The 108,597-nt window shown below is 39.3% G+C and overlaps 4 protein-coding genes across 5 annotated transcripts; 2 read left to right on the top strand and 2 right to left on the bottom strand.

Moving 5' to 3' along the window:
* Positions 1-1,705: 1,705 nt before the first annotated feature.
* On the top strand, positions 1,706-5,964 carry LOC127371731 (keratin, type II cytoskeletal 8-like). The gene is made up of 9 exons (XM_051414715.1): positions 1,706-2,146; positions 3,565-3,773; positions 3,863-3,923; positions 4,020-4,115; positions 4,232-4,396; positions 4,497-4,622; positions 4,709-4,929; positions 5,024-5,073; positions 5,179-5,964. Exons 1-9 carry the CDS (start codon positions 1,802-1,804, stop codon positions 5,346-5,348), a joined length of 1,443 nt encoding a protein of 480 aa, XP_051270675.1. The 5' UTR covers positions 1,706-1,801; the 3' UTR covers positions 5,349-5,964.
* Positions 5,965-38,127: 32,163 nt separating this feature from the next.
* Positions 38,128-62,671, top strand: vstm2l (V-set and transmembrane domain containing 2 like). The gene is made up of 4 exons (XM_051415720.1): positions 38,128-38,435; positions 59,065-59,234; positions 60,944-60,988; positions 61,375-62,671. Exons 1-4 carry the CDS (start codon positions 38,321-38,323, stop codon positions 61,681-61,683), a joined length of 639 nt encoding a protein of 212 aa, XP_051271680.1. The 5' UTR covers positions 38,128-38,320; the 3' UTR covers positions 61,684-62,671.
* Positions 62,672-63,619: 948 nt separating this feature from the next.
* tgm2b (transglutaminase 2b) lies at positions 63,620-74,808 on the bottom strand. Its single transcript, XM_051415719.1, has 13 exons — positions 74,672-74,808; positions 71,404-71,583; positions 69,974-70,192; positions 69,015-69,133; positions 68,452-68,580; positions 68,096-68,273; positions 67,796-67,928; positions 66,902-67,005; positions 66,562-66,801; positions 65,969-66,244; positions 65,712-65,872; positions 64,919-65,055; positions 63,620-64,134 (listed from the first exon to the last, which is right to left on the bottom strand). Exons 1-13 carry the CDS (start codon positions 74,679-74,681, stop codon positions 63,984-63,986), a joined length of 2,037 nt encoding a protein of 678 aa, XP_051271679.1. The 5' UTR covers positions 74,682-74,808; the 3' UTR covers positions 63,620-63,983.
* A 1,657-nt stretch (positions 74,809-76,465) lies between these two features.
* On the bottom strand, positions 76,466-105,111 carry quo (quattro). Of its 2 annotated transcripts, none has more exons than XM_051414871.1 (24): positions 104,780-105,111; positions 93,842-94,039; positions 91,862-93,422; positions 90,594-90,797; positions 90,081-90,204; positions 89,200-89,293; positions 88,556-88,642; positions 88,339-88,455; positions 87,132-87,230; positions 86,894-87,042; positions 85,861-86,020; positions 85,520-85,642; positions 85,143-85,340; positions 83,991-84,964; positions 83,510-83,759; positions 83,006-83,095; positions 81,694-81,918; positions 80,839-81,009; positions 80,149-80,326; positions 79,246-79,362; positions 78,888-79,142; positions 78,137-78,408; positions 77,886-77,938; positions 76,466-77,791 (listed from the first exon to the last, which is right to left on the bottom strand). In XM_051414871.1, exons 1-23 carry the CDS (start codon positions 104,780-104,782, stop codon positions 77,906-77,908), a joined length of 5,682 nt encoding a protein of 1,893 aa, XP_051270831.1. In that variant the 5' UTR covers positions 104,783-105,111; the 3' UTR covers positions 76,466-77,791; positions 77,886-77,905. The 2 variants fall into 2 exon arrangements, with proteins under 2 accessions (XP_051270831.1, XP_051270832.1); XM_051414872.1 differs by having other exon boundaries at positions 85,861-85,999.
* Between the last annotated feature and the right edge of the window lie 3,486 nt (positions 105,112-108,597).

Here is a 108,597-nt window from a genome sequence, read left to right as displayed (position 1 = left end):
GTACCTGGATGACTTGTTTGGGCAGATAAATGCTTGTAAAAAAACAAGTTATACAGTCTTATAATCATTGAATGTATATTTGGTTAGATTTCAGTGCTGAGCTTCAACATTTGTTAAATAAACTGTATACTTTGTCAATATGTTGCAGATTTTTATATAAGATTTAATGCTGAAAAGAGTAAAGTAAGGAGAGAAAATTACTTATTTCCAAAGTTCAACTCAAGTTAATTGGAGATTAAGGCAGTGAGGTTAAATATAGCATTTAATAAAATATTTTAATTTATAAAAAATATTAAAATATAATTACTAAAATAAGAGTAGCAATAACACCATCCATTCAAAATGAAAAAGTCAAACTACATAAGCACTGTTAGCAGCTACATGTATATAGGTATCAAAAATAATTAGTTACACAGAATGGCCTCTTAAAGTGGGTTATTGTAAGAATTTAAAAAATATTATTATGCAGCTTTTTAATGTTGTAGCTGGTTAAAATGTGGCCAGTGGAATAGATGTATCCACAAGTCGGTTTTTGATGAGGATTCTTGTGAATAAATGTCTGTGCACACTGTGAAAAGTTATACACATTATACTTTTCATTAGTTTATTTTTGTGCATCTTGAGAATGATATGTCAGCCTTTTATGTGTTTATGTGTATGTATTGTACAAGCTTGTGTATTTTATGTGATTCTCTATTTTTAATATTTTTAAGTCATTCTAATTGTATATTTTACCACAATGGATGTATGAAATAAAGTAAAATGTATCAAAATAAACTTTGGAGCACTCATAATGCATTATATTATTATTTCATGCTCAGTATAATTTTTCTGTTGTTGAAAAAACAAAGGAGAATAAATCAACTCATCTGCCTGTTGTACACTTATTTTTGTTTACATTTGTCTTAATCTGTTGGAAGAAGTATGTTAAGCCCATCCCTGTAGCAAGTTCAACCCTATGCAGATGGAAACGATATCAAGAGCAGATGCAGAAAGGAGTGTGGTGCAAGTGAGAAGACAGTTGATCTTGAAAATATATCAAATTGTAGCTAATTTCTTTACATTTTGCTGCCAATTGAATACCTTTGTACTACCAGAATGGTAAAATGTTAATATTAATGCACTGCAGTCTGGCTGTTCTTACTGACTTAAACTAACAACTTAGGAAGTTTATACAACGTACAATATGTTCTTTATGTTCAAGCATACTGTGAAAATATTTGGCTGCACTATTACGCACTATTAATGCTGGCTTAGGTTGTGTGTATATATATATATATATAATATACATATATATATATGTCTGAAAGGGGCTTCCAATACATTTTTACCATACTGAACCTACTGATTTAGACTTTAGAAACAGGTCTGATATTAATTTCCCTGCCCTGTCACCACTAAGAACGCAGGCTATCGGGGTTACATGCTGAAAGAGGCCTATTTTCCCTTACATAATCACATTTTCACTACAGTTCTTTATCTCTCACTCTCTTCCCCCTTCATCCTGTCCCAGCGCAGGGTGTGTCACGGCTTATCTTCTGACAATCCCTCCCTACCTGTTTTACAGGATCGGCCACTCCTGTCATTGAGAGCCAGAGGCTGAGGTGGAGGGGGAGGCTGGACACCAAAAGTGAGAGTACAGGTTGAAGTGGCTGAGGAGGATCCGCCCCCTTGCTCAGCACAGGCATAAAAGCAGGCAGAGTCCACAGTCAGACACTCAGAGGGACTTGGCTCTCCTTTTGAAGACTACACATCTCCAGTTCTCCTCTGCTCAGAGTTGACAACCTTTACAACTGCAAAAATGAGGAAGGCACAATCAGTTTCCAGCTACAGTCTCAGCAGCAGGAGGTCCGTTGGACCAACTACTAGCTACTCCGTGAAAAGAACCAGCTATGGGGGTCTTGGCTCTAGTGCTGGTACTGGTGGTGGTGCTGGTTTTGGTTATGGTATGTCAATGGGTGGTAGTTCTGGTGGCTTTTCTTCCAACCAAAGTTACATCGCACCACCGATCACAGCTGTCCAAGTCAACCAGAGCCTGCTGGCCCCTCTGAACCTGGATATTGACCCCACTATCCAGGCTGTCCGCACCCAGGAGAAGGAGCAGATCAAGACCCTCAACAACCGCTTCGCCTCTTTCATCGACAAGGTTGGTTCCTGTGAGCTCTGTGTGACTTCTCTATGTACAATTTGCCGTAGGCCTCATTATCTTAGCATTGACAGCACTCCATGGGCAAAATTTAATTCAAGCAGCTGGCAACAGTGAATTCTCTTCCTTTGCCTTCTATCTGTAATTAAAAAGAGATGACTAGAAAGTTAAAGCTTTAATATATAGTATAGAACAGCATTCTAGTTTTAGGTGTTTAATAAAATTGCCAACCACTCCTCACTAGACGTGAATACGTTATTCTTACTGAGACAGCTGACAAAGCAAGAGAGCTGTGAATCTTATCTCTGCAATGTTGTATCCATCAATAAGTTACAGCCTCTGGGAAAAAGAAATCTTATTAAAATCTGCAAAAAGTCTGCACCTGATCATGACCCCATCTTACACTGGGATCTCCATCCAAAATCTACCTTAGCTAATAGTTGGCCCATAGCCACGTCTGAGCCTGTGGCAGCTTCTCTGCCCACTATCTAAACATAGGTGGGGATTATATTGCAGTGACTTGCCTATCCCCTACTTGGGAGACTGGCAGAGAAAATAGGGATCTACCTGCACTATGCCCACAGAGTCCAAAGTCTGTCATTTGCACATTGCACCTATCACCTGGTTGTTATGGGCAACAAGAATTCTAAGCACAAGCCTTAAAGCAACTTTCACTTGTTTTTAATGCTACAATTACTCTGTATTGATACATGCATGCAAGCTATATGGTATTTTTTTTAATTAATGTACACACTGGTACAAAAACTCACAAAACAAAGCCCTCATCCTACTTTACTTCACTGCTTTGTCTTCTGCGCTTTATCTGCCACACCTAGTTTTTTTTATGGCGGCACTGTGCGGCCTTCATAGTTCAACAGACCAGCAGGATGAGTCATAGCCAAAGAAGAGAGAGATAATAGGTGACACACTTAAAGCTGCATACACATGTTGATTAAACTTCTGAATAGAGCATACTGTATTTATTCTAAGGAGGAAGAATTTAAGACTTGTTTTCTATGAGCATTAAAAGGCTCAACAGTTCCTTTTTGCACCTTTCAGTAATAAAATTGCTAGCATGCAAAGATACACTTCCATGAGCTACTATTGTTGTAACTAGGGTGTGGCCATTCAGATATGTAGCTATCTAATCAGCCATTCAGGTAAAGGTGAGGTATTTTAAAACCTGATACCACAATGACACACCCTTAAAGTCCTGTTTGCACTTTTCCTTCCCTTTAAAAATGTTGAGAATGTTTTAAATCTTTATTGAACTCAAAAGCAATCCAAAAGGATAATCAAATGGCCAACGACAACTTAAGCACAAGCCAAACCACATTTATACACTATTATACACTATACTAAATATATGCTTTTTGAAACAACACTTGACAATCTTCCCTGATTTTGTGTCTCTACAGGTCCGTTTCCTGGAGCAGCAGAACAAGATGCTGGAGACCAAATGGAGCCTCCTGCAGGACCAGACCACCACCCGCTCCAACATCGACAGCATGTTTGAGGCCTACATTGCCAACCTGCGCAGACAGCTCGATGGGCTGGGCAATGAGAAGGTCAAGCTGGAGGGAGAGCTGAGGAACATGCAGGGCTTGGTTGAGGACTTCAAGAGGAAGTGAGTTGTTATATGAGATGGTCCTTAGTTATTACATATACCTGATTAAGGGAGCAGATGCACTAAAGCGTTGCCTTGTGTTTCAACAGGTATGAAGATGAAATCAACAAACGTGCAGCTGCAGAGAACGAGTTTGTGCTCTTGAAGAAGGTGCAAATACATCATAATTATTATTTTTTAATTATTGGGTTTAATACAATGTGGCCACTTATAACACTTCCTGTTTGTATATAATTTTCTCTCTAGGATGTTGATGCCGCCTACATGAACAAGGTGGAACTGGAAGCCAAGGCTGATGCACTTCAGGATGAGATCAACTTCCTCAGGGCCGTCTATGAGGCTGTATGTATCTATAATGTTTAATTACACTTACTTCACAATACTATAATAACCAAGTTTGTTAAATCAGCTAAAAAGACAAACAGTTAACTGATGTGAAACAATCATTGGATTTGTAGGAGCTTCGTGAGCTGCAGGGCCAGATCAAGGACACCTCTGTCATTGTGGAGATGGACAACAGCCGTAACCTGGACATGGATTCTATTGTAGCTGAAGTGCGTGCTCAGTATGAGGACATTGCCAACCGCAGCAAGGCTGAAGCAGAGACCTGGTACAAACAGAAGGTGAGTAAAAAGCAAAGCTGAGGTTTATCCCAGCATTTGTAACACCTCCCACAACCGTCTCGATCATGTTCTTGATACCCTTTTCTATTTCTTATAATAGTATGAGGAGATGCAGAGCTCTGCTGGACAGTATGGTGATGACCTGCGTTCAACCAAGGCTGAGATATCTGAGCTGAACCGCATGATCGCCCGTCTTCAGAATGAGATTGAGTCTGTCAAGGGACAGGTATATTTCAACAGCTTCTCATGGATGACTTCTCTGAGGAGGATTTGCAATTATTAAACATTAATGCCTGACATCATTTTCAACAGAGGGCCAGTCTTGAGGCTCAGATCGCAGAAGCTGAGGAGCGTGGTGAGATGGCAGTGAAGGATGCCAGGCTCCGCATCAAGGACCTGGAGGATGCTCTGCAGAGAGCCAAGCAGGACATGGCCCGCCAGGTGCGCGAATATCAGGAGCTGATGAATGTCAAGCTGGCCCTGGACATCGAAATCGCCACCTACAGGAAACTGCTGGAAGGAGAGGAGAGCAGGTGGGATAAACTTGAATACTTAATGTTGTTTTCATGGCTGCAGCATTAGCTTAACTCTAAATTAAGCGCTAACTCTTCATTATTTCCCCATTAGACTGGCCAGCGGAGGCTCCAATGCAACAATCCATGTGCAGACTTCTGGAGGTAAGTTTCAGCTTTTATACATCGTCATTATAAATGATACCTGACCAGCAGACCACACTGAGACATGCATGGATAAATGATAACACCTGTCCTTTTATGCTCCAGGATCACTCCAGTCCAGTGGTGGATTCGGCTATGGTGGAGGCAGCGGCAGCTATGGTGGAGGCAGCGGCAGCTACAGTGGAAGCAGCAGCTATGGTGGTGGTGGTTATGGTGGTGCCACAATCACCAAGTCCACAGTCTCAACAGTCAGTTCCAACAGGAGAGTCTATTAAAAAGGAGAGCCGTCCCTCTTCCCCTCCAGAAATTCTTGAATTTGATTTAAATCTGTACCCATTTAGATTCCTAAAGTCTGAGAGTTTCTGAAGGTAAACATGACCTCAAACACCAAAGGGCAAGTTCAGTTTGCAATGCAATTTTTTTTTTTTTCTGCACTGACATCCAAGAAATAAGAAAAAAGGAAAAAAATAGTGTTAAAGAGTGTTAAAACTAAACAAGGAAGCATTTGAAAATTTGTACTCTATATTGTCAATTTATACCTTTTGTACTGTAATGCAGTGGGGATGGGCGGATGTTTTCATTTGATGTCTCTTCCTACATTTGAGTGCTGATATTAGTAAGGGGAGCAAGTCACTGACCAAATCTGATCACTGGAGAAATGCAAAAAATGTAAACTTGTTGTTTAGGTTTGACCTGATTGGCTAATGGCTTATTCTTTTTACTGTTCTGCCAAATGTTTCCATGCTTAGTTTTGCCTTTCCTTGCCTTCAAGATAAAACTATGTTGAAACCAGATTTATTTTGTCAAAAAGCCTTCTCGGCAACATTACTGATGAATATTGCAGCAAGTTACATCAAAAACATCTGAATAAAATAAATCTGAGAACTTTAATTACTTTGCCTCTCACTCTCATTATTGTTGTGATAAATAAAGAACACAGCCTGGCTACTTTAAGTTTAGGAGGGTTTTACCTAGACACACACAGATTTCACATGGGGGCAGTGCTGTGCTACTTTTCCACTACTCACTTCCTTCTTGGTTTTGCAGTCTGCCAGATATGCATTTATAGTATGACGGCTACATTGTCATTTCTAGGAAATATCAAAATCATCATTCATAAAGGCTTAAAATACACAAAGCCGTACTCATTATGTTACTAATCAGTGAAACCATTTAAAAACTGGAAAGAAATCTCTGGCATGTCACTAATTAATTCAATAAACAATACCTTTTGCAGTTTAAGCATTTGCTGCCATGGAGACACTCAGTTTAGTACACTCAACAAAGCAAATGCTCTGTAACCTGTAGAGAGACTAGTTTATGTTAATGGTACATTATTGTAAACCAGAAGAGGTTCTACCTGTATGAGGGATTCTCTGTTAAAACATAACCCAAGCTGCTCTATCCTCACAAGCTCAAATCTTGAAAGGCAGCTCTTTTTAAACTCTCAGGACTGCCGAAGAGAAAATGAAATGCATCAAGGACATTTCTAATCTGTTTGCACTGTACAAAGCCAGTGAGCATGCAGTTATAGGTGAAAGGTCATTATAGCAGTTTTACAGCATCATTTTCTTATCTACTGTTGTGTTTTTTATCATAAGACAAAAATAATGACCTCAATGTTTGCAATACAACTTGCCTCCCTTTAAACTCTTTCATTCATTATCCATATGGGCTCCACTGGAGTTGCCTTTGCATGATAGAAAAAGAAACATACTGACAAATATTCTACTAGAGTTGCAGATTGACTTTGCAGACTTGTGACATGCATGCTTTTGTGCTTGGACTTGTATCACTTGCACCTAAAACCGCACACACAGTGGCGTATTTTTAAACGTGCCTCATGCACTCAAAATCTGTATTGGCAGGTTAACAAGAAGAAGCCTTTCATCATCTTCACCTAAGGCTGAGAGTGCTGGCAGAGATCATATATTTAATTGTTGAATTTGGTCCCAGTGGAATTAAAGTTGACTCATAATATTGATACAAGGCACGTGCCAAACACAGAAGTTGTAACCATTCATGTTTCTACAAAACCAGTTATATCATCATTAGAAAATAACAGGTGATGCATCTTTTCTCCATGGCTTCCTGTTGTTACAAAGTCTGCATTAATCCTCACAGACGAATCAACAGTCTATTATTACCTATACAAGGCCTGTGCACCAGTATAACTGTCATTAACTGATGATGCTTGTGATGATCTGGACAATTAAGACGCCCTTGATACTGAATAAGAGGCTGTCATTAACATCATCATCATGTATCTGTAATTGAGCATGGTGACAGCACAAATGGTGCAGAATGGAAAAGAACTGGCCATTACATACACCAGAGAAGCTAATAGTATCATCTACAGGCAGCTTGTCCTTGAAGAGGATCATTGGTCTTAACCATTTCTTCGTGTCAGCAGACAATATATCTCAGAAAACAGGTAATGTTCCTCTTTAGAACAGAGTAACAGCCCTAAAGGAGAGTATTAGCACATAGGCCATGCACCTAAAACTTGAATATTCAAGTTGATAAACGCCGTCTTTGGTGACTTCCTGCTTGCATCTTGATTCTTCTCAAAAGAAAATGCACCAAAAAGGAACAAGAAAGACAGGCAGTCAAGTAACTGAATACACAGTTGATGCTTGGACCCTTAAAAGCCAACCTCCAACATATTGTAGCTGGACATAAACCTGCACTCTGTGATTTAGAGGATAATCGGAAAGACATAGTGCGAAAGAAAGGAAATGGTCTGTGCAAAGTACCAACAATACCACAGGCAGAGAAAAAACACATATTAAATTATATAACCCCTCATAAACAATGTTTGTGTCTAGCACACAACAAATAAACTACAAAGACTAAAGAACAAATAGACATACATTGTGGGGGATAAGAACGCAATTTTTGGGCTTAACTACAAAAATGAAAACAAAACAGCAACAAGTCTAGATGGAATATCATTTGTAATTGTTTTAAATCATAATGCCATTTGTTTAACACTGTAATTACTGGTTTGGTCATTTTAATTGCATACTTATAATACATAATGATTGATTTTCTTATTGTGCCAACTCTGGCAGATGTAAATGTTTTATTGCAAGTCATCTGGTCCTATGCTTATTATCATATTTCTTAGTATCACAGTTTTTACACTAAAATTGTCTTTCTTTATTCTAAGCAGCACAAACAAATAGTTAATTTAACTGTTTGGGGATTAGTATGTTTTTCTAAGCAGAGAGGATACCTGCTGTTTCTCAGTCACAATGATTGCACTTGATTGGTAACTTAAATTAAAGGAGCAGTGTGCAGGATTTAGTGGCATCTAGTGGTGCAGTTGCAGATTGCAACTCACTCGCTTCACCCACACTTTTCAAGTGTAAGGGAGAAACTATGGTAGCCGCCAAACACACAAAAATGCAAATGGCCCTAGAGGCAGCTTTTGGTGTGTCTGATCTGGGATATTGTACAAACATGGTGGTCACCACCAAAGGCAGCCTGCAGCATCTGTAGGTAAACAGCATATTTTAGAGTAACAAAAACAGAACGATTCTTATTTTCCAGTGATTATACATTAGTTTATAGAATGCGTGTCTTACTGTATACATAACACATAGACCTGTCCAATGGTTGCAGCATAACATCCATAAAACAAATATAAATATTAAGATGGAAACACAAATGCTACGTGTTTTAAAAGAAGACATGAGATATGTGTTTAGGTAAAGTGTAATATTGATTGATTTTCCTAATTTGAAATACATAATAGCTTACGCAAATTCTTTACATGTTAATTATGTTAAACATAGTCAAATTTATTCTGACACTTTGCAGATAATTTGTCATCTTCTATTTTCTTCAAATCAGGTTTTGAGAACTGAGCACAAGCATCTCAATCACTGCATAGTGGAGAGAAGTTCCTTAGGAGGCTGATCCTTCCGTAGAAAATGACCTTTGTTTTCTTTGTCCTTACTGCTGCGTGAAGAAGCACAATAATGAGCTATTGATTGAGGAGGGCTCTTCCACAGGACTGGAAGAAATCCTCAGGAGCGATTGAAAAGACTGACCTTACCCTTAACCCAAGCCCAGCACCACGATCAATAAACATTACACCTTATACAAACCCTGACACCTCAATCGATACTGGTGAATATCAGCAGCCACGATTGGGAACACTGATGAGCAGTGTGCTGCATGTGGAGTGGGTAAGGGTCAAATCACTTAGTGTCTTTGTCAGGTTATGAGGTGTGTGTGTGTGTGTGTGTGTGTGTGTGTGTGTGTGTGTGTGTGTGTGTGTGTGTGTGTGTGAGGTGTGTGTGTGTGTGTGTGTGTGTGTGTGAGAGAGAGAGAGTGTGAGTGTGTAATAACTTCCAGGAAAGTTCTGATCGCAGTTACTGATCTTTACACAACAAAGACTCTACCATTATAAGGAGAGTCTATGGGTATCCATGATGATAACTCAATGTTTGACTATGTCCATTTTTTTCCCTCCCTGCACTAAAACAAAGTGTGTTTATTCTGTGTTTACATGTTTTTTTTCAAATGAGTAAACATGACATGTTTGTTTGTGATAAAAAGCACTCCACCATGAGCAAACTTTTGACAAATGAAAACTAATATTTGCTGTTGTGCTTTCCATCAGACACCTCTGCAGCTATCACTGTAAACATGATACACCATCACTGTATAATGGGGCGTTCTTTTTGTGCACCGAACTTGATCTGCGAGTCGGTTTCCTGAGTTACGAACCGGAAGTTGCAAACAGAACACCCCCGAGGTCGTATATATACGACTCGTCAAGTCGTCTGAACTCAGAGGACCCCGAGTTCAGTTACCAAGATGGCTACTCCGAGCATCACACTAAGTAAACATTGTGGTTTTCTACTATTTTAAGCACTTTTGTCTTTGTTGTGAAGAAGTCGTACACACAGCACTGTATACTGTTACCTATAGGCATGTCGTTACAGTCTTATTATGTGTTAAATACCACCTAATTAGTTATTTTGTAGCTTGTGCAGCTGAAATTGGCTAGAGATGATCCATGTTGCTATGACAACAATGCCGAGTCTTGAGCAGAAAGCAGAGCAGTAGCCTAACGTTAACGTTAATCAAAACGGAATATTCAGATAACAAACTGTGAATATGATTGTGTAGTATATAATGAACATGTGAAATCCATGGTGGGTGCACCGTAAACCAGATAATCACTATACTATAGCGACTTTCCTGGAGGTGTCCATCTTTTCTCCGACTCATCGTGTTGTGTGCCAAACAGAACGCAAAAACCTGCGGTTATTCATTTTCCAACACGGATGTGACGTCACTCTCGAGCTGCAAGTCGCGATTACAAGACAAAACGAATGCCCCATTAGGCTACCTGTAAACATCAATTTAGCATGTGCAAGAATATAGCTTTATAATTCAAACATAGGTAGATTGCATTTATTCAACAATGCAATGTAAATACAACTACTGTGGTCTTGAGCCTGCAATAAGTCATTTTTTGGCCACCAGGGGCCAACAGAAACAATTTATGAAAACGTTAGCTTGTTGGCAAACAGTTGCTTATTAGCATCCAGAGCAGACAGAGGGCAACAATCATTAATTTGGTGTCATATTTTGTCCACCTGGTAAATTTAAGTCCAATATTGACTCACTTTTAGTGCTGTTTTTGGACCAACCCACCAAAAATGACTTTTAAGTTGCTAATTGCTCCAAAATCCCACTTTTCTGGTGTTACATCGGTGTAATTGTTTGGTACAATAAGATAATTCCCAGCACAGCTTTACCCAACTTCAACCTGAGCAGAGCTCTAATCAACCACAATAAGCAAAAACACCTGTGTAGGTGTGCAGGGCCTCACAGACATGATTTCATCCTCTGGCGCTGTCCAAGTTTACATGTGAGAAATTCGTAGCATGTGTGTTTATGTATGTTCGTTCATGCTTTTTGTGTCCTACATCCTGTATGATTTTAAAAACAAAAAAATAGCTCCAAACACAGTTTTGTATTCGTCATTGTTTATGTTGGGGTGGCTGTGTGTCTCCATGTGTTCGTGTACAAAACAGAATATCTGCAGTATTAGGGTTACTGTGAACCAGTCCTCCATCATGAGTTTGCATATTGTGCAGACTTTCACCATGCAAATTATGATCTGGATGTAAATCTGAATTTGCTTATTTGTGGCAATCAAGGTCACTTACAGTCACTACATTTCACCAGTGCTAAATTATGGAAGGAATGATCTTTCTGGCTTTACACTGTGTAATGCTTGCTGTAAATGTTACTAAAGGTCTATTAGTCCCATCAGAGTTACATAGAAAACGATCTGAATCTGTGGTAGTGCACAGCCAGTGAAAAGGGGACAGGGTCTCCTATTCTGCATCTGGAAATAAATAAATTACAAAATTTCCGAGGTAGGTAAAATAACAAAAAGAACCTAGAAGAAATTAAACCATTTCATAGTCACCAAGCTGATACAGTAATTTCAAAAATGCAAATTTAGTAAAGCTCTCATATAACAAAAGCCACTTTGACAAAGATGTGATTTCAAAGGAAATTGCTTTTGGGCTGCATTTACAAAGCTTGGACCTCAGGTGTGTTATTCCATTGTCTATTGGTACTGCAAAATGAGGTGTGTGTGTGTGTAATGTCATAGTATATTAACCCACATTGTCGACAGCAGCTGAGTGATTGGCTGCCTTGTGTTAGCGCTGCCGGTCGGTGCCCTCCAGCTGATGTGTTAGCTCTTGTCCAGTGTTCAGACACTCCAGCTTTTAAACAGGGCAAGATTTATAGTGATGCCAGCTGTGCTCTTGTAGCTTTGGCCTCAGTGGAAAGAGAATTTTAAGGACTTTTTTGTAGACTGATCTGACCTTCACATTGTTCAGCGGAACTCTATTTTCACATTTGCATTTTGAATTGTGTAAAATATTAACATATATTTTAGCATTTCTTTTCTGCATTCAGTTGTGTTGCATGCAGAGTGATACTTTTTTGCTGTTGTTGATGCTTACTACAGTTTGTGTTAAACAAGTGTTTGCTTATGTGTCCCACAGCAATATTGCTCTGCTCCGCGGGCACTGGCTCTGTCGTCGGTGACAAGTCAGTGTGTTTGAGTGATGGTGCTTTGAGGCGGGACAGACAGACGCGAGGAGACAGATTATGCCAGGGCTCCGACACCAATCTATTCAGCCGGTGGGAAATGATAGATGCCCGGGCTAATTTTAAACTCTGTGAACTAAATTCCTGTTACCAGAGGCAGTGATGGGTAACTGGGGCACAGCTGGAGGGTGTAGATAAGACCTCCACTCACCTGTGTCTCCACGCCTTCCATGCCCTTTCAACTTCCGCACACTGCAAAATGTTTAATAATGACAGGGTGCTAATGATTGATTGTACGGAGTGAAGGGTTGCTGGGGATAGGCGCTTGTGATGTGGCAGTTGGGTGGTGGTACAGATGTCAATGAGGTTGGCCAGATGTCATATCTAGCAGCTGGGTAGAACACGTCATATTAACTGCAATCAGGACTGAGAAACTTCACACACAGATGGAAAATCTTCAATGCCCAGATATATTTTATGGTAACGTCACTAAATAAAGCAATCTCACTGTGATGGTTTTTATCGAGGAAACCCAAAGAAAGGTAAGAGACAAAAAATCCCAATTAAGGTCCTTGCTCCTTTTTAGCCACACTAGCAGCATCGCTCTAGGGATTGCAATGTCAGTGTTTCGGTCCACCACTTTGGCCCAGACTGCAGCTACAGTTATTGGATGGATAGTCATGGATTTTTTGACTTTTTACCAGCTCCACATGAGGTTGACATTTGTAGTTAATTGATTGAAATGTCTTGACAACTATTGGAAGGACTGCATTGAAATTTGTTGCAGACATTTATGCTCCCCTCAGGATCAGTTCTAATCACTTGAGATCTTTCAATTCTTATCTAGCACCACCATTAGTTTGTACAAAACTATGTTTTATACTGTTAAAACAACAATATACATGCTAACTATCATTAATTATCATTGGGAGCATGTTAGTTCAAAGGACAGCTGTGCCTTAGTATAGCCTCACATAGGCTAGTGTGTTGCTGTAGACATTAGTCCTATTTGATAAACAGTGGGAAATTAAGTATAATAACTTGAATCCAAGTCAGGTGGCATTTGAGTTTAGTACTACCAGAAAGTTCTCTGCAGTAAAGTAAAACTTACCCTTTACTCACTGCACCATTTACAGATACCCTATACAGTGTAATGCCTCAGCAGACTGCATTGCAACAGCTCTGTGTGCTCAATGACCTACTAACAAGACAAATTCATTTAATTGGATCACACGCAGGCAAAGATGTTTGGGAGGGGTAAAGCTGCCTCACTGCTGCCACCACTGTAGTGGACAAAAGCCAAATGCCTTTTATAGTGCTGACGCTGTATTTGGCTGTAGCTTGCACACTCGCACCTTATCTTTTTACTAATGATGCTGCATAGTATCATGAACCCCAACAGCTAACTACAAATTCTTTCTGTTGTGAAACTAATATTAACTGTAATTCATTTTCTTTCCTGTTTTGTTTGAAAAGTAATTGTAATGTTACTCAGTTTGAGTCTTTGAACTTGTTCATCTGTGATTAAGTAGGGATTTTGATGGAGGCATACAGCTGTGATTGTTTATTTTATCATGGACAGGTTTATTATATCTCAGCATGTACCTTTCAAAGTATTACTAGTCCTTTTCATTATTATTATAGCTTACAATAATAAGGACTTTTTAGCTATTGCTGACCATCTCTGCAATATCAGCAAAGCTTTGTAAGAAATGGACAAATATGAAAACACTTTTCATTTAAATGTTTAACATTTATTAACCTCTATTATCATGTTTTGTGAGCAAGAACATAATATATATTCAGCAGTAGATGGTTCACTATTATTAAGGTACTGATAAGGCCTTTAAATTGTGTATATTGTTATCAACATTAGAGTTGACTACCATGAAGGATTTCCGTAATAAAAGTTAGTACAACAAAAAGTTTTTAAATGCAGCGTGTATTGATGTGTTATGCCTTGGGACCCCATGGAAAGTGGCTATCTGGACTCATTATCAGACAGATCAATGGTGGCTGCTGATGTTGATTGGTGACTTTGCAATCTATTGCATGAAAATCTCTTCTGACACCTGGAGCAACAGTGGTAACAGACCATGCATAAGAAGCTGAGTTGGTAAAGGAAATTCAACATTGTTAACTTTTAATGAGTTCTTACTTTAGTGAGAGTTGTAGAATTCAGAAACATATAGTATAAAACCCCATTTGTAGTATTCTGTAAAACATATGAACAACTTTTTTTTTGTGCAAAAAGGAAGCCACAAAGGAAGTTGGTGGTTACATGCATCTCCCTACCAGATTAAGGCCTTATGTTGGAGTCAATGATAGATTATCTTAAAAAATCCCTTATCTGGAGCAACAGACCGCTTGAAAATAGAAATAACAGTAAGCCTAGTTTCTGATTCTACAATTTTTTTTTAAAGCTATAATCACCAATTTTTATTTCCACAGAACCTCTAGGGCTTTTCTAAAATCCAACATTCACTGTCCAGTTTAGCTGGAAAACAAGTAATCCAGACACAATCTGCAGATGTATTGTAATAGTTTTCCTTATGTAACACACATCTGTCAGTAGAGATACATTTCACATCTTTGTCCTAAATTCAAATAATGAATTCTCCTTCCAGGTATGATGAATCAAGAACAAAACCGAACAACAAAACATGAAGAATCTGCTCAGTGCGCTTGCTAGCAGAAACCGTTTCACAATCAAGCCCCAGGTGAGTCTGGTCTGTCGTGGTGATGGAGGATTTCTCCTGGCATGTGCTGATGAAAACAGTCCCACTGTTCATTAAGACACCCCGGTGATCACACTCTGTCCAGTTCCTTCCTGTGTCTGATCATCACAGCACAACCTCCCTGCTCGCCAACAGCTGACGGGGTGTTTAAGGAGACGAATGGGTGCTGACCTTATCAGGTAATAGATATCCCATAGTGGAAGAATGGGTAATTGTTCTGGGGTTTCATTTTGCCCTCTTTCCAGTAGAGCTTTTTTATGGCAACAGAGGGGAAAAAATCTTCCCTGGTCATCACTTCATACACGCCCACCACACCACTGACAAACAAGGAGGGAATTTCACCGGGCTTCTCTTTCATTTGAAGGAGACAGATTTGTGTCCTATAGATTGTATGTGTGGCATCACTAAAAAGGCCTGTGGATGCCGGTATGTTATACTTTTTGGAGAAAAAAATAGCCTTAGTCCATGTTCAGACAGACAGTGATACTGCAAGAATGAGAGCATCAGTCATTTCAACAAGTGCCCCAAAACAACATACATTAATGTACAAGTGACAGCGCCCTTTAGTAATTAAGTAATTATGACAAGAGCAATTGGGAATGTCAGTCTAATCTACTTCCTAACTTTGAATGGTTTTAGGGTTGGTGTGCATGCCAGTTGCTGACCACTCGTTGTAAGAATGAAATAAAACAAATGTTGCCCAAAAAAAAAAAACGGACTAAAAAGGTGCATTCAATTTGCTTTCTGTATATTTATTTATCTTTTTGTATGTATAGTGACTGGTGGATAAAAGAGTTTCCGTGATAAGCTGAGCCTCCACCTGATCTGGACTTCCTCTACAAAATCCTGCCAGAATCTGTATAAAGTGTGTCAGTGTTAGAAACCTGATTGTCCTGTTTTCAGTGGCTTGATCGTATTCAGATACGTGTATGATCCTGTGCCTAAGAAAAGCTACCAAAACATTGCGCTGTTTGATGGTAACAGTGCACATTAAAAAAAAACAAAAGTATTTTATAGCAGAAGACAAATCTAACAAGAGAGCGCCAAATCACATTGTGTGGTGTTAGTGAGGTTATGCAAGACTAATGGGGTGTCAACTTATATCAGATCAGCCTGGCTCATGACCCTGGGTCAAACCGAAAAGCTTTACAGGAAACATTGTCACTGTGCTTTCACAGCAGCTTTTAAGATTTACTTCCCTGCTGTCTATAAAGAACATGCTGGGTTTAGCAATCTAAATTGAAAACCGCTGGAGGGGAAAATGATAGTGTGTCACAGGCAAGGAGGTGCCAGCGGTGGAGGAGACCGGAAAGAGGCAGCGACAGGCCGATGTGTTGGCACCTATCAGGGAGAAATGATTACCTTGGTTAGGAAAAAACAGAGGAGAGGAGAGATTAACACACACAGCTTTAAACTTGACTATTCATGCTGATGCACTTTTTGAGATAAAGTATAGGCACAGTTTCAAAATCTAAAATTAAGTCCAGCAACCTTCATACATACAATGGATGAATCACAACGATATGGAGTGCTTTGACCTAAAAGCACTCAAATTATGCAGGCTAAAAGGTTGTTTCATGGTCATTGGTGATGTTCCCCCAGCAGGAAGGAGCACTGACAAAGTGAATAAATACACAGGAAAGGGGACAGATTAAGCTTGAACTCTGATGCAGCTATAATTATCAAAAACAAAAAAGGGATGGCTAAACTAATACATTTATACAGTTATAATACACAAAAACTAATGAGCAGCAGCTGTGCAGGCAGGAGGATCACAAGGGCAGTCAGGTGATTTACAGAGTCAAGAAAATCACTGAGGACACCTAGTGGACAGGTGTGGTGAACCAGGCCTGCATATTGATGTCCCAATTCCAAACAACAGAATAAGTGCTTAGAGTGTGTACCATATTTGTTATAGTAACTGTGTGGTCAAAATACCACTGTCAACTTAAACTTTACAAACAGCAAAAATTATTCTTCAAAGATTAAATAGATATTTTTGGTTCAGCTTATCTATTTTCTGTGTATACTTTATTTGTCGCCTTTCCAGTATAAACACATTACTTATTCAAAACCTGCTTAGAAGTATTGAATTGGGGCACAGCAGGTTACATTCCAATTCCCTAAATTTCGCCTCACTTCCTTTCCTGGCATTGGCTCCATCAAATTTTAGTCTCTCCAACTTAAGACACAAGAAGGAGATTCAAGAAAGTAGTTACCGAGCAAACCCGTATTTAGTAAAAATCTCTGTCTGACCCAACATCAGTTATTGATAGCGGCTACACTACTGCATGGTCCATCACTGTAGGGCTCTAAATGCTCCGTAGGCACAGATAATGTGGTGTATTGTCCAAAAAATAAGGCAGCACAGTTACCACTAATTAATACACTCTCTCCGTCAACACATTGTTCTTCTGCACAGATCCACTGAGCTGAAGTGGACTGCTGCGTCTAAGGGGACTGAATGCTGCTTTGTGATCAGCTACAAATATAGAAAATTCATTTGTTCTCCTCCAACCACAGAACATCAGTCATACAGACAGTCCCAGTCCACCAGGAGTTCACCAGCCTCTGGCCAACTTTCACTGAGGTCTCTACTTCATGAAAGGTGTAAAAAATAATTGCACTTTCTCTCCACTTGTTCCGTGACTGTGTGTGTGTGTGTGTGTGTGTGTGTGTGTGTGTGAGTACACTTGACTTTAGCCATGACTTGTCTTTTAAAATCGAAAACAGAAATTGATGTGCAGCAACAAAATTAACCTCTGCCGAAAGATAGCAGCTGGGTCTACTGTAGCCTACCCAGTGCAATACAGGCACTGAGAAAGTACCTCTCAGCTGCGTAACTTCACATTTGTTCTTATTAAATTGTCTCTGCATCGCAGTATTTTATAAGACGTCTTCATTCTCTAACACTGTTGTTGTTCAAAAAGGTATTAAAACTCATAAAAGCTTCTCCCCAGAGATAGAAAAAATGCAGCTGCTGAGATGTTGAGATGAGTAAACACTTACGTTTGGCTATATCAAGCTTTGAGTGCCGAAATAACACCAACAGATGACACACTGATGATGCAGGATAGTCTCTGCTGCAATGTATTGACAAATTAAAGGATTTAATTGCCAGTATGTAACCTTGTCAGTAGACCAGTCTCCTCATCTCACTTTCCACATGATCTTGCCTGCCACTGAAAGATGAAGACATGTCTATTTCATGCGTGAGTTCATTTTAATCAGCCCTTATGCCAATATCTCAGGCAGGAGAAGTTGCATCTGACAGGTTGGAGGAATCTTAATTGAACTCTAAGCTCACTCACACCCTCTTAGGCAAACTGAAGTCAAGTTTGACAAGATACGAGGCTCAGATCAGCCTTGAGCTGAATATTAAATATACACAATTAGGAATATCAATAATATATTGCTCTTTTAAGGACCAGTGTGCAGGATTTGTGGCATCTAGCGCTGCAGATTGCAACTCACCTGCTTCACCCTCCCTTCCAAGCACAAGGGAGAAACTATGGTGGATGTGAAAATCGCAAAAAACACGAACAGCCCTGAGCCATTGTTTGGTTTGTCTGATCAGGGCTACATTGGGGTTCAACATAGCAGCGACCATGTAAGCCACCCACGGCGTCTGTAGATAATTCTAAGGTAACGAAATCTGAACGATTTCTATATTCAGGTGAACATACACTAATGAAAACCTACCAATGAGTATTACATTCCATTTTTGCCAATAGATCCTCCTAAATGTTACACACTGTACCTTTAAGTGATAATAGGGACTACATTTATCCAAGATTTATTTTAAACTCTATTATGAACCCATAGGTTAACTTTTTGTTCCAGTTCACAGTCTAACATAATTATACCAGCAAGGATTTTAGATTACGTGACAATGCTGAACTTTCTGCACAGCAGCTGCACACAGTGGACCACCGCTTTCATGGTTCCACTTTCCTGCCACTCAATGACAGCCAGAGAGATCATTCAATATTCAACAAACCGCGCTATGATTGTTACAGCAAATGGGGACTCATCTCAGAGGCTTATTAATAGGTTCAACACAAAATGCCCAGAGCAGTATGTCTTATAAATAACATTCAACAGAAAATACAACATTTTAATTGCTGGAGATTGATTGTCTGACAGGTCTGTACAAATGTTTAACTTACTGCTGTGATTTTGTAGTGAAACTTTTTTATTAAAACTGAATAAACTATTCTAGCCTGCTTTTTGTCTTGTTAAAACTAAAAACAATGAATGGTTTGACATTTTGGGAAAAAATGCTTTTTGCTTTCTTGCAGAGAGTTAAAAGATGAGATTAATATTAGTCTCATCACTGTACATTGACTGTGGACCCAGAGCCAAACAGCAGTTAGCTTAGCCTAGCTTAGCGTACAGACTAGATACAGACAGGATTTTGACCCTGGAGACAATCAAGCAAGTTGTTTCCTGATTCTGGCACAAGACAGTTTTCTCACCTGACTCTCATAACAAAGCAAATAGGCCTATTTCCAAACATGCCCTTTAATTAAAGTTCTAAGATGCTCTTAGAATAGAAGGTATCAGAAACTTTTATTCTTATGGTGTGAGGTATTTTTGTTATGATTAAACTATTCTTATTTTCAGAATCAGAATCAGAATCAAAATCACTTTTATTGGCCAGTTATGTGTATGCATACAAGGAATCTGACTCTGGTTTTACCTTGCTCTTAATGTACAAACACAGATTAACAGCAGTAATAGAACAAGTTCAACAAAATAGACAGACTAATATGTACAGTTATACATATATATAAACAAACATTTGTGGACAGACAATAGTGCAATAGTGCAGAGTGCAAAGGATCCTGAAATAAATATTATTATTAGTGGAATAGACTGTTTCATGTAACAAGCAAGAGGTGATGCACATCCTAGACAGTAATTTGGGCTAATTTGACAGACAAACACATTTACACCCACAATAAGGATAATTTAGAGTCTTCATATCACCTAAACTGTATCTCTCAGGAAACTGGGCACCCAGAGGAAACCCACACAACCAGAATGTTGATTCAAACCCACTAACCACTGAGCTGCATTGCCACCTATTGCAATCACATCATTAGACATAAGACATAAAGGTCGATAGGGCCTTTATGTTTTATGCGAGTTTCATGGCCACCGTAGTTTCTCCCTCACACATGCAAAGCTCAGTTTAGCTGAAGAAGCACTAAACTTCAAGGGCATTCAAAAGGTCAGTCACACTGCTCCTTTAAGTAAAGAAAGTAAACATATTCAATCCACTTAGACTGCCGATTGGGGTTTCAGATATGAAAAAATGTTTAAACCTGGTCATTTAGGGTTTAAATTTAGTCATTATCACGTCTTCATTTCTTTGGTTGCAAGCTAAATGTGGAATCATGTCTCATGTATCAGCCTCTCCAGTGAAAGTTGTTTGTTTCATTCTCTCAGTGCACCATCTTCCTTCGAGCATGAAGGATACCCGATTTAAATTCCTCCTGACTGTACAATCCCATACCCCATGATCCCTTCTTCCAGAGGTAATGGCCATGTCTCCAGGCAGCCCAGCCTCCATTAGTGACACTGATTAACCCCGCGTTGTCTGGCTGTTCACCACTTGATGGGGCTGGACAGGCGATGGTCTGAGAGCAGGCCAGTTGAGGAGAGAGGCAGCCTGAGTGCACTTGTTAAAATGTATGAGTTTTATCACATCTTATTGAGGCTACTTCATTTGCTGATTGAAACAGAGATGTAAGAACGCAGCTGAATGAGATTTGGTATTGGATTTTCACAGAGGAGTGGACCGGCCTGGCAATTAGGTGTAATTTGAATGATGCACCTTGATTTTGTTCCCTCTACCGTCCTCCTTTTGCTCTGGGGAAAGAGAAACAGTTGCTTTGATGGCTAGTTAATATTACATAATCAACGAGTATAAAATTACATCTACAATTAACAACTGAACCATCCTTGCTCAAATGTCTGACTATCAGTTTGTGATAATTGTAAATGGACCAAATGAGAGTCTACAGCAACGCTAGCGGCTCTGTGAGGCTGTACTCCAGCGGTGCTGTGAGCTAAATGCTCAAGCAACACGCTTACATGCTCACAGCGAAAATGGTAACATGCTGATGTTAAGAATGTGTAGCAATCTTAGTTTAGCATGTTAGCATGGTAACATTTGCTAAATAGCACTAAACACAAGCTGAAGCTGATGAGAATGTCAAACAGAAATGTTGACCTGATGAAGGTACTAGAAATTAAAGGTCAGGAGAACGCCAAAGTAATTACAGTTCATCCTGAGAGGGACATGAATGTCGGATCCACATTTCATTGCAGCGATTACGTTACAGTGTAGCCAAAGCATCAACTTTTAAATGCTTTCCCTGCATAAAAAGTAAAGTAATAAGTATGACAGTTTTTATCTCATTTCCACTGACACAGTAGACAAGCAGACCTGCGTTGTTTTTTTTACGGCAGTCAGTTACTATGACCAATAGACTTTTTTCGCAGCAGCCATTTTGATATGAAATAGTAGGGTAAACAAAAGCAAAGATACTATTTAAGGTTCTGTTATTTTCAGGTCAAACAGTCAGGGTGCTGCTGTTGTGCATGTTGGCTCGTCATAAAGGCTCTGCTACACTAAATGGAACGGAACCTTAATTAGTATAATTGGTAACACCTGTGTTTACCCTACTATTTCATGTCAAAATGACTGCTGTGAAAAAGGGTATTCAAGCATGCAGTGTAAGGTGTAAATGCTCTTTGTAAATTTTCCAGGATAGCGTCATGTTTCAAAAGGACTCATGTTTTACTGCTCAAGTGTGAATAAAATCAACCACATTACCAGTAAAGGTACGCAGAGAATTATAGCATTCTTTTATATGAAGTTTGAGTACAGTATGCAAACCAATTATGAGACCCTTGGTGAAGCTTTATACACAATGCATCAATCATTGTGATCATTGTGCTGTTTGGAGAATAATTCCCTTTTAAATTTTCAGGTACTTTGAAGAGTTGTTTGAGGAAAACAAACCTAAGTTCTGAATGTGATGCATTATAGGTTAGTCCTTGAAAACTATATAAATATGTAGATACAAAAAAGTGAATGCTTCATTATGGATGTATTGCGTATGGATGAACAGCCAAGGCCTCACACAGAAATCAGGCGTGAAGAATTTAAGATAAATGCTCTCTCAAATGCTAACAAGATGAAAAAAATGATATTGAATTACTGAGCAAAACTGCAAGGCCATTCAAAAGGTCAGTCAGCAAAAAAAAAGAAACGTCAAACAATGCTGGAAATGAGACCCTGCTAGGACTGAGCTTTTTATTTGGATAGGAAATGAGATGGGCAGAAGAGCAGAATTACATGAAAATAAATTTGCTCCAACTGTACCTTTATCTGTTGGATATTCCCGGAAGTGTTTGTGGACTGGGGGATAGAAGTTGATTAGTAAAGATAGTAAAAAATAAGATATTATAGAGTCGCACTACCATATACTGTACATGAAATTATTGCTATCTTAATGACTTCACAATGTGTTGAAGAGATTCACATAAGGAGTGTAATAATAAGCACAGAGGAAAAAGAGGACACTAGTTGACAAGCAAGCAGACAGCAATATTGGCAATATTGATCCAAGCAAAGGTTAGGGATAATTGATCAATTACGTGACATAAATTCATTACACAGTCCTATAGTCCTGTACAAATGTGCCAGACCTTACACGTAGCACCAGTGTTATCACTTAGTAACTTAAGAAATTATTAGGACACTGAGGTTTCTTCAGTTTCACACTAGATACATTTCACTCAGTTTTCTCACAAGTCTTTTCTCCACTTCTAAGAGGATGCTTTCTACTCTTCCTTGTTGTGTCTTTGTTTCCTTTCAAGGTTAAGTGCACCAGAAATCTTGCACGACTGATGGCGAGTGACAACCAAGCAGGTACCAGACCCATAAAAATTAGACATGGTTGAAAAAAGGGATGATTTGCCTGTCTGACAACACTTGTTGCCCACAGCACACCAGAAAGAAGACAAGCCAAGTTCAAATAAGACAGAGCAGGTAGAGGTCACAGACTGTCTGAGACATTTCTGAGGAGACTTTTAAGTTCAGAGAGAAGAGAGTTTGGATTTGGTGCTCTTTGTCACATTGTTAATTGTTGGAATCAGAAAATTGTAATTTAGGCAACATGATGGAGCCTAGTACAGGGTGGATGAGACTGATGCTAATTATATATACCATTAATCATGGATACAGGAACCAACAACAAAGCTTAAGTTTTAGATTGTTGTTAATGCCAATGCACTACAATAACTTTATACAGCTGTTGTTTAATTTCAATCCATCCATTTCTTAACCCACTGAACCTGGTATGACTTTTTAGTTCATTATTCGCCCTGAAGAACACCTCATTTACATAAAAGAGAAGATTTAAAGAGGTGTGGCTGATCATATATTCATTAAGTTTGTTCACCAACCATTTCAGGGAATCCGATAAGCAACATTTTAATAATATGATACCAAAAAGAGCTGGAAATTCAGGCAATTCATCGATTACAACTCAGGCAGGACTCTCAGAATTGACTCTTTTTACATGTGACATTTGGTACACTTCTGCCGTGGCAGATCTGCAAATGCGTGTGCAATTTGTGAGGCTGTAGAGAGATTTGTCTTACAAATCTGATCACACACATTTAATACTATATTGTGACAGTTATTTGTAAAATATCTGTTTAAATGTTATTGACTGTTTCTCCCTGTTAAATATATCAATTACTGACTTTTATAGAACTTGGATTATTTAAAATTGTTTAAAACAATTTAAAGCACTTTCTCACAACTGACAACCCATGTGTTTAAAGGAACCCTTGATTAGGATTTCTCTTCAGTATCCTTTTCATAGTCCTCTTTTATATGCTACCTATTTTATATTTCAGGTTTGCATTATTCAAAAAGGGTCACAGAAGTGTTGTTCATTTGGGGTTTGCTTTAATACATTTAGCTCATTCCTGCAGTATTTTCTGATATGAACTAACAGGAATTACATGGTGGGGAATTGAGAGGTGGAAGGTGTTAGCGCTCCTTAATGCCCTGGAGAGCTGGCCTGACTTCTTTTATCTCAAATGAGCAGATCAGAGGACTGCTGATGGATTGCTGACTGTGTGTGAGAGATTTTCAGCTCAGCTGGGTATATGCCAGGTAACTCATGTTGCGGCTTTGCACTTGCATACAAATAGGCGTGGATTTTGATGTGCAAGTCGTGAGCTTGAATGTTTCAAGACTGAGCCGTAAACATACAACGAGTGAACACGTTAAGAGCAGTTAGTGGACTGGAATATTTTAATGTAGGATTCAGAATTTATTCAATGTTGAAGTGCATTTTGAAGCATCCATCCCAACAGTCTGTTCTCATAGTTCTCCTTATGTCACCCTTAATTGCACACAGAGTTTTCCATTATTATTTCATGAAATTGGTCAGAGTTTTGGTGACTGGCAGTGATTTCCGCAGAATCGGCAGCTGTAATCATTGGGTAAAACACTATTGAAACCAAAAATCCTGGATGAAGCTGATTAAAATCCAGAAAGCGGTCCTGATGAAAGAAAGGAGAAGAGTTTTCTGAAAATACAATTTGGTCTTGGCTCAGGACTTGTGCGACTAAAGTCTAATATTGGTTACATTTCAGCCCTTGAATGGCATCATAATTTCCTGCTAGCTGTTCTCGTTAACAGTCACATTCTGACATTAGCAGCTGCTACAATGACTACAGGTCAACCTGTGATTGAAGTCTTTATGTGAGAGAATTCACTGGAGCCCAGGCCACAGAATTAGCTGCTTGGTATGCAGACAGACACACTGTATTCCAATTGAGGCATCACACTGTGATCCGCAGCCCCTAATCCGTGTTGTTCATGGTCACGACTGCGCTGGAATGTGCTCCTCATAACAACCGAGTGATTAGGGTTTTTTGAAACATCTCAGAATTGTATTCTGTGTCACGGACAGACAAATTCTCCATTTTAATTACACTCTGACTCATTCCTTTTCTCCCACTTGTCAAATTCTGGTACGTTATCGCACATACGTTGACACTGCTACCACAGTTGTGACTATGTGTTCATTTCATTCACTGCTTATCTATCCATTTCTTTTCTGCTAAGACCCTTTTGTAGGCTGTTGTTCCTTTGATGGCAGCAAGGCAAAAATGTGCCAATCCATTTTGTAAGGGATCGCAAACAGATGCTCTGTGTCCTCATTGGAGACCGTTTCTATTTTAGATTAGGATGCAGCTACACAAGCATGCAGATGACGAATAAAGGTGGTCATTCATCTCAAACAGGGCCTGCAGTTGGTCGTATAAAAATGGTTATTCAGTAATCACAAGTTTTATTTTGAAAGCTGCAGAATATTATTGTGAAACTGAGGCAGAAAAGGTAGAGCAGTCTTGTTGTACACGGGGGGAATGTTAAGTCTTTATTTGCACTTTTGCAAGTTTTATGAGCAAAGCTGTGAAGTGTCACAGTGGCTGAAGGGTGGTGAAGCTCAACCCTGCCTGACCTCGCTGTGGTGTTGCCCCCCTGGGATTTACTATACTCTGTTCAGGGGACCAGGGCAGTGAAGTCTGGGGTTATTTAAGGGAATTATGTATCATATCATCATGTAGTATTCACATTAATGTTTCATTACACCTGTGCTTTCCCTGGCAAGTCAAAAACAATAAGAAAGGTCTGTTTGAATTCAGAAGTTGCAGATTTTACTTACAATTAATTTAGCTTTTATTAATTTTGTTTCAGTGTGATAGAAAATTACCATTTTATTCAATGACTGTTAGACAAAACTATGTATGTTCAAAAAGAGTCCTTTTATATAGAAAGGAGCCTTTTAAAGACTGTAAATAAGCCAGTAGCTCTGATGTTCTCATGTTCTGTGACCTGTGAGTAGAGAAACCACTGTTACTGTGACATTGTCTAAAATGTATACAGTTGACTAGAATAGCAAACTGTATGATTATAAGACCAAGAGTGTTAAAAAAAACCAGAATGTTCTGTACATTTTATAGCTTCATATAATTGTGTAGGAACTTGATGTTTCCTGCATTTCATCTTGACTATTCTTGTTTTCTCAGTAATTGGACTGTAGCGTTTCCCTCGGTACAGTCGGGGCTACATTGACATTCTCTCAGCATCTCACCGTACACCTGTTACTCTGCAGCTTGTGCACCCTTCAAAAGAACACTTTCCCCAGTTGGGATGCATCCTTCAATGAGCCCCACAGTTTGATCAATTTCCTCTCTATTTCGTGCATTTGTCAATGTTTGCACCCATCCACCATTTGTTACCAATGCCTCTGCATCTGCTTTCCTCTTTCAACCTTCCTCTCCCCTCTCCAGCGCCTCATCAATCTCTATTCTGCTGCCCTATCTTTAAATCAGCTACAGTGCTTTCCCTCTCTTCCTCTGGCCTCTCTCCTCACTTTCACCTCAGTGCTCTGGTGTTCCCTCGAGGAAACCACTTAAAGTGATGTTTTATTACAACTTTCAACGGACAGACTTTTTCCATGGCCGCTTTACACCCTCTTTCTAAAAATTTGCCCATTTAATCGCCCATGCTTTATGCTAGTAAAACGTCAGTGTCAATCCAACTGGTTGTTATCTGGAGAGCAGATTCACAATCTTTTTTCCTGTGACCTTTTACTGTAATACAAAGCAATGTCTTATTCTGACCCTTTGACTGTTTCATTTGAATTAGTTTTAGTATACTAAATATTATTGTAAGAAAATAAATAAGATTACAGAATAATCCTAAAAAGAAACAAATAGGTTTGTGTATAGCCAAATTTAGTTTTTCCACATTTCCTACTCCAGTAATCCTCCAATGACCTGTGAAAGTCATCATACAACTTTTTGAACCCTCAGGTTAGGACCCAATAATCTGGATCATTCAGCATTTACTGTTCATAGCACTTTATACACCTGCAAAGACTAGAATGGGAAAATCTATCAATATAAAATAAAAGTAACACTTTATTTTGAGGGTCTGCATAATTTCCTTTGACGTTTCATAAAAAGAACCACGTAAAGTGTCCATAATTTGCAAAGACAGTGCTCAATTGGCACACTTAAAATTCCTACATTTCAATTAATTGCTGTTGCAAGCTAGAGTTTTAAGGTCAATGCACACAATTTGAATAATGAATGAATCATTTTGAGGGTCAAAAAATCATTAGAATTCTTTTCAAGAAATAATGGACCTGTAAAATAAGGTGTTACTGTTGTGTGTTAGTAAAATGAATATTGAAGTGGAATATTTCAGAATCACTTTATTACATAGGTATGTGCACACATACAAAGAATTTGTCTCTGGTTTTAAGTTGCGAGCGAAAGAGGCAGAACGCATCGGCCAAAATACAGTCTCGGAACTCATTGGCTGTTGTCTAACTACGATGGAGCTTTTTATTAGCTTTTTAAAAAATGCATCTGCAAATATCTGTTTATTAGATATTAGCTGAAACTGGTCTTTCTCTTCATTCTTGCGTATCAAGTTGGTAACTGGACTGCAGACAAAGTCTTGTCCTGGATATTTACTGGCTATACTCTGGAAGCACCGAAACATTGGCTATTGCCCCCAGAGGCTAAATAGTAGTCAGACGATAACAGATGAGTTCTGAAATTGACAATGGAAGAATTTGCATATTTGCAATGGCTGCAGCATTCACATTACGTAATTATCTAACATCTGCCTTAAAAAAAAATGCATTGTAAAACATTGTACGAATGTGCTTTTCTGTAAATATATGATATTTGGGCCATGATCCTATGCTTAATGTAAACAGAGGTCCTCTCTGGGTCAGGGAGGAGGAGGAGGAGGGTGTGCCCTCCCTCTTTTGTACAATGGATTAGTCTCGGTGGCAGCTCATTACATACCAGGAAACTGAGGCTAATCAGAATGTCGGAAGAGCAGCAGGCACTCTGAAATGATCGCCTCTGTTTTACCTTTCAACACTCATCTGTACTAATAGTGTTGTCACAACACTGGCACTTTTACAGCCACCTATAGCACATTTCCAATGCTAACACTGCAAGAAGGTTTCCATAATTCAAGGGTTGTAAAATGTTTGCATAAAAAGGGCATAAATTAAACCACAAGAGGACAGGAAAAGCAGGAGCAAATCTTTCAAGCAAAAAGGATTTTGCTCCAGCAGGAACACTGAGAGGTATATTGCTGAGCCACTAGCATTATGATGGGATTATAATGTACAGAATTGAACACTCCTTGGCATCCTGTAAAGCTGTTCTCTCCAACTAAACATCTACATGTCCAGATACACCTACACATACAACATCGTATTACCATATTACATGAATAAGAGAACATTTCTGTGCACTAGTCACTTTTCTAACTCATGTACATGTAATATGTGCCTGTTTAGCTTAGATCATATATGATTTGATATATCTTTCTTACCAGAACAGTGAAACTTCAAGGCTCTTTTGTGTCAACAAGCATTGTGGTCTAATTAGTGCATGTTGTCAACCCTTATTTAGTTATCTTTGCATATGCTCAGGGTTCAAAATAGTAGAAAATGTGTGATTTCCTCAGGCAGTTCACAACTTACACTGAACAAACTGGCAGGACAGGTAGTACTGAAATACAAAAGTGTTGTATGGAAATAGAAGTAGTAGTAAATTATGAGTGTGTCTCTATGCTATTTTATATATGTTTCTATGCCTGAGTTAAATAAAAAAAAAAAATTAAAGTATAGGCACATAATTAACAACTATACAAACAATAAGGTTAAGTAATGCCAGTATTAAACACCCATGTGGATTTTAATTTATTAGCACTGTCTCTGTATATAAATATGTATATTTTCACTTGATCCATAATTTTCATTGTTTATACTACGCTTGACTGCTTTACAGAACAGTGAAAATAGCTTGTCAGGGAAGGACTTAACAGGCTTCTTCATGCTTCCAGTATGTGCATAATAAGTTTCACTGGGAAAAGTTTACCTTATACCGATACATCAAGAGAGACTTTTTGAAGTTTTCTTAATGGATTTAACACTAGTCTTGTTACATTAATTACCATTGCACCATGCAGAAGAATTCTGTGCCTGCAAATGAAAACAAAGAAAGATTTTACACCATAAAGCACTATGGTTTCCCCCCTCTGGTATCAAGTTATGAGAATCCCACTGAAGTCTCAACAAAACATTTTTTCTGTAAGCATTATGATGAAGTTTTACTGCCTGCTCACTGGTCTCCTTCTCTAGAGTCCCAGCGGTTCCACATATTGCACCATTTATTTTCATTATACTCTGACACTGTCTACAGCCTAAAACCAGCATCTCATCATCTCAGTGCTTTCTTTGTTTGAGCCTGCTAAAATCCACAAAACGTTGGTTGTTTTATTTTGTTCTCCACTTGTTGCAGAATAACAATTTCTTTTTTGGAGCTTCCAAACATTGCATTTTATTCCATATTAAAGTTATATGATAAACAGTGTCTTTAGAACGTCCAAGGAATAATAACAGTGAAAGCTTTAATTACAGACAGCTTTATTAGTTTTAAGCTGCATTTTTCTGCACCAGGGGTAAACAACGAACAAGATTGTCTTTATCCAAGAAGGTTTGCTGTTCTACCAAATATTATTTATCAAAGTTTATACATTTGGTCCTTCATGTATCCATGAAATGAGCTGAGTGTCCAAAATCTTGCATCTCACAGTGAATAATTCATATCTTCCTGAGACGTATATGTAATCCTGCATGTGTATGAATTAAGCTTAAGCTTTTCCATAAATGCACTCAGCAATCTGCTGCTTTCATCCTGGAGAGCAGAGTCGAATCCCACAGAACCTCTGAAGGAGCAATGAAAGGAACACAGAAATGCAGACTGCCATGCTCTCTCAGGGACGATGGCCAGATGTGGACAAACTGCCCCATGTGGGGTTACTTTGTGACAGCCTGTCAAGAGAGAGGCAAGAGGCAATTGGGATTCAAGAAGAAGAATAGCACGTATGTGCTAGTACAACAACAACAACGACACAAACCTCAAACATGAAGTAGCCTCAAAGTGGTGCTATGCAACTGAAATCACCTCATCTCTTTACATGTTTGCCACTGCCCAGCTGTTACATGCACAGTTTGATCTGAAGTAAGCAATGACCACTTACCCAAAACAATGATTGTCCAATCATAGTTTAGCGGTAACTTTAACGGTAACTAGGCACAGCAGGCCATTCAATCTTTGCATTGTACACATGTTGAAGCAATGTGTTTGTACAATACAAACATGTTACTTACGTAGCAAAACAGGTTAATGTTTAATTAATTATTTAATTGATTAATCCATTTTTAGCACCATTTTATGTAGGCTATATAGCCACCAAGCACATATTCAAGCCCTGTTTAACAAGATTGTCTTTTTAATATAAGTCATCTGAAAACCTCAGTCAGCGAGAGCATTTTTAACCAATTTGTGTAACCTCTAGCTAATGTTAGCTTAATTACCTAGCTAGCGAGCTAAAGCTAATAAAGTCAGCAGGAAAACATTACAGTTGTTTGCTAAAACAGTTTTGATTGTAAATCTGCCACAGCTACTATAAACTGCATATGAACCGTGCCTGGCTGGAAAGCTTGACATGCATAGCAACAGTAACTAAGGGGGATTGGGCTTAGCAAAGGGTCAATTGTTAGAAGGTTATGTTATAGCGAACAGGTACAGTAGCCTACTCCTGATTGAGACAACAGAAGTATAAATGAATATTTTCTTTCTTTGTTGAAGTATCTTCTCTGCTTATGGTAATTGCTTATAATCTGTGTTTACATACAGACAACATAGGCCACACTACTGAGACAGCCATGTATGTATGATATCCCTGTCCCCAACTGTATCCCCAAAAGAATATGGAATAATATTTTTGCTTTACCATGAGCATTACACTAAAGTTTTTTAAGAGAAAATATGAAACCATCAACTTTTAGACTTGGAACCAAATAGCTTAACTGTCAACAACCCCCATGCCTGTTCTGCATTTTATAATGACTATAAAGTTGGACCCAAACCGACCGTTTCTCTGCCCTGCTGTTAAGCTGATTTTTTACAGCTTGGCACACAACACCCGAGCCCTTGTTGTTCATAAGACACATGCATTTGCCAGAGGGGCGGTTTGGAGCACATGCCAGTTTATTTGGTGAGCTTGGCACCGCTGCACATGAAACTGTAATAAAAACCCATCTGTTAGAAGACTAACGCTGAGCCAGTCCACTGGAACTAAAGCTCGTCCTCTGCAGTGTGTTTTTGTGTAAAGGTGAGTGTGTGTGTGTGTGTGTGTCTGTGTGTCTGTGTGTATACACTTGAAGATTTGGCTGACAATTTCAGTCTTCTTCTCTTTCTTAGGGCTCAAATTTCACATGATCATGACTTAAATAGTTTTTTAAGTGAAAATTACATTTGTGATGCAAAGATGATTATTCCCACACTTATCGTGAATCATATTGCAATATCTGTCAAAATAATAGCAATGTTATGTTTTGACCATATCGTGCAGCCCTAATTTTTAGATGTTTTCCCAAAATCAGAAGTATGCTGTCTCAGTTTATGCAGACACATTACATTATGCATTTCACCAATGCTACTAAAAATACAAGGGAATGTTGTCATCAAGATTTCATGTAAGACAGACAATACAAGCTATTGAACGCACTGACACGATCCACATTGTCCTCACACGCTGTCAGTCTGGTACGCAGTGCATTTCAGAAACTGTGACTGCTCAATGTTGAACCTCTCATTTCCCTTTGAAGGCAATGCCAATGTATAATAGTGTTGTCATGACAACAGGGTATAGTGATGGAATTAAGTAGCTGCACACACAAGCAAATGCAAAAGTGATTGACTCTGCATAATGCACCCTGAATCATGTGCTCTCTCTTTGGGAATGCTGATGAACACGGGACGAGTCTCATCAGAGAACAAACATAGCAGAATCCTACACACTCTGAAAATCCCATCATCTTACAAATAAAGTACTTAATTTTCATGAGCAGAGGAATACACACCACACCTTTATGTTTCTTTTTCTGGAGCAGGCAGGTGTCTTGAAATTGTAGATTTAATACATTTACCCACCTTAATAATGTGGGATGGCAACAAAAGGTGTCGCCTCAGTACTGATGTCTCCCAGTATTCTGACAGTGAGACCTATTGGGGAAAAATGTAAGGAGGGGGACTGAATGTAGGTTATCTGCAAGAGCATACATTCACATGATTTAAACCTTATGAATATGAGATGTGGAGTGGGTTGTAATGAACTCTGCAAATGCACTAAAATAGGCTGGCATTGCAACATGTCTGTTGAATGTTTTCAAAATGTTCACATTTCAGTGTGTTGCTGCAAACGGGTTCACTTTACAGTTGTTAGCTGTGTGGAACGAGTTATCTGTTTCATTTTTCTTTAAATATGAGGGGACATAATAAGTACAAGTGGCAACTAGCTCCCGGAGTTGTTTCAAATAGGGACTCACTTCGTCAAATACTGTATGTACAGAGGCAGACAACTTCATAACTAGCAGCCCATTGTAGCCAAAACAACTAATTTCTCATAAGAAATGACTGCCTTTCAGAAAACCTTCATTATTGTAAAGAACTCTTCCGTAGCCTACTATGTGGTGAGCAATTTTTAGTTACACTGGCTAGAGGCCTCTTTGTTCAGAGTTACAGTGAGATGATTAAAAATAAGCTTTGATAAATTGTATAATCTGATGGCTTAACATGCTGCACATTAGGCAGTTCATGTCCAGTCACTGTTGCTTTTGCTTGGCTGATCAAAAAGTTGGTCACTTAGTTGGTGAGTAGGAAACTGAAGTGGACACCAGAAACCCAGAGCCTGCATTACTGATGAAAATTGGTAGAAGATTAAAAAGCAGTTGACTGCAATCTGCGCCCACTGTGCTGAAATGCCAAGGGCTGCTGAGAGTGAGAGCACAGAAAATTGCATCACCTTCTGTGCAAAAAGCTTGCTCTAATGAGGCCGTATTAACACTGCACGGTTTAATAGCCAGAATGGATCTTGCTTGTCCAGCTCCCCATGGACTAGCAGGCACTGTGAGTCCACAGAGGTGGCATTTATAGTAAGTGATCACACAGCTATTGGCTGCTGAGTCCTTGCTTATAGAGAGCAATCATTAGGTAGAAGGAAACTTTGCATTATGTTCAGTTTTATATGCACTTTCTGTAATACCTATTTACAAAGTTTCCTTACGTATTCAGCACCGTTGCATTTACATTTGATGCACAACACACTCATCACCACCACACCCTGTTCTTTATTCATTGCATGTTACTGTCAAGCCACATTACCCTCAGAAGGGAAGCAGTAAACGGAAAGATGGTTAATGTGCCGCACCTGCTGCTGCCGGGATGCTAGTTGACATCTTCGCTTCTCAGCGGCAGCCAGTTAAAATTGTACCAGAAATGAACAGGAAAGATTTACTGGAGCGCAAAGCCGTATCCAGTGAACCAGGAAATGGTAGCGTGGTTTTTTCCATCATGTAATTTTTCCTCAACGGTCAGTGAGATGACAAGTAGAGACAGAGGGGTGAGGCTGGCCAACGATCTGCCTGACTGGAAAGTGATGAATTCTGTGGAGTGTGAAAATACTTCCCTCTTGTTGAGAACAAGTGTCATGGTGTAATTTTCATGAAGGGTCTTGTGTAGGCAAATGACATCGCATCAGTTGGTGCTACAAAAGATGGGTTTGACAGTTTCCAGTCTGGTGGTTTGGCAACTGTGAATGAGGGATATATCATTTTACACACCAAGTTCTACGTTGCATTTCATTTTTAAAATCGTAAATGTTTTTCATTGCTAAACATCCTGCAGTTGTAAAGCCAAGGCAGTTATTGATGCTTATTTAGTGCAGCATCAGGAGATAGATTAGTACAATCATTATTATCATGTCATCAAAATGAAAGCACATTTTCCTCTGTACGATTCCTGTGATGCACAGCTAAAGCTCCAGAGAGGCTTGGCCTTATGAGGAAGGTATAGCTTCACTCTGCTCAAGTCAGCTTTCTCCTCCACTTGACCCCAAGGGGGACACTTTTCTCTGAGTGTAAGCCCTGCACGTCTTCACCAGTGTATGGCAACAATTTCCAACATTTGACTCACAAAATAGCCTTTTCTTTGGTGGGGATACCTGCACCATCTACATGCTAAAAGGCTTGGCCATCGCAAAGAGGGTGGGAGAAGATGCCTTAGGATTTACATTTTTTTGGAGTTAAATCCTTAAGGACTGTCTAAAGGATCCAACAACTGAAAAAAAGAGAGATGATTGAGCATGCAAGCAATTGTGCATTTTAAGCCCTCACCTTGAGCATTAAAGCTGCGGTTTTATGGTTTTCAAGGAGCTCATGTTAATATTCATGAAGTGCTGAACATTGTGAGATCTCTGTCCACTCAAGAACCAAAAGATATACTGTTATTTGATGTGGTAAACAGAGCATTGGAAAAAGGAGCAGAGAGGTCATTTGCCACAAACTGCATTTTGCTCAACCTTTTTAAAATAGCAATAAATCTATCCGAGTTCAGGAAGCTAAAGGCTAATGGGAAAAGGTGAATTTCCTAGACAGGCAATGCAGAACAAAAGGGACCCCTAAGGGCATTAAGAAACATTTAACATGGTTTTAATGTGCAAAATGAACATAATTTATTTGTCCAGATAAAGAAAAAAAAAAAGAGGAGAAAGTGCAGTTTTTTACTAGCCTGAAAACTGGACTGAACTGCCATTTTGTTTCACTCCATTCATACAGCCTGATTGTTTTCATGTTAGCTGATTTCTTTATGGTATGTGAGGTTATTTTGTTTTGTTTTTTCCAGAACAACCATTAGTGAGTTGAGAATCCATTCCACCAAAGTCAGTTTCACTTAAGGTGCTGTAGCAGTTAGTAGCCTTAATTGTTTTTCACATTGTTCAAAGAAAAATGTTGAATTAACTCTGGTTATTTCTGTACATTGACTTACACAACATATACTGTAACCTTTTTTCTGTCGCTATTGTTTCTTAATGTAGGTAGGTAGCTATCTTGAATCAAAGAGCAGAGGCACAACGCCTAAATTGCCAAACAAATCTGATATGTAGTGCTCATTCAGATGTCTGGGACCATGTGTTTTACATGTTGGCACAGTCCTGAGCACTTAAAGTTACGTTCTAGCAACCAAACACCAATGGAATAATTTGCTCACTGAGCTTTGCTGGATTGCAATTGGTTGCTATACAATTTGCAAGCTGCAATTATTGGTGCCTGAGCACTGAGCGTGTGAAGGCCTTATTGTATTTGTAAGGGTTATTATTTTAGTAACAAATGAATCGCATTTTTGGAGGCTTTCCCATGCTAGAAACTCATGAAGCATGGTGCACATGTCAGTCGTGGTGAACAATTTCGTCTTTTTTAGGGGTCCACTGTGAGCATGGCAAAATGGCCCCTTTCACCGATATGTATAAAAATCAGCACACGCGTAGATCTTATCCTGACGTACAAAAAATCCAATGGGAGCCATATCGTAAACCCAACAGAAAGTTGGCCATTTTGGATTTAGCAGTTAGATTTACTGAAGCAGCATAAATGAGTTGGTCATCCCAAAAAGGTGCCTAATGGGCAACAAGCGTAAACTGACTTGAGCCAAGATAATACAATCTAAGTAAATTCAGAAAGTTTGGGGAAACCAGCTATTTGTCAAACTAATTCATGTGTATGATGACAGTTTGATGAATGTTTAAATGATTTATTATAGGAAGAATATGAAAAATGTCTTCTCATATGCTGCTAAAATTTGTTTTATTTATATAGCTGTGGGGATTAATGACAATAGAGATCAGTGGGGCCCCAAGGGCCTTCAGCGTACAACAGCTACCATAGCTGGAGATAATCCACAAATCCACATTATAAGATAAACAAAAACTATTTAAAGACAAAAAGCATGAATATAAATCTAATGAACAGTTCAATAATATTTAATTTACTGTTGAGAGCAACTATTGTGTTCTAAATTCTCTGCTGATTGCATCAATTTGCTCAGAAAGAGGAGCGTACTCCTTTGTTCTGCTATCTAAAAGCAGCAGGTAAAAGAAGCAACTGAATGTGTCAAAGAGAACTCAATAAATAATGGATGTCATGAAGCTTCTGTGGAAGCTGTCGGCTTTGAAATCCACTCCCCGGTTGAGTCACACTCCCAGTTCGCTCCCTTCATTTTATATTTTAACAGGCCCTGTGCTGTATAACCGTCATCTCCAACACACACACATATACCTCATCTCTGGCTGGGGCTGTCTGCGGCAGTTAGCACTGGGGAGGTGCTGAGCCCAGAGCTACCAGGCAGGTGTTGTGTCCGTCTTAGGGGCTCACGTCTGCACACATCAGCTTCAATTTCACCCTCAGTTCTCTGGGCTTGAGAGCCTGGTTGACACCCAGAAAGGGAGCAGACAGCAGCACCAGCCACTAGGAAAAATAAACACCTTCTTTTGGACCAGGCACAAAACGAAAATTGTAGGGTTTCTCAAAGACCTCAAAGGTTAACTGGTTTTCTTTTGTAGCAGTGAATTGATTTCTGAGCTCTTCAAATGATGCGATCTGTTCGTGCTCATATACGGAGGGAGCAGGCTTTTAGCTGTGGATGTCCCAAATGTCCAAACCAAATCATTTTCCTGTGTTGCTAACACCAACACAAGACAGGTGTCTTGAAATTAAGTACCTCATTAAAGTAGGAGCAGACAAATTGATTTTATGGCCCCGTGTGACTTTAATATAACTCATATAAACCCAGGTGATCAAAATAACAATTTAAATATGTGTTCAATCTTTAATTTAAAAAATATATAAAATCAACCCCCCCATCCTCACAGAAACTCTCAAATGCATGCTGTGTCTCCACATGTCAGGCTCTTGCACAGATGGATCAAAGTCAGCAGGATAAATGGCTCTCTTCCCTTTGATAATAATTAATTACACACTCAAGCAAAAACAAATGCCTATGCAGGCACCATAGCAAATGTGAGGGGATTATACCTCTCTTAATAAAACCCAGAGATATAGTATCATCATTTTCTTACCATGTAATTTACATTGTTTGTTATTTTAAAAAAACCCAGCAGAATTTCTTTTTATGTCAGATATACAGTCAGTAAATTAGATATTCTAATGTGAAAAACTGAGCCCACTTAAATGTATATGAATTAACATATTGAACAACGGCATTCATATATAAGTGAGTGTTTTGTATGTGAAATCCATGGTGCATAGCCATGGTGATGCAATATGTGCTCATGAAAATGTATATGTTCTTCTTTACCAGAGAGACAAGGAGACAGCAGAAAATTTTCTTCATGTCTCCAATATGAGACTATTGTCCTTCAGCTATGATGTGAATCTTCAGGCTGTCAGACCGGGAAAGAAAGAACACTGGCTAAAGGCCACTTGTCTTTTCACTGAGCACAGAACGTGTTTGGTCTGTCAGTCCTGGACAGCTCAACACAGACTCATATCCACCCACCTCTATCATGTGAAGGTGGATTTAAAAACACCTACATATTAATGGATTTGGATTTTGAGGACTGTGGAGTCACTCCCAGATCTAAGCGTCCCCACTCTTGTTTTATACTCTGTTCTAACGGCACTATACGTAAGCCTTCACACAATGACCATTAAAAGGCAAGGATAAATGTCCATTTCTGTGACCATTAGGAGGTTGAAAACCCATCTACATGCCAATATGGGACAACCCATAATGCTCATTTATTGGCTCTGACATTGCAGATTTTCTTTCAGCTGCTCCTGCATTAGATTGCGTAACATTCTTTTTATGTTCCTATTTGAGACTTAATTGACCTATTTAAAGGAATAGTTAAAATATTAACATTTTGGGAAATATGCTGTTTCAGGTTATTGCTAAAAGTTAGTTGAGGAGATGGATACTATACTCTCACACTTGAATGGCAATGCTGACACCAGTAGCTGGTTAGCTTAGCTTAGCATAAAGACTTGAAACAGGAGTTAACAGCCAGCCCGGTCTGCTCAAAGGTAACTGTTTCTTGGCTGGGAGCATTTACTTCCAGGAGTGTATGTAATGCTGCAATTAAACTTTAACCGACTCTACCGCCTCTGCGAGATCCCTCCGCCTAATTGACTCTCAGTGAGAGCCGTTGCACCTGTCTCAACGCTGCTTCTCCCTCCGCTGCTGCTGGCCGCATCATCCCCTCCCGCAGAGCCGAGCGGAGCAGCAGCGTCTCCCCCCTCCAGCTCCAAGCTTTATGTCTGTGAGAGCTGCTCAGCGCCGGTGGGGATATTTTATCGATGCTCTCCACCTAATGTGACAATTTCATACAACTGCTTGAATTACCGGCTGAAGCAATGGGAGCCTTTGGAGTGATAATAGGGATTTTACAGTATGCGGGACTTTATATTCAACTTAACGCGGCTCTCAGCGTCGGACAAGGAGAGGTGGATAATCACATCTCTGGAAATGGTAAGTTGTTTTATGCCTCTGTTTGTTGGTGGGAGCTTGATTGTAAGAAGAAGCTCCCAGTGTGATAATATTCACTCATGAGGAGTGACTGGGTGGGGCTCAGTGGACACTGATTGTTCTTGATCTGGATGTGTTGTTTTTGTTTTTCTGTTTGTTTTTAAGTGGTTTAAGCGGTTGTGGGGATTCAATTAAACTTTTAAATATCATCTGTCTGCACAAAAGTGGTTGGATATATAGTGCAAGTTGGTGGGGCATTTTGATCTGATTGAATGTGACAGATCACTTTTAATAAGTTATTAAGAGCTGGGCTGCACGAGTCTCATACCTCCTCCACATTCAAAGAGATTTAGAATTAGTTTGAACACTACGGCTTAAATGTCAGCGCAAAATATTAATGTTCCCATGGAGATAATACTATATCAGAGGAAACATATATATATATATATATATTGTTAGTGAGATCAGGATGGAAAATAGCTCTTGGTTTACCTGTTTGAGTTGAGGAGGTTGTACCTGAGGATAGAATAAGCTTTGTGTCAGCTACACTGGTTTCCTGCCTTGGCACTCATCCTGAGAAATGTACAGTAAGAGAGATTTTTGGGTATAATGCTAAGTTAAAAGAAAACGGTTTGCCCCAGCTTTGCATACTGTACACATAAGATCACACTAGAAAGCTAGTCATATATCATTTATGTCTCTGATTCGAGTTAACTTTCAACCCAGCCACACCAGGGATTTTAACCACCAACATGTTCTGGTGCAAACTCTCTTCTCTGTTAGCTGAAGCTCTCTGAATCTTATAATCTAATAATAGGAAAGATAAATGCTTTTCATTCATGATTTGCAGTAGTGACAGATAGTGGAGACCGGCAGGCAGGAAACCTGAGGGAAGAGCAAGGGTGATAACATGCAACATAAGCCCTCCTCAAAAGAAAATCATGATATATTGGGATTGTATGTGCCTTAGATGGCAAGGCTACAGGCATCTTGAAATACTATCTTTCACACTAAACACATTTTGGATTTTTACGACACTTAGCAGCAGCACAAATATTATCTCTGGGCAATGTATGTGTAATTATACATCATTACGTATAGTACAGTAAAATATTTACAAATCTGGTGACCATTTTCTGGTTTAACAGATAAGTTGTTTGGTCTATAAAATGGTGAAAAATGTTGATCGCTGTTTCCCAAAGCCCAAGGTGACGTCCTCAAATGTCTCTTTTGTCCTCAACTCAAAGATACGCAATTTACTGTTGTAGAGGATGCAATAAACCAGAAAGTATTCACAGCTGAAATCAAAAGATTTGGCCCTTTTTTTCTGAATCTGGTTAATTTAATTGATTACAATAAACCAATAAATCGACTAATTGTAGTCGCACGGTGCATTTTACCAGATTACAGCCCAGGTTGAGTTGACTTTGAAGATAATAGAAGCCAATGTGAACCATAAAAACCAAAACAAGAAAAGCCTAGGGTTTGTACCTTCAGTGCGCTTGAGACAAATTACAGCTCCTGTAGGCACCCAAAGGAGAGAGGGGATCTGTGCTGAACTGTGCACGGCTTTTTATGGAGGTGGGTGAAGCCTTGGGATGCCCTGTTACTGTACTGTAGCACCTTCAGCACATTCTAAATTCACAGCTGGGTGCTTCTGGTTGGAACAGAAGCAGAGGGTCAGTTTATAATTGTTCAGTACTCCTCTTGGGTTGGTACTTGACCAAATACTACTTAACCTGACTTCTTCTAGGAATTTGTTTGCTATGATTAGTCAGATGAAACTGAAAAACTAGAGCCTGATCTCAATATGGGATTTTTCAGACCGATACTGATTTTAGTGGAGGAATATTCACCGATTGCCGATATAGTGAATTTCTTTGCTTTATGTTGATGTTTCTTAGACTTTTTCTGAATCCACTTATTATGACTCCAAATATTCTTTTGAGTATACAGTATTTCTTCCCACAGTTTTATGCTATAGGTGATGGCATCCTCAAATATGTTTTTCTATGACTAGGTATAGTGTTCAGACAGCTTCTGAAACAACTTAATTATTTTCCGTTAGTCCTTTAATTCCCAGTCAGTACTATGTTTTCAAATGTAGAATCCCTCCTTTTGCAATGAAATTCTCTTATTTTTATCAGTGTCAGCTCTTTTGAAGATAATTGACATTTCTACCTTCTAGCAGCCTTACCTTTCTCCAGCAGACATAGATTTACTGTTATCTAATTAAACTGTGTGATAACCACTTCATCACAGTGTCTCACCAGTTGTCCCTTGAGCCCTCTCCGCTTAGCAAGTTAGCTTTAGCTCGATCACTATAAATGAATGCAGAGTGCAGCGGTTCCAAATGGATTGACTGCCTCGGACAGGTTAAAAAATCAATTAGTAGCATTTCTCCCAAAGGGAGTTAATTAAAATTGGCTATAATCGTTGTGTTCTCTTTCCCACTCCATGTCACAGATTGGCCATAAAGAAGAAATGCCTTAGGGTGTGGAGCCTTAACAAGAATGAAAACTCCTCTGTTCAGGTTTTTTAAACTTGATCCAGAAAAACAAAATAAAAGCCTTCTATTTTCCCTTTTGAACAACTGCAGCTTCGGCACCAGAAAAGAGAGTTGTGGTATCCTTTGTGGTTAAGTAATCCTCTGGATAGTTATTTATATATTTTTTTCTTCAATCGGCTCTTTGATAAATTGCCCAAGCAGAGGGGAGCTGAGCCGTCATGTAGAGCAGAGAGGCTGGATGCACTGTTCTGGAGAGTGCTTGTTAGATTCAGCCCTGACTCATTTGTTTCAGATAAGTGCATCGGGCTGGGGCCCGGTCAGCCCCTGCACCCCAGTTTCCACTTCAGCTGAAGTGTAGATTGAATCGCACACAACGCAAAATTGTATGTTCTTATATGGATCAGTACCTCGACCTCATTGTGGGCCATATGTGTCAGACTCTCACCGGCCATTCGCTCTTGGGGTGCGAGTCTCGACAGTGGAGACAGAAGAAGCTAAGAGAGAGCTTTGTTTGTGCATGTGTGGGCTTTTCATTCTTTTAGATCTAGACGTATAAAGTGATGATGCCACATTCTGGACCCTACATGGCAACGTTAGTGCTCATTGGCAGCATTCATCCTGTTATCCATTGTGAGCGTACCACTTTCACAGTGTGGGGGCGTGTACCAATTCATTAGGCTTCCAAAGTGTCTGGGATCCTCTGCCAGTCCTCTGCTTGGTGTCCTCTTAATGAGGACGGCCAGCCCAGACAGTTTGCATTGGCTTTCAATTTAATGGAGCTCTGACTGTGCGAGAGGGGCAACAGATTGTACAGTCATGCTGTCACAATGGAAGGTGCTGGCGGAGGCTCGGTAGGAGAGAGCAGAAGAGTGAAAGGATGGTTGAAACAATGCTCACCTCGAGGGGATACTGGAGACAGGAGGGGATATTAACATTTCGCATCTTGAAGGGACAGCAGCTTCCTCTGGTGACGCAGTTATCTCCGGTGTGAAGTAGTTACGCTTGTCATGACCCCTGGTTAAAACAATGTTCCGCTGATCTTTCTGTGAAATCAATAATAAAATGACCATTTCTTAAGACATGGGTCTTATTCATTGGTGATTATCTTGAAATGTCCACCTAGTTGTAAGGTTTATCCAATAATAATACAGACAAAACGCTAATATGTAAAAGAACCAAATGCTCATTCTTGACTATTTACTAATAAAAAAAAATAATAGCTACTAAAGGCTGCAACTAACGATGTTTTCATTATTGATCTGCCAACTGTTTCCTCCAGTAATTGATTGATAATTTGGTCAGTAAAATGCACACACATTTTCTCTGAGCTCAAGGTGTTGTTTCCAAATAGCTTGTTTTGTCCAACCTTTTCAAAAGCCAAAGGTATTTATCTATCATAGAACACACCACCAACCAGTCACTCAGACTCACTTCTATTGAAATATTTTAAGATTACTGTTCATAACCTTACAATCCTACTTTAATTTACAATACTAATTCAACCAAGGGGAAACTGCTTCTACTTTAATTCAACTTCTAGTTAAGTTCTTTGAATCACTGCAGATTGGACAGATCATGTCTAAGAGAGAGCTCTAAGGAACTTGGTCTCTCAGCTGTCCCAGCTCATGAAAACATACACACCATCACCTAAAGGGTCTCAAGGGCAACACTCGAACAGAACATACTGTTGTTGTTCCTCCCTGGGGAGTCCAGATGGAGTACATTGTGCATTCTTGAAAGTGGCCCAGAGCACCAGTATGTGTTGTCAACAACACATGCTACTTTGTGTTGCCACACACTGGGAGGAAACGTAGAAATAGCCTCTGAGTCTTGTGTCCCAAGGGCTATGAAAAATTCACTCTACAGGCCCGGGGTATCGGTGGCAACAGGCAGACAGCTGCTTGCTTGATTACCGGATCCATTCTTATTTCATAATTTTACCTTCCACCTTGAATGGAGGCTGAAGGTCTCGCAGCAAGCAATTATTTCCCCAAGGAGGCTCCTGTCTGTTTGCCCCGCTGCTGACTCTGAACCAAATACAGTATTATTGACTTTATGGCAAATTCCCAGACTACTTATTTTTGTTTATCAGTATAAGTGTGTTTCTTTTCCACATGTGGTTATAGGTTGTCACTTGTACTGTAACTGTGCTATACAGAAATATCTTGGCACACTAATGCAGGGTGACAATAACATTCACATTTATAACATTTGACTCATCTTTGAGTGTACGTGGTGTAGAAAACTCCATTAACATTGTGTTGTTAATAAGAATAACTTAATAAAACGGACTTAATCTGACTGCTAAAAAATATCTTTTTATTAGTCTTGAATGAAATCTACAGCCTCTAAGCCTGTGCTGTAACCCCTGAAGGTTTTTCCCCATAGTCACGAACCAAACATAACTTCTTCCTCTAGTTGGTTATCTGCATGCAGGATTAAGGCTTTTTAAGATCAAGATAAATGTCTGCAGTAGGTCTCTTTATTACAGGAGCTGCTTGTTGTTTCATCCATCGTTCCCTTGGGGCTTCCCTGATTATTAAAGGCATTCATCAAGTTAGTGAAATACCTCTTCCCACAGGGATTTTGTTCACAGGCTATTTACATCCACCTTGATGGAAGTTACGATGTTAAGCTGTTTTTATTATGCCTGTGTATTTACTGTGTCTGATTTTTCTTCTAAATAAATCATTTCCTTTCTTCAGTGCCCTACGGATGTAACTCAAATGAAAGCATTGAGTTAATGACCCTGATTTTACTAGCTGTCCCCTTAAGGTGGCAACTTTTCAGGCGAAAAATGTTTACACTTAACCTAGAAAAGGATTTTCTACAAGAATTCCAGCTACCAAATGAATGTCTTATTCTTCAGTCAAAAGTAGACTGTAAGGAATGTCCCAACATTATCAAATTACCTGATTTCATGCATGCTAATGCAAGCATGTGTTACATACATTCTTCCATTATGTGTATTTTCTCCTACAACATCAGCGTATTCTTTAAACCCTGCCAGTGCTGTTTTCCTGTCCTGGTTGCTTTTGGCCTAAGTGTACAAGTACATTTTCCCAAGTTAAATCATTTGCAGTGTCTCCACTGCCTTGCTTGAGTAACTAACTTTAATGTATGACAGTTGCATTTTAAGTCAGCAAGTTGATGGACAGTGCAGCTCCCCGGATTACAGATAATTAGAAATCATATTTACTATTCTTTTTCTTGCTTGCTTTCTCAGGTTCCAACTGTAGTTCAAATAAGTGACAGCTTTAGGGTCCAAAAATTATTTAAAACTAGGGGTGGGAAAAATAATCGATTCTTCGATGCATCGTGATTCTCTCTAGAACGATTCCGTCTCGATGCAGATAAGTTAATAATCAGAATTTTAAAAATTAAATTAGTTTGCGTGCTGCAACATTCTGTTCGCCTGCTGCAGAGCGCTACAGAAAACTCTCCTTTCTGCCTGCCGGTTCTCTGCCAACACGCATGCGCACCAAACACATGTGCGAGTTTTTTACATCCAAAGTTTAGTGGCGTCAAAATTGCTGCGAGCGACAAACCTATACGGCCTGCACCAGCTTCTTTAAAAGCTGCGATATGGCAGCATTTTGGGTTCTATGAGGTCGATGGGAAGATGGACAAGACCTACACTGTGTGTAAGGTGTGTAGAAGTCAAATTAAGTACTTTGGAAAATACAACCAATCTGCGAAACCACATTTCTCGACACCACTCAGAGTTGGGGGAAAAGCGACCCGTTCCTGATGGCAGCCAGAGGACAATTGAGCAGGCAGTGGCACAGCTGCCACAGAACTCAGATAGGGCCAAACGGATTACTAAATCCATTGCGAAATTTATTGCCATGGATTTAAGACCATATTCTGTCGTTTTGTGTTTGAAGTCTTATTCTTATAATTGACTAAGAGCAGCTTTTTCTTCAATGACATAGAAAAGAAAGATTAGAAAGAAAAGAAAAATCTTTTTTTATATGTATCGTTATTGTGTTAAAATGCAAGCTGCTTTGTTCATAGAAAGTCATATTTGTGACAAGAAAAGCTTTTTATCTAATAAAATATAGTAATTAATTTGTTGATTGTCTTTAATGAATATCACAAAAGTAGTAGGAAGTGATTAGCAAACTCTGAGTAGCAAACTCAGATGTATATATATATATATATTTTAAAATCACACATGAAAATGTACATTAAAAAATTGTTGCATCGAGATGCATCGATAATCGGTTTAGAATCGAATCGTTGACCTCTGAATCGTAATGGAATCGAATCATGAGGTGCCAAAAGATTCCCACCCCTATTTAAAACACCTTAATAAGCGACACTGTTGCAATAGGTGACATTTCATTACAATGAATAGAAGCACTGTAGTTTATTTTAAGTCACACCGAGGTACACCTGTTGCTATATATACTCAACTAGCACAGTGTATATAAATCCACAGCTTAAAGCATTCCCCAGAATGCACCATTTGCACATGTTTGAGTATACAATTGTAATTGAGGAAAGTGTTGAGAGATGGACTAGCACATTGTTGGTCTTGGTCTTTTCATGCAATATGTCGAGAATAAGCAAAGTATGGAGTAACACCAGCCTTATCCTTTTAATGGTTTGACAAAGAAAAACAAGCTTGCAGGCTTGGAGACAAGCTTCCCCTGCAAGCTTCTCTCTCTCTCACCCTCTCGCTCACACACAAGTACACACACATGGACAGGCAAAGATACGGGTGTCACACTTGCTTCTCGTCCATGCTAATAAGCCCTCTGTAATTTAGTCATCCTCAAACAGCTCGAGCTCCCTCCATAGCAGGGAGGGAGAGAGAGTGAGGATCGATGGATTCACCTCACACTGGCACTCAAGCTGGATTTATCACTCATTTTTCCGGGAAAGAAAATATTTAAGAGTGGTCTCTTTTGGGTTTGAGCAGTGTACATTTGTTTATATATTTATGTCCTTCATCACATTGCTTTCTTTCATTATTTTCTCTCGTCGTTTCATTTTTAATGAGTCTTTGGTGGATAGCAAGCAGCGCACTCTGTGTTCTCATGGCCTCATTTCTATCATTGCTCTCTGAGCAATAGTTAAAAATGCCAAGGAGGACCATTTAAAGAAATGCATGTACTGTACTTGCGTCTTCAAACAAGGGTCCCCTGCCTCTATTAGAAGGCGGTTCTGACAGTACTGCCTTTATGAAAATCTATACTTAGAAAAGGCCAAGTCAAGCAAAGTATTTAAGTGCCAGCTATATAGGATTATAAATGAGACAACCCAGTGTGTTTGAGATTTTCCTGGAAGTCAATATTCACGTCAGAAGTACTTCTTATTACCACTCTTTTCTCTGCCTGTCTGGAGCCGTGAAAATGTACCAGTGGAGTCGGCTTTTGTGTTGATTTAGCATTCTACCAAGGTTATGGGATTGATTTTTGGTGACGCTACTGTGATTAAAGTCAGGAAACAGTTGGACATCTGCTGAGCAGGCTTGTCAGGGCCTGACGTCGGCACAGCACTCACCAGGAGACAGTCTGTTTGTCAACAAGTCGTGTTTCACAGGCAGGTTGAAGAGGGCACCTGCATAGCAAACTGAAAGGCAATTTGACAACTGTCAGATCGATAAAGCCGAGAGGAGGAGGAGGAGCAGGACTTGCTACAAACTCATCCCTTTCCCTTCACACCATTCCTCTTCTCCCTCCTCCACCTGAACATGTGTTTGGACCTCTGATGCTGTCAGATGCTGTGTCGGTTCTGGTATCACCCTGGCTGCGTTGCACCACCATGGCTAAGCTTCTGGCCCCACTCCCCGGCAGTCCAAAGCCTGTGGTGTAAACAAACCTCCCCAGGTAATTTTGAGCTTGCAGTCCAGGTACAGTCAGCGGATGGGACCGCCAACTTAGATAGTGGCAGCAGTTCATGAGCAGTTATCCGGTGCAGCAGTGCTGTGTTACAAGAGAAAACTAAAACGCTGTCTATGTTTTTCTGCAAATATTCATCTAATAAAAGTGCGTCGACTAAGACTCTTCTCGTCAACTAACAGTTTACTGGGCTCTACGAGGACAGCCCTACTTTATATTTGATTTAGCCTATATTTTCCATGTTGTGATATATTCAAAACAGTGATTTTGTGATAAAACCTCAACCATATCACCTAAGAGTACATCAGATACAGCTGGCACATAGACCTCAAAGGAGTCTTAAGCACCTGATTTTTGACCTAGAGAGAATCTGCCCTTTTTCTGGGGTGGTTCTAAAAAAATAAATATATGAATCCAGGTTTTAACACATCCTGCTGAGCAGATATATTGATTGAATTAAATTATCAGGTTGGGAGATTGCTGCATGGGGATGCTCTCTACCCTCCCTCCCTCCTGGTTTTCTGCTGCAGCTGCAACCATTGTGTGGCCACTTAGCAGTCAGCATGAGTCTGTGTGATGAGTTACTTTGAGGCAGACACCAGGTGTGTGGCCAAACAAAGTAGAAGTATACATTTTCATTTGATATTGTAACTGATGCACTATATGGATGGCTTGAACTATTTAGCACTATTCAATGTGGCGTTTTAGAGTTGTGGCTAAAATGCATAATGTCTCCAAAGCCTCATGATATCATATCAACATCTTATTGGTCGTTATTACTGAATAAATATGCCTTCTGTAAAGAGGTGGTGAGAGATGAATATGGAATGGCAGCCATGGGAAGTGCAGCTTTGTCAGCAGTATTAAACTGAGCTTGTGCAAGTGAGAATGTCAGACGGCTGGGTAAGAGTTGGGCTGGTTAACATTGAGAAAAATTTACTGAAATAAACTTAATTTCTTTGCATGTATCATTAATTGTCATCTAGTAGTCATTCCAGGTATACATTTAAATATATATTTATTTAATTATTTGCAAGAATCTCCCTTTGGGCACCTGTCCCTTTAACATCCTCTGCACAGAATTTAGGATCTACCTTCATTTTCTTTACCCTTTCATCAATCAGAATGCACCAATACAGAGACATTTTCCATATAATTAATGCTCTTAATTTTGGTTAGAATTGCTCCTCACCTGGAGTTTATGTCCCCACCCTCCCAAAGGTAATGTTTCCTGGTGTTAGATGATGCTCATCACTGTGGTTTACTATAAAGGAGTTCCTACTGCAGCTCAGAAAATTCCCCAAGGCAATAGAGAGTCAAAAGATGAAAGTGGAATAACTGCAAGTGAGTGTGAAATCTAATTTTCAGTATTTTTTTTTTTGTGTGTGTTTTTAACAGATACATTCACAGATTCCTATTTTACATAGATCACACACAGATTGACACATATTTTCTGTTAAAAAAAATCTAATCTCCCCATGTAACAAGGCTGAGTCCTTTCTGCAGCAGCATTGGTTTAAATCTGACTTGTTGCCATTTGCAGCATGTCATCCCCTCTTTCTCTACCCCCTTTCCTGTCCCTCTACAGCTGTCACTATCAATTAAAAACAATAAAAGAAAAATCTGTTATCTTTCTTCTCTGCCCTACAGCATGAGCAAGGTAGTGAAACATTCTGACAAGTTTTAAAAAGCAATAAAAGTGATGAAGTACATTAGAGACAGAAACTATGACAGAAAGTTTGATTGTCCATAAGTTCCACAAAAAACCTTAGTGGATCTTTTTAATGGACAAGTGAAGAAACCATTAGTGAAAAGAAAAAATGAAGGAAGTATATTGTAACATTCACAAGCAGGCACTGACAGGCCATGCGGTCATTGTAGACTGTAATATACCATAGGGCATTATGGGGTTTGATTGTACATCTTTAAGCCTCATATAATGGTTGGACCTTTGCCCTTTCGAGCTTGGTCAAACTGTTTTGACCAATTTATTGCATTGATCCTTGTGTCCAACATCGGACCCACTGAGGATTTGCAGATGTGCAGTCTGCAATTATCTTCAATTAACATGTACAACCCCTAATACCTGTAGTTAATCACTAACAATTTTGACCAGTATTTTGCCGAGTGTGGCATACTACAGATGGAGTATACTTTTTGCATAGAAACATCTCACAAGAATGTCTTTTTATTTAAACTTTATGTCTTTTGGTCTGGTAATAAAGCTGTTTTCCCTTCACTGCAAACAAATCAGTGAAGTTAATTATATAAAGGATTCAAGGAGCATTTACATTTTATAGTTACATTTGATCTCTGTACTAAAAGAAATAAAGTAGGAGTCTGCAGTTTTGCAGACATCCTGTGCATTACAGCTTGCATACAAACATGCAACAAAAACGCACAGCAGCACCATTTGTGTCAGGAAAAAGTTACACATTGCACCTAACATGCTTTTCAAATCCCCACAGTTACATTTACACACACACACACACACACACACATACACTGTATGCTGACAACAAGCCACAGGGCACCACACACAGTGAGACACACACACACACACACACACAGGGTAAGTCTCCCAGGATGCTGAACACCTGCCAGAGCCAGTGGGAAAAGCGCCAGGAAATGTAGTGAGTTACTCTGAGAGTTGGAAGCATCTCTTTATGCCAGGCACCAGAGAGCCAACAGACATAGACTGCCCACTCAGCGAGAGAGGCACAGAGAGGAGGAGAAAGTATGGAGGGGAACTGAATTAAAGGAGGAAGGAAGGTGAGAGTACAGAAGACGCTTGAGTAGAAAAAAAAGGTAGAAGGAACCTCTAATAGGTAGAAAATAAGCATGAAAGGGCAATAGAACATGGTGGAAAAAATGTAGTGGGTTTTAAACAACAAGAGGAAGAGATTTGTGGGAGATGTTACTAGGCTGGAGAGAGAGACAGCAGGAGAGAGAGAAAGAGCTAAGGATTTAAACGAGGAAGAAAGAGGTGGAAAATTGAGAAAAATCTTGTGTTTGCAGAATTGGGGTCTTATTGGCTGGCTGGGGAAATGGGAAAGCGCAGGAATTACCTTGCAGCTATAAGTCTGTCCTACTCTAGCTGTAGATGTAGAGTGTATTTGAGGACTCCCCGTGCAACTCTCTCCTTGACTTGACTTTGACTTCATTCACTGTGGTTGTAAATGGTTGTGGAGTCTCAGCTAGCTTCAGTAATTCTTCACCAGTTCTACTTTGTAATATATTTTGGTGTTGAGTTGTAGTAAAGGTTTTCCTAAATTTGTAAAAGTAGAAAGGTTTTTTTTTTACAAACAATTACATAAACAGTGTGAAATCACTATCAAATTTTAATTAGCACACATGCAGTTTACACTGATAATGGTGGCAGATTTTCAACTGGAAAACTTTAAACAACAACGGATCCTGGATTTCACTCAGATGTAGAAAACCGTCAATTGTATTTGGATGAAATTAACATTATTTTTTTATTATAAAAATGAGATATTGTTGGAAGTAATGCTGGGTTAGGTTAAACTGTAGGTAGTAGAGTTAGACACAGTTGGTTCACTTAGGATGCATAAACAGTGCTTTCTATACTGAGTTTGCTTTTAATAAATACAGTACAATAAAAGTCTTGTTAAAATATGAATGGTTCTGTCCACATAAACGCAAGAGAGTTATTAATCTTAAACAGATACAGGAGGTGTTTAAAAAATACATTGAAATATTTTTTTCATGTTTGTGACATTCTTCAGATACAGACATTGAAACTGTAGTGAAAGCTGTATATGTAGCTGGTATAATGTTGATATGACTATTACAGATTATTAGGACTATGACTATAACAGACCCATTTATTTTTGCAAGGAACTGCTGCTCTAATCTGTTAACATGGATGCAGAAATAAAAAACATGTTTCGACACGCACTGTAGACGCAGGCAGCGTGGACCGGGCCTTACTGCAAATATATAAGTATCAGTTTCTGCCAGTAACAAGAAATTGCAGCACAGAAATGTTAAACCAAGTTTTATTTGCCATTACCATTAGCCTATAGTTTGTCCACCAGAGAGCTCTCATGTTTATTTTCCAACTGTAAAATGTCCAAATTGGTATGTTGGTACCAAAAACAAATCTCAGGAATCAGCATTGAGATAGTTATGACCTCCACCAAGGAGGTTATGTTTTCCCTGGCGTTTGTTTGTTTGTCTGTCAACAGGATTACGGAAAAACTGCTGTCCAGATTTTCATTAAAACTTGGTGGAAGGGTGTAGCATTGGCCTAGAACCCATTACGTTTTGAAATGGATCCGAATCACAGGGAAGATACACAAATCGTTCTTCACTTTTGTTAACATTAGGCACGTTCACAGAGGTCTTTACTCTGAGTGCCCTCCTAGTTATCATGTGTAGACAGTAACCCTAGGTTTATGAAACTATTGCACACACAAAAAAAAATAATGATAATGATCTGATAATGTTGTTATCAGATTTTTAAAATTGATGTCAGTGATCAGAAATTCAGTACTGCTTGGGCTGTAGTAGGCATTAAGCTAGCTAGTTTCCACCTTATGTTGCACCATACTGTGACTAGTTATTGTTGACTGAACAATTACTGTTTAAGGAAGAGGTTTAGCGAATGGTTAATTCATGGAGTTATAATTTATTAATTACCTATTGGTCAAGTAATAAGCTCTAATTTCAGCATTACTTTACTTTCAATTAAATCAACACTATTTAAGATTCAGTATTTGTTGTGATTTGGCGCCCCCAGTTGCAATATCACTGTCACTGTCTATATATACTAGGGACAGCTGTACACATGCATCTATTATGATTACATTACTTATGATCAAAAACTAGTGAATCGACAACGTTGCTAACACATCAAGCAAGTGCAACAACACAAGACGTAGCAACCCAGCTAATATTACTGACTAGTCCAACAGCAAGAAGGCCAGCTCGCCGTCTGCCTCCAGCCTCCTCTCTCCTTATGCCATTAGCTATATCGATAGAAGATGCAGCATGTCACTGTAGCATGACCAAAATGACTTTAAAGCTGTTATTTTAAGGTCGAAAAGTTACATAATGTTGATTTAAGATTGTATTTTTAATTTTTTTTCCCATATCATCCTTTTTGTGCTCACTCCTCAATCCTTTATGTTTTTTACTCTGTCCCATAAACATCCCTTTGTCTGCAGGAACACAGCCTGTTCAAAGTGACAGATGCTGCTGTCTGTGCTCTGCCGCTAGCTGTTGATACTGTATCTTGAGGATGAAAAAAGTGCCAGCTCCTGCATCGAATACTAAGAAAACTCAGACAATTGAAATGCCACCCTCTGTTGTTTTGCTCATATATTTTATGTGCAGTGAAGTTCTCTGCTATTCTAGGCTTCAGCTGTGGCGCCATATGTTCAAAACACATTATTTCAAGGCATTGTGATAAGTTTTGTCATACCCTCTGTGCTCTTCATCAGCCAGTGCCAGTCTAGAATAATAAGATGTATAGAAGAAGGACATATTTAAGAAATGAAAAGAACATGACTGAAGAGGAGAAAGAATTTTTAAAGCACTCTTAGAAAGTGCTTTTTCAAACATAAGGTTAATATTGTTATAGAAAGCCATATCCTTGGCATAAAACTGTAAAGAAAATGCCTTTTCTCTGGATATGTTTCAAGACACAAAGGCATCAAATCCACATTTTACCTTAACCTTTACCTTTCTGTCTGAAGATAGACAGAAAAAGGACAGACAGAGGGGATGACAGCAAAGGGTCACAAAGGGCTCAAACCCATGGCCGCTGTAGCAAGGACAGGTCTGACCAGCTCTATCAAGTGAGCTACCAGGGCACCCCAAGTCTGATTACATTTTAATCTCTGGATCTTCTAACTTTGTAATAATCATCAGAACTTTTTCTCAGATGTTATTTCTGAATCTCTTAGATTTCAGTTCAGATCTGGTTGCTTTTTTTTATCCTGAAAGATTATCCTGCCATCAAGAAAGACCTACATCATCAGATGGATGTGCATCATTATGCCAGCTGTGATTACAGTCTACAATGGCATGGAAAACCGGGAAAACAGGAAATTATACCTGAATATTACCTCTGACTGTGCAGAAAATCACAAGAAATTGTGCAGAAGCACTGAATGTTTTTGTCTCCTTTTGCGTTACACAGAGCTACATAGATATTTTAAAACAGTTCCAGATATCTTGTTATGTATCTGTCAATCTGTTTTTCTGTTTTCATATCTGTCTTGTATGTAGTGACAGTTTGACAGTTTATAACGAAAATAAATCTGTAAGACAGCTTTTTATTTGTTTCACCTATTGGCACACAGTAGAAGAATCAAACAAGAAATCCTAATAAGACCTACTTGTAAAATGTCTCTACCGTTATGCGCATCCAGATGATTAAACTTGATTCAACTGTATGTAACAAAGGATGAAGTCAATCTTCCCTTTCATCCTCTATCTTTGCATATGTGGCACGTTACAAAAAATGGAAAGATGGAATATGTGTGAAAGTGACCACAATTGAAATCAATACCTTTTTGTGTTTGAGCCTGGTTCTTTTTAACAAAGTGCAGTGATACACTGGATTTTTGAGTCATCAATATTGGGGAGTTCAAAAAATAGGATAATATTATATGGGCCTTTTTTAAATATAAACACATAGCATTAACAATCTTCAACATTGTTTTATTTTAAAAGCTGAGCCTTTTGGAACATTTTACAGTTGAAAGAATGGTCCGTGTATGGTCCGTGTATCTTTTGGTCATTGGATTTTCCTTTCAGAAACGGATATTAAAAAACAGAAAACGAGTGGTTATTTGATTTTCGTTTTAAAATACAAAAATTAAAATTGAAATACAAGGCGTTTTTCTTTTTCATGGTCAGAAAGGGATGAGCGAAATTTAAACAAAATATATAACAAAAAATAAAATCACTAGAAAACAGAAACGGAAAAAAGGCCTGTTTTTTCATATTCTGAGACCGGATGTTGTCATTTACAGGACGGTGCTGTGTAGAAGAAACGGTAGACTAGTAGACTGCGGTCAATCCAGCCGTGAGTCCGATCTCCGTGGTCAAATCAGCCACACTTAAATTTCGAGTGTACAAGTATTCTCAGCATTATGGTAAATGCGGAGAAACAGCGTATTTACTTCCGGTTTTCAAAATAAAGGTATTTAGAACAGTAAGCTATAATTCAAAACCTACATTTAAAATAAAACATGTTACATTAAAGTGTTTCATGCGCCCCTGATGAATAAAAAAACACTATATATCAAGTATCTTTACTGCACCAGCATGGAGAAATGCCAAAATAAAAGTCTCATATTTATGCCTCCAGAGATTGCATATTTGACCATATTTGAGGTACTGTAAAAACATATTGCTCAGTGTTTCCTGGCTACTGATGGTATATTTGACTTTTACACATATGAGACTACAAACACACTTAATATCAAGCAGTTTTACTGTACCAATTTAGAGAAATTCAACAATAAAAGTCCATATTTGTACCTCCAAGTGGTATTTTCATATATTTGAGCTACTGTAAAAACACTTTGCTCAATAATTCCTGGCTATGGATGATATATTTGACTTCTACACATCCAAGACTACAAGTATACTTAATATCAAGCATTTTTACTATACTAATGTGGAGAAATTGAAGAATAAAAGTCCCATATTTATACTTCCAGATTCCATATTTTCTTATATTTGAGCTACTGTAAAAATGTAAACTGTATGTGGAACCACCTGCAACAGCTGTCACACTGAATAATATAAAAAATAATATGTGAGGAAGAGACAGTAGGTACAATGGTGTTTTGAAGTTAAAACTAATTATTTTTCCCTTTTACCTACAAAATAAGAAGAATGTGGACTGGCATTGCATTTTGTTTGAAAAGTCAACAAATTAGAACTGTGTAGGATTTTGTGTTTAGTGTTTATATTAAATGTTATTTAACATTTGTGTGAAATTTTGTCATGATTACTGCAGCATTATTGAAGTATAATGAAAATGCTTTACCCATAGCCAGGAATTATTGAGCAAAGTGTTTTTACAGTAGCTCAAAAATATAAGAAAATATGGACTCTGGAAGTATAAATATGGGACTTTTATTCTTCAATTTCTCCAAATTGGTACAGTAAAAATGCTTGATATTAAGTATGTTTGTAGTCTCATATGTATAAAAGTCAAATATACCATCGGTAGCCAGGAAACACTGAGCAATATGTTTTTACAGTACCTCAAATATGGTCAAATATATAATATTAATGTAACATATTTTAATTATAGCTTACTGTTCTAAATACCTTTATTTTGAAAACCGGAAGTAAATACGCTGTTTCTCCGCATTTACCATAATGCTGAGAATACTTGTACACTCTAAATTTAAGTGCGGCTGATTTGACCACGGAGATCGGACTCACGGCTGGATTGACCGCAGTCTACTAGCCTACTGTTTCTTCTAAACAGCACGGTCCTGTAAATGACAACATCCGGTCTCAGAATATGAAAAAACAGGCCTTTTTTCCGTTTCTGTTTTCTAGTGATTTTATTTTTTGTTATATGAAATAGAAAATGAAAATCGAATAATTTTTTAAATTTCGCTCATCCCTTTTTGACCATGAAAAAGAAAAACGCCTTGTATTTCAATTTTAATTTTTGTATTTTAAAACGAAAATCAAATAACCACTCGTTTTCTGTTTTTTAATACCCGTTTCTGAAAGGAAAATCCAATGACCAAAACATACACGGACCGATACACGGGCCAAAGAATCTGTCAGTGCTCTTTAGTGGACAAACTAAGTTTCAGTTTCTAAATTAGCTCAAACCTAGTTTTGCATTTCTGTAGTGCAATTGTTTATTACTTATCGGTCAAGATATAGATCAATACTGATATATCTGCAGTATGCTAATATCTGGCAATATCGGCCTGGCTGACTTATAGATCGAACTCTATATTGTATTGCTTTTTCTGGAGCTTGTAAACAACATCGCGCCATCTTGATCAGGAAGTTTCCGAAGTGAAGCTGTTCACACTCACACACACAAAGCTGTACTTTGATCACAGCAAAAAAGTCACATGACATAGCTTTAGGCCATGTGTTTTTATAGGTTATAGCTTCAGGCCATGTGTTGTATAGCACACTCACATGCTTATAGCTGACAGATCTGAGATTTGTGCTTTCTCTGTTCCATATGAGCCTGAGGAAGTAAGTATGTTCTCTGTCCTTGTATCTGTCAGCATCATAAGAGGGACTCATGTTTTAAGACAGGTGTAACAGGACTGGAGAGATAGACTGAGTTGTATCTTTATCTCATCTGTTATTTTTCAATCTCAAGAGAATTTGCATTACAGACAGGGGAGCAAGACAAAGTTATTCTCAAGTGGCTACAATGTGTTGTTTTTTTTTTTTTTTTTTACCATTAAGTGCTGTATGCTCTTACATAATGGACCTTCATGTTGCCATCAAAACACATACTCCACATATTTAACACCTTGCATAATTATGGATACATTCCCAGGACTTAAATCCTACATATGGAGAGATTTTGAATACTGTTGTGGCTTTAAATAGATGACTCAGTAGCTTGCCAGGTATCTGCAGTAAATGTGTTTATTTCTAATCTGTGTTAGTCCTTAAGTAACTTTGGTCTGTGAATATAGCTGCAGCTGGCAGCGCATTAACTGAAGTAAATGCTGTGTGCAAAGCTTTTTTCTCTTTTTGCCTGACAAATATTCATGTTAAATATTTCCAGGTATAAATATTCCAAAAATATAAGCTAAAAGGAACACTGGCAGTGAACATTTTGCTTTATGAAATTAAAAACACATTGCAAAATGAGAACAAACAACTGTTTGATTGCAGCTAATAGGTATTGTTAAGTAGTATGCTGGACAACAGTGTCATGAATACAACACTGAACTGCTATACATCTACAGGGGCCAGGTTCACTGACTATAAACATACAGGCTCCATCAGTTCACTTTTACATGCAGCTCTGTGTGCAAACCTTTCCATATGTCATTCCTTTACTAACAATGTATGTGCGGATTCAGTGTCTCCTCCCTCAGGGTTTCCTATCACGTTTCCATCTCTCTTTCTCATCTTTCTTCTCAGCACACTCACCTCAGTTCACCTCTGCCCTTGTTCTTCTTTTCTCTCTTTTCCTCTCTTTCCTCCTCCTCTACTCTTCTTGGCCCCAGTCTGGCGCCATCCCTACAGTAAGTGTCCTCCTGACAAATGAGGCGATTGCCTGACCGCAAGCAGCAGTGCATCAAGGGCACGACTCCTGAGGGCCCAGTCAGTCAAACGACACCAAAGCCCTTGCGACCAACCATCCTTCTATTCTCAGCCTTTTTCCTTACATCTCCCTGTTCACCACCAGATCAGTTTTGAACAAGGCCGGGTGAATGCCAATTACAGATACGGTGACTGACTTTTCTCTGGCTCACCTGCTCTAAATATACTCTGTGTGTCTTTTGCAGGGTTTCTCTGAAAGAGGATGGTTCTGTAGATGAGAGGTAAAATATTACCTGTAGTTAGAACAGACAGTTTATTCTCTTATCACACTTGCTGTATGATGATGGGCTGTACATGAAACTTTTCACTGTTTCAATAAAGAGTTAGACTCATATTTCAAATCCCTAGATCAACTAGATAATGTGTGCCGTTAATGAGTTTTAAGAATTTTATAAAATGTATTTATATATATGTTGGGTTTGAATCAGTGGGAGTTTTTAGGAGGTTGCTGATGTGTTAGGGGGGATTTTTGGTTGGAACATCAAATAAAATACTAAATACCAAAAGAAAGAAAGACAGAACTCATGTTTTTCCAGATTAAACGCCCACAACAGAAAAAAAATGTTTGTTCAGCTCATTCCTGTAATATTTTTTGAATGCGCTCATATAAATCAATGCAATTAGTGAGAATGAGAGAGAAAGTAATGAGTGAGTTGAGGATGAAGTGTGTAATTGGTGTGTTTGAAAACAAGGCACAATGCAGTATGGTACTGTACATTTACATTTAATCAATGCACACATCTCCTCATATAGTTTATGGGCATTATACTTTCACTATCCAGTATATTAATTAGAATGACCAGTTCTGTATTAATATTGCCTGCACAGCATTACTCCTACTGATAAAGAGATCAAAGTTAATCATATGTAACCTTATCGTGGTGTTTGTATTGATTGTATTGGTGTTTCTATTTCTGACTGGTGTTTGGGTTAAGGCTGATACTATTCCAGCTTTATTTAGTATTGTAGTAATTTCTAATAGCTGTAATAACATAAATATGTCATTTTTATTTAATATGAAGTCACCACTCATATCACCTTGATGGACAAGTTAAATTTGTAATTTTGTAACTTCACCAAATGGCTCAATTTGTCTCTGTGAGATGAGGAATGAAAAGTTGTCCCTTAATTTAATAACAATCTCATTCATGGGTGCAGATTTGTCTATGGGTTTTTTTATAATGTGTTTTAAGAAAGCTCAGTGTGTTTTTAAAGAGAAAGGTGCATTTAGTCCAGTTGATGTCTTCATTTTGAAGCATCTATAGACTAAAAAGATTATAAAGTGTACCCCCACACACATACTGCTGAGTCAGATGATCTGTGATGGAAAATGTGCTGTTATGTTGAATTACTGACCATTACAAGATGCCGATACACAGAAAATTATGTCCTCTGTGTAGGTGGTTGGTCTTATACATGTGGGATTGAAATGCAATGATCCTTCAATTCCAAATTAGTATGGACTGCTGCACCATCGACAGAAGGATTATATAATGTTCCTGACACTTTTAAATTGGTTCATATTCTGCAGTCTTCAAACTTCGTTTGAAACAAAAACAAAATCTTATTCAAATTGTGAAGGAGCTACAGTATTCAGAGAAATTTACAAAAGAGTGAACAGCACAGAACTGTACATGCTGCACATAATTGATTACGCATGATGGATTATACCCAAAAATGGCCACCGAGTAACCTTAGCAACAGTTTCATCCAACAACTAGGCTACTGCTGGTTTGTTGAGTGGAGTCTCTCATTTCTTCCTTTTTTCCCTTCCTTTTTCCTACCAACACCTTATACCGTTGTGTCACAGTTTTTGTGTGTGATATAGCAACGTCGTCAGCGAAATATTGTCACTGAGAAATAAGAATCTTGAGGATTTGTGTTTCTGTAGTTTTGGGGATGTCTTAAGCCCATAATATTCTCTAAACCTTTCTGTTATTCTTTTTTTTCTCTCTTGCAGCTCTCTTTACAGAGGTGCCACACGACATCACGACACAGAGCGGTGAGGATGTAGAGATGGCTTGCTCCTTCCGTGGGGCGGGCTCTCCCTCCTACTCCCTGGAGATCCAGTGGTGGTACATCAAGGACCACAGAGATTGGCAAGAGAAGCCTGCACAGATCACTAATAATGTAAGCTGAGAGGGAAAACTGGTTTTTGTTGTTGTTCTTAATGTATGTGCAGTGAGTCCCAACAAGGATACTTCTACCCCAGTTGCCAGGGAAATGAATAAAATTGTATTGTTATTATGGTGAGCTAGTTTTTTTCATTCCAAACATTTGGCTCATTCCTCTTAGATTGCAAAGCTGTATACCATAGATCACAAATATAGCAAGACATCCACTAACACATAGACAAAACAAAAATAAAAACACAAATAATATTATCTATGTATCATTATTACATAATTCCAAGACCAACAAGTAACTGTCGAACTTAAATGTTTCATATGTGAATAGTCAACATGTTCTTTTTGTACTGTCCATGTTTTAAAAAATCTATATCTGTTTTTATCCTAATTGAGCATAGCGTTAGTTCAGGCAGGGCACGAAGTCAGGCTAGCTTTCAGTTACAGCTATATCATACGATCATAGCTAGTCATAAACATACATCAGCTGATTCCTCTAAGCTTCCCATTGGATACCATACACAGTCAGCTGACAGCTCACCTGATTTCCTCAAGCATCCAATTGGCAAACATCTACGTGGCGCCTTATTTAAGCTGCTTTAGCCTGCCTGCCTATCTCTGCTGCTCCTCTACAAGCCTTTTTGCACCCACCTCCACCCCAGCTCCTCCTTTTTATGTTGTTTCTAATTAATCAATGTCATTTTCTGATTGCCATTGATGCTTGCTCTGTTCTGTACCCTGGGGGGTCTCTGCTGCCGCTCTCCTTGTCTTAAACTTTTCCATGTATGCACATGGAAGGGCAGGGAGGTGTGCACTCCCTGCCTTAAGGTTTTCCACGTAGGCACGCTGAAGGACAAGGAGGTCCCAGAACAGAGCCATACCGCCAAATGTAAAATTCTGCTTGGAATATAAGATATTTTGACAAAAGTGGTCCTGACTGAACTAAAGGTTGTGTGGTATTTTTTATTTAGCAACCCATATTTTTTTTAATCAAGGTTAATCCTTTCATTTTTTATCTGTTAAGTAGAATTACAAAGTTCATTTTCAGTTTACCTTTTTCACTTTTTGCAGTTCAATTTATTCGGACAGAACTGCTCGGACTGAACCTAAAGCTTACTATATATCAGGCGGAGGGAAAAGCAATATTAGCCATGGCAGAAACCCTCTGGCATGGAAACGAAGGGATAATTGCTGATTAGCATTTGCCAGCACTAGGGGAACAGGTTGACTCTCTCCCATCATGGGGGAACTCAGGCTCCCCTGTTGTGCCTCTAGACACTATAATTGGCACTGAGAAAGAAATAGATTTTCAAAATCTCTGTCTGCTCCATGCATAATTCATACCTATGCCCAAAAGAATACCTCTGTGCCTCTGCATACACATTCACACACACAATCCTGCTCAGAGGCTTACGTGGTTGATGCTGTACAGTGTGTGCTCATACACACATTTGAACACGCATGTATGAGCATGCACACACACACATATGCATAAAGCTCAACCACCAGAGAAAATGGTACAACAGATCAGCAATCCAGGGAAGCTAAGTTTTGCTAAGAAACAGTGCAGACAACATCAAACATGTTTGTCCGCTCCAATGTTTTGCTGTTGTACGTCAATGAAATTAGACATTTTAAGCATAAGATATTTTTAGAAAAGTGCAGCCTTGATCAACGTTGTGTTTCTCATGCATCATCCTTATTTCTGTGCAGGTTGTACCCCTGGAGGAAACGTCCAAAGATGCCACCAAAATTAGTGTAAGTTTGATCTAGCATCAACTGAACTAGCACACCAAAAATAGATACAGAGAGAAGATACAGACAGGTGACAAACAAAAAATCTGAATGAATGAGTGGAGAAACATGGAAAACACAGATGCTTTCATACGGGACACACGTGGACATTGAATGGTTTAATGAGTATGCAAATAGAGTGAATCAGTTGAATGCTTATGGGAGAATGGAGAGGGTTCCAGAGACTAGCAGCTTTGTGTTGGTTTTTCCTTTAAATTGTCACCCATCTGTATATTTCCATTTATGGATGTTTCATTGACTCTTAATGCCAATAAAGTTAATAAAAACAATGATTTAGAACATTTCATTTAAGTCTACCATAAGGCTACATCATCTTTTGTCCCCGTTAGGTGGTAAAAGTGGCTGGCAGCAACATCTCCCACAAGCTCCGTCTCTCCAGCGTCAAGCCGTCAGACGAGGGCACGTACGAGTGTCGCGTCATTGACTTCAGCGGCACCGTGGCGCAGCATCACCGCGTCCGCGCCTACCTCCAAGTGGAGTCAGAGAGGAGTCAGGGGTTGGATGATGTCAAGCTGCAGGAGCCAGGGCACCGGTCACAGGGGAACCACCCTCACCCCCACCACCAAGCAGAGGGCAGGGAACTGAAGAGGAGATCAGCTGGCAGCACCACTGACTGTAATGAGAGCTGTGTGCTTTAGAGTGGGCAGTCTGCCTGTCTGTCTGCATGTTCATGACTTATCTCTAAAGAGGGACAGTCATCAACACACCACAGAGCTGAGGCGTCAGACGTAACTGGACCCTTTGTGTTCCACGGTCTGTTTGTCTATCTTTAATATTGCTGTTTGGATGCCAATGCTATTGAATGCCAATAAAGGGCACACTTTTATTGACAGTACACATGGTTGTGTTCTTTTTGTTGCTCTGTAATTTGTCTCTGTGCTTTTTCCTATTGCATTGAGTTTGTGTTGATGTGACATTAAGGCTGTAACAACAGATAATCTTTTTTGTTATTTTGTCCGAGCAGGACTCTTTCATTGGTCGAGCACCCAGAGGTTACAATACATGGCAGTGAAGAGTTGGAACTATTATAAATAACAATTTACTGATACAGACACAGAACAGACCATTTCCCTTGCAACGAGCCAGTTCTACTGTCTTTTAGAAAACATATGCCAAAAGTTGCAGTATTTCAGTGAAAATGCTTTCTAAGAATTAAAGAATAAATTAAGCTTTTTTTCATTCATCTGAAAACTTTTCAAAGTGCATTGATTTCATTTATGTAATCTTTGTTTAAACACTTTGAGAGAAAACTATCCACATGTAACTTTCCATACAAGACAAGGCTGTATAGTAGAATGTTTGTCAAACTAAAAAATGTATGCCTTCATGATCACATCAAGATAATATATAAATTCTTGTGTATATTCACTCTTGGCACTGTAGAGTTTCACTGTTATTGTCATAAAATAAAGTTTACTCTGTGCTACTTTACCAAATGGCTCAAGAAACACAAATACAGTATGTTGTTAACTCCAAACTTTTGTTGTCATTTTCTCAACCACAATACAACTTTTTGTCTAAACCTTTATGGAGTTTGTCATCTGAATCACAGTCTCCTCTTAACTGTGTTGGTTCTAAGTGCTACTGTTTGCTATCTGTTCTGTTAAATACATTCATTTGAAATAACTTTTGTCTTTTCTTTTCTCCGTGATTCTGCTATTGAGTTCTGTACTTTATTAAACTTAACAATTGTTACAATAGAGACTGAATATGTTGAAGACTTAGTGGTAGTAGTGAGTACAGCTTGAAGCAAACAAAATACTTAAAAACCTTTGTCCCATGTATGTTACAAGAGTGTCAAGGGTAACATAACAGACTTCTAGTATTTCTCATTTGATCCATGGTTCTTTATCATTTATCTTTACTGTATAATGGAGCAAAACACTGTATGTCAGTGAGAGTGTGGGTAAGCCATGTCCTCAGCAGCAGACAAATTGGTTTGTAGATCCTTGTGTGTCTTTAATTTGAACTCTGTGGTAAAATCCCATTTCATGGTGTTTAACCTAATACATGTGGAGGATGGGAAGACAAACATTTTCTGCATACTTTTCAAAAGTAGTAAAGTTTCTACTAGAATGTTACAAGGGTGTGTAATTCAGGTTTGACTTTCTATATACAATCCCAATATTAGACTATTGTACTAATGGTAATTCTATTAACAAATGAACAGCTGTGTGTTGCAGCCAGCCAGTTCCTTCTACTGAAGTTCTCCAGCAGTTTTTAATACTTGCAATTACTGTTTGTGGCCACAAGGGTGCAGCACTTCCTCTTACTGTAGGAAAACCAATCACACATGCATGCCCATAGACGTGTTGACGGTATAGTTATATTTTTTTTAAAACTTGGTGCTGCAGCTTGCCACGAACAAGAAATATTTTGCTTTGTTTGACATTAATACAGTATGTTCTTACTATATCGCCATTTCACCACATTCTGCCTCATCACCTTTGCTGTAAGTAGACTGTGCAAATAAGAATCTATACATTTTATTCATCTTCTCAGTGGAACACATTTTGTTCAATAAGATCAAAGATTGTGTGAAGACATGAAGGTTGAAACATGACAAAATAATAATAAACGTGTAACTTTTTATTGTAGCACTGAAAAAGTACAAAAAATAGTACATAGTACTTAAAATACTAATCATCACTTCAGATTGTCAGAAGAAAGAAGAAAGTACATATTCTGTTTGTTTAGCATGCTCAGTTTTGATTAGCCTTAATCGGTATAAAGCTCATGTCACATTTAACTATCTCTGGCTCTGAATAAAAACAGATAGCACAGTGAGCTTCTCAAGTATTTGAATAGCAAAGCATTTTATATATTCAACATTATGCAAAAGGTGCATTTGCTGATCTTTAGATAGCTGAACAGTTAACAGTTCTGAAAAAACGAGTAAGAATACTGCTGTCTAATGGACTGCAATGGGAGATAGGCTTTATTTTCCAATAATGACATTTCTGTATCCCTTGACGTGACCCAACTTGTTGCTGTCGAAGTCGACCACCAGCTTTCTCAGCCCAGAATGGGTGGGAGTGAAATATACTTTCACTTTGGCATCTTCCCCGGGTCCCACTGAGGAGCCCAGCCTGTAAGATAAATATTTAAATATTAAATCTGATTGCATAAATATTTAGATGATCAATTACCACTGACAGAGCACTCATGACAGTTCTGACTATTTATGGAGGTTATACAGATGGAGCTGATCTAACTTCTTAACAGAGAAGTACAAGTTTGGAAAAATATTCATTCATTCATTCTTCATTTTCTGCACTGACCATTAAAATGTATCGTGCATCACCATGCAGTCAGAAATTCAAAGCAGCATTCATGTAAAGTAATTGAATGGCTACTCACTGAATATACAATATAATAATATACAAATAAATCAATAGAGAGGTTATTGTTAAGCAATAACAAACCACCTCACTGGTATTTCAGTGCATTCTTTCTAAATCTCATGTCTGCTCCTGTAAATGGTTGTGCTGTATTTTTTTTTTTACCAGTGGGCTTCTGTCCTGACTAAACAGGGGCATATCCAGCCAGACATCTGGACACAGCCAAGACCAGTGCAACAAATCATAAAACAATATAACACATATCTCAGAGTTTGGAGATCAAATGGGGAAGAAATATTTCCATTACACACAAAATTTTGATTATTTTTAAAAGGCTAAAAGAAGCCCGTGTGTTGTCATTGACAAAAGGGCAGGATGAGTTGTGTTGGTGAGCTAGTTTGTTGCTCAACGTCCTTTTGATGAAAAATTTTCTAAATGACTAAGAAAACATGAATGTTCGTTGTGTTACAGTTACTTATTTATGATGGCTCTGTGTGAGTGAAGAATAATTATTTATAGGGACTCATACAACCTCTCAGTGATGACACAACCCCCAGTGAGGTTGGCCCCCTCAATGCTGAAGCAGCATGCCTCCAGCGGCTCTGGCAGAGGGTTTTGGAGGGTGATCTCTGCAGCCAGCTTCCGATTCTCCTTTGGTTCACCCAGGATCTGCAGAGCATAGCCAACACTCGGTGTTACTTTATTAAAGTCACACAGTAAGTACCATTTTGCTTGCGCCGAGCTCAGTTTATACATACTGTAGGACCTTGACATGGCTTTAGTGATTTTTTAACTTTAACTTTTCTAATGACAAATAAATCTATACAAATATGGATGGTAATAATGAGGAAGAGAATGAAAATGATAAATCTTATTCATCATATGCATCATATACTTGAATCTTGGAAGTTGACTCTTTTCATGTGCCTCAATAATTCTGATTCACAAACTATTCTGCGGTATACGATATATGTATCTCAATATACACAATCTCTCTAAAATAACATTATATTATCAGATATTAGATATCATTTAAACAGGATTGCAAGCTCAAGAATCTTATTTTGCTACCTTTCCCTTTGTTTCAGGTTACATCCTGAGACCAAATGGCCCTGAGATGGGGGTGCTTATTATCGACTAGGTATAGACTAACTAATAATAATAATAATAATAATAATAATAATAATAATAATAATAATAATAAATACAGTAATAGTAATAATAATAGTGGGGAAAAAAGATATCAGAAAACATCCTGAAGTGTGGACCTGACTCCCAGCCCAATACTGCTGTCTTTAATTCTTTTGTCAGGTCACTGTACTCACCCTGACTCTGATTTCAGGATTCTCCAGCACAATGTTTCTCACTGCCAGCACTGATTCTCTTGTGGTGTAGTCCAACAACAGAGCTGCCAGACGGATCAAGTTGTCCTCAGTGAGCAGTTCACCATACTTAGAGTAGTTCAGCCTTAGTGGAACTCGCCTCTCTAGAAGAACATGTGCAATATATTTAATACTCACAGTGAAAAGTCAAGTTTATAAAGCATTCATATCTGACAGCACCACTTGGCGACTTGGCTCACCTGCTCCGGGTGAGAGTTCAACATTGAGCAGATCTTTAAAACCACAGTTCCCTTTCAGAAACCCATTGTATGACACGGCAGAGGATCCAAACACCAGGCGGCACTTCTTTGTGCTTTGCGTGTTGTTAGTAACCAAGGCAAACACGTCAAAGTCGCATCCCTTCCTCATGTCTGATGTGACCTTGATGGTGAGGTGTAGGCCTTGATTTTGCTCCTGATGGAGCAGCTTGTTTTGGTGGTCGGCCTTCTTGAAAGCCTCTCGCTCTTCATCAGAGCCTGAAAACACGGAAGCAACAAAATCAAATGTCAAAACTGACTAATCTATGTTTTGCCATCCAAAATCCAAAACTTCTATACTGTATGTTTTATATGCACATGACCTTATTTAACAAAGGCAGTTAAGAGTTGACTTTATGTATATTAAGAGCAACACAAATACTGATAAGGAATGTAAGAATCTACAAAGCAAATGAACATGATGTGACCTGCTGGTATGCAGAGGAGGTTTGTACTATTGAGGTCATGTTCTATGGTGTGTTGTAATAACATAGAATTTATGTTAAGGACCAACTCTAGTGATGTTTAGTTAGTACCTTCAGGGTACTTGTAGAGATGAGTGATGTCCTCTCTGGCATCACTGCCCACACTCTTTGTGCTGATGTTCTGGCCCACCAGTGTAGTGGAAGTGACTTTCGATGTGCTGCCGTCTTTTTTCTTCATGAAACTAATGATATCAGCATTGACCTCAGCAAAGACAAATGGGGCATCATACTTGAACGTGAGCTCGCCTTCCTTGATGGCCCTGACAGGGACAGGTCCACAGCAATACACCCCTAAGGGAATGACAATGCAAAGAGGACAGATCCACCTTGGTGAGGGTTGGCCTCGATCAAAGATGGCCTTGTGGGTTCATTGATGCTGCATGTTCATTACCTTCACTTTTCTCCTGAGGTGTAGGGTCAGTGGCCTGCCAGCCATTAAAATCAGATTTCAAGTCAGGCCTGGTCATCCAGTTCTCCACCCAGCAGTGATAATTCCTACAGTTACAATACACACCATCAACACTTTCTATTTTTGCATATTTTATAACTGGACTTAAAGCAGTAAACTAAATATCTACTGTGTAATTCTCTACTGTCATTGTTAGTACGTAAATCAAAAAACTGTATGGTCAAATCATAGTCAATAACTGCGCCGCGGCTGCCTGTCTGCGCTGGTACACCTCCACCCCCCTTTCCCACCTCCCTGTTGCAAGTTGTTTTGAGTTTTTATGTTGTAAAGTGTGCTCACATGTGCTTATGTTGCTGAGGTTTTTTTCCAAGTCCCACACTGTACTTCCCTACAGGAGCAGAGTCTGGGAGCTGCTTTTTTCTCCTCCCCTCTCCTCTTGTTTTTCTCCCCCCCTTTTCCCCCATGGGATTATTAAAGTATGTCTGATTCTGATTCTGATTCTGATTAATCAAATCAAGAGGATGTTCTAAATGAACGAGAAGGCCATCTGATTAAATAGAGCTCCATATTTATTTATATAAGAAATCTTTCATTTAATCTGTGATCAAAAAACAATAATCTAAAAGTGCCCAAATTAAGGAAATTAAGGCAAATTGTTTCCGTGCCACATTTCAAAGAGGAAGACACAACTAACACTTTAAATAGCCTTTAGAGGTTTACACTTTCACTTTCAAAGACTTCACAGTAATCCTGGCAATTTCCTTATTCTGCACAAATATCTCTCCTGGTAAAAGTTTTTTCCTCCAAGTACATTAATACTACACAACCCTGCCTCCTACTGTAGTATTGCATCCATAAAACATAGCCAGTTCATACCAGATCATTTCTCTTGATTGAATGGGTTCTCCATTTTCATTGATGTAGCGTTCAATCACCAGGTTGTTGTTGGTGTCGTGGGCTGACAGATAATTGGTGACGACTCTGCAGGGGATGCCGAGGGCTCTGGAAACTAACAGAGTATAAAAACAATTTACAGAAGTACTTGGATACCAGGAGCAGCAAGATGTACATTGTAACTGTGTGTTTACATATATGGTTTTATGTGGTTTCTGTTGGAGACAAATCAAGTGTGTTTTCCAGTGATAGGCTACCAAGCTCCACTGCGTCCTATCTTACCCGAACAGGCCACTGCAGCAAACACCCAGCACTGTCCGTAACAAACAGGCTGACAGGCTTGTGCATCCCAATTACGCAGAATCTCCACACTGCCCTTCCAGACCATGGGGCTGACACCTCCTGAATAGTCACCTGTCCATCTTCCCAGCAACACACCTTTGTCATCATTGCAATTCACCTAACAGGCAAAGAAAAGGAGTGTTAAACATTGTTACATTTTAAATCCACACTTTTTATCTTTAATTTTAAGTTATGTCATTGGTATCACACACAAATAAGAACACAATAAGTATATGTTTTTATTTTTATTTTTATTTTTATTGTGGATGGCGATACCAGAAATTAATATGACTTACCATGGCACTAAGCACTCTGGAAACATAGATAGGATTTCTCCTCCCTGAGTAGTCTTTGCCAGGATTTCTCAGACATTTTGGATTCATATCGAGAATCCTCAGACAGGCATCCAGGATTCCACCTTCAAACTGGAAAAGAAAAAACAAACATGCAGATTAGTTGTTTGTCAGTGAATTATAGACAAGTGAGATCCAAAGTCAAACCTCCTTTTGGAAAACATATCAAATTAGATGTGTAATTCTGCCCCCCTTTAAAGCTCAATAGCTGCACAAGTAATGCACTGCTAATGGCAGGCTAACTCCGATATAATAGAAAAGGCTGGAAACAATAACACTCCTCTCACTTTATCAGACCAAGACTGTCAACTGTCACATATAAATATCTCGGTTCACTTCAGTGTCAAATATTCAGAAATGACTGCATGTTTACAGGTATGTAAAGCATCATAAATCAGTGGATATTTTCCTGTTATCATGAGTTGAACTCCTCCACTCTGGCACAATGGTTGACTGGGTGTGTGAGATGAAGTGAGGCTGACACCAGTCAGTGTTGGTGTTGGTACCTGGCCAAAGTTCCAGGGAGTTGGTATGGGATGTTTGTAGCTGCCTCGAAAGATGATTCCATCCTGAGATAAGACATACTCTGCCAAATTCTGCTCATTATCCATGTACACTGCATCTCCTGTTGCCAAGACACATCACAAATATTAAGATAATTTCCTAATACATGTCCTAAGTGGAACATGACTAATATAGTATTGATCTTAATTTCCTGGTAACTACAAAACACAAACAGTATATTCTCACCCTGCAGGCTGTTGAGTTAATTGATTGCATTTTAATTTAATTTCAAACTTCCACTTAACTTAAAGGATTAGTTTGTTTTCTAGCCAAAATATAGATGAGAAGATCAATACTGCTTGCATTGTCTACTCGATATTAAGCTACAGGCAGAAGTTGATTGGCTTAGTTTAGCATGAAGAGATGGAAATTGGGGAAACATCTAGCCTGCCTACCTACACCTGTAAGTTCACTAATTAACACATTATAGCTCATTTGCTGGTTGCCAGCAAACCTCGCAGTGATGACAAGACTTCAGGAAGTGACTGCTCCTGGCCAATAGTATGAACAATACGCGCCTGTAAAACCACAATTTGACGTTTTGATATGTTTTTTTTTTCTCGTTTGGATCAAATAAATTAGATATAACATGTTAATTAGTCATAGCCTGGGTTTTGTTACCTTCAGACAGAGCCAGGACAGCTGTTTCTCTCTGTTTCCATTCTTTATGCTAAGCTAAGCTAACTGGTTGCTTCCTCTCACCTTATATTTTGCAAAAAAGCAAATAATGGTAAACTGAACTACTACCACTGCCCTATATAATGTCTCTAGCACTGCTCCTGAATATATCCTGTCATAAGCCCACTCTGGAATGAAACATTATCATCAAAGCACGTTGCAGCCTAAGATCGCTACACAAGATACACTACATGACAGCTTGACGTATGGTCTGTTTACCCACCTGCGCACCAGGGGTTAAAGAGCAGGATAAACTCGATCCGCCCTGATCGTCCCAGGGTCAGGGTGTAGCGGCCTATAGGTGCGTCAGGGGCAGAGCAGATGGACAAGGCCACCATGTCCCCGGGGGGGCTGGTGACAGCAGCGCTCCAGCAGGAGGTGTCAATGTTGGCAGACAGACCAAAGGACGCCCTGGTGCCATACTGCTCAGAAGGTTGAGGACCTGCATGTAACAGGGAACATGGTTAGTGCCCTGAAACTACATGTGGAGAACAAAAAGCCCCCAAAGAGTTCTCAGTGAAACATTTGTGCTTGGGGAATGAAAACTAACAGGGTACACTGTTTTCCTAACCCTGCCTAAATTTAGCATAAACTTCTCTGGAATCTTGTCTCATGCATGCACAGCATAACTGTGTAATAGCACTTAATTATGACTGACTTGTGTTCCAACTCATTGGAACTCAAACCTCCCTGACTACAGTTCAGGTTTAAATTCTGATAAGTTAGAAAAACTTAAAATCATTTGTTTGGTTGAGTTCAAAGAGTCAATTCCTTCACATCCTTCACCCAGCACAGCCAACTAAACCAAAGTCCTGTTTTTTGATCGCTTCCTTCTCAGTGGGTGGGATCAGGGGTCCTACTCTAATCCATTCAAACATACTTGACTTTCAAACGTTGGTAATGTTATCTATTATCCTACACATGCTTTCCTGCTGGCAAGCAACACTTCCTGTTTCAACAGTTAGATTCAATGGCAATTAACAGCTGTCTTATCATACATGAGAAGTTTATCCAAATATGAACCGAGGACAAGAGATAAATGTTTTCTAGTATATATAGAAGGGAAATACATGGGAATACCGTATCAGGGCTTCCCAACAATAACAGTGAAGGCCATTAACATCACCAGAGCAATAAGGGAGGGGCTGAGCTTAAGAATGGAAAAACCAACAGAACATCTTACAGATAGTGTAAGTGTGCTTGTTGTAAAAGTATCACTGACCACCGAACAATCAAAAAATCAGTTCCACCAACATGACAGCTACTTTCCCCATCTTTGAAAACACAATAGGTAGCAAAGAAAGTAATGCCAGCAAAACACACTTAGGTTCCAATGTGAACTTCCTGAATAAGAGGATACAACCCTACTCCTTCATCCTCTATTCATTACAGGATCACTGTGACACACATTTTTTCTTTTTTTTCAAGTTTCAAAGTTCAATGTTTCCAAATGTTTCCGAATGTTTTGATGTTTTGATTAAACTTGACTACTGAAACTTGCATAAAATACAATTACTCATGGAAAGAATGCATTCAGTTATTAGGCACTTGCTAAGCAAATTAGTTATAATATTCTAGGGTTAGGTTAAAGTTGTATTCATTTATTGAACCTTGAAACAAATAAATAAAGTTAAATAAATAAAGGACTAGCACCTGTTTCTGCAACGCAGTCGAGAGAGCTGACTCCTGGTTGGTAGCTTCCGGAGCGAAGGTACAGACTGATTGTGAATGTTTGGCCTCTCCTCACGATAAGACGATCCACACCGTTAAGATCGGTACGATGGTCGATGTTGTTGAACTCGCACTCCAAATTCCAGCGATCAATGTCCAGTCCTTAAAAGAAGAGAGGGCATTTAAAAACACAGACAAACTTGAAACATACTGTATATGTTACTCATCAGTATGTTTTTTTCAAATAGTAGTTACAGAAATGTATTTATTTATTCTTGCAATTGTTCCCAAAAGATGCATAAAATTATATATAGCAATTTTAATATATATTAAATTAAATTGTGTAGAACATGTAGATCTGTTTCTAGCACTCTTATTTTATCTTAACAGGAACATAATGTATGTTTATGGAGTGCTTCAAATGCCCCAACATAGTCTTGTTGAAGTGCAAGTTGTAAAACATATAGTTGTGTATAGGATAAGGGAAGTTTAATAGAATTTACAAGGTTACAACAATTACAAATAACTTTTTTATGGCTTGTGGTGAATTTACATTGAAAACTGTGGTTAACTAACTTCTTCACATTGTGGCTATGAATGTGTTTTTTCATATTTTCTAAAAGTGAACTGCTTTCCCAGCTAGTTCCAACAAACTTTTATAATGACTTTATTTTTCTGAGGGGTTTAAAAAAAAAAGGAAAACGTAAAATATTTGTAAAGGTTTACCATTTGATCATGAAAGTAAATTCAGTGGAAAACTGTGGACACTTGCATTCATTTATGGTAAGGTAATTTTGTTTCACAGGACTTTCTGTGTGGATTTAACGAGAGGTAAACACAGACAGAAAGTCACTCCCTGTGAGGTGTGCAAACACACAACCACTCCTTCTCTCTAGGGCGCATTGTGACTTGAGAGAATCCCACCCTTTGATTTCCTGTTTGTAGAAAAAGTTTGAGTCCCCCTACATAATGCCTCCACGGTCCTCCTGCTGCCTAACCACTGACTGGGCTGCTCCATGACATGTCAGGAGGTTAACCTCTCCCCATACATGAGGTGGCGTGTCAAGGCTGGGCTAGACTTGAGCAAACAAGGACTGAACTGCAAAGTCTTCCAACTGTTTTATGTGACATCCATGTTGGATTATTCATCCGCATTTGTTGGACGTTTTACTGATCTCAACCTTTGTCCTAACTGAAAACATGTCAGTGTAGCTAATTGGGGCAAATGCCTTAAAGATGACAACGTTACCTATTCTGGGACAGCTGGAGATTGTAGTTAGAGGATTATAAGGACATTGCTGTTCAGCCTGTGCTCACATACACATGCTCCCCTTTGAACTGTGCAAGTATCCAATAAATATCAGCATTGCATTGAAGCACAGATGCTTTTTAACAGTTTATTATGGAACCATTTTTTTCCTTTAGAAGAGAGATGAGTTTTACTGTACTCACGGCTCAAGGCAAGCAAGTCCAATAGAACAAATACTGTGCTTACATAATGTGAAAACAATTGCCGATAATAACACAGGAATGTCTGTGGCCCAAAACTTACAGAAACAACACACTAATGGTGCAATGGGGAACTGACGTCATCCTTTCTGCAGTGATTTTGGGGTCTTTTTGTGGCAACATTAGTGATTTGCTCCCAAACCGCAGTGCAATAGCATGTGCCGTTTCAGCTGTAGCAGTTGTGGTGTAACAGATGGTATGGTATGCATGTGTGTTGTAAACTGAATACATTTTACTATAGCTTGCAGTTTAGTCTGTAGAGTTACACAATTTGTAGCAGAACAACGCTCCAATATGAGGATTCCTCAGCCTTGACCCTGCCCTCCCCACTAACCTTTACATACTGTACACGCCCACGGTTCACTCCCACTTTACCAACCATGACCCCACACCACAGTCTCAGTAAGCAGCACTGGGGCCAGCGTAAACCTTATAAGGAAATTAAAATGAAACCTAGATGTGTCAACCGGGTCAGAGCTGGTACAGTAAACACTATTTTAATCCTGGAAAAATAAATATGCAAACTCCCATCAGAAGTCAAAGGAGTTTTCAGTCTTACAGGTAACACCCATGCTGACTTCAGAGCTCACATACACTTTCAATCTCAACTAAATTCTTTGTGAACGTGTAACAGATGGAAAACAGGTGACATCGATTATGCGGCTTATTCTAAATGCAAATTACGCAGTGGGGTAAGTTTTTGTTCTTATTTGCATTGTGTGTAACTGCTACCATAATATCCTCTGACTATGAAGAATATACCAAATGGAAAAGGCATTTCTGCAAAGAATTCAGACTAGCCCAGTTTATACGTTTTCTGTTAAGTACACACTCCATCAGTGAAACGAGCATGCCTTTTCTACCATGAAATGTCCAACAGCACTCCTCCAGATATTTTTGGTATGCTACACATTTTGCCTACAGACACACACAGACACACACACACACACACACACACACACACACACACACACACACACACACACAGAGAGAGAGAGAGAGAGAGAGAGAGAGAGAGAGAGAGAGAGAGAGAGAGACCATTTTAACCTTTAGAGGTGATTCAGAGCAAACCTGGAGGTTTGACATCTTTCTTGTTAAGGAAGTTTCTGAATGTCTCTACAAGAGTTTAAAGCAAACTATTTGTAGGGTGGTGTGTGTGTGCCTATAAAGATAGCAGTAGTTAACTGGCGGAGGCTCCAGCTGCTCTCAAATGCTATTATAAGTGTTAAAGTCCCAGGGCAACAATAATCTCCTCAAACAAGAGAGAGAAGCATTCTTTAAATGCTTATGTCTTCAGATCTCTGATTAATGTGTGCTTAACAGAGTTACTGCTGCATCATAGAAACCAGCTCATACTGGGTGATGATATGTATATATGTGCAGCCTGTGGTGACTTTACAGTTGTCAGCTTTGTTAATCTCAGGCATGTCTACAGCATGCCTAGTGACAACAGTGCCTACACTTGGTGAAAGTTTTCCCTTTACATTTAATGTTGCATTAACACAAACACCCATATAAGGAAATAGTGGGAAGAAAAACATCAATAAAAGTAAAATAAATAAATCCTCAGGGAACAGATACAGATACCACTATGAATCAACATCTATGTACTTTTATTCATTTAGCCAGTCAAAAACTATTACACAACTATCATATTAAATAGAAATAAATGGCAAATAGTTTTTTACTTATTATTTAAATATTTAAAAAATAAATAAAAGTACACAGGGTAACACCTTACCTTGAGCCATGGCTGCTGCTGTGTTCGTTGACTGTGTGTTTGGTCAATCTCAGGCTCAGAAGGGGGATGTTGTGTGTCTGTCCTCGCCGTTATCCCCGTCTTATTTGTAGTCCTCCTCGTGCTCGTCTGATGGTGGGCGTGACCTCGACCCTCTCCCAAACAGAGAGCGGTTCCTCTTACAGCACGCGCGTACAACCTCCGGCGACTGTTCCTCAGAAATGTGATTTATGTGCTATTGCGTGGTTTTCCATGTAAATACCTTTACCCTGACCGCTGTATTTCCCGTACCCATATGTTTTAATTAGACAAGATAGAACGACATGTTTGGCTAATATGGTAGCACAGGGATGATGGAGACCATATGCAAGTTGTCATTTACTGTTATACTGTTGCCGCGTGCGGGGAAAGTAGCCTACACGTGCAGTTAATTAAGAATATGAATTAAGTTAATTGAACTAGTTCCGTTATATTATAGTTTCACTGAGGTTTATGAAGGTTAGCCAACACAATTGAGAAGGTTGGCAATAAAATGTATTCCTGGAACTGTCGAAAAAATGCCGTCGAAAAATAAAAATGAATTACCAAGAACACCGGGGCTGTGTTTTATTTTCAGTCGGTCTGACACAGGCCATCCTGTAGTCCTAAATACTCACTCGCACATTTTAGACCGCCGCTGAAAATAGTCCCCAACAAATGCTGCTGTTTGAGTAACATCTGCTATAAACTACAGCAGTGGTTCTCAGACGTTTTTTTAATAATGTACCCCATTTGAAAAAAAATGCCAATACAGAGAAACAATACCTCCATCAATGTCTGATTTATTTAACAACCATGTAAATGAAAAACACTTAAATGATTCATTTAAAAAAAATGTAGAATCCATCACTAAATGAATGACAGTTAACAATAGTATTAAAAATAGTAATATTGAAGATAAAATCTGGTTTATCAAACTTACATTTACATTTTTCTTAAAATTATTAAAGAGTAATTATTTCCAGCAATTATGCATGACTGGTATTTTTAGTATAATTTAATTATACATATTTCTGACCCCTTTTTAAATATTTACATCCTCAAACAGAAGGAGGAGGGAAGCAAAAAACTCAGAAATTCCATGGCATTCATTGACAATGAAAAAATCTAGAATAATACCAGCCTCAACCTTTAAGAAGGGTTTAAATCTATTAGTCATGTCAGCCATTAATCACAGGTACATTACAGTATGTTACTGTGCCTCAGCATGCCCCATAAATTACACTTAAAGTTTTAGGCTATACAAATTGTACTAGCAACCTTTGAAGACACTGCAAAAGTAGAAAAGAAAGGGCTGCTACATGTCATGTGCTCAATATCAACATTCCTCTTTCCACTATAAAAGGACAACAAGTACCAGTTATGCACCAAAACTGCTAAAGTAATGGCCAATAATGAATTTGTAATCTCAACTATGTCAGTAAAAAGTAGGGGATAAAGCCAGTCACATGGTTTGAAGCACTAGGGGCCGACTAATATTAACCACAAACACAAGTCTTGGCTCATCAGTCGGGCATAACATCAGCAAAGTGAATGCAGTGATTAACAGAGCTCTGTCCAAACCCACACAGTGGAAATGACTGAGTGCCTTGGCCAAGACAGGCTTGGCTGCTTCAGAGAGACTGTGGCATACATCACCTAGACTCACTTCCAGATTAAATGATAAATGTGTGTGTGTGTGTGTGTGTGTGTAAAAAAAATAGGGGATCAGTTTCAGAATTGAAATGACAGCAAAAGAGCAAAAGTGAAATACAGATGAAAGACAGGAACACAAGTATTTATTGTAAAATCCCCTTAGGCCTTATAATAAAGGAAACAGTTAAGGCAGCACATTATTGCTGAACTATAATAAATACACACTATTATGCAGCTAATATCACCAAAAAGCTGACTCATAATGTTCATTGAATAGTCATTGACTCACAAGTTGGTTCTAGTGAAATTTGTAAAAGAGAAATGGGACGTTTTCCATATTGCTACATACTGTTAAATTTGTGATGATGGAATTATTTGGCAAATGCAAATTAAAGACAGATAGCAGCTACTAATATTTGGGTTTACATTTAAATCTTCCTGTAAGCATGTTGATTAAAGGACCACTGTGTAAGATTTAGTAGCATCTGGTGGTAAAGTTGCAGGTTATAACCAACTGAATACAGCTCAGCATTCCTAGCATGGAGGAGAAACTATGGTAGCCACAGAACTCCCTGGCCCTGTCTAGAGCCAGTGTTTGGTTTGTCTGTAGAAACCTGGCAGTTCAACATGGCGTACTCTGTGGACGAGGACCTGCACCCTCTGTAGATAAAAGCATCTCATTCTAAGGTAACAACAAACACAATGAGTTCTATTTTCAGGTGATTATACACTAATGAAAATATACCTAAGAATTTCATATTCCATTTCTGCTAACGGATCCTCCTAAGAGTGAAACACTGGACCTTTAAGTTTATGACTAAAAAAAAGTGTTCAAAAGTGTACAAATAAAAACAGATAAAAGCCAACGTCTTTCATATCACTGCAAATATTCTGTATTTCAAATAGAAAGCCATACAACTGTTACATAGATCAATATCTTAATACCAGTAACATATTAGTTTATACAAAAATGTTAATTAAAAGAAAAGACAGAGTGAATGTGTTTTATTTTCAGAGGAAATAAGTAAGACACATACATTGTAATTAAAGTCTGATAAAAATGTATAAATGTTTGCACATTTTATATCATCAGGATTATTGTGCCACATTCTTTGACTACTATTAAATGTAGTATATATAACAGACTCAAATACTGTAGCAACTCTATGGTCCTTCGCATGAGCTATGAAACTAGACTGATTTATGGCACACTATGCGAAGCCATGCAAAGCATTGCGAAATGTATCACCATTTAAGCTTAAAATAGTAAATTTCTTTACATAAATCTGACCTATTGTTTTAGTGGTGAGATTAAAAAGAAGATATATTTACAGAGTGGTAATGGATTACAGTAACAGCTGGTATAAAAGGATGTCTGTTTGAATATTTTCATCTTTAACGTTGACACCAACAGACGGATCTAGGCTTTTCTCTTGGCTGCCTCCAAACCTGTAAAACAAAACAAAAAATCCTCAGGTTAACGTTCCCTTTCCACAGCGAGAAAGATTATTATTCAATAGCTAACTTCAAAAATTACACACACCTAACACCGAAGCTCACAGGTCAAACCTCAGTGGATTTTCCAGTGTTCTGAAGCTGAGAGATTCATAAACACACAACAGTGGATTGATCATTGATATGAGGAAATACAACTAACTTGCAGAAAAAGCAGTTAAATATAGGGGAGTACAGCGATAGCTAATTGACAGAGCAATGGAAAAATCTGTGAGTAGTGTACTATCAAGTTACATTAGGTAGATTTCACAATTTCTGGAAATAAGCTTTTTACTGCACCTTGCCACAGGGCAGATCTTTGGCCTGGTACTGTGGTTTGGCCTTCGGCTTGGGTGCAACTGGTGGTTTTTCTGGGGATTCTGCCAGAGCATTTGATTTGTGGAAGACTGGAGAGGCTTCAGCTTCAGGAGCAAGTGCTGACTCCTTAACAGTGATTGTGGAGGCACAGACCAAAGAGGTGTCCTCCACCTCTCCTCCAATTACAGAGTGGTAGCTGTGACTGGAACTGCTGAAGCCACTCACACTCTCTCCTGAAGACTCGGAGCTGTCCACTGGAGCAAAGAGAAGACTTGATTACTCTGATAAATGGATGATCCAATCAACCAATCCATGTGGCTTAGTGGTAAGAGACATTTCTTAAGTCAAGGGAAAGCAAAGGGTCAAACACTGTGTCAGTAATCAACATCCCTTCTGAAATGTCCTTGGATGCCTTTGAAAAATCATTGCCCTCAGATCACTGATCTCTGACCTATGACCTTGTTGGAGGGGAATAAAACTAAAAAAGTGTCCTCAGGCTGGAAACATGATACCCAGCTGCCTCAGTGAAGCTGGGCAATAACACATTATCTAAACTACCATTACATCTAGTCCTTTAGTCCAGCCTGGGGGTCGGGCTGTATAAAATTTTTTCTCTTATCAGGAAATAAGATTGGGAACCACTGCTCAAGCCCATTTCCATTAAATCATAAGCAATACTCTGATCATACATGAGTTAAGAACATATATGCTTAGCTGTACACACTGAACTCACACAATAAGTTCTGGCTCCCACTCTCATGGTCCAAGTCGTCGTCCTCAAGAGCTCCAGAGGGTGATACATATCCTCCAAGGCCCCCCGAAACCACCCTCCGCTTTTGCCCACACAGGTAACCCACAGGAGACAAGGAACCTCTTCCAGAGGAAGAGGAGGAAGATGAACTGCTTCCTGAACCAACAGATTTTGGCCGCCGCCCAGGAAGTCCGTCCTGTGAACCACATGATCCCGCAGAGGACGGCACCTTGTTTTCTGCAGAGACCAGGTGAGAAGAAGTTTTAGGAGAGGAAGAGTGACTAAACTATCTACTGACTGAAATGAAAGCAATGAATACCTAAAAAAAAACCTGTTTTACCTCTTCCCATCAGTACATAGTTCACAGCTCTGTCACTGATAGCTGCATCACTGGGCTGGATGTCCATGAAAGGCTTGTTTCCAATACCCATGAACACTCTCTCCTGCATACGGACCTCTAAAAACACAAATCATTAGTTTAAAAATATTTCAACTTTAATAGACATTGTCAACTGAAATGTTACTTTCACTGACTTCGAAATGTCAAAAAAGATTTTTTTACAACAGATTCAAGCAATATTCATATTTGCATACAAAGGTGGTGCAAAAGTTAATATATTGTTATAATCTCTATCAAAGTTCAGAGTAGAACAACAGAAGATGCAGCATATGTACAATATAATCATTGGGTATGCTCCTCAATACCTCTCAGATAGCAGTGGTTCATACCGAACATAACTATGATACCAGGGCCAGTGCCTTGTGCTTATAGAAGTCAGGTTAGGACTGTGTTGTTTAGCTTTTTATGTTGAATGTTTTGTGCTTCATTTGCGTTCAAATATCTCGGGACCATGTTGGAAATAATTGTTTTCACTATAACATGTTATCCTTTGGAGTGTTGTTCTTTTTTCCCTGTGTCTGATAATCCATAAATAAAATAAATCAATTAAATGAGCATCTATCACATTACCTGACATGTTACCACATTTTGCTGTAATATACAGTAAGTATAATTTCTTCAACAGTACAACATTTTCGGTGCTTTTGCTTGAGGACACAACCTGTAACCAATCTGTACCCAGAGTGTAACCAGTGTGTGTGTGTGTATATGTTGGTACCTAATTGTATAATGTGTACAGCGGCCTAGACCTACTCTGTATGAAAAATGTCCTGAGATAACTTCTGTTATGATTTGAAGTTATGAAAGTTATTAAAGTTGAACTGAATTGAAACTGAATTGGACCTCTGTTGTGTACTGCCTGCTCCCACAGGATGCGCTCCAGGTCTTTGGTCCAGGCATCCTTCACCTCCCGACTACCTGCTTGAAGTGTGTATGTGTCCTGGGTTTTCCTTTTTCTGAACCAGATCTCAAAACACAGGCCACTGTCACCGCTGTTTTGGGTCAGGCCTATATCTGATGTCTAAACATAAACAAAGAAAAACTGATCATGCACAATGGTAGCTTAAAATATAGCAAACAGTTTGGCAAGTTTGGTAAAACACGAAATCGGCTTTGTAATTGGGCTTGTATGTAGAGTGCTGTGCAATATGTGCAGATAGTTGCTACTTAATATATACTCTCTTGCTCTTGTAATACAAAAGAAAATGAAAAAAGTACTTCAATTTATTTAAATTATTGAGTGAAAATGATATTGCTTCTTTTCCATTGTCTTCAATGTAATGCATTATTCTTTTTCTACATTTAACATATGTTACTATTAAAATATTTTCAAAACATTAATTTTAATGGGATGCATGGGCACAAAAAGTTAAAGTTTCACAAGTTGTGACAAAAAGTTATCTGCTGTATATTCTGAGGAAATGTATTGCGACAAAAGTAAGTTGCAGCATGCTTAATCATAAAAAACATATGGTTCTCACTTGTAAAGAGGAAGTTGTAGTGTGTGTGAGTGTGTGTGTGGCCAATGTGTACCTTGAATGATTGTTTGTAGATATATGTGTCATTGCCTACGTCCGTCTTCCTGGTCTTGCTAAAGAGGACAAGTTCTTGGAAGAGAAAAATGTGGCGGAAACATTTTTTCTTCCTGAAAGTTACTAGGAACTCATCCTGACGTATCAGCTGCCCCTGCTCTTTCAAATTAACCTGCAGTACACAAAAGGAGAAACCACTGACTGGTGAGTAGCAGTTATGTACTGTAGCAATAGTGCACCAAACTTTAAAATTCATACTGTATTTAACAAGAAAAACATGATGATACATGATTCGATTCTCATGCCAGTACAGGACACATCATATTATACAATATATAATATATTATTCAACATATTATGAACTTAGAGTGGCAGCGAAATCATGAAGTTCATTAAATAACCAACAGAATCCTTATGAATCCAGCTCCATATCATAAAGCTCTAGACCATCATCCCACATAAACAACACCTCCCTTTACATTCCAAGATTAAATATGAAAAAATCTTCTTTTCCTGTTCATCCATGTCAGTCCATCCCAGCACATCCCAGCACATCCCAGATTATTCATGATGAACGGTATTGCACAAAGCCAAATATGCATGATAAATGTTTCTACTCCTTACCCCCACTACACATCATGCTTTTGGATGTCAAAGTCTTGCCTGTACCTGTTTCCCTATTCTGCTTTCCCCATCACAGGAGAGATGCCAGTGTTGTTGCTCAATACTTGATGAGAGAGTAAATAAGTAATTCATATCACTGTAAAGAACATACCGTATCTATACCTGTGTATGTATGCACTGTATATAAGACATCCTGTTTAAAAATCTTGAGCTTGATATCAAACTGTCTTACGTCGCAGTGGTGGATGGCGTCCATGGCCAGCAGGTTGTTGCCGTGGCGAAGCTGGAAGTGGATGACCTCCAGGGCGGCCTTGACCTCAGCCATCTCTCTGTTTTGTCCCGGACCACACTCCCTCATCATGTCCTGCAGCAGCAGACTGTACTTACTGATCCGCTGCACAGGCTTCAGCAGGTACGACCACAGGTCCATCTTATCCCCCAGCTTCAGCTGCTTTTGCTGGTGTATGAGGAGAAGAGATAAATGTACTGCTAAAGCTATCAGGATAATGCTACAACTGAGCTGGAGAAAATGTTACTACAGGGTTCCCACTCTTTTTCCAGGACATTTCAAGGAGTTTTTTGTTCTTATTCTTATTCTTCTACAGTACAGAACAGAACTTGCTCACAATTGGTAATTATATTACCATTTACCGGTAGGCCTAGTATTGAAACATTTACCACATTTGTATTCCTTCTTTTAAGCCCTTAAGCAATAGATAGATTTTATCTTTCGTAAAAAATTCATCTTCGCACATATTAGCCTATTAAAAGAAGTAGAAAGTGTTTGTTGCATGTACAATTAACATTGTTATGCATGTATTTATCAACCACAACAACAACTGTGAATTTGACAATTCATAGGCTCTACAGCATTTCCACTGGGCTTTTCTGAGAATTCTGCTTGTGGCTTTGGAAAAATTAAACTTGACGCTGATTCTGATGTGATCCGTTCTGGGTCTGGTGTGAACAGCTAGATTCACTGACATGGGAGCCGAAAGGAAAAGGGAGCATATTTGCGTTCCTTTTTGAGTCAGGTAAACCTGCTTTGAAGTGTCCTACCACAACCGGAATTTTGTACATTTATTGTGCCCAGAGGATTGTGTCCTACTGACTTTGGTGAACCTCATCTCCTCTAGCGCCAGCCATGAGGTTGACATCTTTGTTTTTTTAGTGGAATATTTTGACAACTATTATTGCCATGAAATATGGTGCAGATATTTCTGTTGCCCACAAGATGAGTTCAGGTCAAGGTTTTCTTTTGTCCAATGCTTTTGTTTGCGGCAAAATACTTGCAGAATGACATTTGGCGTTCAGCTGTACTTTGTGTTAACTTTGTGTGCTTAACACATGTTAGCATTGTCACTTTGAGCATGTTAGCAGTGTGTGTTTAGCTCAAAGCATTGCCCTGCCTAAGTACAGACTCACAGAGCTGCTTGCATAGACTCTGACCTTGTTAAAATACACCATCCTCCCTCGTGTGGAGAAAAAAAAATTATATGGTTTAAAGAGAAATTAAAGAACGAAGAGCACAGGGAGGCTCTCACCTTGAAGAAAGCCTGTCCATGATTGATGAGAAGACTATCAGACTGCGGTTTGTTCTTGCTGTAAAGGGCATACAAAGCAAAGCTCTCTCTCTAAAAGAAAAAATAAAAAATAAAGACCATTAGTCACCATCATTACCACCAACAAAAAAATGCATGTAAAATGCAGAGTCTGCAGCCAGTGCTACTGGTTGCCAGCATACTCCTTATTTCCAAATAATATGTGACATCAAGACTTAAGTTGTTATCTCTTGGATGCTGTCTACAATCAGGACACATCTGGAAGGGCTTTTGTTTGCAATAGATTATGCTGAATTTTTGCAGTTTTGGTTCAAAACAGGAAACCCTGGACCACTACTTGACATAGCATCTACTCACAAAACCTGGTTGTGCCATGGAAACAGCAATTACTCAGATTTGAGAAACAAAGTGCACCACACTTGCAGATCAAACAGCAATTCACATTCAATACTTTTGTGCACTGTCAACAATACATGTGGCACCTACATGTCGAAGGAAGCAGCGTCCCACTCTGAAGGGTTCGTTCATGCAGCTCTCCAACTCGTTCAGGAAATGATGACGGTGGAAGTCGTGCAGTTTTTCTAAGTTACCGAAAATGCTCCCCCTCTGGCCCCTGAGGTCCTGAGGGACGTCAGCCCTCTCCAGCTCGGGAAAGTAGTGTTCTCGAACGTAACCCAGAGCCTTCACATACTCCCTCTCTGTGGACAGCAGCTCATCCATGATCCTCCGCAGCTTCCTGTTACACATATAGGAAATGAAAAATGCATAAATCATTGATTTCATTCAAGCTCATAACTAAACCCAGGTTAGCTTGGGATCACACTTTAACATTATTTATTTGTGGGTATGACGGTATTGTTGGTGAACAACTGTGCCATTCATGAACATAACCTGTGTCATTTCTGATTTCCTGGACAGTATCTCAGTAAGCTTTAGATTACAGCTGGGGGAGGGGGGTGTTACTTACAAAACATTGCTGCTATTGTTTTCTGCTGGTGTGAGTAATGTCTCTGGGGTCTTTAAATCTTTAGGAGTCTGGGTGGAGACTGTGCATCCTTCAGCCTCTTCTTCATTACTGTCTCCTTTTGACTCGCAGCTCAGGTTTCCTGACCATAAACTCTCGTTATGGGAAATGGGCAGATTTTGGACGGGCTGCAGATTTTGTTCCAGTGGATGTGTCTTGCTCTGACAATGTTTGTGTCTTACATTCAAAGGTGAAAAGCCAGAGATGCTCGTCAAATGAGGGCTCACATATGAGCCCTCGCTCAGAGACCGACCCAAAGGTCGGTGCAATGGAAAACCATTGCCCCCCTCAACTAAGTCTGTGCTCCTCAGATCTGCCTCGCTGTGGTGCCCTCTTGGCCTCCATTTGCTTTCTGAATGACAGTTGCAGTTTTGTGGAAAAACAGGAGTGATTTTCTCATTTTTAACTGGTGCTTCGGGTAAGTTTTGTGCTTGGGATTCTCCATTCTCGCTCCCTTTCAAATCAGGTTTTGAATGGTGGTTGAAGCATACAGCAGTGGTGCTTTCTCCTTCACTTTCTGAGATATTGACTACCTCTTTCTGAGAGGTAAGCTGCTGGGTCAGGGAGCACTTATCTCCCCCCACGTTACTCCTTTTCTCCTTCTCCATTCCCCCATCTTCCCCTTGAGGGTTTGCAGCTGTGCTCTGCTGGATCTGGTTCTTATCTACGCCTTTCTTCTTCTGCATCTCCTCAAGACGCTGCCTGACTTCTTGGCACTGGACCCAGGTTGCATTCCACATTAAGGCCCCTTTTCCCACAGTACAGGCCTTAGCTTTCAAAGCCTGGAAGTGCGGGGTGGAGAATTCGCCACCTAATCTTTCTTCATACATCTGGAGTGTGCTTAGAGTCTGAGCTGAGTAACACCCCTGCTCTACCTTCTCCAGAAAATGACTGCATTCTTTGGCAAGGGCAGACGCCTAGAGAGAAAGAAAGAGTAAGTGAGAGAGAGAAAAGTGATTTTTACCATTTTGGATTTAAAGGTTAACACAAATCAGTCAAAAATATGTAGACAAAGGGCAAGTGAATAAAGTAAGACACTTCAGTTAGAAATGTGAGATGGGTAAAAAAAACATGGTGCAATGACAAAACACAAACCTTCTCACAGAAGCGGTGCACATGCACCAGTGTATCCAGTTCTTTGTACCTCTGCTGAGCCCGCAACATAAAATCATCTATATTGGATTTGAAAGTGCTGACCATAGTCCGGAAAATATCTGTTGCAGGACTGGAATAGCTCATGGCAACAATTCCCTCTGCCTCCGCCACTAGGGTCAAGGCGTACTGTTGTTTCTCCTGTGATAAATGATAAGATGTCAGGTGAAACTTCCCCCTCCTGTATGAAAGTCCCATATCTACTATTTACTGTTAACAGTGCAGTTATTTAAATATTTTCAACTTTGAGAAAAGTAAGGAACTGCTGATATGTGAAGTGAAACACAGACAGCCAAATAAGGAAAGCTTTGCTGTAATACCTTAGACTGAATGAGAAACAGATCAAAGTTCTGCAAGTCTTTCTCAGTGCACACCAGGGTATCATCTGTTGTGTAAGAGTCCTTCATTTTCTGTTCACCTTCTGTATTGAACCACATCCCAGCCTGCAAGACGTAATGGAATTATACAATGTTGGGTTATAGCTTGGCAAACTGGGAGCATTGTATTACATATCTTATTTTTGAGAAACACATAGATGGAAAGGTACAAAAGGAGACCAACTGTCATTTGCCTGTTTATACCACATTAATGAGTTTCAGCTGTTTCAACACATATTTTAGATTTTCATATTGTGAATTGACTGAAACAACTGGTAGTATACCGTGCTAATTTTGGCCTCCGTCTCTCTGAGCCTGAAGAGGAACTCCAGGTGCTGCAGTGACTCATTTGATCTCATCACCAGCACGTGGAGCTTCTCCTCCACCTGGTTATACAGACTCGTCACTGACTCCAGAGCATCTCTGCAAGGAAGGTGAAACAAACTGAGACAAATAATATAAGGTATCATTTGTAATTTCAAGTGTATTATGAAGGTAAATAGTTTCATTAGAATCACCTCAGAAAATTACAGGCGTCAAGTTTTTTGCAAATAGCTAAATATGTTATAAGTAATAAGTTAATTAAGGCTGTGAAATGAAGTGTATAATAACTACACATGCCCTTCAATTGCTTGTTGCCATGATAAATTATTGTGCCATACTGCTGTAATTACAAAAACTTAATAATGTGTGTATATTATAATAATCTGTAAATGTTTAACAAATATACATACATATTCACTCAGTATCAAAACCTGTTTCTTATATGTTGGCATATGTTGGTTGTATTGGTTTGAACATAAATGTAAGATTAATAACTTGTGCAGCTGTGCATCTATTTGGACTGCAGCTTTAATTGTGACTTACAGTAAAACAGAGAAATGTAATGTGATGTCAAAGTAAAAGCAGCATTACCACAGTGCAAAAATACAAATAAAAGCATGTACTTTAAGTACTATCAGAATACTTCAAGTATTAAAAGTACTCATTATGCCAAGTGGCAGTGACAGTTGTATTATTATGTATTATTGATTTGTAAATACTGAAGCATTAAAGAGTAGGTATCCACATTTATAATGTGATAATATATCTTATGTAAAATCTTAAAGCCCCTGCACACCTGCAGTCCACTCACACTTGTGTTTTCATTTATGATGCCTAATTAATTAGTTCTCAGGACAGTGCAAACTGCACTTGATAACTGCAGATAAGGTGAGATTAAAACACTGAGTGATGTTGCTGTGAGGTGTCTCTCGATATACTACACTGACTGGAATGAGAAGCAGGACAAAAGTAGACTTAAATAATATATGGTACCTGTAGTCCTCAGACTGTGGAAATCTGAAGTCCTCTCTCCTCATTCTGGCCAGTACAGCCCCTCCTTCTCTTTGCAGAGTGACCAGTCGAGCGTCTTCCAGCACCTCTTTCATTGAGGCCTTCTGTTCCTGAATGCATTGCTGTACTTCCTGTGGCAGCCACAGCAAAACCAAAGTCAACTTGTCTGAACTGCTCCAAAAAGTTACACAACATCAAACTATGACCATGCATATTCTACCTGAGCAGTGTCTATCTTTTTGCTGCCATCCACTTTCTTGATGGCCTTCTGCAACAAGCTGTCTGCCCCTCGGAGGTCAGTCATGAAAGAAACCAGTCTCTGAAATGAATTAAATTTAAGACTCAGTGGAAGAGAACAAAAATATGATGCATCGTAATGACCCCAAGAGCTTTGAGGTGAAGAAACAGTACTGTATCTGCCTACAGAGAGCACTAAAGGCAATGCCATCCTGAGGTCAAGAGCAGATGTGCTTAGGTGTATTCTGGACCTCATAAACACAAAAGACTGCGCCAGTGTGCTGCTAGCTCTAGCAGGGAAAGACCTCAGAGATACTTGAAGTCTTGGACCTGACTGCTACTAAGACACCCTAAACAACATTACAGTATGGCGTATAACTACTACATGATGCCATTCTTCATAATGGCTTCCGCTTCACAAACATTTTGGATTGTGACCCCTTAAAGAAAGCGTTATCTACTAGTTATCCTTGTCACAGGTTGCATATGTCTATAAATGCTATACTAATATAATAATTGTTTTATTTTTAGGGGACTGAAGATGTATAATTATCCAGAAAGTCACAAATAAAATATGCATTTATGTGGTGTTTTTTTCTGCTTTAAACTCCACAGATTTATCCTATAACCAGTCGGTGGGGTCTTGACCTGTACACTGGAACCATAGTTGTACATGACAAACTTCAGCTGCTTCCCTCTGACCTGCAGTTTGACCTGACAAGTATAAAATATCTGCCCCCTCATAATTCTCAGGAATTTTTTCATGACTCTTTTTGTCTGCAGCGCGGCTACATTCATGTTATTCCCATTACCGAGGGAGTGAACGGAAATAGCATGCTGCACCCCAATGAAAGGGAGGGCCTGAACCCATTGGGTAAAAAGAAAAAGTAGAGCATTCCTCTAATGTAGAGAGACAGCATAACGTGCAAAAAAGGGGGTTTCTGTGTCCCCTGCACCCACTGGCATGCACCCTCATGCCCTCAGAGGGTCCTCCCTGGACTCAAAGACCAAACTAAATGTGGCATTACAGAACAACAGAGATGACGAATGTTTGAATGTTTGTGAGTGTTTAGATAAAGACTTATCCCCAGTGGATGAACTGTGGTTGAACAACAGTCTACGGGAAACTCCAAAAAAGCAATTGAGGAATGTGATACCACAAATGTGTAAACAGAGTGAATATTCATCACCTGATGGAACTGCAGCCAGTCGGTACGACTGTAAGTAAAGGTCCCTCCCAGGTCAGAAGTCAGCTGGGAAGCTTCAACTGTCTTGTTGAGGGCTTTCATAGAAGTCACTGTGTCCATCTTACAGACAAAGACAAAGGCAAAGTCACTCTCATTTCTAGTGTCAAATATGACTAAAAGAGACTGAAAAGAGAATATGGAAGTTGTTTTCATTTCTGACCTGTAACCCTGGCTGTTTTTCAGGTCGAGGACAAGTGTCTTTATCCACCAGCATCACGATACTGTGGACTGCATGGAGAGCTTGCTCCTGTAGCAGGTAGTCAGTAAGTTGAAGACAAAAAACTGTAATCAATTTGACATAAGTGGCGCTAATTGCTTTGATCATTTAGATATGAGATGAATGATTGTCACAGCAAAACAAGTGTACTCTCAATAACTTTTTAGTACAATAGGCCTACAGTGTCAGGCCATCTTTTATTGTAAAAATGGGTTTTTCACCCCCTAGTGGATTTCGGCTACTAATGCTAACAAATCAGAAACTTCCCCAAAATGTAAATTACCTTGTGTCACAGTATTTTCAGATACACACAAGGACTAACCCTGGCAGCATGTTCATTATCTGTGAATCAAGGAATGTAACAATTTGACAGCATCTGATGACGATAACATATAGTACAACGTATACTGAAATTTGTCCTCTGCATTTAACCCATCCTAAGTACTAGGATCAGTGGGCAGCCAGTGTACAGTGCATGGGATCCAACTAAGCCAGTTTCTTGGCCAAGGGCACTGGCAGGAGAATTTATTTGGCTGAGTGCACACATTGCTGATTCTGATGCGTGCATGTAGGTTTGTTGTTTTAACCTGGGCCATCAGCAGAGCTTTGTAGAGTTGAAGCGAAGGCGGCTTCTTCCTGGCATTGATGACCAAAGTCATTCCCAGCTCTCGAATTTCTTTCCTACCAAAACATTGATTCATGTTAGGGCACATTTAAACATGTCTCACACTTTATCTCAGCATATTTTTAGTGATAAATGCATCATTCAGAGGCTTTTAGGGTTATTTACTTAATCCACTTCTTAAATCTGTATTTATCTTTTTATCTCTCTCTGATAGCCACACACTCTTCTTCACACTACCTATTCCACACTTTGACGCCTTCCCACACCCCTCTTAATGGCCTCTTCTTGGGTTACTGTTGTGTGAGCCTACATCAGACATGGCTGCTAATTCTAGCGAGGCGCTGCATACCAGACATTTGGCAGCCAGCCTGGCTAGAGACTGTTGTGGTATGGCTCTTTACTGGGGACAGAGAAAGGCCAAGTTATCTGGTATAAAGGCTTTTTGAACTTCAAAGGCTCAATTAAACCCATTGTAAACAAATGTTGTCACACTGTTAAAGTGTCCGATAGTAGACCTCTGAGGGCTGTGTATTGACACTCATTTGGCAGAGGGTCAGCACAGGACAGTGTTATTGCCTGCTGATATTAGGCAGACTTATTCAGCTCATAACATTGTGACCCTGCATAAAATATATTGTTTTATTAGTTGTAAAACAATAACTATACAAAGGGACGGCCCATAACGGGGTTACATAGTCTGGATGTAAGAGCATGCATCATATAATTCACGGTTTCATCTGGACACAGGAACTATTTTAAATTGTATTCTGCTGCCCTCTTGTGGTCAGACACGTAGTTACAGCACACATGAGCTTATGGCTTTCTTCTGATTGATTTCAGTACCTTGGTATGGAGTGTAAGTAGAGCAGTAATTCACAGACATTCTGCGCTGACACAAGAGGTGATGTCCACTCCTTCCTGTCACCATGGACCTCCACAACTGCCCTGCCTGTCCTGTCCCTGCTGCCTGAGGGACAGACAAAAAGTTAGTGACAAATAAATGTTTTTTAAAAAGGTGAAAAGATTATCTCACCAGTTAGACAATGATTTCATGAAGGTGTTGCTGAATGCTGTAGCTTTGCTTCAAATGTTGTCTATGAAGATTCTCGGTCATAAGACGTTTTTAGATGAAGAACTTTTGACTTTGCCTCTGAGAGGCTTAATTTGCTCAGTTAGATTTTACCATCTGGTCTTTTACACCTTGATGTTGATATGACATTAGTGATGCTGAGGTCCAAGGTTCAAAGTAATTTTTAAAAAGAAAACTGCCATGACAGTACAGTATAACATTATCTTGATAAAGACACAGAAATCATACAGAAAAGATCATTTGGATGAACGTTATATATTAAGTACCTGGCAAACAAATAATGCCGAGTTCAAGCAGACCACTGACGCTTCTGAAACTTGATATCTCAGTTTGTGTTGACTGGGGAGTATCAGGACTTGCAGAAGGAAGTTGAACTTGTGGAGAAGGTAGCCTTTCTATCTTTGAGTGATAGAGTTTTAGGTCTGGTCCATCTGTGGTGGAGGGAGTTTCACTCCTACTTGACTGGGAGTCTGCATGTCAGTAAACATAAACATAATTGTTTTCTCACAAAAAAGCAAAGAAAACCAAATAAATCAAAGAATAATTGGAGTATTGCAAAAGTTGTGTATGTGTGTATTTTCTTTCTTATATTATTTAATCCATCAGACTGTGTCTCTTGAGGACATTCTTCAAAGACAGCGCTGAGATTTACTGGAAAGCAGCAGCTTTCACTAACTTTATATTCTGTCCAGCAACCTTTACCCTATTATATAAACAGTAATTATTAAATTCTTCATTCATGACTCTTAACAGTCCTCTATTAACATGGATGCAGCTGCACAGCTGTGTACAGACAGCCTTTAAACATTAGACATGGGCTCTATGACAAAACACTTTGGTGGCCTGGCTACTAAGCCTGGCTTTGATTTCAGACATCTTAATTGGCCTCTCCTTAGAGCCAACAAAGCCTCGCCTGTCCCTTCTCTCTTTGCTACTTTAATAGTCCATGACAAGCATGTCTCCAGTCAAGATCTCAACATGCCCCTCTGAGGGCATGAGGGTGCATGCCAGTGGGTGCAGGGGACACAGAAACCCCCTTTTTTGCACGTTATGCTGTCTCTCTACATTAGAGGAATGCTCTACTCTTTCTTTTTACCCAATGGGTTCAGGCCCTCTCTTTCATTGGGGTGCAGCATGCTATTTCCGTTCACTCCCTCGGTAATGGGAATAACATGAATGTAGCCGCGCTGCAGACAAACCCAAACAGCAGTGGGAAGATAATTCTCAAGCCTGATCTTTGACCTTTGAACCCTCTTTCTAAAGAGACCCTTATCATCTGCGACACTCAGTGTAGCAAATTCCCTCAAGCACGCAAGGTCACGGTTGAGTTTCAATCAGTATGTTTGGCGTGAATGTTCAGTAGCCCTTGGAGCGTTGTGCAACATATCATAATAAAATGGCTGTGTGTGCAGTAATAACAATGTACAAACTTTGTGTGTGGGTGGGGGTTAAACAGAAGAGATTACAGGAAAATAGGATGATTGTGAAAGATTGAATCAAAAGTGTTTAGTCTTAACCTGCCTGCTTTGCTTACCTTTTTTAGGGCACTTTCTTCTTTCCAGCTTCTGAGTCACCTGATCCAACAGTTCAACCTTCTTAGACTGCATTATGCTGGTGATTGTTTCAGGGCAGATATCACTGTGGCTCCTGTTATTGAGTTTATAGAGAAGTGGACTCCCTTTAGAAGTCTCTGACACAGTGGACAGGGACCTAACCTTAACCTTGTGTTTTCCTGATGGTTTCACAACATCCACCTTCTGATGTGGTTTAATGTCACCATCACAGTTCTCCAAGAACAAATCGGATCCTGAATGCAAACTATGCGTAGCATTATGTCCTAATTGGTGGGAAATAAGTTTCATCTGAACTCTCTGACTATGGCTCAAACCAGGGGTTGATTTCAAAACTGTGGGGGGTTCCTTCATCAGGTTTTCTGATTCAAAACTTTGATGGTCTTTGAGGTGGGATGCAATGTTTTCTGACGTTGGTTCACAGCGGTGTCTGTATTGGCACAGCTCATTACTTATCAAGGGTTTATTACAGTGCTTACAAAAGCTTCCAAGTTCGTCTCTTTGAGCTTCAAGTGTACCCTTGGATCCTAACTCTCCATCTTCACAAAGGCCAACTTCCTCCAGTGCAGCCAGGAGGTCTACACTTCCCCTCTCAAAAGTGACTGGGTTTTTCAGTGCTGCCACATATGAGTCTCTGTACCTACACTTCAAGTCTTGATCAGTGGGCTCAAGCCCCAGCCTTCTCTGGCTGCATGGTGTACAAGGCTCCTCTGCATACTGAAGGGTGCGTCCACAGGGAACACTATTCCCAAGCGGTACAGGTGGAGGTGGTCTGACAGGTTTGAACAGAACTGAATTGGGTGGATTTGGATGGCTGCCTTTCTTTTGATCCACAAACTCCTTCCCTTTGGAGATATCCACCAAGTCCACATAATCCCCCTCAAACTCTCGATAGTTACGACTGTCCCAAGTATTAGGAGAAACCCAACCCACTGGTTTGATTAAAGGTTTGGAGTATGATTTGGGGGGTCGTCTTCCATGGTCCATTTTGACAAGTTTGGAAGAACAGTCCATATGTCTCAAAGATGCTGACATCCTGTCCTGTGCAGGAAGAAAAATTGCTTCCATCGGGAGGGTGGAAGAGTTAAAATGCGAGGGAACAGAGATCTGCTTTGTTTCAGGAGGAGCTTCCTGATAAGTGGGCATGATCTTAGGCTTGTCCAAAAACTCTGGGATGGCAATTTTAGCCCAGGGCAACTTGATTACTCCTTGATCTGTGCAAAGCAAGCAACGCGACAGCGGAGTTCCATGCCGTCCTTCATTGATGTCTTGCAGCCATTCTTCGGTAAAGATGCAAGGGTAGGAAGTCTCAGGGACGGGGGTCTCCTCCACTTCTCGACAGCCCTCCTCCAGAAGACTTTTGAGGACAACACGAGCCGCTTGTTCCCCAAAAGGTTCCACCTGTAGATAGAAGTCTCCAGGACGCAGCAGCAAAGGGTTCACAGGCGCTAACTGGATGACGGTTTTGTCATGGAGACAAAGGGGCCAGCCCTCACAGCGGAAAACCACATCAGAGTATCCAGACTAGAAGAAAATAAAATAGCATTGTTTCAGTGGGATTTTATTTTAATTTGCTTACATTATTAATGAAATAATAATGGTGGGGGGCACTATGAATGAACAGAGTAGAGTTTCGGATGGGATATTCAGAGCCTTAGTAATATATATTGATAGTGAAACATAAAAAAAAAGGTAATACATATATTTTGTAACTGCTATTATTCTGTGTCTTACTTCTACCTCGGGAATAACCATGCTCTAAGTTCTGTTACTATAGTTAACCATTATTTGGGGGGCTTGGGGGATGTATTTTGGCAAATTGACACTATTAATGTCCAGTTAGCTAGTATTTTTTCTATGATTTTTTTGTGATGGACATTGAAGTAAGCACTTAGTCTTTACTGTGAGTGTGGCTATAAGCACTGATATGTATTGATACTCACACATGCTGCCTGTTGGACACTCTCCAGCAGGTGTTTGGAGGGTATGAGAAAGTCCAGCAGGCACTGTAATGCATCACCGTGGTAACGTTCCTCAATGGTGCGAAATAGCTGGCTGAGGACGATGGGAGCTGTGGCCTCAAAAGGCGGGAACAGGGCCGACAGGGCACTCTGGATGGACGAGTCCAGAGATTCTGGGTTCTGAAGGACAAAAAGAGATGGTGGACAGTGAGATGAGGTGTGTTTAATAACAGTATCCTGTGAATATACTGCAGCAATAACAACAAAACCTTTAAAAGACAATAAATTAATAGAAATTATAAAAGTAGACTGCCCTTGTCTAAGAAAGAAATCAAATGTATTTTATTTTGTGATTTTGCATGTTATAGCCTACTTTTAGACCTAATATTATCAAAGCCACAGAAACTCAACCAAACCATAAAACTAGGATTGCAGAGACCAAATGAAAAACACTTTACAACAAATAAATGCAAGAATAAAGCTGCTGTGCATGTAATGAAGGCTTAACAGATCGTCAATGTTGGTGCATAAATAAAGGAGTGGTGTGATCTGCACATTCTTTTCAAATGAGAATTGTATTGACCTTTCAACGAAGGCCCATGAACAATAAAATATTTAATTTAGGCAGAATAAATCTTCTATTACAGACTGTCTTGTCTCATATAATTAAAACAGCTGCCCTCAAACTGAAATACTGCTATTGCGGTTATTTAATAGTATTGAATATGGTTTAAATCTTTACTGAATGGCTTTTTAACAGCCTGTATAATTTCCAGCCACATTAATTTAAATTTGACTAGAAATATGAATATTAGACTGAAAAGGTGAACCAACCTAGCAGCAATCTATTGTGAATGGAAATAGTTGGACATAGTTTGAGGAATGTAGGACTGGAAAAAGTACATAAAATAACCTTTTAATGGGATCACCAAATTTCATGTGTATGGAATCACACCATCTGCCCCTAAAGGGGTCCACTTATGACCTGCGTTTTAGGTTTATGTAATCTTTAATACTAATACAAGTTTTACAATGCAATGTGCTTGTGTTTCAGCAACCATAGTTTTTTTTATAATGACCTGAAATTGTGCAATGAATGAATTTCAAAGATGAATATGTATTTGGATGTGACTTCTTATAACACTGATTTATTTGAAGAAGGTCCACAGGGCCAAGATACGTTGAGAACAAATGTTCTGTAAATCCAAAATTACAGGACAGATATTTTTCTTTCTTCCCCTTGCTGTGCTCATTTAAAATCCCTCAAAGAATTTTCAGTTTTAGAGTGAAAGAGTCATATACGTTTCTGCATGAGTGCACTTTCGGATTAGTGAATTATTACTGGGTGGACCTGTATCATTAAAGACAATGTCATCTCTAAAAAAACTCAAACCTGCAACAAAAGACCAAATTCACTAAAATCTAACAAACAATTCTATCCACTTAACATAAGGCTTTGAGGTAAATTAACTGTCATGTTTAGGGGATCAAGAGCGGGATTGTGGGTGAGCCTAATGGAAAGCTTTTCAACTTATCTGGAGATGATTAAGTCTGTCCTGCATGAGTATGAGCAACTTGTTTCATGTCTGGCCAGGGTATGCTTAATTTAAACTAGTATATTTGTAGCAGACCAGGGTCAGCATCTGATCTTACTCAAAATGACAAGAAGAAGCAAAGCAGACCAAAGAAATGCACAGTTCCGTCAAAAAGACCCCTAAAAATGCAACTGTGTAAAATGATATCATTTTGTGTCAAAAGGCACACTTGGTGTTAATATTTACTGCACATACAAATGTCTGCATTGGATAAGCAACTAGCACCAGCTGTAACATGGGTGAAGTCCAGCTAAACACACGGAACGTTTCGGATGAAAGGGGGCCAACTTTAAAGTATTTTTGAATACGCCTGACAGCATGAATTTGAGGTGGTTTTAAGATGTGAGAAACATTGATTAGTAAAATGGCAAAGCTTTTTAATGCACTGCAAATTTTTGACTTGATTTTATTGCATAAAAGGAGCTACAGTAAAATGACTTTTAGGCTTTGCCTGTCAGTTGGTTGTAAACTGTCCAATAAATCAAACAAAAAAGAATAAAAATAATAAAAATAATTATATGTATGTAGCCTACCTTCATTTAAAGAGTATACAGTTATAAAGAAGCATAGTGGCTCTGAGAAGTCTACTTAGGCAGTAATGCTCTGAGCTACAGTTTGACATCAACAGATCAGCATGCTGCATGCACAGTGGCAATTTTAGCAGGTTTGATGTCTGCCATGTTCACCAACATATTACTAATTAGCGATAAACTCCTAAGGTTAATGGGAATGTCATTGTGGATCATAAACCAACTGAAAAGATACAACTGAGTCACGCCATCCTGAGCACTGAATGACGTCACAATCCCTTTGCCTGTGTTGCTATCCCACCTTCTCTGTGCTTTGTTTACAAAGCTGGTCTGGCATGTAATGTATGCGTGTCTGGTCGTGTGTGCATGTTAGTGCCTATTGAGTCCCTCCATTTCCAACTTAGGAGAGCGACTTAACCTGCTGTTCTTCTCATCTACGTTGATGAGTTAAAGATTAATTTTGACCAAACCAGAGTTGGTGATCACCTTTAAATATTCTAGGTACATCATTCGCTTTATGATTCATATATGCGTTTAATTTAGCCGTCAGACCTGTCTGGTGTTTAATACAGGTGTAGGCCTGCAGAAACTCTATGATTTGCTTTAGTTTTTTAGTACCTGTAGAGATTGAATTGTACCGTTTTGGTCATTTATTCGCATAGTCAAATAAATGTCTCTTTGTCATGAAAAGGAAAGGAATAATATTCATATTGAGGTGACAGCTGGAAATAAGCACTTGACACTTATTTTGAATCTGGACAGGTCTTAGGCGCTAACCACAGCAGGCGTGCTATTCATAAAATCAGTTCACAGTATCCTGCTGTGTTAATCTCCCAACCCCACAAAGGAGTCTGTTTTTAGCCCCTTCCTCATATAGTTTGATGGCCTAACCAAGACCAGAGACTGGCCCAGGGTAAATACAAGTGCAGCAGCTTCAAAGACCTCACACTGGCTAGCACTGGGACTGTGCTGACTGTTTGGCTGCAGATACTTATGTGAGCACCTTGGACAGTCATGAAACATTGGGAACAAAGGTCATAAAATGTTTCATGATTCACAGAATACTTTAGTAAATCATTAAAATTTGATTGTCCTACTCAGTTCAGTGTTTATAACAATGGTTAGCTAAGACTTTCATTTTGATACATGGTGGTTTTGTGTAAATGAAGTGAATGTAATGTGTGTGAAATAAGCTAACGTTAATCAGCAGAGGTTAATGCGGGATGTTGGATCTAAATCAATATCAATATTTGACCACTTATGCTAAGTCTTTGTATTTCCTGTAGACATTGGATGTCCTCAGTGGAAAAGAATGCTTCCTTTTTCTGATTGTGCACATCTGTCACAATAGATTAGGAAATGGAGAACAGAATACCTCAAGGCTGACTTTTGAGTGGTAATGCATCACAGCTGTTTTAGACTGACTGCAGCCATTCAACTCTGGGTTCTACTGTATTTCTGAAAGATAAACCTGAGGTCATATACAACACAGCTCTGTGACATTACTACAGAGCTGAGACATTCAATTTCTCTATGTGTAAGTTTTATTAATGTATTACAGTTAGTATTACTGATCTGAGACCTGTACTGATGATTCCACAAAATGATTTGACCATGTCCACTCTTCTGTAGCTTAACTTTAACTCAAAACGTCACTGCAATTTAAACTAAAGTTTTAGTGACTTATTATCATAACATTACTTCAAAATAATTTGAGATTTGAACCTCTTTTATTAACAATCTGGCTAAGATGACAAAGGAACAAAGGAACTCCTCTCTGTGGGTGGTTTGGCTAGTGGTATTCATATGAGTGAGACTCTCCTGAGATTTTACTAAGCATAGCGCAGCTGGACCCAGTTCAGATAGAATAGCCAGCCAAATGAACTGAGAGTACGGAGGGTGGCTGCCGGTGTTGTGAGTTCTCCTGTATTACATTACATCTGACAAACTGCCAGACAAGATGCCAAACAAGCCCGAACTGTGAAAAACTCAGAATGAATTCTTCTGAGACAATGCACAATTGTGTCCTGGTGTACCTACTGTAGTTTAGTTTGGTACTGTATAAACAGTCATTTTAATCATATTGGTAGTCATTATCATAATCATAGAAAAAGTGTCAGTTGTCCATTTTAACCTATGACTACAGGTAAAGTAGTTAAAACGTGTTGGTTAGTTGGCACAATTCAGTGAGCAAGCTATTTTGGATCTGAATTGGTAAAGAGCGAATTATGACTTGTACAGGACTTGAAACTCAAAGTTTCTGTTTTCGTCACTCAGTCTTGACTTGGGACTTGAGTACAAAGACTTGAGAGTTACTTGTGACATGCAAAACAATGACTTGGTCTCACCTCTGTATGTTTCCTATCACTATCACAGTTCTCCCAAGGCCTAGTTTGGGTACTCAGTGGAAGTGAAGAGGTTGTACACTGCATGAAAAAGTGATGTCAGCGCCTACCCTCTATAAACACCAGGAATACACCTGATGTTCTGAAATGTAAGATGGTGTTTTCTGATCCTTTAATCTCCCTTTTACTGAAGTCAGGGATAGAGCATCTCTTTAGTGAATACTACTTTAAGACATAATGAAGAAAAATATAATAATACAGAAAAGGCAGGTCAGTGTACTGTGAGTGAACTAATTACAGAAAATAATGTGATAGTATAATAGTGTAACATGCCCACATTCCATTGGACACACATTAGTCCATGTTGCTGGTCAGGATGCCAGGCATCTAAAACACCCATTTAAAGTGTAGAGTATGCCTGAAGTATCCCATCAGACCCTGGGACTTGTGTAGTCCCTCTGCTGTTTTGTCTGCACCACAGCCGTTCCTTTTGTTTTTTTAACAGTTCCTCCCATTACAAAAACTCCTGGTTAACCGCAATTTGTTCAGTCCAAGGTGAGCACCCAGACACAATCACTTCCCTACATCACTATGATAACACAATCTTTTACTGTATATCAGTGTATAGGATCTAGCACTTTTTTCCTTGTGTTGACAGAAACAGAGTTGCTACCTCTTTCTGGTTTACTCCCACAATCAGCCAGTGAGGAGCATTCAATCAAACTTAAATCCTGAACCTTTATCTTTGGCCTGCAAAGACTGTGGGTTTTGGTCAATGTCCAGCTGATGACCACATTCCACCACCGCCTCCTCTACACATTCAATACAAGGGGATTCCCTCTCTGTCCACTATTGTCCAGTGCAGCCCATGATTTAACTGTAGAAAGAGCTCCATTCTCCAACAAAGATCATTGTTTGACCTGAATTGGCATGCTAGTACGGACAACAGGCATTTGTTATAAAGGTTCAATCTCTCTTTGTCTTGTCCACCCTTCGGGCCCCCTGGGAGTTTTTGCAGTATTAAGTAGATAATTACAGGTTCCTCCATACTGCCTTGAGCTTCAGCCAAAGAAAGTCAGGACCTAGATTGGAGCCACTGTATAAACAAGCTGTCAAGGTGGGAAATGCACAGTGTGTATCAGCCACAAAGGCTCAAAAGATTAGAGTAGCTAAGCTGTCCAGAATGTGATTGTAAAGAAGATTATCTTTAACTAAATGGACACAGCTCCTGATGCGACATGCTGAAAGGATTTGTTGGAGTCTCTGTCTTGACTGGTCATCACATATTCTTGAAATCCTCATAATAATAACGGACTGTCACTCCACCTCCGGGCTAAAACCAAAACATAAGCAGAAGTGACAGTTGAGTCAAGACCTGCCGGTAAATCCTAAAGACTGTCTGAATTCTGCATGTATGGACATGCGAATATGTCCAAGAGCCTCAGATGACACACCACACACTCAGCCAGAACAGCAGCCACTCACAGTGTGGACACAGAAGGCTGATGGGATACGACACCTAACCACAAGAATGGGAAGAATAAGGGGTATAAATGTCAAGTGATTCATGTCCATATGCAGATTTCACCTTTCTTTCTCTTTATTTGTGGTTCAGAAATAGTCACAGTAAACATATTTACAGCTTATTAGTGGTTCCACACAAAACCCAAATGTGGGATGATGTTGAGTGTCGGTGCAATCATAATCACAATCAAGATCACAGCCTCAGTCATATCATCACACATCATCAAAAACATGTTTCCAGTATCTCTCGGTTATTCCCTATCTTCTTCTTTTTCCTCCATAAACATTGGTATCTCCTGTTTTGCTGGTGAGACAGTCTTATCTTTGTGCAAGATCCACTTGTTAAACTCAGCAGAGGGGCACTCCATTCAGCTAAGCCATCTTAAATCCTTTTAAGCAATAAAAAGGCCCCTACAAGACAAAACTCCTACAGCATTTCGTAGAGTCACTGCTGCCAGGGGTAAACACGGTGTGTGTTCGCTAACAGACCTCTAATCTGGCAGGGTTCCTATTATTCATTCATTCATTTTGTAGTTTGCAAGAACTCAAGCTATGTTTGGAAAGTGAGGAGGCCACATAAATAGTGTGTCAGGTTTCTGGTTTGGACCTTTTTTCTAGTATTGCAATAGATCCAAGAATTTTAAACTGGCCAGTTTCTACGGTATTATGTGTGGGTGGCTGTGATTGATTTCACAAGTCCCTCATTAATCTTCCCAGAATCTCTAAATAATGAACAATGGACGTCTGGCTTGTGATATTCTACTGTAGAACTTAAAAGTCGCAAAACAACCCTTCAGAAAATGTGTCTTCTATCGTCTTGTAGGACAATCAACCAAGTGTGTCTGAATCCAGTGTTAATCTCCTCTGTCATCTCTTTTGAAATCCAAAAACTCTGAGTCACAGCTGCACAGACTACAGGTTATAATATGTAACATTTAAAAAACAGTGGGCTGAAACAATGCGTCCATTCATTCGCTGAATGGAGGATACTACTGTGTCGGATGCAGTCAACAAAAGGACTGATTATCTCCTTTGCTGTCTTGCCAGGTCAGCATATTTCTTAAATAGTACCGCAGGATCAGACAAGTGTAGTTTAGCCAAGTTGCCAAATGCCTGATGAGGTGATTGGCAAGGAAGTGCAGCGGGTTTGTTGTAGGGACAGACAAACAGACAGCTTCCCCAGAAGATAAAAAGCCCAAGTGAACATTAAAAACTAAAACTACCATGTAACAATTGAAGAGTTCACATTTTAACTTTTTTTTTTCTGGAATTTCACCATGTGTGACTCATAATGAACCGCTCCCATTAACACAAAGACAAAAGGGGCTGCATTCTGGCAAACTATGAGGAATAAAATTTAAAATGGTTTGTTTTTGGAGACTGCAGTACAACATAATAGCTCCCATAGTTCAACTCGCAATGTTAAAATGGCCAAGAAATTGAAAACGATTAATGATACAAGTAAAGGAAGGCCTTGTGAAATCCATTAAGTCCTAGCACAAGGGATTTGTTAGTTGGTCAGCATGTGAGGGTGTATACAAGTAGTTTACTAAACACTGACATCTGCTGCTGTTCTTCTTGAGATTAGCAAAGTTTGTACACAAACAGAGCTAGAGCAGTATACCTGGCATTCTCCGCATCTAAAAAAAATGCAGGACAGAGAAAAATGACATTGTCAAACTAAATTTAAAAATATAAAAACGAAAAGTCTTTATTCAGGAAATGTTGCCTTGTCACACAGGGCGCCACCCTATGCGCAGCCCTAAAGGTTGGATTGAGGCTGTTCAGCTGGTTTTGAATTCCAGCAATCAAAAACAGTCTTTTGAATTATGATGACAGGAGACTCATGTGTCATGATCACTAAACTAGCTATAATACAACTGTTATCGTCCTAAGAAAGCAAGCAGAGGGGCCACAACAACACTACCTTTCAGACAAACAGTCTGGGAGGCAAAAGACAATGTGGCAGTGTTTCTAGAGACAATGCATGCTGAAAACTGCTTCACAGACAGCTTATAGCTGCACATAGCTGACATCCCCCCCAAATGCGCAATGGTTTTGAATATACACTGCACAGTCTCTGTTGAGTTTGACCCAGTTTTGTGATACAGCGATAATAAACACAGTGAAAATATGGTTCACAGCTCCATGACAACTCTCAGAACATAGACTTGCTGACTAAAGCAAAATAGAAATTATTCAGCTCATACAGTGAGATGAGACAGATGTCTGCAATTATGCATATTTTCTCTCACAAATCACATCAGTTTATTGCATAGATTTTCCCTGTCTGCCTCTAGAAATTTGGCAAAATCACAGCAAGCGAAGCAGTGGGCGGGAAGTATTATTTGTCTGCCAAAGGGAGCACAGACGATAGTATTGTAAAGACGCGGTGGCTTGTTACAGGCAGGGGAGGTAGCTACTGATGACTGTCCCATGGCTGTTATAGAGCGAGAGACACCGCTGTGACCCTTTAAAGCCGGGTCAGCACATATACAGTCACCCAATCAAAATCTGGATGCTCTCACACAGTGTGTCCACAGTGTTTTGAATGGCTAATAGATTAACGTATGTGCATGCATACTCTCAGCTGAGTGACTGAAAAATGCACTATGACTGATGAGCATAACTGAGTGACCCGATAAGGTCACTGATGAGATGGAGCAGGTATGTGAGATAATAGGTCACTTGTAATGAGAAATCGACAGAAAATAAACACCCAACTCTGCTGTTCTCTTCTGATGTACTAAGCATTTTAGCATCTTTCAGCTCATTGTTTTCAGCCCACAACTTTACTGATTTTGTTTGTTCAGTCTCAACGTTTTCATTAGCATCATTTTTAGACGTACAGCAAAAAGACACTGGTAAACCCCTATCATCTGAACAGCTCCAAACCTCTGACAGGCAAAGTTAGCGACTATAGCTAGTGAACACTACGGAGCATTTAGGAGCTAAAGACACAGGAGTTCGGTCTAGACCTACTGTATTTGAAGTGTCCTGAGATAACTTCTGTTATGAATTGGCGCTATACAAATAAAATTGAATTGAATTGAATATTTAGTTAGTGGAGAGCAAAACAGAGCAAAAGGGAAAGTGGATAATGGACTTACATCCATCAGGTGGACACAAACAAGACACTAAATGAATGTTAATGTTGCAAGATGTGTCTGCAAGATGTCTAAATAGATCATTGTTTGCTAACATGTTCACCCTTTAAACTTCATAGGGTGATAATTTATCAATGTTTTATTAACTGCTTGTTGCTTGCTAACTGCTTGCTTAATGCATTTTCAAAGAGATCAGTCTCCTGGTTCATATTTTGCCTTGGAAAAGATAGATCTACCATCTTTCACTTGTTCTTCTAAAAATAACCTAATGATGTTTGGCATTTTTACAATTTTAGATGAATCACAGAAAAACCTGCTAGGCTCAAACTAAACATGTTTGGACAAGACGAGAGCACGTCAAAAGTCTTAGAGCAACTCTCATACATGCTTTGATAATTTGCATTAACTTTGAATATACTTTGAATACTGCAACAGGCAAACAAATGTGAAAACAATCTGCACCAGATAACCATGTTTACTGTTCAGTGAATGAAAAAAAACATGCTACTGTAAGGCCTTAAGAAGTAAAGTGCTTGACCTTGCTGGTGAATGAATGACTCTTGGTCATCCGCGTCACACAGTAACTAAATGCAAATACAATGCACACCAGCAGGTCTTGGCTCTGGGCTACTGAGTGTTTACCCTAGATTGAAACTCCTGGTTGTGCATGGTGCAGTAATCTAATAATTTAGACTCTGCAGGCTCATGACTTTAAGTTGGAGGGTGGTCACGGAAAACGACATCAGTCATGCAATAAGTAAAACAAACAGTTGGGGCTGTAAAAGCTGGTCAAACAAGTGCAATGAATGTGAAGGTAGGACAAAGTACAGTGCTGGTCGCCATGATGAGGAGCCAAGTCTGGACTCCTTTAACATCCTTACTTTTCTGCTCTCTGTAAATTTATCTGGCACGCATAGACAGATGTTATGGGTCTGACTGCTTTCCATATAAGGAAGAAAGGTACAGTGAATAAACAGAAAAATTAATAGTAAGTGAATTAATATATTTCAGTTTACCAAAAATGTGTGTTTATAGCCAGCAGAGAGCTAAGAGATCAATATTCAACAATACAGTATTATCTTTATCTAAAGCTTACTATTTATTTGCATTTATTTGACAATTTTCTCAGCAGTAACAACCGGTGAATAAAAGTTCAAAGAAGCCACATCCTCCCACAAACCCAAGTCTATCACGTTCCCATCTTAGTTTCTGTTAGGACCGGGATTAGACTCTCTCCAGTCGTAAAAAGCCCTGCGGTTTGAACTTTTTTAAGTGCCTAACACTGAACTGGAGAATTCCATTATGTGCACATGCAAAGTAGTCAAATAATTTATACACCACGACACTCTCCATTCCCTGAAGTATGTGTGCCATCTGCATCAATTAAGTCCTAATCAAAGGACTTAAAGATGCAAAACAAAATACAATGTTCCTCTCTCTGTCACTCTCTCTTTGTAATTGTGCACACACTTAAAAAGCTGGAGATGCTGTGGGCTGTTGATGTGAAACAGTCCCACCAACTGTGCACGGGATAACAAAAAGCTTTGAAGAGTGCAGTTACATTAGCTTTATTTTATAAAATTTCATTAAAAAAAAGAACAAAGAAAGAAAATATCATGCTACAGAAAAAAGGGATTGAAATGTGTGAACTGTGCTTACATCAGGTTTCTAAAACTTGCAGCATGACAGAGAGAAACAAAGTCACTTGTCCAAACCAGAAACTCACGCTCTCAGTTACTGGGTCAGTGGAGCACTTTAAATCTTACACCAGAAAGTAACAAGAATGACACATAGGAGTAAAACTTGGATGTTACTTTACCATCTTTGCAGTAGTTTCTCCTCTATCAGGCAGAAAGTTTTCTCATTTTTTGTCCTGATAATCCTCTCCAGACAGCCTCCCTGGGCTCTGTGCTGGGAGACTTGCCATGTTTAGTGCATCAACAACAGAAGTCGACTGAAGTACATCCACATGACAGTGAGTTGTCTTGATCGAAAAGTAAGTAAAGTTATTTCCATTCTTCATAGACCTTTACGCAAGTCTGTGAGTGTGTAGCACAGAAAGCAACAAATTGCCAGGCTGCCTGTTGATCTTCTAGCTCCTCTTTCACTTCTCCTTTGCGTCTCTGGCTTCTCGGAGTGTTTGGGGTTGAGAGAGAGAGAGAGAGAGAGAGAGAGAGAGAGAGAGAGAAGGAAGGAGGGAATGAGAGTGTCTGAGAGGGGGAGGAGAAAAGCTTTCCCTTTCTGAGGAAATCCCCCTCGAGGCTTTTCAGAGTTTCTTTGCTCTCTCCCAAACACACACAGGCTCTAAACACAATATGCTGCAAATCTGACATAATATGTCACAAATTCAATGCACAAAAGCATGCCAGTCATACACTGAATGAATGTGTTACTGTATGTAATGTAAGAATTTACACATTCCCTAGTCTTACTTTGTAATGCATGTATACACACACAAATGCGTACACACTCTCGGCATCAGAGAGCGGCAGAAATCCAGCCCCTCGTTTGTGGCCCCTTTCTTTCTATTTTAATCACTGGAAGCTTTCAGAAGGCTAAGTCGGTCTTTCTTCTCTCTCCTATCCCTCGTCGACTTCCACTGTCTGCACCGGGCTTTCTCATTTCCTTTCTTCAACAATTGTCTACCGGCAGACTGCCCAGTCTTTGACTAATATCAGAGGGAGATACAGCAGAGAGGGGGCTTCCCTGCAGAGGTCCACGCCAAACAGCAGGCCTGTGAAGGGTGCTGCTATACCTACACATTAGGCCTAAGGAATGTAGGGTTACACCCTCTGGACTACATTTTACATCTGGAGTTGGAAGATGTATAGAATATGAAACCCAAGACCTGCTGCTGCAAGAAGCGAGGCTCATCACATGAGACATTCCTTGAGGAAAAAGATTGACAGGCAATCGTTTATTTCTGTCGGCTGAAGGCCAGAGAATGAGCGAGGTGGTTTAGACAAGCAGCTCACAGTTGGTCTCAACCTCTGTCTGTTTGTTCGTTCAAATTCCAGAAATTACATGAGAGCCCATGGATATTTTCCTCACAAGTAGAAAAAGGCAGAATATATTTCTTTTAATCAAAAGTTTCTCTTTATTCAGCAGGTGAAGTTGCAGCTAGAAATATGAAACTTAAGCCTCAGCCTCTCTCTCTTTCTGACTCTCTCGGTATCTGCGGTTTCCCGCTTTGCAGAAACTGCAGTCTCTTGAGCATTCCGCACATGTTTTTCTTTCACAGAAAGAAAGCCATGCTAATTTGTCTTTCACCCTGAACCACAAAAATATGTAGGTGACGTCCTTGAAAACTTGATACACTATTCCATTCCCTGTTTCTCCTCTTTGTTTCATTCTCTTGTTTTCAGTCATTATTTCTCTGCCTCTTTCTTACTTTATGGACAACTACAACTCATGTCTTTCATATTCCACAAGAATATCTCTATCTACTCCCACAAATTTTGACAGATTGAACAGAAAAGTTTATCAGCAGAGGTTACCTGTAGAATTTTCTAGCTAATACTCATTCAATAATGATCAGTCTATTTAAAAGACCAGTGTGTAACAGAGGATCTATTGGCAGAAATGGAATATAATATTCATAGGAACTCTATGTTTTGATAATCACCTGAAAATAAGAATGTTCTTGAGTCCACCATGTTGAACCACCATGTTTCTACAGCAGCCCAAACACAGGCTTTAGATAGGGCCGTTTGCGTATTTCACTGGGACAATTGGCCACCTTAGTTGTCCCTTTGTGCTTGGAAGGGGACGGTGATAAGAAGGAGTTGCAATATGCAACTACACCGCTAGATGTCACTAAATCCGGTGATATCTGAGTGATATCTTTGACTGGAGACTGACCAATACTGGATTTTGAAACCATATTTAACTTGCCCTTGCACTTTTTTTTGGCACAATTGACATAAAATAAAAATTACCAAAACACACCAGGAAATATGGAGCAGTATTTTTTAGAGTTATTTTATAGATGTTTCTGGCCACCTGGTGGATGTAAAGTGCAATATTCACGTTTCATTTAGCTCTGTTTTCGGTCTCTACCAACTCTAAAGAAAAATATCTCGCTCTTTAGTTATTAAAGGCTTGATCGCTCACCTCGCAAATTATGTCTTATTGCCGTTTAGTGCAGAGAAGAGTGCACAACCAACAACACCTTTCACATTACAAGTGGTCATTTGATTCATATAAAATATTGATTAAAACAGCTTTAAGAATTCAAAGAAACTGTTAGCAATCTATCAGCCAATACACACAAACACATTACATGAATACACATTTTTGATAAGGATCCTTTCAATTTTAATTGTGATCAAGATATTTATTGACCAGGACATTTTACAGTTGAAAAATAATCTTGTCAGTGCTCTCTGTGGAATACACTATATAATGATATTACTGTTTCTAAGTGACCTCAAACATATCTTTGGCAAATTATTTATTTACGATAAAATATCTTTTATCAGTGACTCAGATTTACGAGAAAGAGAGGCAATCTACTTTTGTTTTCGTTTCATTCATTGTCAAGATCCAGACCAGTCAAGGCTGTCTCCCTAGCAGAAGCGTGACGATGAAGTTGAGGGTGGAGAGGATGAAAGCGGGCCACAGCGGGCTGACACTCAGTTTTGATCCCTCCTTCATGAAAACCAGATGGGCTGTCCATCTAAACCAACAGAGAGACGTTGGAGGGGGTGGAGGGGGCTGCGCTGTGCTCTGTGAGTCAGTGAATGTGAAGATTTGATAGGGTGCACTTAAAAATGCAGACATAAACAGACATAGGTACACACAACCAGACAAAACTAGACGAAGAAATGTACACAGAGATAGAGAGTTTCCGGAGATACTGCTAAAGCCAGGAAGTTTGGAGCATACACCCACACGGGTTCATTAAGCAACCATACAAACATGCACATGTACTGCAATTTCTTAAGCATAGACATAAACACATACATTCACACACACTTCACACGCAAAAGCACAGCAGGATGAGACCCTGAATGCTCCGTCTTCCCTTCCTCCCTCCGTGTCTAATTCCTTTCCAGTGAGTGGGAGACCCCTAAGGCGAGTCTGGAGGACCCCTTCAGTGATTTACTTTCAAACCAACACTCGCCCACATAACCTCCCATGTACACTGAGACTCAGCAGCCTACAGTCTTGAAGGTTTACAAAGCGTGACTCACAGTGAGTGTACAGACTAATATCGTAATTAAAGGATGGCAAAACATCAACTCTCCTCTTGGCAATCTACCCCCTGTATCACTCCTTGGATCAATTACCTGACTCCATTTGTTCTCCAAGCCTATATTCATTAACTTTATGTGTCGCGGGCTGTTTTCATTTAGCACAAGTGGAGTGAAGAGCAATCTCAGCATTGATAATTTATCGAGGTTATCCAGCTCTTGGATGAGACCCAAACACTTTCAGCATGTCTCAGTGACATTATTATGAAGTGCACTGTCTCAGTGACGAATGTCTGAATAGCTTTTGGCTGTAATCACTCTTGTCTTGATGGGACAAGATGAAAGGTAGAAAGAGAAGACAAAGCGCTTGTCTGTCTCTCCCTTGTTTCGCTTTCCCAGGGAGGGTGACCTTATCAGCGTCTGGAGATCTGCTGCTGTGACT

The sequence above is a fragment of the Dicentrarchus labrax genome, unplaced genomic scaffold, assembly GCF_905237075.1.
Source record: "Dicentrarchus labrax unplaced genomic scaffold, dlabrax2021, whole genome shotgun sequence".
Taxonomy (NCBI): domain Eukaryota; kingdom Metazoa; phylum Chordata; class Actinopteri; family Moronidae; genus Dicentrarchus; species Dicentrarchus labrax.
Note: the sequence above shows the minus strand (reverse complement) of the source record. Positions and strands in the feature narration are given on the sequence as shown.

Bases quoted from the DNA above. Each gene is read 5' to 3' on its own strand.
- LOC127371731 (XM_051414715.1), top strand. From the start codon at position 1,802: ATGAGGAAGGCACAATCAGTTTCCAGCTACAGTCTCAGCAGCAGGAGG. The intron at 2,147-3,564 runs GTTGGTTCCTGT...GTGTCTCTACAG, and splicing joins TCGCCTCTTTCATCGACAAG to GTCCGTTTCCTGGAGCAGCA. The intron at 3,774-3,862 runs GTGAGTTGTTAT...GTGTTTCAACAG, and splicing joins GTTGAGGACTTCAAGAGGAA to GTATGAAGATGAAATCAACA.
- quo (XM_051414871.1), bottom strand. The intron at 88,643-89,199 runs GTTAAAACAACA...TACCTGCTACAG, and splicing joins AAGCTCTGCTGATGGCCCAG to GAGCAAGCTCTCCATGCAGT. The intron at 81,010-81,693 runs GTAAGACAGTTT...TGTGTACTGCAG, and splicing joins ACGCCATCCACCACTGCGAC to GTTAATTTGAAAGAGCAGGG.
- vstm2l (XM_051415720.1), top strand. From the start codon at position 38,321: ATGGGAGCCTTTGGAGTGATAATAGGGATTTTACAGTATGCGGGACTT. The intron at 59,235-60,943 runs GTAAGCTGAGAG...ATTTCTGTGCAG, and splicing joins CTGCACAGATCACTAATAAT to GTTGTACCCCTGGAGGAAAC. The intron at 60,989-61,374 runs GTAAGTTTGATC...TGTCCCCGTTAG, and splicing joins AAGATGCCACCAAAATTAGT to GTGGTAAAAGTGGCTGGCAG.
- tgm2b (XM_051415719.1), bottom strand. The intron at 70,193-71,403 runs GTGCTAGTCCTT...TGTTACATGCAG, and splicing joins CGACTGCGTTGCAGAAACAG to GTCCTCAACCTTCTGAGCAG. The intron at 69,134-69,973 runs GTGGGTAAACAG...TCTTGGCAACAG, and splicing joins CTTTAACCCCTGGTGCGCAG to GAGATGCAGTGTACATGGAT.